Raw genomic sequence first — 121,692 nt, forward strand, 5'->3', positions numbered from 1 at the left:
AACATTAGAGAAACGGGGCAGAAGGGAGTTGTGCACTGTAAAACTGGATAAGTTCTGTCTGCTCAAACATTTTGAGGGAACCGATTACCTAAAAAACATTTAGTTAAGAAACTTAAATAGCTGAAGTGAGCAGTGCTACCTTCATATGAGTAATGCAGTTTTTTTGTAAGGTGTTGTCACGATCGTTAACGGAAGATACGGACCAAGGCGCAGCGTGATAAGCGTACATTTTATTAAGTACTTAACACGACACAAAACAACAAACAAACGATACGTGAAGTCCTAGGTTACACAAAACAAACCTTTACGGAACAAGATCCCACACCGACTAGTGCCAAACAGGCTGCCTAAGTATGGTCCCCAATCAGAGACAACGAGATACAGCTGCCTCTGATTGGGAACCACCCTGGCCAACATAGATCTAAATGATCTAGAACATCAACATAGAAAATATAACACAGAAACTACACACCCTGGCTCAACATTTCAGAGTCCCCAGAGCCAGGGCGTGACAGTACCCCCCCCCCCCCAAAGGCACGGACGCAGGGTAGGGGCCGGGTGGGCATTCCGCCTCGGAGGCGGATCCGGCTCCGGGCGTGACCACCACTTTCTCTCCACCTCCCCGTTGCGCCCCTGATTTGGTCTGGCACAGCTGACTGGAGCTGGACCCGACGACGGTGGATCAAACCATACAGGCTCCGGACTGGAGCCGCTGGCCGGAGCTGGACTGGACACCGGTGGAGCGGATTGCTCTGGCTCCGGAGTGGATCCGCTGACTGGAGTTGGACCGGACCCCGGTGGAGCGGATTGCTCTGGCTCCGGAGTGGAGCAGCTGACCGGTGCCGGACCAGGCACCGGTGGAACAGGCACGGGCCGTGCTGGACTGGACACACGCACCACTGCCTTGGTGCGGGGAGCAGGAATGGGCCGGACCGGGCTGACGACGCGCACCACTGGCTTGGTGCGGGGAGCAGGAACGGGCCGGACCGGGCTGACGACGCGCACCACTGGCTTGGTGCGAGGGGCAGGAACAGGCCGGACCGGGCTGGCGATGCGCACCACTGGCTTGGTGCGAGGGACAGGAACGGGCCGGGCTGGACTGGGAATACGCACCACTGGCTTGGTGCGAGGGACAGGAACGGGCCGGGCTGGACTGGGAATACGCACCACTGGCTTGGTGCGGGGAGCAGGAACGGGCCGGGCCGGACTGGGAACACGCACCACCGGCTTGGTGGTGTTCCCAGTCCATGGTTGTTGAATTCATTCATTTTCAGTCCTGTGGCAAATATTATCTTTATAATTAAACCATGAAAATCATAGTTTACAGGCCACATCAGTTGCAAAATTCCACACATTTTCCCTAATCTTCCAACCAGGATTTCTGGAAAACCTGGGAAATTTACCAGAATTTTGCAACCCTAACTGTAAATCACATTATGCTGGTTTGCAAAATGATGTGTAATTCCTATTGGAATCTTTAAAAGATTGAGTTGGTGTGACTTCTCATTTAGTTTTGAGTCAATACCACAAACATTTGTCACCCGTTTCAGGAAACTAGGCGTATGTTGCAAGTCACGACTTCACAGGAGAGCCATTTGAACATTTTTGTATTTTCTTTATCAAAATGTTTCTTTTTTTTGGCAGAAATGCCTTCTGGAACATTTGAACTTTCATGTGCCTTAATAACAAACTTGTATGCCATCTGTAAATACGAATAAAGTTGTTAAAATATGAGCCTAGTCGGTTTAGCCACAGAAATAGACAATAGAAAATATTTTCATTGAAGAAGACATTGTAGAGTCTTCTGATGACAGTGATGGGGAAGCAACGGCGATCAACAGTGTTGTTGTCACGAAAGAAGTTGAACGAGTTTTGAAATCAGTGGAATGTCTGGTAGAAGCAGAGTATATAAGGAGATGAATAGAATTCTGCCTTTTGATTACAAATGCAGAGGGAGTCGAAAAGAGAACACAGAAGGCTGATGATTCTTATGGCATTGCACATGGTCAGTGTGAACCAGAGTGACTAGCTAACATTGAACCTATTTGGTTAACTTAAGCTAGCTATGACAATCGGGTTGTATTTCTAGTACTCTATGGATTGGGATTATGGTTAATTGTTTAGCTAGTTAGCTACATGTCTAAACAAATACCCCAAGTTAAAGCTTACTGTTAGCTCGCTAGCTGATGTTAGATGGCTGGCTTGCTAACATTATGTGTATGATCTGTGTGTAGTGATGTTATCTCAAAATGCCATTTCGCATTGCTAGTTATAGCCTAATGTTAGCTAGCTAACTAGCTAACATGGAACCTATTTGGTTAACTTTAGCTAGCTATGACAATCGGTTTGTATTGCTAGTACTCTATGCATTGGGATTATGGTTCATTGTTTAGGTAGCTAGCTACATGTCTAAACAAAAGACCCCAAGTTAAAGCTTAATTTTAGCACACCTGACTCTCCTCCACCAGTCATAGAAGGAGAATGGTCTAATGCCTCCCATCGAAAAGAGAGCTGGCCCAAGCAAGCACAGGTTACACCTGAAGCATGAGGACTTGCAGCGAGTGGTTAACTTCATCAACAACTACGCAGAGGATAATGCAATAGTATTACCAGGACGCCACCCAGGACACAAACACTTTGGTGGAAAGCTCAGATCAAGCAGTACCAGCACTTCAGGTGAATATAATTTTAATTGCATTGTATGACGTTATTCTTCTTATCTAAACTTGGGAGGTCAATTGATGTTTTGGAAGGTTGTAATGTCTTCTCTATTTTTTTTCTATTTTCCTGTTTTACAGCTTCCATGCTCTGGAGTCTGGTGTTGTTGTTGCCAAGGAGCGTTCAGACTCTGTCGGGACCAGGTTTGTCCCTGTAGCTCAGTTGGTAGAGCATGGTGCTTGCACTGCCAGGGTTGTGGGTTCGTTTCCCACGGAGAGCCAGTATGAAAATGTATGCAGTCACTAACTGTAAGTCACTCTGGATAAGAGCGTCTGCTAAATGACTAAAATGTAAATGTTTCAGCTGCTGCGCAACGCTGACATCCTTCCTCCCATAGATGGTCTGCCTGGACAAGCACCACCTGGACTGGACACAGCTAGACAAACGTATCTTTTTGAGAAGATCAGGGAGTTTTGCGACAAAGAGGCCATGGACATCACATGCCCTGCACCAAAGTCAAGAGCAGGACAGAAACAGGCTCTCCAAATATAGATTCCCTTGTTCATGCATGGTTCGGACGGACCAGTCATCAGCACTATCTGCAGTGCCTCTATTCAAATGACTCTCTCCTAACACACATTGCTGCTACTATAATTTTGGTTTTGCTGCTCAGCCACTTTACCCCTGATTGTATGCATATAACTACCTCATCTATCACTGATATCGTTATTGATATTGTTCTTGTACATACTGTATATTATTGTATTTATATTGACACTATCTATTTCTGATAGTGCAAGTAACCATTTGGCTGTACTGTTTACACCTTCTGTAGAGACCCATCCACTTAGCAAGATGTGTCTGGGGGTTATAGCATTTATGTCACATGACCCATCAATTTAGACAAGTGTGTCTGGGTAAGTGTCATCTAATATTTATAAAATATTTTTATCTGGATACTTTCTGTTTACCTGGAATTTTTCTACTTTTACCACTTTTAGTCTTAATCTTTACTACACTACTCACTGTTTAGCACATTACCTCACATGTGAATCCTTAAAGAGATGGGTGGGGCTGTCTTAAGAGGGTGTGAACAATGCTGAATGGGTGTAGATAAAGGAGAGCTCTCCAGTAGGTAACAAAACATTCAAAGGCCATTTTCTCAAAAGTGAGTTTACAAGTTTATCAACTTTCAAAGCAGAATTACTTTCCCAGTGTTCCTCAAAAATGCAGTGTATGATATACCATTTTGTAGCTCTGAGTCTCTACTTTTATCCAATGTAAAAAACACAATTTCAAGTTTTGCTACATAAGACAGATTTTAGCCGGTCGGTCACATTTTAAGTAATAATTACTTTTCATTGACTTTGGGTATAACTTACTAGAAGTATTTGAATTAAAAATGCCTTGAGGTTTACAGTGTGCTTCAAATACAGCAGTTCTGTAACATCTTTAATTGAGCCTCTCATTCTCCTTAATTGCCGGCCTCAACACGTTATGAAAAGAGATTAGCTGTATAGGAAGCTCTGGGGACAGGTCGTCTGTGTACTGGAGAGCCAATACATTGGCACATGCAAACAGATCATCTTTAGCAGACATGGTATATCTTGGCATGCATAATTCAAGACTAAGTTTAAATTGTGTGCTGCGCAATGGACATATAAAGCACAATGTCTCAGGAATAACTGTCTGGGTTGGCAATACTGGTATAGTCGGGCCCGCACCCTGGACCTACAGGCCGTGGTGAAAATATTTGCACACAAAAAAGGAGGACTTCAGGACACCAGGGGAGTTGCTCAACTTGGATTTAATTTGGTAATGCAGAAATGAGAGACCACGTGTGTCTGTTTTATGAAAATCTGGGAATATTTGGCCATGGAAAAATGTCTGGTTGGTCTCAACCAGGGAATGTTTAACAGTTAGGCTTTTAAAACATGATTCAGTTAAGTAGCAGCAAATAATATGTTGAATGAGCTACTAATGAGCATGGAGAGCCTCACAAGTTTAATGAAATGTCCTTATATCTTTCAGTCTAATATCTCTATTTACTTACTTTTGTAGCTCCTGGTTAGAAGCACACTTTTTGTAAGTAGTTATAGACAGCTGTCCTCTCCAAGTTTAGGATTTGAGAAATGTGTTTGGTTGACGATAGGCCTATGACATTGGCCTACGTCTCGTCGCGCAGAATATCAGATCTCAACAACAATTGGAGAAGTGTTGAACATCACCAGTACCACATCCTTATGATATACCCTGAACAAAAATATAAACACAACATGCAAAGTGTTGGTCCCATGTTTCATGAGCTGAAATAAAAGAGCACAGAAATGTTCCATATGCACAAAAAGCTTATTTCTCTAAAATGTGGTGCACAATTTTGTTTACATCCCTGTTAGTGATAATTTCTCCTTTGCCAAGATAATCCATCCACCTGACAGGTGTGGCATATCAAGAAGCTGATTAAACAGCATGATCATTACACAGGTGCACCTTGTGGTGTGGACAATAATAGGCCACTCTAAAATGTGCAGTTTTGTCACACAACACAATGCCACAGATGTCTCAAGTTTTGAGGGAGCCTGCAATTGGAATGCTGACTGCAGGAATGTTTACCAGAGCTGTTGCCAGATAATGTAATGTTAATTTATCTACCATAAGCCGCCTCCAACGTCGTTTTAGAGAATTTGGCAGTACATCCAACCGGCCTCACAACGGCAGACCGCGTGTAACCACGCCAGCCCAGGACCTCCACATCCAGCTTCTTCACCAGCAGGATCATCTGAGACCAGCCACCCGGACAGCTGATGAAACTGTGGGTTCGCACAACCGAATAATTTAATTTCTGCACAAACTGTCAGAAACCCTCTCAGGGAAGCTCATCTGCGTGCTCGTCCTCACCAGGGTCTTGACCTGACTGCAGTTCACCTTTGATGGCCACTGGCACACTAGAGAAGTGTGCTCTTAATGGATGAATCCCGGTTTCAACTGTACCGGGCAGATGGCAGACAGCTTGTATGGTGTCGTGTGGGCGAGCAGTTTGCTGATGTCAACGTTGTGAACAGAGTGCCCCATGGTGGCGGTGGGGTTATGGTATGGGCAGGCACAATTGCATTTTATATATGGCAATTTGAATGCACAGAGATACCGTGACGAGATCCTGAGGCCCATTGTCATGCCATTCATCCGCCGCCATCACCTCATGTTTCAGTGTGATAATGCATGGCCCCATGTCACAAGGATATGTACACAATTCCTGGAAGTTGAAAATGTTCCAGCTCTTCCATGGCCTGCATACTCACCAGACATGTCACCCATTGAGCACATTTGGGATGCTCTGGATCGACGTGTACCAAAGCGTGTTCCAGTTCCCGGCAATATCCAGCAACTTCGCACAGCCATTGAAGAGGAGTGGGACAACATTCCTCAGGCAACAATCAACAGCCTGATCAACTCTATGCGAAGGAGATGTCGCGCTGCATGAGGCAAATGGTGGTCACAGCAGATACTGACTGTTTTTTCTGATCCACGCCCCTACCTTTTTTAAAAAGCTATCTGTGATATCTGTGTTCCCAGTCATGTGAAATCCATAGATTAGGGCCTAATGAATTTATTTCAATAGACTGATTTCCCTATATGAACTGTAACTCAGTAAAGTCCTTGAAATTGTTGCACGTTGTGTTCATGTTTTTGTTCAGTGTATATATTTTCGTAAGTGCAATGTGACCGTAAGACAGGTTGGAATGTCTGACTGGAATACAGGACAAATCAACCTTTTTTTTCTAAATTAGTGGTGTTTGAATTTGTTGATAAAATGCGGGACATCTTTTGTTTGGTTGCAGGACAAAGGGCCAAAATGTGGGACTCTCCCGCACAATCCCGGACATTTGGTCACACTACCCGGAGGTCGGGCCCCCCAGGTAGCATATGAACATGGCATGAAAACATTTTTAGACCAGCAAAACAAATTCTTAGCCTCATGGCAAAATGTACAGTATAAAGTAGCATGAGATTAGCTATAAAACTGCAAATGTTTCTCTCTGCCCCATGACAACAACAAAAATATACCCCCCCCCCAAAAAACGAACTGCGATATGGAACTGCGCTACGCCACTGTGGCCTGGAATATGGCAATACAAATAATATCAGTGACAGTGTGCAGACTGATTTCTAGACAGAGAATTACACTTTCAGGGTTAATATGATTTTGGAAATACAGTTTTTTTTTATTGCATATGTAATTTTTGGACAACATTGCATCTGGTTTCATTGATCATGGCTGTCTTCCGCCCATTGGTTATTCTATCAGGTGTGTACTGGTTGGGGGTCAGCCTGCACAAACCATGTGATAAGTGTTAGCCAATTTAAAACTGACCACCTCATTGACACAATTCTGCAATGGTAAAAACTAGTTCACAAACGGTTCAAATCAGAAAATACTTAAAATTGTTCAATTAACGGTGCATTTGACAATTATTTTAACCATCAATTAATATTTTTTTGACACCTTAATAAACAGTTATGGTTAAAATTGTGAGATGGTCATTGGTTCTTGCCTAATTGTAAGCCTATTAAGCTTGGTTGAATAATGGTTTATAAATGCACTTAAAATGTTCATAAGACAAACTCTTATTCCATCATGTAACCTTGCAAGGTTTTCACTGTTGAGGAACATTCTCACTTTTGGATGGGTTACATTGGTGCAATTATTTATTCATTAAGACATCAAGTCAACATCTACCCATCTGCGCAACACGCTCAAAATTACAACGACCTTGAACGGGACCAAACTTGTTGACACTGACATCACGTGACAGTGCGCAAAGAACAGGTTGAGAAGAAGGTCAGTGTGCAAAATCCAGACGAGAGATTGCCGCCAAGGAAACAAAGTGTTGTAGACAAGACAAAAATGTCAACACCAAGTTATCCATGCAATTTGTTTAGCTTTTTTGCATACATGAATTCTACTGGCCGATTTAGCATAAGTAGTTAGCTAGCATTTGCCAGCTAGCTAGCCTAGTGTTGGCTAGCTAGTTAACTGTAGCTAGCTAACCTTATCTTCTCTGGCGTTTTTGTTAGGCCTACCAACTATCTAGCTAGCCAATAGTGGTGTACTATTGTGTTTATTTTCTCACTTGGATGGTGCTTCCAGAAGCTTTAAAATTAGGGTCAGGTTGTCAGGATGGGTCATGTACTATATAAGTACACATTAATTACAAGTAAGTACTGCATAAGATACACTTCATTTTAAATCCTGTGTAACACCTAGTAATTACATTTTACTTATGCAGATTTTACATGTACTCTGTGGTGTACTTGTGTGTTTATCCTCCCACTTGAGGATGACATTGAGGATGACACCCGTAGTCAGTGAGGTTGACCTACATCTTATCTGTGTTTGTAAACTCAACCAAGTTAACCCAGAGGGTATACTTTTGGGGGGCAAGTGCTAGCAACATTGAGTGGAAATTTTGAGTGTGCATTCACAGGTAGGTAATTAGAGCCTATGTAATCTTGGGACACCCAGCGCATCTGTCCACAAGAGATTACAACCTTGTGGTAGTTATTACTTAATCGGATGCAGTTGAGAACAAAAAAAAAACTCAATTTGTGAATTTATTGTAAACTTGCCCATTTGTAACAAGCATGGTAACAAGCATTCATTGTTACACCGCCCTAATTACAGACTGCAATTACCACCAGTTACATGTTGTTATTACAGTGTAACTATGAGTTATTACAATGAACTAGAATGTAATTACACTGTAATAAGGACCCCTTAAATGAAGTGTTACTGACCTGTTCTTGTGACAGCAGGTCACACATTTTGCTGCTGGGATTCGCCTAACCGAAAAGGGAATTTGTCAATATTATTTGTGTTCAAATTCTTTGTGGGTTTGTGTAATTTGAGCGAAATATGTGTCTCTTATATGGTCGTGCAGCTCGGTTTCCATCTCTATCTTACTGCTATCTCTGTCTCTCTGTGTGTGTCTCTATGTCTCTCTCTCTCTTTCCCATACACATTTTTAACACTAATCGTTTACTCTCAGACACAGGTGTAGGCTAGTGATCCATCCTAATGTCTCTGGCGCACGTGAAAATCGTTAATTCGTTTCAGACGTGGTTTTTAAACATTGTTTTTGCTCTGTCATGTGTTATGTAGCCTAATGCAGTGGTCCAGACACTGAGGGGATGCTGATGGTTATAGGGAGCGGTAATACACACGAGGGGTTTCCGTTTGAAAAAGCAGGGCGTGCACTTAGTGAAGACTGGAGAACCGGGTGGAACTAGAGAGACATCAATATCATCACGCGTACATCGGACGTATTGGCGAGATTAAATTGCTTGGTTTATTAGTTTACCATTCAATAACTTTGTATTGATATTATATATGTTATTTTATCATATCTAATCAAATTAATGTGTTCAAACGACTGTTAATGCTGATGACGACGGCCCAAAGGCGAGTTACTCATCTGTCACCCTGATTTCATCAAAGACAAGCTCATACGAAAGTTTAATTCAAAAAGTGATTTCCGACGCGTCTTGGAGGAATATATAGAAATGTGTATCTAAAGAATGGCTATCAACACGGATGCCGCGTTTGGTAAAAGCGCACTGGGGGAGAGGGAAGTCTCACATCCCATCAACTTCCAAGACACAGAGAAACTCCTGAGCGCCGTGACCACCGAACCCACCGGGGAAAGCAACCTCAAACCGTGCGACACCTCTCTCAACTTGAGAAGCAGCATCCGTTCCCTGAATGCCGAGCAGAATGGACACCAAAAGCCATTAAGGTCAGGCACTGTGGGGCACCTCTGTGCCGCGCCCGTGTCCCCGTCCCAGCTAAGCTTCGGACCCCCCTTCCTCCTCTCCCTGGTGCCACCCGGTTCAGAGCCGCCAAGCTACCTGTGGCTTGCGATATTGTCGTGCTTTTGTCCTGCTATGCCGGTGAACATGTTCGCGCTGTGGTATGCTTACATGGTAAGTTTTCTTGCTTTGGTCTGTGGTATGGTAACAACATAATAACTTAATCATTTTCTCCAGTGCTTTGTATCTGGAATATCACCAATCTTGTAGGCCTACCCAATAACATCACCATATATTAGTGCATTTGGGGGTATTTTGAGAGATAGTGCGGTGTATTCTCTAAGATTGTTTGCTTTCAACCCATAGTAATATGTATGTGTGTGCAGGGCCAGCCTTAGCCGTTTGGGAGCCCTATGCGAGATTTGGTAGGGGGCCCCCCACTTTGCGGGCCAATGCCAGAGAGAAACTTTTTAGTTTTAAAGTTAATTTCCTGCAATACCATACCAAGGGGAGTAGAGAAAATGTTGCCGTTTTAAAGCAACATTTCTTCAATTATACACATTTTGCCATGGGGTGGAGAGAAGTTTAGCAATTTTATAACAAATGTCATGCAAATCTACTCATTTTGCTATGGGGCAGCTTGTCACGGATTCTGCCGAGGCTGCTCCTCCTCCTTGCTCGGGCAGGCTTCGGCGTTCGTCGTCCCCGGAGTACTAGCTGCTGCCCATCGATGTTTCGGTGTTTGTCTTGTTCTGTCTTGAGTGGTTACACCTGTATGCTATTATGTTTGATTGTAGTCCCTATATTTACCCCTGTCTCTCGTTTGGTAATTGTGTGTTATTGTTTTGTGTCTCGTATGGTCGGCATTGCTGTTGTCGTATGCGTGTACTTGTTTTCCTCCCTGTTAGGAGGGTTTGTTTTGTATGTTCTTTACTGACTAGTAAAGTACGTCTGCCAGTAGCTCTGTGTCCTGCGCTTGACTTCGCTCACCGCATACACGTCGCCCTTGACAGAATAACACACCATACATGGGGTCAGCAGGATCTCACTGGAGGAGCGCGTTATCCACCAAGCGGCCATGATCCAGGATCTTGGCACCGCCATGCAAGGGGTGATGGACACCTTGAGGCGATGGGAAGGAGGAGGTTTGCCCACACCTCCTCCAACGATACCACCACCATCTGCCATACCCATGTGTAATGTAGCCTAATGCAGTGGTCCAGACACTGAGGGGATGCTGATGGTTATAGGGAGCGGTAATACACACGAGGGGTTTCCGTTTGAAAAAGCAGGGCGTGCACTTAGTGAAGACTGGAGAACCGGGTGGTACTAGAGAGACATCAATATCATCACGCGTACATCGGACGTATTGGCGAGATTAAATTGCTTGGTTTATTAGTTTACCATTCAATAACTTTGTATTGATATTAGATATGTTATTTTATCATATCTAATCAAATTAATGTGTTCAAACGACTGTTAATGCTGATGACGACCGCCCAAAGGCGAGTTACTCATCTGTCACCCTGATTTCATCAAAGACAAGCTCATACGAAAGTTTAATTCAAAAAGTGATTTCCGACGAGTCTTGGAGGAATATATAGAAATGTGTATCTAAAGAATGGCTATCAACACGGATGCCGCGTTTGGTAAAAGCGCACTGGGGGAGAGGGCAGTCTCACATCCCATCGACTTCCAAGACACAGAGAAACTCCTGAGAGCCGTGACCACCGAACCCACCGGGGAAAGCAACCTCAAACCGTGCGACCCCTCTCTCAACTTGAGAAGCAGCATCCGTTCCCTGAATGCCGAGCAGAACGGACACCAATCGCCATTAAGGTCAGGCTCCGTGGGGCACCTCTGTGCCGCGCCCGTGTCCCCGTCCCAGCTAAGCTTCGGACCCCCCTTCCTCCTCTCCCCGGTGCCACCCGGTTCAGAGCCGCCAAGCTACCTGTGGCTTGCGATATTGTCATGCTTTTGTCCTGCTATGCCGGTGAACATGTTCGCGCTGTGGTATGCTTACATGGTAAGTTTTCTTGCTTTGGTCTGTGGTATGGTAACAACATAATAACTTAATCATTTTCTCCAGTGCTTTGTATCTGGAATATCACCAATCTTGTAGGCCTACCCAATAACATCACCATATATTAGTGCATTTGGGGGTATTTTGAGAGATAGTGCGGTGTATTCTCTAAGATTGTTTGCTTTCAACCCATAGTAATATGTATGTGTGTGCAGGGCCAGCCTTAGCCGTTTGGGAGCCCTATGCGAGATTTGGTAGGGGGCCCCCCACTTTGCGGGCAATTGCCAGAGAGAAACTTTTTAGTTTTAAAGTTAATTTCCTGCAATACCATACCAAGGGGAGTAGAGAAAATGTTGCCGTTTTAAAGCAACATTTTTGCAATTATACACATTTTGCCATGGGGTGGAGAGAAGTTTAGCAATTTTATAACAAATGTCATGCAAATCTACTCATTTTGCTATGGGGCAGCTTGTCACGGATTCTGCCGAGGCTGCTCCTCCTCCTTGCTCGGGCAGGCTTCGGCGTTCGTCGTCCCCGGAGTACTAGCTGCTGCCGATCGATGTTTCGGTGTTTGTCTTGTTCTGTCTTGAGTGGTTACACCTGTATGCTATTATGTTTGATTGTAGTCCCTATATTTACCCCTGTCTCTCGTTTGGTAATTGTGTGTTATTGTTTTGTGTCTCGTATGGTCGGCATTGCTGTTGTCGTATGTGTGTACTTGTTTTCCTCCCTGTTAGGAGGGTTTGTTTTGTATGTTCTTTACTGACTAGTAAAGTACGTCTGCCAGTAGCTCTGTGTCCTGCGCTTGACTTCGCTCACCGCATACACGTCGCCATTGACAGAATAACACACCATACATGGGGTCATCAGGATCGGCGGTGCCAACGGTATCACTGGAGGAGCGCGTTATCCACCAAGCGGCCATGATCCAGGATCTTGTCACCGCCATGCAAGGGGTGATGGACACCTTGAGGCGATGCGAAGGAGGAGGTTTGCCCACACCTCCTCCAACGATACCACCACCATCTGCCATACCCATCGTTCCACCTCCGGAGTCCAGTGGGATTCGGCTCTCGCTCCCGAGGGCTTATGATGCCACCGCGGACGGGTGTCTGGGTTTCCTGCTCCAAGTGGAACTCTACCTGGCAACCATCTAACCGGCGCCCTCGGGATACGAGAGCATTTCCGCCCTCATCTCCTGTCTGTCCGGCAAGGCACTGGAGTGGGCCAATGCCGAGTGGAGGGGAATAGACGCCGCTACAGTCAGCTATGCAGAGTTCTCCCGCCGCTTCAGGGCGGTTTTCGATCATCCCCCAGAGGGGAAAGCGGCGGGTGAGCGTCTGTTCCACCTCAGACAGGGGAAGAGGAGCGCGCAGGAGTTCGCACTGGACTTCCGGACTCTGGCTGCCAATGCGGGATGGAATGAGAGGGCCCTCATCGACCACTACAGGTGCAGCCTAAGGGAGGACGTTCGCCGAGAGTTGACCTGCATGGACACCAACCTAAGTTTTGATCAGCTGGTGGACATGTCGATTCGTCTAGATACCCTGTTGGCTACCCGCGGACGTCCGGAGTTGGGGCCGTCCATTCCATCCCCCAGCACCTCCGAGCCAAGCCCTATGGAGCTCGGGGGTGCTGGTGCTAGAGAGAAGAGGAGAGAGACCAGGAGAGAGGCCGTCCCCTGCACCAACTGTGGCCGCAGAGGACACACTGTGGTTCGGTGCTGGGGAGGGTCTCCTAGGGATCGAGGCAGCAGGCCACGCACTGATGAATCATTCCAGGTGAGTAAGCACCCAACTCACCAAGAGCTCTCTGTTGTACATATGTGTATTAAAGTTGTGTTTCCCGAGGTTTCTTCTCACTCCCAGCATAAGGCGCTAGTCGATTCAGGCGCAGCTGGGAATTTTATCGATCGCTGTTTCTCGTATAAATTAGGGATTCCCCTTATACCAGTTGATGTGCCCTTCCCCATCCATGCCCTAGACAGCCGCCCTTTGGGGTCGGGATTGATTAGGGAGGTCACAGCGCCACTTAAGATGAAGACACAAGGGGGTCATGAGGAGATTATACAGTTGTATTTGATTGACTCTCCTGCGTTTCCTGTGGTATTGGGGAGTCCCTGGTTAATATCTCATGACCCCAACATTTCATGGCAACAGAGGGCTCTCAAGGGATGGTCTTATCAGTGTGTCGGGCGGTGTATAGGTGTTTCCGTAGGGGCAACGACGGTGGAAAGTCAGAACCAAATGCCCGCAATGCACATTCCTCCTGAGTAGGCACTCGTCTTCTGTAAGAAGAAGGCGACTCAATTACCACCTCATAGACAGGGGGATTGTGCGATAGACCTCCAGGCAGGCGCTGCACTTCCTCGTAGTCATGTGTATCCTCTGTCTCAGGAGGAGACGGCAGCTATGGAGACATACGTCACCAAATCTCTGGGACAGGGATACATACGGCCGTCCACTTCCCCTGCGTCCTCGAGTTTCTTTTTTGTGAAGAAGAAGGATGGGGGTTTGCGCCTGTGTATTGATTACCGTGGTCTCAACCAGATTACCATGAAGTACAGCTATCCTCTCCCTCTGATTGCGAGTATGACGGAGTCATTACACGGGGCGCGATTCTTCACAAAATTGGATCTCAGGAGCGCTTACAACCTGGTGCGCATTAGGGAGGGAGATGAAAGGAAAACAGCATTTAGTACCACCTCGGGTCACTATGAGTATCTCGTCATGCCATGGTTAATGAATGCTCCTTCAGTCTTCCAATCATTTGTGGACGAGATTTTCCGGGATTTGCATGGACAGGGTGTAGTGGTGTATATTGATGACATTCTAATATACTCCGCTACACGAGCCGAGCATGTGTCCCTGGTGCGTCGGGTGCTGGGTAGACTGTTGGAGCATGACTTGTATGTGAAGGCGGAGAAATGCCTGTTTTTCCAGGAGTCCATCTCCTTCCTGGGACATCGGTTGTCCGCGTCAGGGGTGGAGATGGAGATTGACCGCGTTTCAGCTGTGCGTAATTGGTAGACTCCCACCACGGTTAAGGAGGTGCAGCGGTTTTTGGGTTTTGCCAATTACTACCGGAGGTTTATCCGGGGTTTGGACAGGTAGCAGCTCCCATCACCTCCCTGCTAAAGGAGGGCCCGGTGCGTTTGCAGTGGTCGGCTGAGGTGGACAGGGTGTTTAGACATCTGAAGGACCTGTTCACCTCGGTTCCGGTGCTGGCACATCCGGACCCCTCTTTGGCGTTCCAAGTTGAGGTGGATGCGTCCAAGGCGGGGATAGGTGCTGTACTGTCTCAACGCTCGGGCACGCCTCCAAAACTCCGCCCCTGTGCTTTTTATTCCAAGAAGCTCAGTCCGGCGGAATGCAATTATGACGTGGGGGACAGGGAGCTGCTACCGGTGGTTCAAGCCCTGAAGGTGTGGAGGCATTGGCTTGAGGGGGCTAAACACCCTTTCCTCATTCTGACTGACCATCGTAACCTGGAGTACATCCGGCTAGCGAGGAGACTGAACCCTCGTCAGGCTAGGTGGTCCATGTTTCTTGCCCGGTTTGTCTTTAAGCTCACGTATATACCAGGGTCACAGAACGCTAAGGCAGATGCCCTGTCCCGGCTATATGACACAGAGGAGAGGTCCATTGAGCCCACTCCCATACTCCCGGAGTCTTGTCTAGTGGCACCGGTGGTGTGGGAGGTCGATGCGGAAATCGAGCGGGCGTTACGTACCGACCCTACTCCCCCAGAGTGTCCAGAGGGGCGGAGGTACCTGCCGCTCGAGGTCCGTGATCGACTGATATATTGGGCTCACACATCACCCTCCTCTGGTCATCCGGGTATTGGTCGAACGGTGCACTGCCTTAGCGGGAAGTACTGGTGGCCCACCTTGGCTAAGGACGTGAGGGTTTACGTTTCTTCCTGCTTGGTGTGCGCTCAGTGTAAGGCGCCTAGACACCTGCCCAGAGGGAAGTTACAACCCCTACCCGTTCCACAACGGCCGTGGTCTCACCTATCGGTGGATTTTGTCACGGACCTTCCCCCCTCCCAGGGGAATACCACGATCTTGGTCGTTGTGGATCGGTTTTCTAAGGCCTGCCGTCTCATTCCGATGCCAGGTCTCCCTACAGCCCTACAAATGGCCGACGCCCTGTTTACTCAGGCACTACGGGGTGCCTGAGGATATAGTGTCTGATCGGGGTCCCCAGTTCACCTTTAGAGTCTGGAGGGCGTTTTTGGAACGTTTGGGGGTCTCGATTAGCCTTACCTTGGGTTTTCACCCTGAGAGTAATGGGCAGGTGGAGAGAGTAAACCAGGATGTGGGTAGGTTTCTGAGGTCCTATTGCCAGGATCGGCAGGAGGAGTGGGCGGGTTATATCCCCTGGGCGGAGATAGCCCAAAACTCACTTCGCCACTCCTCCACTAATCTTACGCCTTTTCAGTGTGTGTTGGGGTATCAGCCGGTCCTGGCACCCTGGCATCAGAGCCAGATCGAGGCTCCTGCGGTGGATGAGTGGTTTCGGCGCTCGGAGGAAACATGGAACGCTGCGCATGTCCATCTGCAGCGGGCTATCAGTAGGCAAAAGGCGAGCGCCGATCGCCACCGCAGTGAGGGTCCGGTTTATGCACCTGGAGATCGGGTCTGGCTCTCGACCCGAAACCTGCCCCTTCGCCTGCCCTGCCGGAAGCTGGGTCGGCGGTTTGTGGGGCCATTTAAAGTCCTGAGGAGATTGAACGAGGTATGTTATAGGTTACAACTGCCCATAAATTACCGCATTAACCCCTCATTCCATGTGTCTCTCCTCAGGCCGGTGGTAGCTGGTCCACTCCAGAAGAATGAGATACGAGAGGCTCCTCCGCCCCCACTAGACATCGAAGGGGCTCCGGCGTACTCAGTCCGTTCCATTGTGGATTCGAGGTGTCGGATGGGGGGTCTGCAGTATCTCGTGGAGTGGGAGGGTTACGGTCCGGAGGAACGGTGCTGGGTCCCTAGGAGGGACATCCTAGATCCCTCCCTGTTGACGGATTTCCACCGGAGTCATCCGACTCGCCCTGCTCCGCGTCCTCCTGGCCGTCCCCGAGGCCGGGGTTGACGCGCGGCTCCGATTCTGCCGTACGGGTACTGTCACAGATTCTGCCGACGCTGCTCCTACTCCTTGCTCGGGCAGGCTTCGGCGTTCGTCGTCCCCGGAGTACTAGCTGCTGCCGATCGATGTTTCGGTGTTTGTCTTGTTCTGTCTTGAGTGGTTACACCTGTATGCTATTATGTTTGATTGTAGTCCCTATATTTACCCATGTCTCTCGTTTGGTAATTGTGTGTTATTGTTTTGTGTCTCGTATGGTCGGCATTGCTGTTGTCGTATGCGTGTCCTTGTTTTCCTCCTTGTTAGGAGGGTTTGTTTTGTATGTTCTTTACTGACTAGTAAAGTACGTCTGCCAGTAGCTCTGTGTCCTGCGCTTGACTTCGCTCACCGCATACACGTCGCGTACATTTTATTGCATGACATAAGTATTTGACCACCTACCAACCAGTAAGAATTCCGGCTCTCACAGACCTGTTAGTTTTTCTTTAAGAAGCCCTCCTGTTCTCCACTCATTACCTCTATTAACTGTACCTGTTTGAACTCATTACCTGTATAAAAGACACCTGTCCACACACTCAATCAAACAGACTCCAACCTCTCCACAATGGCCAAGACCAGAGAGCTGTGTAAGGACATCAGGGATAAAATTGTAGACCTGCACAAGGCTGGGATGGGCTACAGGACAATAGGCAAGCAGCTTGGTGAGAAGGCAACAACTGTTGGCGCAATTATTAGAAAATGGAAGAAGTTCCAGATGACGGTCAATCACCCTCGGTCTGGGGCTCCATGCAAGATCTCACCTCGTGGGGCATCAATGATCACGAGGAAGGTGAGGGATCAGCCCAGAACTACACGGCAGGACCTGGTCAATGACCTGAAGAGAGCTGGGACCACAGTCTCAAAGAAAACCATTCACTACGCCATCATGGATTAAAATCCTGCAGCGCACGCAAGGTCCCCCTGCTCAAGCCAGCGCATGTCCAGGCCCGTCTGAAGTTTGCCAATGACCATCTGGATGATCCAGAGGAGGAATGGGAGAAGGTCATGTGGTCTGATGAGACAAAAATAGAGCTTTTTGGTCTAAACTCCACTCGCCGTGTTTGGAGGAAGAAGAAGGATGAGTACAACCCCAAGAACACCATCCCAACCGTGAAGCATGGAAGTGGAAACATCATTCTTTGGGGATGCTTTTCTGCAAAGGGGACAGGACGACTGCACCGTATTGAGGGGAGGATGGATGGGGCCATGTATCGCGAGATCTTGGCCAACAATCTCCTTCCCTCAGTAAGAGCGTTGAAGATGGGTCGTGGCTGGGTCTTCCAGCATGACAACGACCCGAAACACACAGCCAGGGCAACTAAGGAGTGGCTCCGTAAGAAGCATCTCAAGGTCCTGCAGTGGCCTAGCCAGTCTCCAGACCTGAACCCAATATAAAATATTTGGAGGGAGCTGAAAGTCCGTATTGCCCAGCGACAGCCCCGAAACCTGAAGGATCTGGAGAAGGTCTGTATGGAGGTGTGGGCCAAAATCCCTGCTGCAGTGTGTGCAAACCTGGTCAAGACCTACAGGAAACATATGATCTCTGTAATTACAAACAAAGGTTTCTGTACCATATATTAAGTTCTGCTTTTCTGATGTATTAAATACTTACATTTAAATTTTTCCATTTTAGTCATTTAGCAGACGCTCTTATCCAGAGCGACTTACAGTTAGTGCATACATTATTTTTTTTTTTTTTCATACTGGCCCCCCGTGGGAATCGAACCCACAACCCTGGCGTTGCAAACGCCATGCTCTACCAACTGAGCTACATCCCTGCCGGCCATTCCCTCCCCTACCCTGGACGAATTGTGCGGCTATGACAGAGCCTGGATTCGAACCAGGATCTCTAGTGGCACAGCTAGCACTGCACCACTCGGGAGACTTACGTCATGCAATAAAATGCAAATTAATTACTTAAAAATCATACAATGTGATTTTCTGGATTTTTGTTTTAGATTCCGTCTCTCACAGTTGAAGTGTACCTATGATAAAAATTACAGACCTCTACATGCTTTGTGAATAGGAAAACCTGCAAAATCGGCAGTGTATCAAATACTTGTTCTCCCCACTGTATACAGCGAGGGAAAAAAAGAATTTGATCCCCTGCTGATTTTGTACGTTTGCCCACTGACAAAGAAAAGATCAGTCTATAATTTTAATGGTAGGTTTATTTGAACAGTGAGTGACAGAATATCAACAAAAGAATCCAGAAAAACGCATGTCAAATATGTTATAAATTATTTTGCATTTTAATGAGGGAAATATGTATTTGACCCCCTCTCAATCAGAAAGATTTCTGGCTCCCAGGTGTCTTTTATACAGGTAATGAGCTGAGATTAGGAGCACACTCTTAAAGGGAGTGCTCCTAATCTCAGTTTGTTACCTGTATAAAAGACACCTGTCCACAGAAGCAATCAATCAATCAAATTCCAAACTCTCCACAATGGCCAAGACCAAAGAACTCTCAAAGGATGTCAGGGTCAAGATTGTAGACCGACACAAGGCTGGAATGGGCTACAAGACCATCGCCAAGCAGCTTGGTGAGAAGGTGACAACAGTTGGTGTGATTATTCGCAAATGGAAGAAACACAAAATAACTGTCAATCTCCCTCGGCCTGGGCATCCATGCAAGATCTCACCTCGTGGAGTTGCAATGATCATGAGAACGGTGAGGAATCAGCCCATAACTACACTGGAGGATCTTGTCAATGATCTCAAGGCAGCTGGGACCATAGTCACCAAGAAAACAATTGGTAACACACTACGCCATGAAAGACTGAAATCCTGCAGCGCCCGCAAGGTCCCCCTCCTCAAGAAAGCACATATACATGCCCGTCTGAAGTTTGCCAATGAACATCTGAATGATTCAGAGGAGAACTGGGTGAAAGTGTTGTGGTCAGATGAGACCAAAATGGAGCTCTTTGGCATCAACTCAACTTGCCGTGTTTAGGAGGAGGAGGAATGATGCCTATGACCCCAAGAACACCATCCCCACCGTCAAACATGGAGGTGGAAACATTATGCTTTGGGGGTGTTTTTCTGCTAAGGGGACAGGACAACTTCACCGCATCAAAGGGATTATGGACGGGGCCATGTACCTTCTTCCCTCAGCCAGGGCATTGAAAATGGGTCGTGGATGGGTATTCCAGCATGACAATGACCCAAAACACATGGCCATGGGAACAAAGGAGTGGCTCAAGAAGAAGCACATTAAGGTCCTGGAGTGGCCTAGCCAGTCTCCAGACCTTAATCCCATAGAAAATCTGTGGAGGGAGCTGAAGGTTCGAGTTGCCTAACGTCAGGCTCGAAACTTTAATGACTTGGAGAAGATCTGCAAAGAGGAGGGGGACAAAATCCCTCCTGAGATGTGTGCAAACCTGGTGGCCAACTACAAGAAACGTCTGACCTCTGTGATTGCCAACAAGGGTTTTGCCACCAAGTACTAAGTCATGTTTTGCAGCGGGGTCAAATACTTATTTCCCTCATTAAAATGGAAATCAATTCATAACATTTTTTACATGCGTTTTTCTGGATTTTTTTGTTGTTATTCTGTCTCTCACTGTTCAAATAAACGTACCATTAAAATTATAGACTGATCATGTCTTTGTCAGTGGGCAAACGTACAAAATCAGCAGGGGATCAAATACTTTTTTCCCTCACTGTACATACACATACATACACACACATACACACACATATACACTGCTCAAAAAAATAAAGGGAACACTTAAACAACACATCCTAGATCTGAATGAATGAAATCATTTTATTAAATACTTTTTTCTTTACATAGTTGAATGTGCTGACAACAAAATCACACAAAAATGATCAATGGAAATCAAATGTATCAACCCATGGAGGTCTGGATTTGGAGTCACCCTCAAAATTAAAGTGGAAAACCACACTACAGGCTGATCCAACTTTGATGTAATGTCCTTAAAACAAGTCAAAATGAGGCTCAGTAGTGTGTGTGGCATCCACGTGCCTGTATGACCTCCCTACAACGCCTGGGCATGCTCCTGATGAGGTGGCGGATGGTCTCCTGAGGGATCTCCTCCCAGACCTGGACTAAAGCATCCGCCAACTCCTGGACAGTCTTTGGTGCAACGTGGCGTTGGTGGATGGAGCGAGACATGATGTCCCAGATGTGCTCAATTGGATTCAGGTCTAGGGAACGGGCGGGCCAGTCCATAGCATCAATGCCTTCCTCTTGCAGGAACTGCTGACACACTCCAGCCACATGAGGTCTAGCATTGTCTTGCATTAGGAGGAACCCAGGGCCAACCGCACCAGCATATGGTCTCACAAGGGGTCTGAGGATCTCATCTCGGTACCTAATGGCAGTCAGGCTACCTCTGGCGAGCACATGGAGGGCTGTGCGGCCCCCCAAAGAAATGCCACGCCACACCATGACTGACCCACCGCCAAACCGGTCATGCTGGAGGATGTTGCAGGCAGCAGAACGTTCTCCACGGCATCTCCAGACTCTGTCACGTCTGTCACGTGCTCAGTGTGAACCTGCTTTCATCTGTGAAGAGCACAGGGCGCCAGTGGCGAATTTGCCAATCTTGGTGTTCTCTGGCAAATGCCAAACGTCCTGCACGGTGTTGGGCTGTAAGCACAACCCCCACCTGTGGACGTCGGGCCCTCATAACACCCTCATGGAGTCTGTTTCTGACCGCACATGCACATTTGTGGCCTGCTGGAGGTCATTTTGCAGGGCCCTGGCAGTGCTTCTCCTGCTCCTCCTTGCACAAAGGCGGAGGTAGCGGTTCTGCTGCTGGGTTGTTGCCCTCCTACGGCCTCCTCCATGTCTCCTGATGTACTGGTCTGCCTCCTGGTAGCGCCTCCATGCTCTGGACACTACACTGACAGACACAGCAAACCTTCTTGCCACAGCTCGCATTGATGTGCCATCCTGGATGAGCTGCACTACCTGAGCCACTTGTGTGGATTGTAGACTCCGTCTCATGCTACCACTAGAGCAGGGTTCTTCAATTCCGGTCCTGGAGGGCCGAAACACCTCTGTTTTTCATCCTCTCCTTCTAATCAGGGGCTAATTCAGACCTGGGACACCAGGTGAGTGCAATTAACTACCAGGTAGAAATAAAAAACAGAAGTGTTTCGGCCCTCCAGGACCGGAATTGAAGAACCCTGCACTAGAGTGAAAGCACCGCCAGCATTCAAAAGTGACCAAAACATCAGCCAGGAAGCATAGGAACTGAGAAGTGGTCTGTGGTCACCACCTGCAGAACCACTTCTTTATTGGGGGTGTCTTGCTAATTGGCTATAATTTCCACCTGTTGTCTATTCCATTTGCACAACAGCATGTGAAATGTATTGTCAATCAGTGTTGCTTCCTAAGTGGACAGTTTGATTTCATAGAAGTGTGATTGACTTGGAGTTACGTTGTGTTGTTTAAGTGTTCCCTTAATTTTTTTGAGCAGTGTATATACATACATATATACATACATCCATACACACACACTTCCTTTTTAAAATTATATTTCCCTTCATTACTTTCCAACCCCACCACCCCTTCCCCAATTGGAGTAAACTAGTGAACAACAACGCTTAGGCCTCTACTTCCAGCCCATACATACTATTTACATTTTATGGACACAGTCAAATACTACAATAATTATATTTTGTTTGTTTTTACTCCTGAACTTCCTCCGATCATTTTCATAATGTCCATCTGGTTTGCTTCTATATGCCATATTTTTCTAACTGTGCTCTTTCACAAAAGCTCTCAACCTATAACATATATACTTATTATGGACACAGTATGCTTTACATTAGTTATCTTGTTGTCATTAGTTGTTGTTATTAGTCCCATCCTTCAGCTCCATTCAACACCTCCCATCTATCTCTTAATACCATCCATATTGGATTTCTATTTGCCATATATTTTTCAACTGTACTGTGATGTTTTACAAACGTTCTGAACCTTTCCATTCTCATTGTTTCTACAGATCGTAAATTCAAAATATTTTTTTTTGCTAAAAGTATTATTATATTATTGATCGATTGACTATGACTTTTCAGATCACCCAGTAGTGCTATCTGCAGGGTTAGCTTCAGGTAAATATTGCAACCCTTTAGCCATTCCTGGACCTGGTCCCAAAAACAAGCTACAAATGGACAGTACCAAAACAAATGATGCAATGATTCTGTCTCTTCGCAGCAAAATCTGCAGAGCTGGGAAGATTGTATCCCCCATATAAATAATATTCTATTGGTAGCATGAATTATATATAATAATTTAAATTGAACAATTCTAAGTTTTGAATCCGGCGTCGTTTTGCGTATCAATTCATAAACACTATGCCATGGAATCGGTACGTCAAAAATCTCTTTCCAACTATTTTGCAATCTGAATGGGACGGCTGTCAATCCTTTGGTCCTTAAATGAAACTGGTATACTTTTTATTTTATCACAATTTTCTTTAACCAATTATATTCTTTAATGCAAGGCCGACAGACAAGTTCCTTACTTTTTCCGCCTTCCACTTTCCTTTTCCATTTTTGCGGTAATGCTGCAATTATTTGGTTGTAATTTTGGGTAGAGCAGACATTTCCATACGTTTTTGTTAGCTGCATGTGCGACATAACTCCACCAGTCCTACCGATAATATATTTTACGAAGATTATACTTTTTTTTTTTCACAAATTGACAGGTATTTACCTTTCCATGGTAGCAAGATCTTACCTATTTTTGCTAACTTTCTATTAAAATGTATTGGAGTGAGATCATTTATTTCATTTGGGATATGTTTTCCGAGTATATCCACATCACCATCAGACCATTTTATTGGTAAACGACATGGTAATGTAAAAATTGTATTTATTAGTGATCCAATACTGTCACGTTTGTCGACTGAAGACACGGACCAAGGCGCAGCGTGATAAGCGTAAATATTTGTAGTACACCACACGAACAAAACAAACAATACGTGAAGTCCTAGGTTAATACAAAACAAACCTTACGGAACAAGATCCCACAAAGACTAGTGCAAAACAGGCTGCCTAAGTATGGTCCCCAATCAGAGACAACGAGCTACAGCTGCCTCTGATTGGGAACCACCCTGGCCAACATAGATCTAAACCATCTAGAACAAAACATAGAAAACTATAACATAGAAAATCCACACCCTGGCTCAACATTTAATAGTCCCCAGAGCCAGGGCGTGACAAATACGTAATATAGTACATTTGTCATAATTTGGTTGTAATCCAGAGAGGTTAGAAAATGTATCTAGATCCTCTATGAGGCTGTGGAGGGATTCAAGTTCTGGATTTAAAAGAAAACATGAATCATCAGCGTACAATGACACCTTTGTTTTTAAGCCCTGGACTTGTAATCCCTTGATATTATTGTTGGATCTGATTTTAATAGCTAACATCTCGATGGCAATAATAAATAGATATGCCGATAGTGGACAACCTTGTTTCACTCCTCTTGACAGTTTAAAACTTTCTGAGAAATAGCCATTATTTACTATTTTACACCTAGGGTTACTATACATGATTTTAACCCAATTTATAAGACTTATGCCATGTAAATTTTATCTGAGTGAGAGTGACTAACAAAATCAATGTGGGTCCCCTGGAAGTCAGGGCCCCTGGGCACATGCCCTGCGTGTCCGGTCGGTATTCGGCCATGATTACTACAAGTTTAGATAGCTGGCTAGACTAACTTACCAATCTAAAAATTGTTAGCTGCCATGGATAATCGAGTGACAGTCAGTGACTGACATAACAAGAGAAAAACTGCTGATTCACAACCAAATGCACAACCCCAACTGAGTTCCTGGGGGTCGGGGGCCCACTAGCATCCGGAGCCGGCCCTTTGTGTGTGTGTGTCACTTCTACATAAATCAGTTTAAAGGGATATTTCGGGATTTTGGCAATGAGCATGCTAACAGATACCCATAGACTTTCAGTCATTACGCTAATGCTAGTTAGCATTGGCTCGCGAAACTCCCTCGAACTTCCTTCACACTGGACACAGAGACATAAAAATGGTATCCACGAGTTCATCTCACTCTGGGGAAGTAGAATCCCGAAGTATCCCTTTAAATAAAAGCTTTAGTTGCCCTTATAGCCTCTCTTTCCCTCTGCTCTCTCTCTCCCCCCCCCCCACTCCCATCTCAATCTCTCCGTTTCTCACTCTCTCTCTAGTCGCAGTCTGTTCTCCAGACAGGGGATGTAGACGGAGCTAAGAGGCTGGGTCGTCTCTCTCTAATGCTCAGCTGTATCGCCATGTTCCTGGGTGTGGCCGTCATCATCTTCATAGTGGTCACGGGTAGGTTAACCACACACACACACACACACACCACTTGTCATACTGTATCTAGTATCATCTAGATCTACTGTATACTAACTCTCTCTCTCTCTCTCTCTCTCAGAAGGCATCCTCAAATTAAAATGAATGAGCATTGAACAGGTGCATTGAGCAGAGGTGGAACAAGCTTAATACCAAAGAAAAAACGACATAAATGAATTCAAGGCAAACCAATGTAATCAATAGCTTACATTCTGCGAGAATTTGCTCTGTTGTGATCCAAAGCTCAAAGGGAGGAAATTAGATGTTCTTTCCTCTCTTTCTGGAACAGAACAGGATGAATGTAGAATGAGTGAAAGACATTTGACTCTAAGCAAGGCTACTCTGGAACAACAGGAAGAACACAACACGCATTACAAATGTATTTCATAACCAAGGTACCATATATCAGTGTGCTTTTTCTAAAGAGTATAAAAAAAGTCTTAACTGCTGCTGAGGCTCACAATGGACTGTAAGGGCCATCATTCCTCCAGTGTCTCTTAGGCTGCATCTCAAATCCCACTCTATTCCCTGTATAGTGCACTACTTTTGACTAGGGCCCATACAGCCCATAGAGCTCTGGTCAAAAGTAGTGCACTATATAGGGAATAAGGTGCCATTAGGAAAGCACCCTTAGAGGTTTAGCTATGACTGATTGCATGAGAATACATGGGGCTGTTATGTTAGGTGTGTTTTCATGTATGTGTTTGATTCCTGTTGTGTTTCCCAGAACTAAGAATGTATAAATAGCTTTGAGAAGAAGTGAAACAGCGTTTCTAACTCTTCATGGTGCAGATTGCTGGCTTGTCATTGTTCAGTAAAAAAATTATCCATGCAACTTGCACTACTATGGTGGTATATCACAATACCTCTTCTTTAGTCCTAGATCCAGGACCAAGCTATGTTAAAGGCCCAGTGCAGTTCAAATTCAGTTTTTCCTGTGTTTTGTATCATATTGTACAACAGCTGATGAAACTAACACTGTAAAAGTGTGCAAAAAATTTGATAAGTGTTATTCCTCAGAGTTGCTGGTTGAAAATACAATCTTCACAGGGCCTTCTAATCAGCAGGTATGCATGGGCGGGAGTTTCGACTTTCCATGGTGACATCACCATGTGGTAAATTGGTTAATAGACCAATAACAAAGAGAGTTCCAAACCTCTCTGCCAAAACCAGCTAGTTTTCAGTTTTCCCCTCCCCACTCAGACCACTCGTAACAGTCCTATAAATATTTTTTACAGATAAAGCAATTTTTGCCAAATTTAATGGAAATCTATTACAGTAAGGAACTTACCCAGAAATTATTCGATATTGAAATAGAAACAGCTGCATTGGGCCTTCAAAGACAATGATACTAAATATGTAACGGCAACCACGTTTAATACTACTACACCATTCCTCTGTATCCACCATGCACTCCGTCTTGACATTTATTTGAATGGTTTTCTGTGCCATATTTTTTCACGTCTGAAATAAACTTGAAAAAGTATGGGGAACTGGTGTGTGAGCTTGTCAACAGAATCCCTCCCTCAACACACACACATTAACACGCGTGTTCCAATGAGGCCCTAAAATACATAGATTTCTTTACACATAGATATTCTTTTTTTTCATTCAATATTCAGAAACGAATATTGAACTCAACTTAAACAGTTTTTCAGAAAAAAAGATGATTATCATAGTTATAATCTCATGAAGCTTTGCTCTCTCTGGAGTGGTATCAACATGGTGCAGACTATAACATAAAACAGATCACTGTCTACATAATCTCTGAGCTCTATACCAACATGGCAGACCGAGAGCTTGGGACCATAAGGTTCAATCTGCAAAAAGATGATTCTGAGATAATTGGCTTTAATGTTCCGAACCCTCATTGGTTTGAATGGTCTCAACGATATTTATGTTGTATTCTATTGAACTTAACAACAGGAATTGGGTATTTAGAGTACTATATACACTACCGGTCAAAAGTTTTAGAACACCTACTCATTCAAGGTTAATTTTTAATTTTTACTATTTTCTACATTGCAGAATAATAGTGAAGACATCAAAACTATGAAATAACACATATGGAATCATGTAGTAACCAAAAAAGGGTTAAACAAATCAAAATATATTTTATATTTGAGATTCTTCAAATAGCCACTCTTTGCCTTGATGACAGCTTTGCACACTCTCGGCATTCTCTCAACTAGCTTCACATGGAATGCTTTTCCAACAGTCTTGAAGGAGTTCCAACATATGCTGAGCACTTGTTGGCTGCTTTACCTTAACTCTACGGTCCGACTCATCCCAAACCATCTCGAGGTCGGGGGATTGTGGAGGCCAGGTCATCTGATGCAGCACTCCGTCACTCTCCTTCTTGGTAAAATAGCCCTTACACAGCCTGGAGGTGTGTTGGGTCATTGTCCTGTTGAAAAACAAATGATAGTCCCACTAAGCCCAAACCAGATGGGATGGCGTATCGCTGCAGAATGCTGTGGTAGCCATGCTGGTTGAGTGTGCCTTGAATTCTAAATAAATCACAGACAGTGTCACCAGCAAAGAACCCCCACACCATAACACCTCCTCCTCCATGCTTTACGGTGGGAAATACACATGCGGCGATCATCCGTTCCCCCACACCGTGTCTCACAAAGATACGGTGGTTGGAACCAAAAATCTGCAATTTGGTTCCAGACCAAAGGACACATTTCCACCGATCTATTGTCCATTGCTCGTGTTTCTTGGCCCAAGCAAGTCTCTTCTTTTTATTGGTGTCCTTTAGTAGTGGTTTCATTGCAGCAATTCGACCATGAAGGCCTGATTCAGTCCCCTCTGAACAGTTGATGTTTAGATGTGTCTGTTACTTGAACTCTGTGAAGCATTTATTTAGGATGCAATTTCCGAGGCTGGTAACTCTAATGAACTTATCCTCTGCAGCAGAGTTAACTCTGGGTCTTCCATTCCTGTGGCGGGCCTCATGAGAGCCAGCTTCATCATAGCGCTTGATGGTTTTTGTGACTGCACTTTAAGAAACTTTCACATTTCTTGAAATGTTCCAGATTGACTGACCTTCATGTCTGAAAGTAATGATGGACTGTCGTTTCTCTTTGCTTATTTGAGCTGCTCTTGCCATAATATGGACTTGGTCTTTTACCAAATAGGTCTATCTTCTGTATACCCCCCTACCTTGTCACAACACAACTGATTGGCTCAAACGCATTAACTTATAAGAAGGCACACCTGTTAATTGAAAAGCATTCCAGGTGACTCCTTCATGAAGCTGGTTGAGAGAATGCCAATAGTGTGCAAAGCTGTCATCAAGGCAAAGGGTGGCTATTTGAAGAATCTCAAATATAAAATAAATTAAGCAGGGTTGGTCCTGGTCAGTCCTTGGATGGGAGACCAGATGCTGCTAGAAGTGGTGTTGGAGGGCCAGTAGGAGGCACTCTTTCCTCTGGTCCCCCCAAAAATATCCTAATGCCCCAGGGCAATGATTGAGGTCATTGCCCTGTGTAGGGTTCTGTCTTTTGGATGGGATGTCAAACGGGTGTCCTGACTCCCTGTGGGCACAAAAGATCCCATGGCACTTATCGTAAGAGTAGGGCTGTCAACCCCGGTGTCCTGACTAAATTCCCAATCTGGCTCTCATGCTATCATGGCCACCTAATCAGCCCCAGCTTGTAATTGGCTCATTCATCCCTGTAACTATTCCCCAGGTTGTTGCTGTAAATGAGAATGTCTTCTCAGTCAACTTACCTGGTAAAATAAGGGTTAAAAAGAAATATATATTCATAAAGCATTAAGAGTTAAGAATTGGTGCTGATCTAGGATAAGGCCCTCTTTGTCCATTCATTATAATCTAAAAGGCTAAACTGATCCTAGATCAGCACTCCTACTCTAAGACACTTTGTGAATACAGGCCCTGGTATATTAATTCCCGAACGCCCTAATCTCACTCCTCCCCTGAGGGATTGAAGTTGGAAGAGTGTCTGTTAATGGAGGACGTTCAGGGAAGATGCTGTGTGGGTCTGAAATGGCACCCTATTCCCTATATAGTGCACTACTTTTGACCAGGGCCCATAGAGATCTGGGATCTGGTCATAAGTAGTTCACTAAGGAATAGGGTGCCATATTGGACTCATTTGAGTCTTCAGTCTGGATGGAGGGCTTATTATGAAATACTCTCATTTTGTTTGTTTATACAAGGAATTGAAAAATAATAAAACATTTAAGATCAAGTTTCTTCAAAATGTTCTGATGATCATGATTCGGGAAGTTCTGCTTCTCACCAATACAACCTAAACACCAAGATATTGATACCTACGACTGAACTTGTTCTACTGCATGGGCTGTCCACCAAGGGAACAGTCTAATCAGTCACTAACAGGATAGTGGTAAGGATAGCCGAGTTGCAAGCCCGGCTTCAGACACAAGGGCTATTTAAGTGTAGGAAAGAATGAAACAGTGTCTGCGCCACCAGTAAGTACAGGTAGTAGTGTTAATTCCCCTGCTCAGTCCCCGCAGCCGGACAATTTTCTCACCGCTTCTGGAAATAAATGCTGTCGGCATGCTCAACCAGTGTCGCTCATTCAGCCGGTAGACACTTTCAAACAGTTTTGCCCACTAAGCAAGGAGTTAGAGTCAGAGACCGAGCCTTCTCAGATCTCTCCTCCACCCATTACTGGGTCTGAGCCTCCGAAGCCTCCCACTATTAGGTCTGACAAATTGAAAACCCTAGTCATTGGCGACTCCATTACCCGCAATATTAGACTTAAAAATAATCATCCAGCGATCATACATTGTTTACCAGGGGGCAGGGGTACTGACATTAAGGCTAATCCAAGGGTTCCCAAACCTTTTTGGCCCACAACCCCATTTTTATATCTGAATATTCTCACGACCCCAACCATTTGAATAAAATAATGTAATTAACAGCCAATGTTTACTTTTTCATGTGAGGCTATGACAGTCAATTGCAAATTAGTCTTACATAATGTACTGTATCTTATCTCACCACCACTAATAAGATGGGTGTGCTTGATGCATGTCGTGTCGGAACTTCTCAAAGTCAGGGGACGTGGTCGACATCTCTGCTGTCACATCCAACCTGGATCGATATTTGGCTTTAATGCAGACGAGAGCACTGAATCCAACTTCACAGAGAAATGAGCTGGTGAAGGGTACCATGAGCTTTATGGTGCTTCAAGACAACTGGGAACTCTGAAAAATACGAGGTCAAATCATGACGTTAGTGATCTTCAGGTCGGAAAGTCGGAGCTCTAGAAAGAGGCTCGAGATCCCGAGTTGGAATTCCGAGTTGGATGACCGTTCAAAAATATTTTTCCCAGGTGGAGCTCGCTTTACCGTGAGTTCCCAGTTGTCTTGAATGCATTGAAGTCAGAAGAGGGAGATTTCCGAGTTCCCAGTTCCCAGTTATTTTGAACGTGGTATTAATGCTCAGAGGGAGACAGGGTATTCCCTTTGAGTCAGGATCCAAAACTCCACCGTTGTGACCCGTAAATGCATTAGATCACATGACAGCTCGATCAGCTGTTTGATTTCACTTACTGGCATGTCAACTGAGCCAGGATCACAATCAAACTGATTGGGAAGTAGGTCCCAAAGTGCTCTACCATGCATTGGAGGCGAGAAGTCATCACTCGTGTGGGATACTTACTGAGACTGTGTTCTGTTAGAAACATGCAGCCGAGGGAAGGGGGCATAGTTCGCTTTTGAAAGACTCTCTCCAATAAGAATTATTTTATCTGAATCCACTGATTCGGTCACTCATCTGTAGAAAGTTTTGTATTTTGTATTTCCCCTGCATGATTGTGTTCAGTTCGTTCAGTTTGCCAAATATGTCTGTTAGAAAGGCAAGGAGACACATTTTCTTTACATTACACAGAAAGTCAACCAAGTTTTTTTACATCCATTGTGAATGACAACAGATCCCCTCTCAATGCGAAAAATCTTTACAGCACGATAACCACCACGCCTCGGTAAGAAATAGAACATTGTCATAATCTGATCCCATATATCCACATAGTTTTCTGAACAGGTGTGCACGCAGTGTATATGGTTGGATGTACACTGACCAAAAATATAAAAGCAACATGGAAAGTGTTGGTCCCATGTTTCATGAGCTGAAATAAAATATCCTAGAAATTGTCCACACGCACAAAAAGCGTATTTCTCTAAAATGTTGTGCACAAATTTGTTTACATCCTTGTTAGTGAGTATTTTAGCCTTTGTCAAGATAATCCATCCACCTGACAGGTGTGTCATATCAAGAAGCTGATTAAACAGCATGATCATTACACAGGTGCATGTTGTGCTGGGGACAATCAAAGGCCGCTCTAAATTGTGCAGTTTTGTCACACAACACAATGCCACAGATGTTTTAAGTTTTGAGAGAGCATGCAATTGTCATAATGACTGCAGGAATGTCCACCAGAGCTGTTGCAAGAGAATTCAATGTTCACTTCTCTGCCATAAGCCACCTCCAACGTCGTTTTAGAGAATTTGTCAGTACGTCCAACCAGCCTCACAACTTCTCCCCAGTGGGGTCATATTAGTTTTTAGCCCAAACGGTTCGGACACTACAGACAGAAGTTGACACATCACCATTACCAACTTCAGGCTTGTGGGGGTTGTAGAGCAAAACGGACTATACAGATGTTTTCGTGAAAATACCAATTTTCAGGATGTCTCATGGTCTGGCAAACACAGCTGTAGCTTGGCCACCTTCCACTGCAGATGCGGAAGAAGGATTGAGACGCAGCCCATGCAAAAAAAACATATCTCTAGCTTAAACTGACGGATTTTGATGGGGATTTTTGTATTATGTTATTTAGATTGACGCACGGCACCACCTAACCCAGGATCTAAACATAACTTTGCATAATACCCTAGATGTAGTCACACCGCTAAAAATAAAAACAGTTGTCACAAGAAACTTGCTCCCATGTATTTACCTGAGCCCTGAAGCAAGCTTCCAGAAAATTGGAAGGGAAATGGTGCTCCACCAAATTGGAAGTCTTCCGACTAGCTTGGAAAGAAAGTACAGTGCAATATCGAAAAGCCCTCAGTGCTGCTAGATCTGCCTACTTTTCCAACCTGATTGAGGAGAATAAAAACGATCAAAATTAATTGTTGATACTGTCGCAATGCTAACTAAAAAGCAGCATTCCCCAAGTGAGGATGGCCTTCACTTCAGCAGTGATGACGTCATGAACTTCTTTGAATACTCCTCTTTGACTCCTCTTTGAATATGCGTATTTCTCCTAAACTCAGTTGTCCTGAGTCTGCACAGAACTGCCAGGACCTTGGATCAATGGAGACACTCAAGTTTTTAAATCCTGTATCTCTTAAAACATTCACGAAAATAGTAATGGCCTCTAAACCGGCAAGCTGCATACTGGACCCTATTCCAACTAAAATACTAAAATAGTTACTTGCAATGCTTGGCCCTCCTATGTTGAACATAATAAATGGCTCCCTATCCTCCGGATGTGTACCAAACTCACTAAGAGTGGTAGTAATAAAGCCTCTCCTGAAAAAGCCAAACCTTGACTTGGAAAATGTTCAATCTCCCATTCTTCTAAATGTTTTTGGAAAAAGCTGTTGCTCAGCAACTCACTACCTTCCTGAAGACAAATAATGTATACGAAATGCTCCAGTCTGGTTTTAGACCCCATTATAGTACTGACACTGCACTCATGAAGGTGGTAAATGACCTTTTAATGGCTTCAGACCAAGGCTCTGCATCTGTCCTCGTGCTCCTAGACCTTAGTGCTGCTTTCGACACCATGGATCACCACATTCTTTTGGAGAGATTGGAAACCCTAATTGTCTTACGCGGACAAGGTCTTGCCTGGTTTAGATCTTATCTGACGGAAGGATATCAGTTCATCTCTGTGGATGGTTTGTCCTCTGACAAATCAATGGTAAGTTTCGGTGTTCCTCAAGGTTCCATTTTAGGACCACTATTGTTTTCATGATATATTCTACTTCTTGATGATCATTCGGAAACACAATGTCAACTTTCACTGCTATGCGGACGACACATAGCTGTACATTTCGATGAAACATGGTGAAGCCCCAAAATTGCCCTGGAAGCCTGTGTTTCAGATGTAAGAAAGTGGATGGCAGCAAATGTTTTACTTTTAAACTCTGACAAAACAGAGATGCTAGTCTAAGTCCCAAGAAACAAAGAGATCTGCTGTCAGATCTGACAATGAATCTCGATGGTTGTACAGTATTCTCAAATAAAACTGTGAAGGACCGCTGCGTTACTCTGGACCCTGATCTCTCTTTTGACAAATATATAACAAATATTTGAAGAGCAGCAGCTGTTTCCACCTTCATAACATTGCAAAAATCGGAAACTTTTTGTCCAAAAATTATGCAGAAAAAGGTAATCCATGCTTTTGTCACTTCAAGATTAGACTACTGCAATGCTGTACTCTCCGGCTACCCGGATAAGGCACTAAATAAACTTAAGCTAGTGCTAAATACGGCTGCTATAATCTTTACTAGAACCCAAAAGATTCAATAATATTACTGCAGCGCTAGCCTCCTGTTAAGGCTAGGGCTGATTTCAAGGTTTTACTACTAACCTACAAAGCATTACATGGACTTGTTCCTACCTATCTCTCCGATTTGGTCCTGCCGTACATACCTACACGTACGCTGCGGTCACAAGACGCAAGCCTCCTTATTGTTCCTAGAATTTCTAAGCAAACAGGTGGTGGCAGGGCTTTCTGCTACATTTTTATGGAATGGTCTGCCGATCCCCATGTGAGAGATGCAGACTCGATCTCAACTTTTAAGTCTTTACTGAAGACTCATCTCCTCAGTAGGTCCTATGATTGAGTGTAGTCTGGCCCAGGGTTGCGAAGGTGAACGGCGAGGCACTGGAGTGATGAACCACCCTTGCTGTCTCTGCCTGGCCGGCTCCCCTCTCTCCACTGGGATTCTCTGCCTCTGACCCTATTATGGGGACTGTCACTGGCTTGCTGACGCTCTCCCATGCCGTCCCTCTTTCACCCTCTGTCTCTCTCTCCCGGACCTGCTGTCTCAACCTCTGAATGCTCGGCTATGAAAAGCCAACTGTCATTTACTCTTGGGGTGCTGACCTGTTGCACCCTCTACAACCACTGTGATTATTATTTGACCCTGCTGTTCATTTATGAACGTTTGAACATCTTGAAGAACGATCTGGCCTTAATGGCCATGTCCTCTTATAATCTCCACCAGCACAGCTAGAAGAGGACTGGCCACCCCTCAAAGCTTGGTTCCTCTAGGTTTCTTCCTAGGTTCCGGCCTTTCTATGAAGTTTTTACTAGACACCGTGCTTCTACATCTGCATTGCCTGCTCTTTGGGGGTTTATGCAGGCTTTCTATATAAGCATTTTGTGACAACTGCTAATTTAAAAAAGGCTTTATAAATACATTTGGTTGATTGATTGACTAACACTGAACACCTAAACTGAGAGAGATACATTTAACTGTGACTGGTTCATCTTCATTTAGGGCTATGACTCACCAGTAGCTCTTGGAATTTTCCTGTGAACCACCGTATAAACAAAATACATGTACAGTATCTCTAGACCCATCCCAGCTTGGGGGCCAGTCTGTTTCTGCTCTCTTACTAGCCTGGGGGCCAGTCTTTTTCTGCTCTCTTACTAGCCTGAGGGACAGTCTGTTTCTGCTCTCTTACTAGCCTGGGGGCCATTCTGTTTCTGCTCTCTTACTAGCCTGGGGGACAGTCTGTTTCTGCTCTCTTACTAGCCTGGGGGACAGTCTGTTTCTGCTCTCTTACTAGCCTGAGGGACAGTCTGTTTCTGCTCTCTTACTAGCCTGGGGGCCAGTCTGTTTCTGCTCTCTTACTAGCCTGGGGGCCAGTCTGTTTCTGCTCACTTACTAGCCTGGGGGCCTGTCTGTTTCTGCTCTCTTACTAGCCTGGGGGCCAGTCTGTTTCTGCTCACTTACTAGCCTGGGGGCCAGTCTGTTTCTGTTCTCTTACTAGCCTGGTGGCCAGTCTGTTTCTGCTCTCTTACTAGCCTGGGGGCCAGTCTGTTTCTGCTCACTTACTAGCCTGGGGGCCCGTTTCTGCTCACTAGCCAAACTGATTGAGTGGTTGTGGTTCAAGATAGACAGACAGGCAGACAGATAGGAGATGCCGTCAGTCAGGAGGCTGAGCTGAGCTGTATCCCAAATGGCACCATATTCCCTATATAGTGCATTGCTTTTGACCAGGGCCCATAGGGAATAGGGTGTCATTTGGGACGCACATTCAGTGGGATGGAGGGATAATACAGGGCCATAAACAAATCAATACTACTCCACTCTGCTCTTAATCTCCCTCTCCTTTTCGCTCTCTCTTCTTCCTCTTCTGTCTTACCATGTATATCTCTGTCTCACTCTCTTACCCACTTTACCTTCCTCTCTCATTCTCTTCCTCCCCTCCTCCCTCTTTCTCCTCATTTTACTGGAAGCTGACACTGATGGACTTCCTGCATTAAGGCTTTTAAGCAATTATCTCAGTTTTATATCTCGACATCTCTCTGTTTACTTTCTGTTTCACACCATCTCCTTCTCTTTCATTGGCACCAAGACTCTCCCTTATCCTTCCACTTTCTCTCCTACCATCTACTCTTTCTCTTTATTCAGGTAATTTCTCTCTCTCTGTCTCTTTCTCTCTCTCTCTCTCTCTCTCTCTCTCTCTCTCTCTCTCTCTCTCTCTCTCTCTCTCTCTCTCTCTCTCTCTCTCTCTCTCTCTCTCTCTCTCTCTCTCTCTCTCTCTCTCTCTCTCTCTCTCTCTTTCTCTCTCTCTCTCTTTCTCTCTCTCTCTCTCTCTCTCTCTCTCTCTCTCTCTCTCTCTCTCTCTCTCTCTCTCTCTCTCTCTCTCCTCTCTCTCTCTCTCTCTCTCTCTCTCTTTTTCTGCTCTCTTACTAGCCTGGGGGACAGTCTGTTTCTGCTCTCTTACTAGCCTGGGGGCCAGTCTGTTTCTGCTCTCTTACTAGCCTGGGGGCCAGTCTGTTTCTGCTCTCTTACTAGCCTGGGGGCCAGTCTGTTTCTGCTCTCTTACTAGCCTGGGGCCAGTCTGTTTCTGCTCTCTTACTAGCCTGGGGGCCAGTCTGTTTCTGCTCCTTACTAGCGCTTTTCTGTTCTCTTACTAGCCTGGGGGCCAGTCTGTTTCTGCTCACTTACTAGCCTGGGGGCCAGTCTGTTTCTGCTCTCTTACTAGCCTGGGGGCCAGTCTGTTTCTGCTCTCTTACTAGCCTGAGGGCCAGTCTGTTTCTGCTCTCTTACTAGCCTGGCGGCCAGTCTGTTTCTGCTCTCTTACTAGCCTGGGGGCCAGTCTGTTTCTGCTCTCTTACTAGCCTGGCGGTCAGTCTGTTTCTGCCCATCCATCTCTTTTGTTCTCTCTCGTTCTCTGTCCTCCTCTCTCCCTTCCCCCCCATCTTGCTGTCAGAGCTCAGCCACAGCCTAGTGAGCAAAACGGATAGAAAATACATATTTTCAACCAGTTTTGATGTTGAAGATGTATTTTCAACCAGTTTTGCTCACTGGGAGAGAGGTCAGACAGCCACTCTCTCAGCCCTTGCTGAATGTAAGCTTTGTGGTTTGATTTACTGGAGAAGGCACTTAGGACTGGAATCCTGAGAGAAGAAAGAGAGAGAGAGAGAGAGGGAGCGAGAGTGGGGGGAATGAGAAAGAGAGAGAGACCAAATAATGCATGCAGAGCATAATTAGGTCGATACCCCACTAATTATCAAAATCCAGAAAAGAGCTGTTAAATTCTAAAACCACATAAAAGGAAGCGATTCCCAAACCTTCCATAACAAAGCCATCACCTACAGAGAGATGGACCTGGAGAAGAGTCCTCTAAGCAAGCTGGTCCTGAGGCTCTGTTCACAAACACAAACAGAGCCCCAGGACAGCAACACAATTAGACCCAACCAAATCATTAGAAAACTAAAAAATAATTACTTGACACATTGGAAAGAATTAACAAAAAAACAGAGCAAACTAGAATGCTATTTGGCCCTAAACAGAGAGTACACAGTGGCAGAATACCTGACCACTGTGACTGACCCAAACTTAAGGAAAGCTTTGACTATGTACAGACTCAGTGAGCATAGCCTTGCTATTCAGAAAGGCCGCCATAGGCAGACCTGGCTCTCAAGAGAAGACAGGCTATGTGCACACTGCCAACAAAATGAGGTGGAAACTGAGCTGCACTTCCTAACCTCCTGCCAAATGTATGACCATATTAGAGACACATATTTCCCTCAGATTACACAGACACACAAAGAATTAGAAAACAAACCCAATTTTGATAAACTCTCATGTCTATTGGGTGAAATACCACATTGTGCCATCACAGCAGCAAGATTTGTGACCTGTTGCCACAAGAAAAGGGCAACCAGTGAAGAACAAACACCATTGTAAATACAACCCATATTTATGTTTATTTATTTTCCCTTTTGTACTTTAACTATTTGCACATAATATGGTCCTCTGTAGCTCAGCTGGTAGAGCACGGCGCTTGTAACGCCAAGGTAGTGGGTTCGATCCCCGGGACCACCCATACACAAAAATGTATGCACGCACGACTGTAAGTCGCTTTGGATAAAAGCGTCTGCTAAATGGCATATTATTATTATGATATTTGAATTGTCTTTATTATTTTGGAACTTTTGTGAGTGTAATGTTTACTGTAAATTTTTTTATTGTTTATTTCACTTTTGTTTATTATCTATTTCACTTGCTTTGGCAATGTAAACATATGTTTCCCATGCCAATAAAGCCCCTTAAACTGAATTGACATTTTAATTGAATTGAGAGAGGGGAGAAGGAAAGAGATACAGAGAGGAAGACAAAGAGCAAGAGAGAGAAGGAAAAGTATGTGGAAGGGGAGGAGAGGAAAGGGAGAGAGAAGAGTAAGAGGGAAGAAAGGAAATGGATGGTGAAAAAAATGTCAGGAATGGGAGGAGGAGGAGGAGGAGGAGGAGGAGGAGGAGGAGGAGAGCATGCACCCTATTGGTGAAAAACAAACATGCAGTAGTGGTCTCCGAGACACCACCAATCAGCAACAGTCCGGTGGCCAGACCAACTGATCAGTTATCAGATCAAGTATTTTACATATAAAAGGCGAAGGTGGCACATATACAGTATTTCTGGCTTCAGATGAGGCTGGAGTGTGAAGGGGATCTTCAGAGAGGTGATCAAATAATTGTGGAGTTCCTCCCCGACTACATTGCAAACGCATGACAGATCTTACATTGCCTGAATAGGTATTTAAAATATCAGCTAACCACATCATATAACATAGCAATCTGATGTCAGGCTGCACAGTCGATGACGTGGCACGCAATCATTGGTTGAAGCAATACAACACCTGCGCATCCAGTCGGGCGGGAACTCGACCAATGTTGCATTAAACTCCGCAATATCCCCTTATCATCATACACAGCGGGGTAACGGCATGCTTATAGACATTACAAACAACATAATTCTAAGATAGTGAATATCAATATCCTTCCAGTCCTCCCAAAAAATTAAAGAAACATTGAGAAGTGGAAGTTGTTAAGGCTTAGTTCATAGGGGAAAATGAACACAATTAAAATGATCACGCCTCAATTTAATTATATTTAAATGATGCTCCCGGTTTGCATTCCATCATCAATATTCAAACAGTACAATGGTATTGTTAAAGATTTTATGTGGGAGGGGAAAAGACTACGCATCAGTATGCAGAAAATACATGCCCCTAAAGAAAGAGGAGGGTTAGGATTCCCAGATGTAGACATGTACAATGTGGCTTTCGAGCTATCCAGACTGGCTAAGCACTGAGGGAGAGGAGAGATGGTCTACTTTGGAAAGAAGTTTGGCATATCCTTTTGGACCATTATAGGTTCTATTCCAAAAAAGAACCAATGACACAGATATTTAATGAAGGGCGTCAGTCCAATTCTACGCCACTCTAGGGCAGTGTGGTTGGTTGTCAATACATAAAAGGAGCAAAGAGTCTCCCCATAGACAAAGATATGCTTCTTTCTGGTATAATCCCACTATTTGTGTTGGGAAGAAGTCAATAGTTTGGGGAAAATTGGTAAGAGAAAGGGTTCATACTGTGGGAGACTTGCACAATAGTGAGGTATTTTGTAATTTGAAGAAATGGGGTATAAGTATAAATAGTGTGATAATGATGTATGGAGATATAGTATGTGCAACTTAAAAGCTGTGTGTCAACATTAGGTGCATTGAGTTAATAAAGCTGCATACAAACATGGTCTCTTTTTTTTGCTTTCTTGAGTAAGGCAGCTCCAAAATGCAGGTGTTTCAGACTAGCTCAGTGCTTTCTGTGGTGGTGGGGCAGCCAGCGGAAAATACGGAGCCTTTGTGTTGGTAATGTTCTCTAGTTGCGCGGTGATTGGCTCAGTGGCTCAGCACAATTGAGAGCATCCTGTCGGGCTGTATCACCGCCTGGTACGGCAACTGCACCGCCCGCAACCGCAGGGCTCTCCAGATGGTGGTGCGGTCTGCCGAACACATTATCGGGGTCAAACTACCCGCCCTCCAGGACACATATAGCACACGATGTCACAGGAAGGCCAAAAAGATTATCAAGGACATCAACCACCCGAGCCACTGCCTGTTCACCCCGCTATCATCCAGAAGGCGAGGTCAGTACAGGTGCATCAAAGCTGGGACCGAGAGAATGAAAAACAGCTTCTATCTCAAGGCCATCAGACTGTTAAATAGCTATCACTAGCACATTAGAGGCTGCTGCTGCCTATTGAAATCACTGGCCACTTTAAGAAATGGACACTATTCACTTTAATCATGTTTACATATCTTGCACTACTCATCTCATATGTATATACTGTATTCTATAATATTCTACTGTATCTTAGTCCATGCCGCTCTGTCGTTGCTTGTCCATATATGTATATATTATTAAATTCCATTGCTTTACTTAGATTTGTGTGTATTGGGTATATGTTGTGAAATTGTTAGATATTACTTGTTAGATATTACTGTACTGTCGGAGCTAGAAGCACAAGCACTTCGCTACACCCGCAATAACATCTGCTAAACATGTGTATGTGACAAATAAAATGTGATTTGATTTGATTTGTTCTGTCACTCATGGGGACACTACGTCACCACCAAGTCCAAGAGTAGAGCTCGAAAAAATTCAAGCCCCTTGGGTGCTGCCATAGAGTTACATTAGAAGTGCCCATCCAAGAAGAATGAAGGTCATTGACCACAGATATAATTATTTCAAATCACGTTATATCTATAGTAGCTTTGATTGGACTGATCATGTCAACATCATACTTTCAAAATCTTAGCTAGCAGTCATCATGATGAATCAAGTCGACAATCTACTGGTAAATCCTCTTTAGTCCTTGTCATATGAAGAGAAATAATGAAGAGAAATTATAGATAAAACGTATCGGTGCTCATCGGCCAATGGACAGAAACATTACACAACAAGTTGGAAATTGCAAATTCAACAATGAGTGGTTTGGAAGGAATCAGTGGCTAACTGCAAGCATTGCAAAGCAATCACTAGCCTGATATTCAGTGGAGTGGCTGTGTGGTCCCAAATCTGGGATTAAGGGGCTCTTTTCCAAGTTTAAAATAATAAACATTCAACATTGGCCATGCTCTCAATGAAGCATGATTTGTGCCCCGCTCAAAACAACTGTTAACTCGGAACTGCGAAATCTGACTTGAGTTCAAGACAACTGGGAACTCGGGGAAAAACGAGCTCCGACTGGGAAAATATGTTTTGAATGGTCATCCAACTCGGAATTGTAAAACCGGAACTCTGGCCTCTTTCTAGAGCTACGACCTGAAGATCACTGACGTCATCATGATTCGACCTTGTTTTTTTTTCAGAGTTCCCAGTTGTCACCATAAATCCAGAGAATGCCAGACTTTGATGACAAAGTTTGATGACAAGATTTGCCCACAAAGGACTGCGGCGCCATCTTCCTGTTCAAGTGAGCACAGCACAACAAGGTGAATCCAAAAATGTCTTGTATGCTGCTGCATAAATGATGTAATATGCCAGGGAGATATGTATACCGTAGCTAAGAAAGTAATACTAAGTGTATGTTGTGTAGTAAGCTGTTAGTAGCCCATGTGCCTCACCCTAATAATTTTGTTTATTTTCCCATCTTAATTTTGCCTACTGTTCTGACTTGCTGGTGCACATGTAGCCTATAACCTGTTTTAGAAAAATGTAGTCATCGAATATTGTAAGAGCTTTCATTGTCTGCTTATATGCCCCCTTTATTTATCCTACGGTTCTGACTTGGTGTACATGGAGAATAGTGTAAGAACGGCCCATGTTCTGAATTCTGTCGCTGCATATTTAAAAAGTGCTGAACAAATAGTTATATTGACTACGTCCGTCCTAGCTCGCTCATTAATGTCTTCATCGAAATTACTGATTGCCTCTTATCCGCTTGTCATCCTCTTATGCCATAGTTTGTACATCTCAATTGTCAGTAGAAACCAGATTTTTTTAAGCAAGTCAGCCATATCAGCTATGTTTTTAAAAAAAGCAGTAAATGAGGCTGAATTAACTGTTTTGCTGCCAGACAAGGCCCCGCTGATAGCCAGGTGTAGCAGTGGTAAGGTGTTGGGACTGCTGTTGGGACAGCTTTATGTAGGCCCTAACAGTTTGTGGGCACGGTTTGTCACCGTTATAGTGCAATTAAAGTATTGTTTAGTGCATATAATTTAGTCTGTGGCTAAATTATATGCCTACTCCTGGTGTAGTATTCTGAATTATTTCATTTATTTCTGAACAGACAGCAGTAATTCTAGAACTTTGGCAAATGTATTTAAATTTACCAGGGGTGCTGTGGCACCTCAAGCACCCTTCCCGCGGTTATGATTCTATAAGGAAATAAATTATGTAGTGTACCGCTGGAGAGATGAGTTGCAGGCTAATTTCTATCAGAGTAGAGAGGGAGAGAGATCATAAAAAGTGAATCTCATTCTAGTTCTGTGAGAGATACAGGCGCACGTCTCTCACCACAGCAATGTCCACACGTTGGTCTATATTGGCTACATTCAATGTTGTGCAAACCATAAACCCGGGCCAGCCCAACACAAATCAATTCTTTCAATATCAGGCACTGTTTTTACATTAATTTTTTTAGGGGGCAGCCTGGAGAATTACAGAGGAGTCTACTTGAATTAACTCTGATTGCTTTTATTAGAATTTTTACATTGCATCCGGCTCAAATTAAGCACTGTACTTGGCTGTTTATTATTTAAAATATTGGACAAAATGTCAGAGAAGCCAAGGGAAAAGGTATTCAGTTTAAAGTTTTTCATAGATTTTATTTTACTCACCTTAGGTAACCTAGGATAGGTTTTTCACAAGATGATGTGTGTTGGCGATTTAAGGGAGAAAAAGGAACTCTCCCACATGCACTATGGGAATGCCCGGTAGTGCAAGCCTTATGGAAAGAAAAGCCTAACAGTGTATGGAGGATGGCCTTGGAGTTCCTATACCTAGTTTTTCCAGACCAGGGTTTCCCAAACTCGGTCCTGCCCCTAGACTGTGTCTGCCATATATGTGTCTGCCATATCTCAGACTGCCCATCTTAATCTTTTATTTTTATTGGCCAGTCTGAGATATGACTTTTTCTTTGCAACTCTGCCTAGAAGGTCAGCGTCCCGGAGTCGCCTCTTCACTGTTGATGTTGAGACTGGTTTTATGCCGGTACTATTTAATGAAGCTGCCAGTTGAGGACCTGTGAGGCGTCTGTTCCTCAAACTAGACACTTTAATGTATTTGTCCTCTTGCTTGGTTGTGCACCGGGGCCTCCCACTCCTCTTTCTATTCTGGTTAGAGCCAGTTTGCGCTGTTCTGTGAAGGGAGTAGTACAGAGTAGTACACAGCTTTGTACGAGATCTTCAGTTTCTTGGCAATTTCTCGCATGGAATAGCCTTCATTTCTCAGAACAAGAATAGACTGACGAGTTTCAGAAGAAAGTTATTTGTTTCTGGCCATTTTGATCCTCTAATCGAACCCACAATTGCTGATGCTCCAGATACTCAACTAGTCTCAAGAAGGCCCGTTTTATTGCTTCTTTAATCAGCACAACAGTTTTCAGCTGTGCTAACATAATTGCAAAAGGGTTTTCTAATGATCAATTAGCCTTTAAAAATGATAAACTTGGATTAGCAAACACAACGTGCCATTGGAACACAGGACTGATGGTTACTCGAGAAATAAAGACTGCTTCAAAAGGATAATCATTCAATAACAATTTTAATCATACATATTTTGTGAACCATTAGCTGAGATCTGTAATAGTCGAAACAGCGCCACTGGCCGCCCCAGGCACGTTTATTATTGTTTTTGTTTTGAAGAAATGAGCATAGCACGTGCAGTGATATGCTATGATGTCCGAGGGAAAAAAATAGTTTGTTGTTTGAAGTAACGTCTTTGTTGTTGTAATATCGCAAACGGATGTTGCAGTTTCACCCCTATGGATTCCAGCTTTAACAATACTAATAACACTTGGACATCTCTTCAAATCTCTTTTTCAGATGTACAACAGAAGTTTAATCTACCTGTTTTTCCCCCGTTTTTTTTTTTTTTATCTTCAGTTATGTGCTGCCATAACCCTCAAACTACCAACTGGGGTCATTTTGATCCCAGAGGCATATTGTTTATCGTAGCCCAATGGCGGTTCATTCAATTCTTAAATTGTTTCATGACTTTGTCAATCAACTTGTTTCTAATAAATGTAAATCATTGTTAAGTGTTTCTGAATCAATATGGACTTTTAGTAATTTGATAGTTAGGACATTTATTTGAATTTAGGTTTCTCTGGAGATATAATAACATGTTACCATACCACCAGAGGGTGGAGGGGGACCTGTATCAGTGATTTTGTCCAGATGAACAGATCATCTGCAGAGATATACCTCCACATGTACTCCCCTAAGATTGTAATTTTTCTATACCACGTATCCTATGACTGTGTGCAAAAACAACATTAGCTTATTTTTGTGCATATTAAAATATGCCAATGGTATATTAAATCTGCTAATTGTATAAATACTTGATGGAACTGCAATACAGAACAGAGATACACTGTATTTGTGTGTATTTTCCGAAAGTAGATATTCTAGGACAAATCTAAAAAAGTATTTGAATCCAGGTTTCTCTAGAGACATAATATTAAGTTATACAGATCCTCAGAGGGTGTTGGAGTTAAATGGTAGCGTAAATGTGAAAAAAATTATGTTTAACTTAAATGATACTACAATCAAATTATGAAAATCAGCTTTGAAGTACTAATGTGTATTTGTATTTATTAAGGATCCCCATTAGCTGCTGCCAAGGCAGTTGCTACTCTTCCTGGGGTCCAGCAACATTAAGGCAGATATATACAATTATAAATATTACATGACATGACATTTCATAACACTTTTCCCAACACATTATAAGTGTGTGACCTCAGGCCACTACTCCACTACCACATACCTACAATGCAAAATCCATGTGTGTGTAGAGTGCGTGTGTTATCCTGTGTAAGTATATGCGTGTGTTTGTGCCTGTGTGTTTCTCTTCACGGTCCCCGCTGTTCCATATGGTGCATTTTTATCAGTTTTTTAAATCTGATTCTACTGCTTTAATCAGTTACCTGATGTGGAATAGAGTTCCATGTAGCCATGGCTCTGTGTAGCACTGTGTGCCTCCCATAGTCTGCTTTGGACTTTGGGATTGTGAAGAGACCTCTGGTTGCATGTCTTGTGGGGTATGCATGGGTGTCTGAGCTGTGTGCTAGTATATTAAACATGTCAAAACGTCTTACAAAAAGTAGCATGAAGTCAATCTCTCCTCTACTTTGAGCCATGAGAGATTTACATGCACATTATTAATGTTAGCTCTCCGTGTAAATTTAAGGGCCAGCCGTGCTGCCCTGTTCTGAGCCAATTGTAATTTTTCTAAGTCCCTCTTTGTGGCACCTGACCACACAACTAAAGTAGTTGGCAATATCAGTGGGTTTTGTGATGAATGAGCCATCTGATTCAATGAATGATTGAGCTGAGTTTGCCTTTTTGCCCAACACTTCATTTAAGGGTCTCCAAAGCTTTTTACTATCATTCTTTCCATCATTAATCTTTGTTTCATAGTATAGTTTCTTCGTCATTTTATTCAGTTTAGTCACATAATTTCTCAATTTGTAGTACGTTTGCCAATCGATTATGCAGCCAGACTTATTAGCCATTCGTTTTGCCTCATCCCTCTCAACGATACACTTTTTCAATTCCTCATCAATCTACAGAGATTTAACAGTTTTTACAGTTATTTTCTTAATGGCTGCATGCTTATTAGTAACTGGAATAAGCAATTTCATAAATGCAGCGTCTGGTTGCTCCTCATTACACACCACAGACCAGCAAATATTATTTACATCATCAATATAGAAATCACTACAAAACTTATTGTATGACCTCTTATACACTATATTAGGCCCAGCCTTTGGAACTTTTGTTTTCCTAGATATGGCTACTATATTGTGATCACTACATCCGATGGATTTGGATACTGCTTTAAAGCAGATTTCCTGTGCTGTTTGTAAATATCCTGCTAGGTTGACTGATTTGTATTTTTTATTTAACTAGGCAAGTCAGTTAAGAACAAATTCTTATTTACAATGACAGCCTACCCCGGACGATGCTGGGCCAATTGTGCTCCACCCTATGGGACTCCCAATCACGGCCGGATTATGATAAAGCCTGGAATCGAACCAGGGTCTGTAGTGATGCCTCTAGCACTGCAATGCAGTGCCTTGAACCAATAGTCGAAGATGGCGCCGGAGAAGATGGCTGCCATTTTACAGCCCTCTAACCAATTGTACTATTATTTGTGTTTTTCCGCGTTATTTGTAATTTATTTTGTACATAATGTTTCTGCCATCGTATTGGACAAAGATTTTTTCTTCAACGAGGCGGCCGCGAACGATATCCTACAGACACCCGACAAGGCCCAAATCCCCGTCATTCGCATGAGAAAGAGACGGAGATATCGTGGATGTATGTCGGGGTGCCTTGTAAGGATCCAATGGCGAGCGAGTAAACTGCCTCTCCCATCAATCCTATTGGCCAATCTTCAATCATTTGAGAATAAATTGGATAACCTAAGATTACGGTTATCCTACCAACGGGACATTAAAAACTGTAATATCTTATGTTTCACTGAGTCGTGGCTGAACGACGACATGGACAACATACAGCTAGCGGGCTATACGCTACATCGGCAGGATAGAACGGCTGACTCCGGTAAGACAAGGGGTGGCGGTCTGTGTATATTTGTAAACAACAGCTGGTGCACAAAATCAAATACTAAGGAAGTCTCGAGGTTTTGCTCGCCTGAGGTAGAGTATTTTATGATAAGCTGTAGACCACACTATTTATCAAGAGAGTTTTCATCTATATTTTCCATAGCTGTCTATTTACCACCACAAACCAATGCTGGCATTAAGATTGCACTGAATGAGCTGTATAAGGCCATAAGTGAACAGGAGCCGGGGACTTTAATGCAGGGAAACTTAAATCCATTCTACCTAATTTCTACCAGCATGTTAAATGTGGAACCAGAGGAAAAAAAACTCTAGACCACCTTTACTACACACACAGAGACGCATATAAAGCTCTCCCTTGCCCTCCATTTGGCAAATCTGACCATAACTCTATCCTCCTGATTCCTGCTTATAAGCAAAAACTAAAGCAGGAAGCACCAGTGACTCGGTTAATAAAAAAGTGGTCAGATGACACAGATGCTAAGCTACAGGACTGTTTCGCTAGCACAGACTGGAACATGTTCCGGGATTCTTCAGATAGCATTGAGGAGTACACCACATCAGTCACTGGCTTCATCAATAAGTGCATCGATGATGTCGTCCCCACAGTGACCGTACGTACATACCCCAACCAGAAGCCATGGATTACAGGAAACATCCGCACTGAGCTAAAGGGTAGAGCTGCCGCTTTCAAGGAGCAGGACTCTAACCCGGACGCTTATAAGAAATCCCGCTATGCCCTCCGACGAACCATCAAACAGGCAAAGAGTCAATACAGGACTAAGATTGAATCGTACTACACCGGCTCTGACGCTCGTCCGATGTGGCAGGGCTTGAAAACTATTACAGACTACAAAGGGAAGCACAGCCGCGAGCTGCCCAGTGACACAAGACTTCCAGACAAGCTAAACCACTTCTATGCTCGCTTCAAGGCAAGCAACACTAAAGCATGCATGAGAGCACCAGCTGTTCCGGATGACTATGTGATCACGGTCTCCGTAGCCAATGTGAGTAAGACCTTTAAACAGGTCAGCATTCACAAGGCCACAGGGCCAGATTGATTACCAGGACGTGTACTCCGAGCATGCGCTGACCAACTGGCAAGTGTCTTCACTGACATTTTCAACATGTCCCTGACTGAGTCTGTAATACCAACATGTTTCAAGCAGACCAGCATAGTCCCTGTGCCCAAGAACACTAAGGTAGCCTGCCTAAATGACTACCGACCCGTAGCACTGACGTCTGTAGCCATGAAGTGCTTTGAAAAGCTGGTCATGGCTCACATCAACACCATTATCCCAGAAACCCTAGACCCACTCCAATTTGCATACCGCCCCAACAGATCCACAGATGACGCAATCTCTATTGCACTCCACACTGCCCTTTCACACCTGGACAAAAGAAACACCTACGTGAGAATGCTATTCATTGAGACTAAAGCTCAGCATTCAACACCATCGTGCCCTCTAAGCTCATCACTAAGCTAAGGACCCTGGGACTAAACACCTCCCTCTGCAACTGGATCCTGGACTTCCTGACGGGCCGCCCGCAGGTGGTAAGGGTAGGTAACAACACATCGGCCACGCTGATCCTCAACACGGAGGCCCCTCAGGGGTGCGTGCTCAGTCCCCTCCTGTACTCCCTGTTCACTCATGACTGCATGTCCAGGCACGACTCCAACACCATCATTAAGTTTGCCGACGACACAACAATGGTAGGCCTGATCACCGACAATAATGAGACAGCCTATAGGGAGGAGGTCAGTTACCTGGCCGTGTGGTGCCAGGCTAACAACCTCTCCCTCAACCTGATCAAGACAAAGGAGATGATTATGGACTACAGGAAAAGAGGACAGAGCACGCCTCCGTTCTCATCGACGGGGCTGTAGTGGAGCAGGTTGAGAGCTTCAAGTTCCTTGGTGTCCACATCATCAACAAAGTATCATGGTCCAAACACACCAAGAGAGTCGTGAAGAGGGCACAACAAAGACTGATAAGATTTGGAATGGGTCCTCAGATCCTCATAAAGTTCTATGGCTGCACCATCAAGAGCATCCTGACTGGTTGCATCACTGCCTGGTATGGCAACTGCTCAGCCTCCGACCGCAAGGCACTACAGAGGGTAGTGCGTTCAGCCCAGTCACTGGGGCCAAGCTTTCTGCCATCCAGGACCTCTATACCAGGATGTGTCAGAGGAAGGCCCTAAAAATTGTCAAAGACTCCAGCCACCCTAGTCATAGACTGTTCTCTCTGCTACCGTACGGCAAGCGGTACCGGAGCACCAAGTCTAGGGCTTCTTAACAGCTAATCAAATGGCTACCCGGACTATTACATGTACATATTACCTCAATTACCTCGACTAACCTGTGACCCCGCACATTGACTCTGTACCGGTACCCCCTGTATATAGCCTCGCTACTGTTATTTTACTGCTGCTCTTTAATTACTTGTTATTTTTTAGTTATATATTGTTTTCATTGTTGGTTAAGGGCTTGTAAGTAAGCATTTCACTGTGAGGTCTACACCTGTTGTATTCGGCGTATGTGACAAATACAATTGTATTTTATTTTATTTGATATAGCGGTACTCTTCAGGCCTACAGTTAGTGCTGAATACTCTGTCCGTACGTAAATGCACACACGTTTCTTCGGGCACTGCCCAAGCTGCAATACTCTTGGCTATAACTGCATGCTACACCGAAACAGCGGATTTTGGCTCCCCGCCACTCCACACAGTGTCCTCGACGCAATTGTTCTCCAATCCAAGAGAACAGGGTTTCCTACCCGGTCCCCAATATAGAGTCCTTTCTCACTTGCACTTGTGCAGTTCCCCCCAGTTACCTGCAAGCAGGTGAATTAATCAGTGCCATATGCTCTATAAACTCTGTTTATCACGGGACTATATTCCCATGTCAAGCCTCATCTGTATCCCTCCTCTCTCCCCCATATTTGTGTGTGTGTGTGGATGTGGGTGGGAAGTGCAGGACAGGACAAACACAGTTACACAACTACATGCCAGTCAGTCTTGTTATTCTCTCTTTCTTTAGCCCATTCTCTTTATTCATCAGTCAATGTTTACCATCCAACCACAGTGACAGGCAATAGTGATGATGAGGATGGTGATGAAGAAGAAGAAGATGCCGATGATAATGACGATGTCGTGGACGAAGAGGAGCAAAAAGTTCAGAGGTGTTGTCACCGTTCTGCGGAGGAGTCGAGGATTCATTACTCTTTCTCTCAGCTGTGTCATTCCCTCTATCTGTCTTTCCTCCCTTCAATTCGTTCTTCCTTTCATGATGCTTTAAAAAAAACATGTGTTGTGAACATGTGACGTCGCCGGTAAGCACCTGAGGCCCGGCCCGTGATCCTGCCTGGACTAGCTGGACCAGCGGAATTGGGATGGGCAAGGGAGAGGAGGCGGAGCAGGAGGAGGAGAGGGGGGAGAAGAGAGGGAGGAGGAGTAGGAAGTAGAAGAAGAGGGGGGGGGGAGAGGAGGAGTAGAGGAGGAGGGATGAAGAAGGTGTTTCCTGCTCAGTGCTGAATCCTCCTGATGGACTGGATCTGAGGGGTCTGAGCGTGGGAGCCAAACTCACGGTAACACTTGTACTCTCCTCCGTGGCAGTCGCACTCCATGATGTACTGGTGGCCACGGTAGCCGGGGAACTGGTAGCACACGAAGCTACAGGGAGAGAAGAGAGCAGGCCATTCAGATACACTGTTACTGTGAGTTGAGTCGGAGTGGGCCAATGGGAATGAGGGTGAGGATCAACTTGGCAATAGGACGGAGTAGTGCAGGCAATATAAGTGCAAAAATCAGTACAGTGTAGTGTAGTATTGGAGTGGCAGCTTCAGGTTTGCAATTATATAATTATAGAGTAGAGGTTAGCCAGCTGCAGTAGTGTAGTAGTAGTAGTAGTAGTAGTAGTAGTAGTAGTAGTAGTAGTAGTAGTAGTAGTAGTAGTAGTAGTAGTAGTAGTAGTAGTAGTAGAAGTAGAAGAAGAAGAAGAAGAAGAAGAAGAAGAAGAAGAAGAAGAAGAAGAAGAAGAAGAAGAAGAAGAAGAAGAAGAAGAAGAAGAAGAAGAAGAAGAAGAAGAAGAAGAAGAAGAAGAAGAAGAAGAAGAAGAAGAAGAAGTTATTAGTAGTAGTAGAGATTGGCCAATGCCGGTAATGTACAGTAGAAGCAGTCAATATTAGCAGTAGAGATTGGTCTGAGTCAGTAGTGTAGTAGTAGTAGTAGTAGTACAAGTAGTAGTAGAGTAGTAGTAGTATTTCAGTTGTAGTTAAAGCTGATAGAGTAGATGGTTTGGGAGCAGTTGTGTACTTGTAGTAGTAGCAGAAATAGCAGTGGTAGTATATTTAGTGTGAAGTGGCAGTGTCCCTGTCAAGGCATTAGTACTTACGCTCCGCTCTGGATGTGCATGGATCCAACCTCGTTGTTGAACCAGCCCATGGCCTGCAGGGAGGGGTAGTCATCACACATCTCAAACTGGCGACCAATCATGTTCTCCTTCTCATAGATGGTCATACGGGACTCCTTGTGGCTCTGAGAGAGAGCGAGAGAGAGCGAGAGAGAGAGAGAGAGAGAGAGAGAGAGAGAGAGAGAGAGAGAGAGAGATGGAGAGAGAGAGAGATACATTTTAACCAGCAGTTTACATTATTGTAGTATTTCATGTTTTGTTATTGATAATTGAACATATCATAAGGTTATACAATATTATGCAATGTAAATATAATCTGGTAACCTTGGCATGATAATTTCATAGGATGTTATGTTGTCTTGAGTTGTTATAGTAAAGGTAATGCAGTGTGATTTGATGTGTTGTTGATAATGTTGCCAAAATAATGTGATGATCCATGATAATGTGGAGTGGGATGGGATAGTATTGTGTGTTTTAATATTCCCTATATAGTGTACTACTTTAGGGAATAGGGTGCCATTTGGAATGCATCCAAGGACTCACAGCGGAGCAGATGGGTCTGAAGGAGATCATCCTCTCAATGCGGTAGGAGTTGCTGCCGCTGTAGGCCTCGAAACGGGGGTAGTCTCCCTTCTCCAGGACAAACTGCTGGCCAAAGAAACTGGAGTGCTCATAACCCACCCAGCTAGACGGAGGCAAAAGGAGGGATGCATGGAGGGAATGAGGGAGGGAGAGAACAGGAGATGGAAAGAGGGAGATAGTGAAGGAGAGAGATGTAATGAGAGAGAGAAAGAAAGGAAAAAAGGAGAGAAATGACAGAAGAGAAAAAAGGAGGGAGAGAGAGAGATTAGTCAGTGCCCAGTGTAATAATGGCTGACATTGGCTCATGTTAGCCTGCTGGAAAACCTCCTCTAAGACTTCCATGTTTTGGGAAAAGTTTTGGGAATACTTACGCTCCACACTCGACCTTAAGGGAGCGGATGTTCTCCATGCCACACTCCATGATGTTCTGGCAGCAGGCGGTGAACTCCATACGCTTTCCCTGGAAGTACTCCTGGTCGTACACGGTGATCTTCCATGGGCCCATGGGCATGGGGTTCACAGGGTTCATGGGGTTGGTCAGAGCCATTATGTCCTTCTGTATCTGGCTGATATGGAGAGAGAGATAGGAGGGAGGGAGACAGAGGGATATATAAATCATTCAGTTCATTCTTGACCAAAACATTTTTTATGTCTACACCAAGAAATCCCACCCCGCCTTGAAGCTGCCAGTGAATGGCCCATAGCCTCTTGTCCCCTGACCTGTAGCTACAGAACAACACAGTTCAATGAACCGTGAGGTAACGCTTCAGACAGACGTGTGCAGGACGCCTGACCAGCTCTATTCACCAGGCTCTCCCTGTTAATCTGCTGCTCTACCAAAGCCCTGGTAAACTCTTTTAAACAAACAGAGTGATCTATGCATGATACCTCTCCACTGAAGCTCCCTGTCATTATAGCCTCAATGGTTCTCAGACTATTCTATAGCATTCCACCTAAACTGAAGCCTTTCAAATAATAGTATTCTAATCCTCCAAACAAGATAAAACAAAACAAAAACAAATCCTGCTACTAACAAGTATTCAGTGACAACTCCCAGTCGCCACCCACCACTGGTTCCAGACCCATCATTTGGGAAACATTACCCTATGTCCCCTGCTTTAATAGCCCTGTGAAGTTCTATCACACAGACAAATAGAAGTCTATGGGCCGGATTCCGGGACCCAGATCAAGCCTTAAGCCTAACGTCCTAAACAAAAACAAAACATGCTCAATGGAGAATCTCCAATAAAATAACTTTATAGTTCATCACTATTTGATAAACATAAAGCTATTTGCCAAGGCCAATCAGACCTACCTAAACAGATAGGACTATATTACATATGTTAGATAAATATAAAGCTATGTGCCCATCAGTTAAGACCTATCTAAACATAGGAATAATTTACATCTATTAGATAAACATGAAGCTATCTGCCTGCAGACCTACCTAAAACGTAAGCTGTGTGTTTCGCAGGGTTCCACTGAGCGGTCTGCCAGGGAGGTGTGTGTGTGGGTATATATACACACACCTTCAGGGCTAGGGGTCGGCCACACCCACTTCACTGTCAGCACTTTGCTTTGGGATCCATTGTTACTGGGCCTGAGCCTGCCTGAGATGGCAGGCGCATACACACACACACACACACACACACACACACACACACACACACACACACACACACACACACACACACACACACACACACACACACACACACACACACACACACACACACACACACACACACACACACACACACACCACAGACAGACAGACAGACAGACAGACAGACAGACAGACAGACAGACAGACAGACAGACAGACAGACAGACAGACAAATAATGAATGCACGTCTTTACATTGGCCCGTGTATACGTAGCATGGGTTAATTTTTGTATGTATGGACATGTGCGCGCATACACACACACACACACACACACACACACACACACACACACACACACACACACACACACACACACACACACACACACACATTTGCTCACAGAGAGAAATCTACTGTTCACGCAGGAGCACAGACATACAGAGACACAGACACACCAACATAGACAGATAAACAGAATTCACACCCTGTACATATGGTAAAACAAGCACAACTACTGTATACGATATAATTCAGCAATAAGACCCAAGGGGGTGTTGTATATTTAAGCAATAAGGCACGAGGGGGTGTGGTATACGGCCAATATACCACGGCTAAGGGAAGTTCTTCAGCTCGACGCAACGTGGAGTGCCTGGATAAAGCCTTTAGCCGTGGTATATTGCCGTGGTATACAGACATACTATAAACTATTTCAAAATGTAGTTCATCATCGCTTACAGTACATCGGTGCATTTACTTAGAAGGACAGACAAGTGTACATACACAAGCATGTAGACAAAAACAAAACATATCAAGGAATTAATGATGGGTAATAAGTGATAAGCAGTAATGGGGCAGTCACTACCATCATGGGACTTTTATTAATTGTTTTATTCAGTGTTGTTACAGCATTCAACCCACATAAAGTAAAGTGCATTAATGTAAAAAATATATAATAACCAAAAAACAAAATAAAACGTGATATTTGTTTTAGAATGGAACCAAAACAAAATCGACCTCAAAAAGCACTAATTGCTCAGCACTACAAGATTCTTCCTAGATATGTTTTGTTTTTGTCTACATGCTTGTGTATGTACACTTGTCTGTCCTTCTAAGTAAATGCACCTGCTGTAAGCGATGATGAATCGCATCTTGAAATAGTTTATAGTATGCCTGAGGCAGAGCAATTTTCCATTTCAGCTCCTTTTCCTTTAGTTTTTTTTTTACAATGAATCTAAATTAACAGGAATTGTGGCGCTGCCATTATTTCCATGTACAGTACAGTATACTGCCCGTCCATACGCAGCCAGGGCAGGCACGCTCTGTCTGGTACAATGGAAGAGCAGAAAAATGCTATTCTAACTCTCTATGTGTTTAATTGTGCTGCTAAAGCAAATAATTAGAGACAGAACAAAACGGCATCGAAAGAAACTGGTGTGGCTCTACAATGCTAAACAGAGGCTACGGCCATCCATCCACTCCACTCCTCTCTCCTCAGCAAACAATGAACATGTAGGGAACAGCTTACTGAGGTCAGCACATTGCCCAGGCCTCTTTCTGTGTGTGTGTGTGTGTGTGTGTTTCTCAGTGAATGTGAGAGTATGCATATGTTTTGGATGTTTTTGTGTGGAGGGGCTCTGCTCCTAGTATGTGTATAAATCAATGTGTGTGTGTGTGTGTGTGACACCATTAGCATTCATTCCTGTGTGTGTGTGTGTGTGTGTGTGTGTTTCTGCTGATGATAGCAGCAGCCCAGACGTGACAAAGAGACAAGCACAGTCAGCAAGCCTATGGCAGGAGCTCTCTGTGACCATGTATACTCTACCGTATACAGACATTCAACACACACACGTTATGTTCTTCTATCCTCGTGGGGACCTAAAATGAATTTCCATTCAAAATCCTATTTTCCCTAACCCTTAACCCTAAACCTAACCCATACCATAACCCTAACCCTAACCTTAACCCTAACACCTAACCCCTAACCCTAACCCAAACCCTAAACCTAACCCTAACCACTAACCCCTTACCCTAATTGTAACCCTAAACCTAACCCCTAAGCTTAAAATAGCCTTTGTCCTCATAAGACGTGGGAAATGTCCCGATGAGGGAGAATTTTCGTTGTTTTACTATCCTTGTGGGGACTTTATGTTCCCACAAGGATAGAACCCCCCCACCAGCACAAGACCTGTGCTAAGGAACATAATAATATGCCATTTAGCAGACGCTTTTATCCAAAGCGACTTACAGTCATGTGTGCATACATTTTTACATATGGGTGGTCCCGGGGTTCGAACCCACTACCCTGGCGTTACAAGCTCCATGCTCTACCAATTGAGCTACAGAGGACCACATCATCACTGTATGTATCATATGAAAATGTACACAAGTTGCTGTTTATTTAGAATGAGTGACGGATTGTTTTGTGACGGATTCTTCTGTCACTGATTTTGGGCTGATGTAAGACAAACATTATTTTGAGTGAAAAAGCTAAACATAATCCACAAAGAAAAGACTGCCAATACTTTTCCACAGTCATGGAGTCTGCCCTTTTCTTTTGCATTGTTCTCTTTCTGTTCTTACACCTTTTGTGGAAACAAACTATGCAAACTTAGCAAAAAAAATTCTGGAAACTGTTTTCAGCCTTGATGACAAACCAAACCATGACAAACAACCTATGCTGAAATGGCCATTGTGACTGGTTCTGGAGTAGAGGCAGCTGGCCTCTAGGGTGCAGCGTTTCCTCATTGATGACCTGACATTCCACAACCTCAGTGAGATTCTACACTGAACAAGAATATAAACGCCTGCAACAATTTCAAAGATTTTACTGAGTTAGAGTTCATATAAGGAAATCAGTCAATTGAGATAAATGTATTATGCCCTAATCTATGTATTTCATATGACTGGGAATACAGATATGCATCTGTTGGTCACATATACCTTAAAAGAAAGTTAAGGGCGTGGATCAGAAAACCAGTCAGTATCTGGTGTTACCACCATTTGCCTCATGCACGTGACACGACAATGGGCCTCAGGATCTCATCATGGTATCTCTGTGCATTCAAATTGCCATCGATAAAATGCAATTGTGTTCGTTGTCCGTAGCTTAAACCTACCCATACCATAACCCCACCGCCACCATGGGGCACTCTGTTCACAACGTAGACATCAGCAAACCACTCGCCCACACAACACCATACTGTACTGCCATCTGCCCGGTACAGTTGAAACCAGGATTCATCTGTGAAGAGCGGCCATCGAAGGTGAGCATTTGCCCACTGAAGTTAGTTACGATGCCGAACTGCAGTCAGATCAAGACCCCACGACGAGCATGCAGATGAGCTTCCCTGAGATGGTTTCTGACAGTTTGTGAAATAAATTCTTCAGTTGTGCAAACCCACAGTTTCATCAGCTGTCCGGGTGGCTGGTCTCAGATGATCCAGCAGTTGAAGAAGCCGGATGTGGAGGTCCTGGGCTGGCGTGGTTATACGTGGTCTGCAGTTGTGAGGCCGGTTGGACGTAATGCCAAATTCTCTAAAACGATGTTGGAGGCGGCTCATGGTAGAGAAATGAACATTACATTATCTGGCAACAGCTCTGGTGGACATTCCTGCAGTCAGTATGCCAATTGCACGCTCCCTCAAAACTTCTGTGGCATTGTGTTGTGTGACAAAACTGCACATTTTAGAGTGGCCTTTTATTGTGCACATGTGTAATGATCGTGCTGTTTAATCAGCTTCTTGATATGCCTCACGTTTCAGGTGAATGGATTATCTTGGCAAAGAAGAAATGCTCACTAACAGGGATGTAAACAAAATTTGTGCACAACATTTGAGAGAAATAAGCTTTTTGTGCATATGGAACATTTCTGGGATGTTTTATTTTAGCTCATGAATCATGGGGCCAACACTTTACATTGCATTTATATTTTTTACATAGCATTTATATTTTTTGTTCAGTGTGCAACAGCTGTAACATTCCAGAATCTGTGTGACATTCCAGAATGTCTGGGATATTCACTGGAAATCTCATGAAGTAGTCTGTATGTCATTGGCCATACTGGTGTGGGCCTGTTTGTTTTTACCCTGGGGTTCATTTCAATAACACTGGCGACGGGTGGCACCCAAATTGGGGAGGACGGGCTCATTTAATGGCTGGAACGGATGTCTAGGCAGCTGCTGTATTGCAGAGGCAAGGAGAGAAGGACACTTCATTAATATGCAACCTATGACCCTAAAGGTAGGAAATAAATGATGTGTAGACTGCTGTCTAGTCCATTGACACTACATGGTCTGGTCAGTACAGGGTAGGGAACTAACAGGCTATATGTTATCCAATGAAATACTAGTCTTGGAAACTCAGACCCTAGGCAAGCCGTAACATTGGTACATTGTGGGAGGCAACACGTATGTCAAGAGAGTAATGAAATACTACTAAGGCATTCAGTGTTGTGGTTACTCAATTGCACTTCAATTGCATTTCCTAATGCATGTGCTGCAAAAAAATGAGATCATCTGGAGAATTATAGACTTCCCCATATGATTAATACAAATCTGTTTGGTCCTCTGCAAACCAATAGGCCTAATTGCCTTCTCTTGAGGGAATCAGAAGGCAGCATCATATCAGCTTTTTGAGTGACATCAAAATTGCCTGGCTACCCAGGCTCCGGCCAAACTCTATGCCATGCCCACGGACATTAGTTTCTTCTCCGCAATGAATCTGTATCTGAGTACTTCCCCGACCTTTCACTGAATGCGAAAAAATGTTGGGCCGTCTGATTGGTCCAGAAACCGATGGGTTGGGCCAGAGCCAGAACACAAGTGGGTAAAGCGGTGGTTTGAAAATGTGTCATTGGCTTTGATACTCTGATTGGTTAGAGATGATCCAATCACTGATTACTTTTTGTACAACACCCCTTGTCACCACAAACAACTTCAATGATGGCAGTCTCAGACTAATTTGTAGCAAACGACACAGCAGCGCAATCATTTAGTGTGAGTCATCAGGCTCACATCAAAACGGACCAGAGGAGTGGTGAAGCCTTAGCACCCAATAGCTGCATTTTATAACCACATCATGTTTGTGGATAAGCTGCAGTTTGAGCATTTGGAGCTCAACCAGGGCTCTAGGTAAGACAGCCTGGTCTCATAGACAAGACGTAACATAGAAAATATAAATCTGTGTGACTTAAATTAGTATGATATGTAACGTTTGGTATGGTTATATTTAAGACAGAAGGTTACTTAAGGCAAAAATGAATGGAGGGTGGTTGGTCGGGGTGGATGGGTAGCCGTATAAAAACGAACGTCTCGCAATCCAAAGGTTGCATGTTTGAATATCATCACGGACAACTTTAGCATTTTAGCTTTTTGCAAATTCGTAACATATTGTACATTTTACAAATTCCTAAGATCTTGTCTGTTTTGCAAATTCGTAACATATACGAATTGTAATTCATAACATATCATACAAAATGGATGATAGACATCCACAAATGAATACATACCATATGAAACGTAACATATCATACTAAATTGAGTATCTCAAATTTACTTACAGAATAATACGAAATGCTCTGAGATCAGGTTGGGTAGGAAAATGATGCAGCCAATTCCTCGAGACCGCTTAAAAAACCATCCACTCACCCTCCTTTTTCAATTAGCTTACGACCAATAGGCATAAAGCTCACTTTGCCTTGGCGTGCCATCTTTACGAGGCAGCGACCGTACCGGAGATGACCCCACCAGAGATCATTTCGGTCATAGGCTACTAGTGTGCTGTTGGCTAGTTCATTCGGTGAGAGAGCAACTACAGCAACATCATCTACTGCACACGCCAGACTTCAACTCTGAAAGAAGAAGGGCTTTGAATTAAGCACGAAGGAGCTACACTGACAGCAGCTGTGCAGCCTTCAGAGAGGGAGGGAGGGAGGGAGAGCAGCAAGGAGGGAGGACGGCTGTTTTTTGTTTCTTGCCCGGGCTTTGAGAAGGGAGAGGAGGGACGGAGAATGAGTTATTCTTGTACCAGCAGTGGCAACAGCCAGGATCCATCAAACGCTGAGAAGTCCGTGGGTAATAATCCCGGCAGTTGCGGTGGCGGAAGAGATACTGGAGGAAGCAGCAGTAACAACACCGATGGCCAGACGAGTCCGAACGCGAACCCAAACCCAACGGCGGCGATGAAAGTAAAAAAAGGCTGCAACTCGACGGACATCCCGGCGACCATGGAGGAGGGACTACTCGCGAACACGGTGATCACTCCCGATGATGTACTGGCCTTGCAGAAGATCACAGAGAGTAAGTTCGATAGTCCACATACCACACTACGCTAACTGATTGACTGGCTGATATGGCTAAAAATAATACTCCCTTAAAACACCATTCATTCATTGAATGACGAGTGACCAGATGAGCATCTCTGGTTAATCGATACATTGTTAACAGCTGATGTTTCACACCATCAAAGACTGGAAACTGGGCGCTATCTAGCTAACAACAAACATTCCCATAACTTAAGAGAACATTCCCTTAAGAGTTTCATTAGGTCATTAACTAACGGTTTCATAGGAATGTTTCCATGATGTGCAAGGAATGTTTCCAAGAGACCATTCCCTTAATGTCAAATAGAACTTACCCAGAACGTGGTTACCATGTTCTCAGAACTTAAGATATTCATGTAATAGGCACGTTTCATGAGAATGTTGCAAGAACATTAATGTGTCCATTTTTCTGTGGGTTAGGAGCAGGGGTAAAAGTAAGACGGTCCGGTACGGCGTCCCGGCAAAATAGATAATTGGGGTATGCCATACCGGTAAAACCACAAATATACACAGAACATGGTTGCCATGTTCTCAGAATATCAGATATTAATGTTCTAGACACGTTTCATGGGAACGTTAAAAGAACATTTGTGTTCCCAAAAAAATCAGTGTAGACGAAGGGGAGGAGACTGGTTGAAGATGCTTTGAGACAATTGAGACATGGATTGTGTATGTGTGCCATTCAGAGGGTGAATGGGCAAGTCAAAAGATTTAAGTACCATCCAACGGGGTATGGTAGTAGGTGCCAGGGCAAGTCAAAAGATTTAAGTACCTTCCAACAGGGTATGGTAGTAGGTGCCAGGCGCACCGGTTTTAGTGTGTCAAGAACTGCAACGCTGCTGGGTTTTTCATGCTCAACAGTTTCCCATGTGTGTCAAGAATGGTCCACCACCCAAAGGACATCCAGCCAACTTGACACAATTAATAAAGGGAAATATATATTTTTTAAAGGATATGTGTATATATATGTATGTATTTAAATGTATGTATGTGTATGTGTATGTGTAAATATATATTTGCGAGAAAAAAACTACATATGGGGGATTGGAAGTGATGCAGACAATTACATTGATGGAAGTTACAATCTATCTGCAATATTAAAGCTGATCCTAATGTTTTGTACACTGTGTATATATTAATGAAATATTAATACATTAATATTAATTAAATTAATTATACAGTGCCTTCGGAAAGTATTCAGACCACTTGACTTTTTCCACATTTTGTTACGTTACAGCCTTATTCTAAAATTGATTAAATTGTTTTTTTCCCTCATCAATCTACACACAATACCGCACAATGACAAAGCAAAAACAGGTTTTTATCAATTTTTACAAATGTATTAAAAGAAAAAAACGTAAATATTACTTTTACATAGGTATTCAGACCGTTTACTCAGTACTTTGTTGAAGCACCTTTGGCAGCGATTACAGCGTTGAGTCTTCTTGGGTATGATGCTACAAGCTTGGCACACCTGTATTTGGGGAGTTTCTCCCATTCTTCTCTGAAGATCCTCTCAAGCTCTGTCAGGATGGATGGGGAGCATTGCTGCACAGCTAATTTCAGGTCTCTCCAGAGATGATCGATCGGGTTCAAGTCTGAGTTCTGGCTGGGCCAGTCAAGGACATTCAGAGACTTGTCCCGAAGTCACTCCTGCGTTGTCTTGGCTGTGTGCTTATGGGTTGTTGTCATGTTGAGGTCCTGAGCGCTCTGGAGCAGGTTTTCATCAAGGATCTCTCTGTACATTGCTCCATTAATCTTTAATCTTTGCCTCAATCCTGACTAGTTTCCCAGTCCCTGCCGCTGAAAAATATCCCCACAGCATGATGCTGCCACCAGCATGCTTTACCGTGGGGATGGTGCCAGGTTTCCTCCAGAAGTGACGCTTGGCATTCAGGCCAAAGAGTTCAATCTTGGTTTCATCAGACCAGAGAATCTTGTTTCTCATGCTCTGAAAGTCCTTTAGGTGCCTTTTGGTAAACTCCAAGCAGGCTGTCATGTCCCTTTTACTGAGCAGTGGCTTCCATCTGGCCACTCTACCATAAAAGCCTGATTGGTGGAGTGCTGCAGAGATGGTTGTCTTCTGGAAGTTTCTCCCATCTCCACAGAGGAACTCTGGAGCTCTGTCAGAGTGACCATTGGGTTCTTGGTCACCTCCCTGACCAAGGCTCTTCTCCCCCGATTGCTCTGTTAGACCGGGCGGCCAGCTCTAGGAAGAGTCTTGGTGGTTCCAAACTTCTTCCATTTAAGAATGATGGAGGCCACTGAGTTCTTGGGGACCTTCAATGCTGGTACCCTTCCCCAGATCTGTGCCTCGACACAATCCTGTCTCGGAGCTCTACGGACAATTCTTTCAACCTCATGGCTTGATTTTTGCTCTGACATGCGCTGTCAACTGTGGGACCTTATATAGACAGGTGTGTGCCTTTCTAAATCATGTCCAATCAATATAAATTACCACAGGTGGACTCCAATCAAGTTGTAGAAACATCTCAAGGATGATCAATGGAAACAGGATGCACCTGAGCTCAATTTCGAGTCCCATAGCAAAGGGTCTGAATACTTATGTAAATACATTATTTTTTAAATAATGTTTAAATCTTAAACATTTGCTAATATTTTCAAGCTGTTTTTGCTTTGTCATTATGGGGTATTGTGTTTAGATTCCTGAGGAATTATTTTTATTTAATCCATTTTAGAATAAGGCTGTAATGTAACAAAATGTGGAAAAAGTCAATGGGTCTGAATACTTTCCAAAAAGCACTGCATATTAAAATATATTAATTAACACTATCAGAAGCAACACTACCATCTGAGCCATGTTTTTGCATAAAATTAGGAATGTTCCAGATAGAAATGCAATGACGAGAGCTGATGTGATTCCTTATCAGAGACACACTTGTTCTACATGGTATACATGGTTCTACAGAAAGTATTCAGACCCCTTGACTTTTTCCATATTTTATGTTACAGCCTTATTCTAAAACAGATTAAATAAATAAAAATCCTCATCAATCTACCCACAATACTCCATAATGACAAAGCAAAAACAGATTTTTAGACATATTTGCAAATGTATATAACTTTTTAAAATAAAAAAACATTTTTTATTACATACGTTTTCATACCCTTTGCTATGATACTTGAAATTGAGCTCAGGTTCATCCTGTTCCATTGATCATCCTTGAGATGTTTCTACAATTGATTTGAGTCCACATGTGGTAAATTAGACATGATTTAGAAAGGCACACACCTGTTTATATCAGGTCCTACAGTTGACATTGCATGTCAGAGCAAAAACCAAGCCATGAGGTTGAAGGAATTGTCCATAGAGCTTCGAGCAGTGATTAATTTGAGCCGGATCCTCTCAGATTTGACTTTGTTTGTTCCGGCACCTATTTGCCCAGATCCGGTACTCTCGCGGCATGATTTATTAATTATTTCACTATTCGCACTGTAGACATTCTAATAAATTAGATCAGCGTTAAATCAAGTTGCCTCCTCGTTATTTCTCCCGCCCCCCAGAAAGACCATAATGTAAAAGCGCGGTGATCCTTCTCTGTAATCATCTTATCCTGCCACACTGATTCCAGACCTGCTCTCTTATTTGTACATAGAGGTTATGGGGAGGGCCAGTGGGGTAAGTAACTGATCTTGACACAGGTCTTGGTAGTGGTGGTCAGCTAGTGAAGAGGTCCCTACGTAATCACGTCAACGTAGCCTAGTCCAGTCGTCTCCCTACTGATTTTGAATCGTGGGAAAGCCAAATAATTTTTTTATAAGAAAAGCCAGTCGAGTTTGACATTTTTCAAGTCCAAAAATCCAGAGAAAGATGGTGAATCGAACCCAGAACGAGCCAGAGAACTGTCAGTGCCGGAGGAGAGGAGTTAGGGGCAAACTGTTCCTGGTGGCGATACTAATCCCGCCAGTTCAGCACCACCACCGGCACCTCCTCTAGCTAGTAGGCCTACTAGCGAGTCACTCAGCGGGAGAGGGAGACGGGGAGCTGGGGGGGAGGGGGGCAGTGCATCCACCGACAAAGTGCTCGGAGCAGGTGCAATTTGCAGTTCAAGAACAAGCAAACGTATAACCCCTAGCTTGTCATGCAGAATTCAAAGTTGGGCTGTACAACATGCAAAAAGGTAGGGAGCTTGGGTCTAGAAACGACTGGAGGGATTAAACTAGCAAAAGAGTGGGTGGAATGTGCATTAAATTAACATCCTATGCATCAGACATAAAAAATAAAAAAAAGCTAAGAGCCCTCAGAAAAAAAGGGTTTTGAACATGCCTGAACCAAGGCGCATTTGGTGGTAGCAAGCCTTGTAGACAAGGCTAAAGAGGACACCCAGGTTAACACAAAAAAAAGAAACAAAAATTGACACTACAGCCAGAGTCTTCAGAAGAGCCTTAGGAGGCTAAACATCACAGCCACATGCCCGCTCGTGGCTTTGAGCAAGAAGTTGACTCTCAGGAGTTAAATGGACTTGACATGGGGAGAGTCATTGTGGGAGGTTTTGAAAACTAAGGTAGGAAATGTTTGATCCTTTACCTTCACAGCACAGAACAAGTTTGTATTCTGAATATGTGCTTCATATTATCACATAGGCAAGAGGCCTATATATTCTCATATGTGTGTTCTGCTGTAGCCTACATTGATGGTTAAGGGCTGTAAGTAAGCATTTCACGGTAATGTCTACACCTGTTGTATTCGGCGCATGTGGCAAACAAAATTTGATTTGATTTGATGGTGGGTGTTCTGCTGTACATTGATGTCTAGAAAATTAGGATATAAGAAATTCAGACTTGTGTAAGCCCCGCAGCTAAACTCAAATATGTGGGCATACTGCAGTGACGTCTAAAATGCTTTGAATTAATTAATTAGCACCTTGGAAAGTGCTGTCCGTTTCACCACCATAGATAGTAGGCTACTTTGCTGCTACGTTGTGTTTGATACTTTTTTTCTCAATGTGTTCCGGTACCTCACAGCCCCCCGCTCCAAAGCGGAAAGCCTGCACCTTCCAACATGACAATGACCCTAAGCACACAGCCAAGACAACGCAGTAGTGGCTTCGGGACAAGTTTCTGAATATCCTTGAGTGGCTCAGCCAGAGCCCGGACTTGAACCTGATCGAACATAGAAATTGCTCATTACATACAAAGAGAGGGCTTGTTCATGAAGGCATAACATTACGAGACAATAGAGATGCGTTGTCTACAACAGACAGCAATATATATCTGCCATAAAGAACAGTAAAGAATCATTGTGTTCTACATTCAATCTCTATACACTCCATTTGGGCTATATCTATGTTCTAAACCTTGCACCCATTGACTAGGCTAAACCCCTTCTGATGCTACTAACCAAAGTTTTGGTCTGTTGACATCACCAGGTGGTAAATTAGTTAACAGACCAATAAGAGAGTTCCAAACCTCTCTGCCAATAACAGCTAGTTTTCCCCTCCCCACTCAGACCACTCCCAGACAGTCCTAGCTAAATTCTTGCTTGAGAAATTGCTCTTGCTAAGAAGTTATTTTTGTTTCTTTTTTTACCATTTTACATTTACATCATTTAGCAGACGATCTTATCCAGAGCGACTTACACATTTTAATTGAAAACAATCACAGTAAGGTACTTAAAATGTACCCAAAAATGATTTGATATTGAGATGAAAAGTTGATTAACATCTCCAACATCTTTTAATTCTGTTTGAGAGAGAGAGAGAGAGAGACTATCCATCTCTGATGCCGTAACCCCACTAACCTCCCTATGCAGTAAGCGACGCTTATCTAACAGGTGGCCAGTAGGGCCCTTGACTATTTTAAGACAGAGCGACCGTAATACCTTACACAACAGGCTGCATTGCAAATGGCACCCTGTTCTCTATCTAGTGCACTTCTTTTGACCAGAGCCCAGAGGCGTATCCAACGAAGCAGGTCAACTCTGACAACTCTGTCATATGAAAGTGGCTCACCTTTTTAGCCAGGTAAATTTCTATGACAATGAATCCTTCAGAACTAACCTGCTCCGAGGCAGGCTAACTCAGGGCTAACTCCACTTACCCTGAATGAAATGACTGAGCCATGAGTTGAGGACCAATTAAATCAAATTCCCTCCCTTTTGCAAAGATTGCATCATCATCCCCTTCATTTGAGGAATACGACTGATTTTAAATATTTTATTAATCCAATATTTATTTGTTTGTAAAAAAAATAGTAATGTTAAAATATATCACATTACACATTTAGTAATGACAGAATGCATTTTAAACTTCACGCATAATACAATTATTTTATCGACGGGTGGGAAGAAAGTTGCTTGTGGTTGTGCATTGATAAGCACACCAAAGCACACCAATGTTGCCATCAAAGATAAGTAATAAAAGAAAGATGCCACATCTAAAAGCCTATTTCACACCATAGCCTACTCAATTTGCAAGATAACTTTTTTCTTTCGTTTTGATTTTGGCACAAATGAAAATGTGGCACTGACTTGCCCATGGATTGATTGCTTTCAACATTGTCTTGATGAAGAGTTCGGTATTCGACTAGCCATGTGCACCATGCACGCCCAGTTACAAGCCTGCTAGATTTAGCGGCAGGCGAATGAAGCTTGAGCTGGAATATGAAGCTAACTGAAGCTGGTTAGCTTTAGAAAACCCTGAGTAGATCTAGCTTGCTTCGTAGAAACCCCCTTGGCTCTGGTCACATCCCAACACCCTCCCTCCCCTCACACGAAGCCTATAAGCTGCTGGCTCCAAAGTCCCACTGTGCCAATTACAGGCTTGAGCTGCTTTGGTTGTTGTGTTGTTGTTCACTTAGCTACTGTTCCTCAGAGAGCATGCTGACCTCCAGCCATATACTATTAGAGGGCTTTCACACCAAATTAGTTGGGAGCAGTTTTTCCAAACTCTGACGCGTTTTCCTTAGGGTTGGGCAGTATTCAGATGTTCATATCGTCATACCCCATATGGGAGAAGAAAGGTATTTACTGGCTTAGTACACAAGGGGGCATAAAAAAACTCAAAAAAGCCCATTGGGCATTACCAGAATGCTAACAACGTTATCACAAGTAATAGCGAATTTCAATGGAGGCTGCTAGCTAAATATGCTAACGAGAGCAAACGAAAATAAACAAATTGCAAAGACAAGCAATCCAGCTCATAAAGTTATTAATATATATGTTGGAGCTACCGAATGTCATTTTTAGTGAGTTTGGACATTTACAAGACAATGTGAACGAGAGACATTGTCAAATGAACAAAGTTTTGATGCATACTTGTCTGAAGAAAGAACAGAGCAGCATGTGTAGGCTATGTCTGTGTGAAGTCTGGAGTCGCTAGGGCAACTGGCCTTCCTGCTCTACTCGGAGATGAGAGGAGAGGAGAAGACAGGCCGAGAACAGAGAGGAGAAAAAAACACAAGGAAATGAAGATAGTGGCAGTTGTACAGATGACTCATCCAAAGAGCTTTGACTTCTCAAACACGGCAGAAAGCTAACACAATATGATTATTAATTCAGCCACTTTAACTAGCTAGTTAAACTTAAAGGGTCATTTCACCCTGTCTCTGCCATGGCATATAATCATTAATATATTAACAACATTACGTTTTTATCATAAACATCACAATTATCCAAACCACAAGCTAGAGCTATCACATTTTCATTTCACTGGTAGAATCGGGAAGTTTCGACTCCGTGTATTCGTCTGCTCATAGTGAACCACAAAGTCCGGCATTCATAGCGAATGCTGATACAGCCCGCTAGGTAGAGGGGGCGTGGCCACAAACATGAATAATGGCGTTGTTTACTTCGAACGACCAACACACAGTCATCTCAGAACGTCTAGGCAAGATTTTTTTGAAAACTTTTGTTTTTCACTTTTTGTCATCATGCCCGTGTGGTGTTCTGTGCCTTGTTGTGCTAATTACAAACAAGCGTGAAAATTAGTTATCTTTCACCATTCTACCTACCAGAGATTCACCCCGATTCTGCCAGTGGCTTGCGGCTATCAAGAATGATGCAGTGACCAAAGATTATCAGAGTGATTTTCAGGCTGAACTGATGAGGAATCCATTTCGACGACAGCTGAGAAGTGATGCGATACCATCGATTTTATAATGTATTTTTTTCCACAACAAAACGGAAGATTCTCAATTAAAGGTAACCTAACGTTAGCTAGCTTGCTAGCCTAGCTGGGTAAGTTAGCTAGCTAGCTAATGTTACAATGCTGTATTGAACTCTGAAAGCAATTAGCTAAATCATATAGCTATCTTTTGGTATACACACTGTAAATCAATTTCACCTATGCCTTGGTAGTCACAGCTAGACTGGTAGCTACCTTCAACAGAGTAAACATGTTTGTTTGTTCGTTCTATCTTTGACTGATGTTAGCTAACATAAGCTAGCTAATGTTACCAAATAAAGAGTATCTCAATTTGGTAGCCATCTATTCCACCCTTGTCTGGATAACACTTCGTTACTAAAAATATAATTGTTGATATAGCTAACTCACGCTCTGTGTGTTGGTAGCAGTGATGAATGTTTATAAATAATCTATGGTTGGTTAGTTTGTTCTCAGCCAGTCTCAGCTGGCTAGCAATCTTGCTGCCAATTTAGTGACGCTAGTTAGCTAACAGCAATCTGACAATGTTGAAATGTCCATATTAGGTATGCTTAGCTAGCAAGTCTAATAGAGATCAATACAATTAGTGTGGTGGTTAAATTGTGTATTGTTGTGTATTTTGTTGTAGGTGGTACAGAATCTGATTCCACCAACATGTGCTTCCAACCCCTAGCTCTGCACAAGGTGAAGGTAAGTTGGCCACAATATTTACAAGCTGACGGCTCAATTTACAGTAAGCATGGTATAAACATGAATTGGGTAGTGTTTGTATGGTTTGTGTTATGGGGTTACAGGTGGTTAGTACCTTCCAGACCATGTAATGGAATGACTCCACATAACCATGTATTCAACCTCTTCTCTTTGTACATTTTATTTTTGTAAAACTCAGGTTATCCACAGTGCCTTGGTGAAAAATACCCCATAGCGAGGGTATTTTGGGTACACAAGCATGAGGGAGTGGACACAGCTTGCGGTTATGGAGCACATCAAGATTGTTGGACAGTAACCAGCAAGGGACACTGAGAGGGTTAAAAGACTACAACAGTAATGACACAACCACCTCATTATTCTCTCTGCAGATTCTCAAAACACAATACAAAGACAATACAAAATTCCCCTGCAAAGGACTACTATTGACAATAATGATCTGTCATAGTCAATATACAGACAGTACTTTGAGATGAGGAAGGGGGTTTTGGTTGTGCAGGTTTGTGCTTAGACAGTCAATGTATTGTTGTGAATGAGAGCGGTTGAGGTGCCATTTCTCCTCAATCTCCTATACACAACAATTCATATTGTGTAAGAACTACCTTCCTAAGACTTTTCACACCTTCTTCAGCCCCCCAGTCCATTCACTTTGTTGACTGATCATTGCTCTCAAAAGCAGCTCCCAATGTCCCCTTATTGTCCCTAAACAATACGCTAGCTGGTCCCATTCGGTTTATACATTTACCAACAAAGGCGTGTTGCCCTACTCCCTTCCACAAAAAGTGTAAAATGCTAAGACCACAACCATGTCTTTCCAGGAGACGTGCATTACTAGCAAATCTTCTGCAAGAGGACCAAACAGTTGGTGGTTAAGAAGCCATACACCACTTTCAGCAGCGTCTTATCCAGCTGGCCATTCACCGCAGACAGGACAAGCCCATCGCCATAAGCACAAAGAGTCTCACCTTCCCCAGCCCACCATTGCCAGTGTACCGAAGCCTGATAAAGGACTATGGCTGCGTTTACACAAGCAGCCCAATTCTGATATTTTTTTCACTAATAGGTCTTTTGACCAATCAGATCAGTTCTGAAAAAGATCTGATGTGATTAAAAATGTGTGGGAAAAATATCAGAATTGTGCTGCCTGTGTAAACGCAGCTAGTGTGGGTCAGCATAAGACTATGTAGAACAGGGGTCTCCAACCCTGTTCCTGGAGAGCTACCCTCCTGTAGGTTTTCGCTCCAACCCCAGTTGTAACTAACCTGGTTCAGCTTATCAAACAGCTAATTATTAGAATCAGGTGTGCTAGATCAGGGTTGGAGTGAAAACCTACAGGACGGTAGCTTTCCAGGAACAGGGTTGGAGAGCCCTGATGTAGAACCACCATAAAATAAATATGGATATTTTCTATCAATCTTCGAAATTTGTCTGCCTTATGGATTCACAGAATACATTTATATAATCTGTACAGGGCTCTGTAGCATCAAACATTCCGATATCCAAAGAGTGTTTGCATATTTGTCAAAATCTAAAATACAGGAGAGTGTACTCTATTTAATGCCAACTCGATAGAACTGGGTATTCAACAACAATGTTATATGGTAAAAGTAACATACAAATGTTTTCAGTATGAACATTGTATTACAATTCAGTATGTCCGAGTGTGTCTCAGGTGTAGAGACACACAAGTGCAGAGAACTGGAGCTACAGATTTTTGTTTCAAAGAACTGGAGCTACAAAATGACTTGTTTCAAAGAATTCTAAAAAATAATTTTACGGAAAAGTGGTGCGTGCATATGTATTCACCCCTTTTGCTATGAAGCCCCTAAATATGTTCTGGTGCAACCAATTACCTTCAGAAGTCACATAATTAGTTAAATAAAGTCCACCTGTGTGCAACCTAAGTGTCACATATTCTGTCACATGATCTCAGTATATATACACCTGTGCTGAAAGGCTCCAGAGTCTGCAACTCCACTAAGCAAGGAGCAACACCAAGAAAGCGGCACCATGAAGACCAAGGAGCTCTCCAAACAGGTCAGGGACAAGGTTGTGGAGAAGTACAGATCAGGGTTGGGTTATAAAAAAATATCTGAAACTTTGAACATCCCACGGAGCACCATTAAATCCATTATTAAAACATGGAAAGAATATGGTACCACAACAAACCTGCCAAGAGAGGGCCGCCCACCAAAACTCACGGACCAGGCAAGGAGGGCATTAATCAGAGAGGCAACAAAGAGACCAAAGATAACCCTGAAGGAGCTGCAAAGCTCCACAGCAGAGATTGGAGTATCTGTCCATAGGACCACTTTAAGCCGTACACTCCACAGAGCTGGGCTTTACAGAAGAGTGGCCAGAAAAAAGCCATTGCTTAAAGAGAAAAATAAGCAAACACGTTTGGTGTTCACCAAAAGGCATGTGGGAGACTCCCCAAACATGTGGAAGAAGGTATTCTGGTCAGATGAGACAAAAATTGAGCTTTTTAGCCATCAAGGAAAATGCTATGTCTGGCGCAAACCCAACACCTCTCATCACCCCGAGAACACCATCCCCACAGTGAAGTATGGTGGTGGCAGCATCATGCCGTGGGGATGTTTTTCATCGGCAGGGACTGGGAAACTGGTCAGAATTGAAGGAATGATGGATGGCGCTAAATACAGGGAAATTCTTGAGGGAAACCTGTTTCAGTCTTCCAGAGATTTGAGACTGGGAGGGAGGTTCACCTTCCAACAGGACAATGACCCTAAACATACTGCTAAAGCAACACTTGAGGGGTTTAAGGGGAAACATTTAAATGTATTGGAATGGCCTAGTCAAAGCCCAGACCTCTATCCAATTGAGAATCTGTGGTATGACTTAAAGATTGCTGTACACCAGCGGAAACAATCCAACTTGAAGGAGCTGGAGCAGTTTTGCCTTGAAGAATGGGCAAAAATCCCAGTGGCTAAATGTACCAAGCTTATAGAGACATACCCCAAGATACTTGCAGCTGTAATTGCTGCAAAAGGTGGCTCTACAAAGTATTGACTTTGGGGGGGGGGGGTGAATAGTTATGCACGCTCAAGTTTTCAGTTTTTTTGTCTTATTTCTCATTTGTTTCACAATAAAAAATATTTTGCATCTTCAAAGTGGTAGGCATGTTGTGTAAATCAAATGTTACAAATCCCCCCAAAATCAATTTCAATTCCAGGTTGTAAGGCAACAAAATAGGAAAAATGCCAAGGGGGGTGAATACTTTCGCAAGCCACTGTATAGTGTGATCAGTATAACATAGAGCCTTATAGTGTGATCAGTATAACATAGTGCCTTATAGTGTGATCAGTATAACATAGAGCCTTATAGTGTGAAGCCCTGACCAGCCTTCCTCCTGGGCAATTATGTGTGAAACACATCTTACTGTCCTAGAAATGCCTCGGACATTATGAAAACTAGCCCAAATTCCCCCAGGGTGAAATTCCCCTTGAAGTATTTCACACAGGAAAAAAAGATATAACGCATAAGAAATATCTTGCTGCGTTTTGTAAACACAGATGTAAAATGCTTCTAATTGTAATTTCTGCTGGGCATCAGACTAATCTCGTGCTTCAGTTGCACTTTTCCACTCATTTAATCCCAGTAAAATTCCCTGTTTTAGGTCAGTTAGGATCACCACTTTATTTTAAGAATGTGAAATGTCAGAATAATAGTAGAGATAATGATTTATTTCATTTTTTATTTATTTCATCACATTCCCAGTGGGTCAGAAGTTTACATACACTCAATTAGTATTTGGTAGCATTGCCTTTAAATTGTTTAACTTGGGTCAAATATTTCAGGTAGCCTTCCACAAGCTTCCCACAATAAGTTGGGTGAATTTTAGCCCATTCCTCCTGACAGAGCTGGTGTAACTGAGTCAGGTTTGTAGGCCTCCTGGCTCGCACACGCTTTTTCAGTTCTACCCACACATTTTCTATAGGATTGAGGTCAGGGCTTTGTGATGGCCACTCCAATACCTTGACTTTGTTGTCCTTAAGCCATTTTGCCACAACTTTGGAAGTATGCTTGGGGTCATTGTCCATTTGGAAGACCCATTTGCGACCAAGCTTTATCTTCCTGTCTGATGTCTTGAGATGTTGCTTCAATATATCCACATAATTTTCCTTCCTCATGATGCCATCTATTTTGTGAAGTGCACCAGACCCTCCTGCAGCAAAGCACCCCCACAGCATGATGCTGCCACCCCCGTGCTTCACGGTTGGGATGGTGTTCTTCGGCTTGCAAGCTACCCTCTTTTTCCTCCAAACATAACGATGGTCATTATGGCCAAACAGTTATATTTTTGTTTCATCAGACCAGAGGACATTTCTCCAAAAGCTACGATCTTTGTCCCCATGTGCAGTTGCAAACCGTAGTCTGGCTTTTTTATGGTGGTTTTGGAGCAGTGGCTTCTTCCTTTTTGAACGGCCTTTCAGGTTATGTCGATATAGGACTCGTTTTACTGTGAATATAGATACTTTTGTACCTGTTTCCTCCAGCATCTTCACAAGGTCCTTTGCTGTTGTTCTGGGATTGATTTGCACTTTTCGCACCAAAGTACGTTCATCTCTAGGAGACAGAACGCGTCTCCTTCCTGAGCGGTACAACGGCTGCGTGGTCCCATGGTATTTATACTTGCGTACTATTGTTTGTACAGATCAACGTGGTACCTTCAGGCATTTGGAAATTGCTCCCAAGGATGAACCAGACTTGTGGAGGTCTGCAATTTATTTCTGAGGTCTTGGCTGATTTATTTTGATTTTCCAATGAGGCACTGAGAGGCACTGAGTTTGAAGGTAGGCCTTGAAATACATCCACAGGTTACACCTCCAATTGACTCAAATGATGTCAATTAGCCTATCAGAAGCTTCTAAAGCCATGACATCATTTTCTGGAATTTTCCAAGCTGTTTAAAGGCACAGTCAACTTAGTGTATGTAAACTTCTGACCAACTGGAATTTTGATACAGTGAATTATAAGTGAAATAATCTGTCTGTAAACAATTGTTGGAAAAATTACTTGTGTCATGCACAAAGTAGATGTCCCAAACGACTTGCCAAAACTATAGTTTGTTAACAAGAAATGTGTGGAGTGGTTGAAAAACAAGGTTTAATGACTCCAACCTAAGTGTATGTAAACTTCCGACTTCAACTGTAGCTACTTTTCTCCGGTACTTTTCTCGGTGTAGCCAGCCTACTTTTTTTCCCGTAAAATGCAAGATTAACTTTAAGCAAAACATTTAGGAAATGTAGCCGGCTCCATTCTTTCTATGATAAACATTAGAAAATACATAATTTTTACAAAAAAACACCGTACTTTTTTATTGTAAGCTTATTTACTTGTGTGGCTGCCAGCCAAATAGCATTGCACTTCTGTTGTCATCTGATGATGATTAAGCAATTTTTTGCCTAATGTTTTACATTAATGTATTTTCTGTAGTTGCATGTCCCTGATTACCCTATTGAAGCAAAAAAAAACACTGTTGACTTTCAATATAAAGCTGGAATCACCTGCTCCAGGTTTCTCCTGTTGTGCTGTTTACAAACAAACACGTGACTGGCTCAACTGTTCTGGGGAACTATGGTAAGCATCATAATGAAAATCAATGTAACAGGTGAAATGAAAAACGTGATCTGCTTTATCTCCTAAGGTATTGCACAAGTTGACTGCAAGTATTTACTTAAAAAGATGCTACAAATATTAAAATGTATAAAAAAACATCAAATAAATTGTTTCAACGGTATAGACAATATTGAAAAACCATCCCATGGCTATTTCCAAATACCCTGGTATTCGGAATATACGGTATACCAACCTGGTCACGAAGCATTTTGTATTATTCTGTAGCTAAATCCGAGACACTCAATTTATTATGATATGTTATATTTCATATGGTATGTTACGAATTTTCAAAACGTATAATATTTTGTGAATTCTATCTAGGCGTCTAGGTGGCTAATGTTAGCTAGGCTAGGGGTTAAGGTTAGGGTTAAGTTTAGGAATTAGGTTAAAGGGTTAGGATTAGCTAGAAGGGTTAGGGTTGGGGGAAGGGTTAACTAACATGCCAAGTAGTTGCAAAGTAGCTAAAAAGTAGTTGAAAAGTGGCTAATTAGCTAAAGTTGTCCGTGATGAGATTCAAACATGCAACCTTTGACGCTACAAGCTTGGCACATCTGCATTTGGGGAGATTCTCCCATTATTTTCTGCAGATCCTCTCAAGTTCTGTCAGGTTGGATGGGGAGCGTTGCTGCACAGCTATTTTCAGGTCTCTCCAGAGAGGTTCGATCAGGTTCAAGTCCGAGCTCTGGCTGGACCACTCAAGGACTTTCAGAGACTTGTCCCGAAGTCACTCCTGCGTTGTCTTGGCTGTGTGCTTAGGGTCGTTGTCCTGTTGGAAGGTGAACCTTCGCCCCAGTCTGAGGTCCTGAGCACTCTGGAGCAGGTTTTCATCAAGGATATCTCTGTACTTTGCTCAGTTAATCTTTGCCTTGGTCCTGACTAGTCTCCCAGTCCACACCGCCGAAAAACATCCCTACAGCATGATGCTGCCACCACCATGCTTCACCGTAAGGATGGTGCCTTATTTCCTCCAGACGTGGTGCTCTTTGGTGCATTCAGGCCAAAGAGTTCAATCTTGGTTTCATCAGACCAGAGAATCTGGTTTCTCCTGGTCTGAGAGTCCTTTAGGTGCCTTTTAGCAAACTCCAAGTGGGCTGTTGTGCCTTTTACTGAGGAATGGCTTCCGTCTGGCCACTCTACCATAAAGGCCTGATTGGTGGAGTGCTGCAGAGATGGTTGTCCTTCTGGAAGTTTCTCCCAACTGCACAGAGAAACTCTAGAGCTCTGCAGAGTAACCATCGGGTTCTTGGTCACCTCTTTGACCAAGGCCCTTCTCCCCCAATTGCTCAGTTTGGCCGTTCGGCCAGCTCTAGGAAGAGTGTTGGTGGTTCCAAACTTCTTCCATTTAAGATTGATGGAGGCCACTGTGTTCTTGGGGACTTTCAATGCTGCAGAAATTTTTTGGTACCCTTCCCCAGATCTGTGCCTCGACACTATCCTGTCTCGGAGCTCTACGGAAAAATGCACATCGACCTCATGGCTTGGTTTTTGCTCTGACATGCACTGTCAACTGTGGGACCTTATATAGACATCATGTCTAATCAATTGAATTTACCAAAGATAGACTCCAATGAAGTTGTTGAAACATCTCAAGGATGGTCAATAGAAACAGGATGCACCTGAGCTCAATTTCGAGTCTCATAGCAAAGGGTCTGAATACTTATGTAAATAAGGTATTTCTGCATACATTAATGCATTTGCATACATTTCTAAAAACCTGTTTTCGCTTTGTCATTATGGGGTATTGTGTGTAGATTGCTGAGGATTTATATTTATTTAATCCATTTTAGAATAAGGTTGTAATGTAACAAAATGTGGAAAAAGTCAAGGGGTCTGAATACATTCCGAAGTCACTGTATGTTGGTCACAGAAGGTAGGGGCTTGGATCAGAAAACCAGTCAGTATCTGGTGTGACCACCATTTTCCTTAAGCAGCGTGGCACATCTCTTTCGCATAGAGTTGATCAGGCTGTTGATTGTGGCCAGTGGAATGTTGTCCCACTCCTCTTCAATGGCTGTGCAAAGTTGCTGGATATAAATTTTATTAGGATCCCCATTAGCCGACGCCAATGGCGACAGCTAGTCTTACTGGGGTCCGACACATACCGAAAAAGACATTACAGACAAAATACTTTATAATTTAAAGACATTTAAAAACATGAACATGTAGTGTGTGTGTGCATCTATCAGTTCCACATTCTGTACATGTGAGTACATACACACAAGTACGTCACATGGGGGAGAGGCGTTGTGCCGTGAGGTGTTGCTTTATTTCTTTTTTGTAACCAGGTTCACTGTTCACTTGCACTATATTAGATGGGAGTTCCATGCACTCATGGCTCTGTATAATACTGTACGTTTCCTTGAATCTGTTCTGGACCTGGGGACTGTGAATTACCAGATGCAGCTGAGGTCTAGAACTCAAAGAATGATTTGTACTATATACAATATTCTTACTTTTAGAGATGTTCAGGACCAGTTTATTACTGGCCACCCATTCCAAAACAGACTGCAACTCTTTGTTAAGGGTTTCAGTGACTTCATTAGCTGTGGTTGCTGATGTGTATATGGTTGAATCATCAGCATACATGGACACACATGCTTTGTTTAATGCCAGTGGCAGGTCCTTGGTAAGAAATAGAAAAGAGTAGGGGGCCTAGAAAGCTGCCCTGCTGTACACCATGTTTGACATTAGAGAAGCTTCCATTAAAGAAAAGATAGCTCTGAATCGACGATATGGCAGAGGTTGAAAAGCCGTAACACATATGTTTTCTCAACAACAGGTTATGGTCAATAATATCAAAGGCTGCACTGAAATCTAACAGTACAGCTCCCATAATCTTCTTATTATCAATGTCTTCAACCAATCATCAGTAATTTGTGTCTGTGCAGTACATGTTGAGTGCCCTTCTTTATAAGCATGCTGAAAGTCTGTTGTTAATTTGTTTACAGAAAAATAGGATTGACGTGTACGACAGCGTGTTCCAGTTCCCGCCAATATCCAGCTATTTTGCACAGCAATTGAATAGGAGTTGGACAACATTCCACAGGCCACAATCAACAGTCTGATCAACTCCATACGAAAGAGATATGTTGCGCTGCATGAGGCAAATAGTGGTCACACCAGATACTGACTGGTTTTCTGATACACGTCCCTACTTTTGTTTTTGTTTAAGATATCTGTGAAAAACATATACATATACAGTGGGGAGAACAAGTATTTGATACACTGCCGATTTTGCACGTTTTCCTACTTACAAAGCATGTAGAGGTCTGTAATTTTTATCATAGGTACACTTCAACTGTGAGAGACGGAATCTAAAACAAAAATCCAGAAAATCACATTGTATGATTTTAAAGTAATTAATTTGCATTGTATTGCATGACATATGTATTTGACCACCTACCAACCAGTAAGAATTCCGGCTCTCACAGACCTGTTAGTTTTTCTTTAAGAAGCCCTCCTGTTCTCCACTCATTACCTGTATTAACTGCACCTGTTTGAACTCGTTACCTGTATAAAAGACACCTGTCCACACACTCAATCAAACAGACTCCAACCTCTCCACAATGGCCAAGACCAGAGAGCTGTGTAAGGACATCAGGGATAAAATTGTAGACCTGCACAAGGCTGGGATGGGCTACAGGACAATAGGCAAGCAGCTTGGTGAGAAGGCAACAATTGTTGGCGCAATTATTAGAAAATGGAAGAAGTTCAAGAATACGGTCAATCACCCTCGGTCTGGGGCTCCATGCAAGATCTCACCACGTGGGGCATCAATGATCATGAGGAAGGTGAGGGATCAGCCCAGAACTACACGGCAGGACCTGGTCCTCTGTAGCTCAGCTGGTAGAGCACGGCGCTTGTAACGCTAAGGTAGTGGGTTCGATCCCCGGGACCACCCATACACAAAAAAAAAAATGTATGCACGCATGACTGTAAGTCGCTTTGGATAAAAGCGTCTGCTAAATGGCATATTATTATTATTATTATATTATATTATTATTATTGGTCAATGATCTGAAGAGAGCTGGGACCACAGTCTCAAAGAAAACCATTAGTAACACATTAAGCCGTCATGGATTAAAATCCTGTAGCGCACGCAAGGTCCCCCTGCTCAAGCCAGCGCATGTCCAGGCCCGTCTGAAGTTTGCCAATGACCATCTGGATGATCCAGAAGAGGAATGGGAGAAGGTCATGTGGTCTTTTTGGTCTAAACTCCACTCGCCGTGTTTGGAGGAAGAAGAAGGATGAGTACAACCCCAAGAACACCATCCCAACAGTGAAGCATGGAGGTGGAAACATCATTCTTTGTGGATGCTTTTCTGCAAAGGGGACAGGACGACTGCACCGTATTGAGGGGAGGATGGATGGGCCATGTATCCGCAAAGATCTTGGCCAACAACCTCCTTCTCTCAGTAAGAGCATTGAAGATGGGTCGTGGCTGGGTCTTCCAGCATGACAACGACCCGAAACACACAGCCAGGGCAACTAAGGAGTGGCTCCGTAAGAAGCATCTCAAGGTCCTGGAGTGGCCTAGCCAGTCTCCAGACCTGAACCCAATAGAAAATCTTTGGAGGGAGCTGAAAGTCCGTATTGCCCAGCGACAGCCCCGAAACCTGAAGGATCTGGAGAAGGTCTGTATGGAGGAGTGGGCCAAAATCCCTGCTGCAGTGTGTGCAAACCTGGTCAAGACCTACATGAAACGTATGATCTCTGTAATTGCAAACAAAGGTTTCTGTACCAAATATTAAGTTCTGCTTTTCTGATGTATCAAATACTTATGTCATGCAATAAAATGCAAATTATTTTGCATATTATGTTGCATGTTCTGTTTTATATTTTTGTTCAGTAAATACTATCAAACACATTAATAGCCATGTCACGATCGTCGTAAGCAGCGGACCAAGGCGAAGCGTGGTAAGCGTACATCTTTTATTTCTAGTGTACACACGAACAAAACAACAAACCAAACGATACGTGAAGTCCTAGGTTAATACACCAAAACAAACCTTACAGAACAAGATCCCACAAATAACTAGTGCCAACAGGCTGCCTAAGTATGGTTCCCAATCAGAGACAACGAGAATCAGCTGCCTCTGATTGGGAACCACCCTGGCCAACATAGAAAACCCGAACTAGAACAAAACATAGAAAATCACACATAGAAAATCCACACCCTGGCTCAACATATAAGAGTCCCCAGAGCCAGGGAAACAAGCCATCTCGAAACAGTGTGTCCATCAGAGTGCGCTGCTGAACAGTGTATGCTGGAAAACACTTGGTTTGTTATTTTTGATTAAAACAAAAACTTGTTTTTGCGTGGATTCCGCGACGCGGTTATCTTTAACAGCTAGGACCGTTATTTCTTGTCCCGGAATCCCATTTAACAGACAGGTTGAAGCCTGCTTGACTGAGACGCTAAGCTGCTAGCCATCAAGCTAACGAAATGGGTACCAGATTAGTTTTGCAATGGAGCCCTCTTTGTCTGAGAAATAAATGAATGGTTCCAGCGCTGTAGGAGCTGTATCTATTATGCTTTGTTTCGGGACAAACCGGATCACTCGGAGTTCCAATGTGGCAATTGTTTACTTGCCGAGGACTATAGGCTTGAGGTGGCTTCCTTGATCCCGCAGCTCGCCAGCCTACGTAAGACACTGGGGATGCATCTTCGCCTTGTAGTTTGTTGCTATCCGACTGGTCGGTGTTGCCCGGAGGTCTCCCATCTGATAGCGGAGTCGAAGGAGCATAGCATGAGGAGAAAGGCAATCAACAATGGTCGCATGTCACGAGCCTTGGAAGCCGAAGACAGCAACCTCCCGCAAAACAGTCTACACTCCCAACGAGAGGCCCGGAGCAGATACAAACAACGAATAGTTTCGCCATTCTGGAGCCGGATCTTCCTGCACCTTCGTCGCTGGGGGTGCCTGTGTCTGCGGCCGCAGTGTCTACTACTACGATTTCGAAGTCGACGTCGGCAACCTTCCGTCCCTGCTCTGGATCGAGCGGGGCTTCTCCATTTGTCGGAGGCCTGCACCAGGCGCCGTGAGCAACGGGCTATAGTTATCCTGCCTCTCGCCCGTCCGTAAAGGGTTCTCCGAATCCTGTGAAGCATGGGAGTGTGCGGAATTCCTCATCCTTCTCGCCAGCCGTGATTTTGGGCAGCTCCATGGTAAGAAATGTGACTGTTCCTGGTGCTAAAACAATGTCCTATCCAGGAGCTTGAGTAAATTACATTACTAAGCTGCTCCCGAATGTACTAAATCAGGACATCGATTCTATCTTAGTCCATGTGGGTTTTAATGACATTATGAAGGGCAGCTCTGAACAGTTGAAACTGGATTTTAAAGAGCTGATTGACTCTCAGCTAGACACTAACAAAATACCCATCATGTCTGGTTCTGTGCCCTCTCTGAATCGTGGCATTGAACGCTTTAGCAAGATTCTTCTCTTCACGACTGGCTACGTGATTATTGCCGCTCAATGGGTGTAACTTTTGTTGACAATTTCGATACCTTTTGGAAACAAAACACGTTGTATAAGGAGAATGGGATCCACCTAAATAATTTGGGTTCCTGGATCCTTTCACAGGCTGCGTTGAGACAATTATTTATCAATGACCCAAGCCCAGCTCAGCTAATCCCTACCATTGTGACGCAGAGTTGTCATAATGCTTCAGCAAATGTGCATTGCACCAGGGGCGTCAGTAGACACAATATAAGTAACCTAATTTATGTCCCTCTAACTGCCCTGAATGCCTCTGCTGATCCTACAGCTACTGTATGCAGTAATCATGTACCTATGAACCAGATTTATACTGTTAGCACTGAGCCGGTGTGCCCTAGGAGGAAGTCCAATGTGTGCAGCTCACCCTGCACTAACATAAAGAACATGAGCACATCTACTGCTGCTAAGCTTCCCAGTAAAGCAATAAAAACAAGTAAGCATCTCAGATGAAAAGTGCTCAGAATAGCCCACGTTAACATATGTAGCTTAAGAAACAAGTTTCATGAAATCAATAATTTGCTAGTAACAGATGACAGTCATATTCTGACTATCTCTGAAACTCACTTAGATAATACCTTTGATGATACAGTGGTAGCAATACAAGGTTATAACATTTACAGAAAATATAGAAATGCCAATGGTGGAGGTGTTGCTGTTTATATTCATAACCACATTCATGTAAAGATTAGAGAGGATATTATGTTAAATACTGTTGAAGTAATATGGCTGCAGGTTCATCTGTCTCACCTAAAGCCCATTCTGGTGGGAAGCAGCTATAGACCACCAAGTGTTAACAGTTGGTGTCTGGATAACGTGGGAATGTATGTGATGTCAATAGAGAGGTTTACTTTCTGAGTAATTTAAATATTGACTGGCTTTCATCAGGCTGTCCACTCAAGAGAAAGCTTCAAACTGTAACTAGCAGTGGTGGAAAAAGTACAAAATTGTCATACTTGAGTAAAAGAAAAGACACCTTAATAGAAAATGACTCAAGTAAAAGTGAAAGTCACCCAGTAAGTTTTTTATTTACGGATAGCCAGGGTCACACTCCAACACTCAGACATCATTTAAAAACAAAGCATTTGTGTTTAGTGAGACCGTCAGATCAGAGGCAGTAGGGATGGCCAGGGATGTTCTCTTGATAAGTGTCCGAATTGGACCATTTTCTGTCCTGCTAAGCATTCAAAATGTAACGAGTACTTTTGGGTGTCAGGGAAAATGTATGGAGTAAAAAGTACATACTTTTCTTTAGGAATGTAGTGAAGTAAAAGTAAAAGTTGCCAAAAATATAAATAGTAAAGTGAAGTACAGATACCCCAAAAAACTACTTAAGTAGTACTTGAAAGTATTTTTACTTAAGTAATTTACACCACTGGTAACTAGTGCCTGCAACCTGGTTCAGGATATCAATCAACCTACCAGGGTAGTTACAAACAGTACAGGAATGAAATCATCAACATGTATTGATCACATCTTTACTAATGCTGCAGAGATTTGTTTGAAAGCAGTATCCAAATCCATCAGATGTAGTGATCACAATATAGTAGCCATATCTAGGAAAACCAAAGTTCCAAAGGCTGGGCCTAATATTGTGTATGAGGTCATCCAAGACGTTTTGTAGTGATTCCTGTGTTGTTGATGTAAATAATATTTGTTGGTCCGTGGTGTGTAATGAGGAGCAAACAGACACTGCACTTGACACATTTATGAAATTGCTTATTCCAGTTACCATTATGAAAATGATCGTAAAAACTGTTGAATCCCCATGGATTGATGAGGAATTGAAAAATTGTATGGTTGAGAGGGATGACGCAAAAGGAATGGCAAATAAGTCTGGCTGCACAACTGATTGGCAAACATATTGCAAATTGATAATGTGACTAAACTGAATAAAAAGAAGAAGAAACTACACTATGAAACAAAGGAAAATGACATAAAAAATGATAGTAAAAAGCTTTGGAGCACCTTCAATGACATTTTGGGAAAAAATACAAACTCAGCTCCATCATTCGTTGAATCAGATGGCTCATTCATCACAAAACTAACTGATATTGCCAACTACTTTAATGATTTTGTTCATTGGCAAGATTAGCAACTTAGGCATGACATGCCAGCAACAAACGCTAACACTACACATCCAAGTACACTACCGTTCAAAAGTTTGGGGTCACTTAGAAATGTCCATGTTTTAGAAAGAAAAGCCATTTCTTTGTCCATTAAAATAATATCAAATTGATCAGAAATACAGTGTAGACATTGTTAATGTTGTAAATGGCTATTGTAGCTGGAAACGGCTGATTTATTAATGGAATATCTACATAGGCGTACAGAGGCCCATTATCAGCAACCATCAGTCCTGTGTTCCAATGGCACGTTGTGTTTGCTAATCCAATTTGATCATTTAAAAGGCTAATTGATCATTAGAAAACCCTTTTGCAATTATGTTAGCACAGCTGAAAACTGTTGTGCTGATTAAAGAAACAATCAAACTGGCCTTCTTGAGACTAGTTGAGTATCTGGAGCATCAGCAATTGTGGGTTCGATTACAGGCTCAAAATGGCCAGAAACAAATAACTTTCTTCTGAAACTCGTCAGTCTATTCTTGTTCTGAGAAATGAAGGCTATTCCATGCGAGAAATTGCCAAGAAACTGAAAATCTCGTACAATGCTGTGTACTACTCCCTTCACAGAACAGCGCAAATTGTCTCTAACCAGAATAGAAAGAGGAGTGGGAGGCCCCGGTGCACAACTGAGCAAGAGGACAAATACATTAGAGTGTCTAGTTTGAGAAACAGACGCCTCACAGGTCCTCAACTGGCAGCTTCATTAAATAGTACCCGCAAAACACCAGTCTCAACGTCAGCAGTGAAGAGGCGACTCCGGGATGCTGACCTTCTAGGCAGAGTTGCAAAGAAAAAGCCATATCTCAGACTGCCCATCTTAATCTTTAATTTTTATTGGGCAGTCTGAGATATGGCTTTTTCTTTGCAACTCTACCTAGAAGGTCAGCATCCCGGAGTCGCCTCATTAGCAGCAGCTAATGGGGATCCATAATAAATACAAATACATTAATCCCTACTGTTAGAACAGATGGGGCTCAGAGCAGAGCAAAGTTCAGCAGGAGTTGGCACTGGGATTATTTATGTAAATGTGTCTACACTTACAGTACGAGTAATAGTCTAGTAACTCTAAGACTCATTCATCATTTCTCTCATCCTTTTTTTCACCCTCTTTTTTCAGTTTGTGTTTTCAGATCAGGGTTGAGTGTAGAAGCCCCACTTCCCCGTCCCAAATCAACCACTATCAACTACCCTTGGACACTCTTAATACTTTTGACAAATTGTGGCATGTGTTATGACACTTTATGCACTTATGACACTGTTATGAATGTGTCTAAAGATGAATTCCCCATTATAAATGTGATTTCAGATTGTTTCAGAGCTACGACGGCCCATTAAGTGGTGTCTAGGGGTAGACATTATGGTAGGGCCTGATTTTGGAACTAGGCATCTGTCTTTCACTCAGCCCCATCACCAGCCCCATCCCCATCCTCATTGGGACAGGACAAAACATTTGGCAGCTGACCATCATACTGTACCTCTCCACTCAGATCTCTCCACCCCTGCTTCCCCACCTCATCTGCTCCCTCCCTCCACTAACCATACTGTACCCCTGCCCCTCCAGTCCTAAACCTCTTCCCTGCCCCCTCCCTCCCCCCGCCTTCCTTTCTCCCCCCTCTCTCCAGTGAGTGATAAGATGGATTTGCATCCTTGCGAGTTACTAAAGCAAATTACTCCAGTTGAGCTGCGTTGAATCGTCCCTGATTGGCTGTTCAGCTCCCCTCAAACAGACCGCAGTGGTCGCTCACTGGCTGGACACTTATTATTTTATTATCCTGTTTTATTTTCCTCTCCTTTGATGGATAGAGAGAGACACATAACATGGTCATCATGATGTTCATGGTCATCTATTGAGTGTTAAAGTGAGAAAAGGGGCCATTCTCTATTCAAACTAAATTTTATGTGATGTTAGTTTTGAGAAATGCAACTTTGTTATATGTCAAGCTCCAAACTGTAGCCTAGCTCACATTTTAAGGTCATTTGAAAAGAGAACACTAAAAGCTTCGCTCCCCACAACCCCAGTTCAAATCCCCAATGTTTCCTTTATGAGGCCTGCTAGATGTACATTACATGACCAAAGTATGTGGACACCTGCTCGTCAAATATCTCATTCCAAAATCATGGGCATTAATACGGAGTTGGTCCCCCCTTTGCTGCTATAACAGCCTCCACTCTTCTGGGAAGACTTTCCACTAGCTGTTGGAACATTGCTGTGGGGACTTGCTTCCATTCAGCCACAAGAGCATTAGTGAGGTCGGGCACTGATGTTGGGAAATTATGCCTGGCTCGTTGTCGGCGTTCCAGTTCATCCCAAAGGTGTTCGATGGTCAGGGCTCTGTTCAGGCCATTCAAGTTCTTCCACACCGATCTCGACAAACCATTTCTGTATGGACCTCGCTTTGTGCACGGGGGCATTGTCATGCTAAAACAGGAAAGGGCCTTCCCCAAACTGTTGCCACAAAGTTGGAAAAACAGAATCGTCTAGAATGTCATATTGTATGCTGTAGTGTTAAGATTTCCCTTTACAGGAACTAAGGGGCCTAAACCATGAAAAACAGCCACTGACCATTATTCCTCCTCCACCAATCTTTACAGTTGGCACTATGCATTGGGGCAGGTAGCGTTCTCCTGGCATCCGCCAAACTCAGATTCGTCCGTCAGACTGCCAGATGGTGAAATGTGATTCATCACTCCAGAGAACGCGTTTCCACTGCTCCAGAGTCCAATGGCGGCGAGCTTTACATCATTCCAGCTGATGCTTGTGTGCGGCTACTCGGCCATGGAAACCCATTTCATGAAGCTCCCGATGAACAGTTCTTGTGCTGAGGTTGCTTCCAGAGGCAGTTTGGAACTCGGTAGTGAGTGTTGCAACCGAGGACACACGATTTTTACACGCTACGCACTTCAGGGCTCGGCGGTCCCATTCTGTGAGCTTGTGTGACCTACCACTTCTCGGCTGAGCCGTTGTTACTCCACTTCACAATAACAGTACTTACACTTGACCGGGGCAGCTCTAGCAGGGCAGAAATTTGATGAACTGACTTGTTGGAAAGGTGGCATCCTATGACGGTGCCACGTTGAAAGTCACTGAGCTCTTCAGTAAGGCCATTCTACTGCCAATGTTTGTCTATGGAAATTGAATGGCTGTGTGCTCGATTTTATATACCTGTCAGCAACGGGTGTGGCTGAAATAGCCAAATCCACTAATTTGAAGGGGTGTCTACATAGTTTTGTATATATAGCGTATGTAGCCTTCAGACAGTGTATGTCTGTTTCATTAGATCCTTACACAACGGAAAGCCGTGGTGACTGACAGTGACACAGACTCTGCTCTCGCCTGCAGGTCAGTTCACAACTCTGTTTTATGTAATCCCTACTGTGTGTATTTACGCCACGCATCCCAGAGTCAGTTGGCCTTGTCAGGGCCGTCATGGTGATTTAATTATCAAGTCCTGCTAATGAGGACTGGGTCAAAGTTACCTACAGTTAGGGGTCATGGAGAAGGGCTATTTGGGCTGTATGGATAAGTGGGTCTCCTATTGTTATTGTATGAAACCTACAGTTTACTTAGTGAATGGACTGATAATAGTGAATTCAAATAATAGCCTTCTATACAAACGCCTTGTTGGGTGTTAGGTGCACATTTGTGGCTGTTGAATGGTAATGAGTGTCATTTCAACTGGTGTCGTGTTGGCTTCCTTTGCTAGAGAACCTGTCTTCTCTGCTCTGTTCTGCTCTCCTCTCTTGCTCTTTTTCATTTCCCATCCCCTCCTCCCTTGTGCTCTGTCTCTCTCTCTGTCTCTCCCTCCCTCCATCCCTCATCTCATGTAAATTTTCTCTCACCATGTTTTCTATTCTCTAAACACACACATACCCTGCTAACCCGCAGGAGGCTAATCTGGGATGGAGGATTAGTGTCTAAATAAGGCCAACGTCAATCCTCAGATTTCTGTCCCCATCCACCACCGTCACAAGACATCACCCATATCACATGACCCGGGCCAGGAGTTATACCTCAGCTCACCATGTGACCTGAACAGGAAAAACTTTGGGCCATATATGATACATTACTGGCCAGGGAGTGTACACTATAGAAATGGTCCATGCTCGGATATGAATTTAGATTAGATGAGATTCAGGGTATATAAATTATAAATTATGTGAAACAGCTATAGATCTAGGTTTAATGTTGTATCTCGGTAGAATAAATGTTAGATGTAGTTTAAATGTAGATCAATATTTGATATGTGCAGCAGGGACAGCGAAACAGGGGATTGGCCCGTTGTGACAATGCTAGGCTGGTTGCTACGTGACGGAGACAGAGTGCAGCCTCTGAGTGTGAAAGAAGCTGTCAACCATGATGAGAGAAAGGCCTTTTTGGTAAGCTGTGACTTCCTGTCTGTGCCCTGTGTGGTGTACTGTTAGAGCTGGAATTGTGTGTGTTTGTGTGTGTGTGTGTGAGAGAGAGTGAGAGTGAGAGAGTGAGAGTGAGAAAGGGACTTATTGTAGCGGGACTGAAGTAAATTGTCCTTGCTGTCAGTTTCCTGTTTTGCTTGCACGTCTGTCTGTGTTAGGTGTTTTATTTGGTGTATGTGTGTGTGTCCTGCATTAGTCATCTAGAGGTGAGAACAGAGACACACACAACTCTGCTCTACTGTAGCGAGATGATTAACAGGCTCCCAACACTACTGTGGTGATGCCATTAGGGAGAAGATGGAGAGAATGGAAAAGAGAAAATGGGTAGATGAGAGGAGGGGAAAACAGGAAGAAGATGGAGAGAGGACAGAAAGTAGAGGAGAGCAGTTGTATGGTAGCGGAGAAAGGATAAACCTCAGAACAGATGGGCTTTTGATGTCATGCTCTAGGTCTATAAGAGAGAGAGGGAGAGAGCGAGAGGAGTGATAGGAACAGTAATGTCATGATGTAAGACCGCTAGCACCAGCAGTCTGGGAGAAACATGGACGTCAAACTGAATCACAACACATCCCTACAACAAACACACACACACTTTGAGTAATTTTTTACTGCTTTAATCCTTCCTGCCATCACCAGACGGTGTCACAGCTCACACACACACAGAGAACTTGTGTACACACACACATAGCTGGTGTACATACACACACACAGAGAGAGAGAGGGCAGGAAAACAGACATACAAGAATACAAATACACAGTCAGCACACCACACCGTCACAAATCACGAGCTATTTTTGAGTCAGCGGCAGCATCTGAACTTTTCTCTATGATTTCTGCTTTAGACCTGAGGCCACATGACTGTTCTCTGGGAAGAAGCGATACCACGTCACCAAGATCTCTGTGTGTGAGTTTGTAGTGGGAGCGGTGGGTGGGTACTACTACTGGATCTTGAAATATAGAAATGATTACGTCTCCATATTTGTTGGGTGGTTATGTATCCACTCTTTTGTTAGGTAGCCTATGAATGATTTAGACCAGTGTGTGCCACAGAGATATGGTGCAGAGGGTGAGTTAATTTAGCAGGTTATTGTAGGGGTGACAGATCTGTTGTTACACCTTCCAGTGGCACCAGGCCATACAGGAAGCAGGAAATGAGGGCAGCAGCAGCCGGTCTGTGGGAACACTAATGAGCCGTGACACCGCCTGGGGATGGCAGTAAAAATGTGTGTATGGCTCATACAGTCGGCTCTATATTTTTTTGACATTTATCTATTTTTATCCAAATGTCACATTTGAATACATTTAGAGTTGTTTGCAGGTTTGTTTGAAAATAAATACAAATGCAAACCAGTTGGCAATAGTCTGGATGTTTGCATCTTGCTGTCTGTCTTCAGTGGATTTAGAAGATACAATATTGCTTTGGTAATTTCCTCCCTGTGTAGTCCTCGTAACCTAACCTATTTACGGTATACTGTATGTGTGAACCTCAATGTTATTGTTAAGCACTCAGCATTGGCAACCATATGGGATTTATTTAGATACTTTACAGAAACGGGATCAGTGGATGAAGGCTTCCTTCAATAAAGAAATAAAATAAATAGTATATACACTGTAATTGTGTTGATTTTAACATCCTCTATGTCTTTCTCTCTCTCTCTCTCTCTCTCCTCTCCTCTCCTCTCCTCTCCTCTCCTCTCCTCTCCTCTCCTCTCCTCTCCTCTCCTCTCCTCTCCTCTCCTCTCCTCTCCTCTCCTCTCCTCTCCTCTCCTCTCCTCTCCTCTCTCTCTCTCTCTCTTCTCTCTACATCAGACTACCTGTGCGATCCAGGTGAGAATGTGTACAGCATTGACTTTACCAGGTTCAAGATCAGAGACATGGAGACAGGCACAGTGCTGTTCGAAATCTCCAAACCTCCTTATACAGGTGAGACACACACACACACACAGGGGTCTGGCTAGGGCTGTGACGGTCATGGAATTTTGGATGACAGTAATTGGCCAGCCAGCTGCCGAGGAGAGCCCCTGAGGACAACGAGGGCTACGTGCTTACGGTCTCCACGGAGGACGTATGTAAGTCATTCAAGCGTGTTAACCCTCGCAAGGCTGCCAGCCCAGACGGTATCCCTAGCCGCGCCCTCAGACCATGTGCAGACCAGCTAGCTGTTGTGTTTTCTGACATTTTCAATCTCTCTCTAGCTTAGGCCGTTATCCCCACCTGCTTCAAGATGTCCACTTTCATCCCCATGCCCAAGAAAAATTAACTGAACTGATTGACTACCCACCCCTTGCTGCTCCCCCTATGGACATGTATCATTGCTACAGTTCTAAATGTGTATATATAATAATAATAATTATTATTATTATTATTAGTATTATTGTCTCATTCACTTCTCTTTTTTTTTTACCTGCACTATTGGAGCTCGGAGCATAAGAATTTCCCTGTGACCGTGTGCATGTGACTAATAAACTAATCTAATCTATAAAAAAAACACTGCAATAACTGTTAGAATAGCAACAGAAACTATCATTTTCTCCTCTCTTCCGCTCCTGACTGCATGTGCTGGCACAGAAATATACTGAACAAAAATATAAATGCAACATGCAACAATTTCAACGATTTTACTAAGTTACAGTTAATAAACTCAGCAAAAAAAGAAACGTCCCTTTTTCAGGACCCTGTCTTTCCAAGATAATTTGAAAAATCAAAATAACTTCACAGATCTTCATTGTAAAGGGTTTAAACACTGTTTCCCATGCTTGTTCAATGAACCATAAACAATTAACGAACATGCACCTGTGGAATGGTCGTTAAGACACTAACAGCTTATAGACGGTAGGCAATTAAGGTCACACTCATTACAGAGAGGCTAACCGAGAGAGAGAGAGACAAGATGGCGTATTGATTAGAAAGTGGTACAAACCACCTCAAGATAAAAACATAATATTCAAAATCAGTTAGTTAGACTAAATATTAGCATTTCATATATTCGCAGATAATAAAATTCAATCTGGATAATAACACAAAACAAATCATAAGGCTAGAGAAATATATCGACAAATATTACAACAACACGCAACACCCAAACATGGCGGAAGATAAACGAGGAGAACCAATCCCCAAGAGAAAACATGACTTGTAGACTGATACAGATGATATATGCTTTTCACCACTGGGTCTGGTAAGTGTGGAAAGCGACCTGTTGAAGTCGATAAATGACAAATTGGGCATACTAGAATTGGTCAGTAAAGACATAAAAGAGTTGAAAGCGAGTCTTGAAATGAGTGACGAAAAAGCTGCGTTAATGGAGAAAGAAACCATAAAATTACAAGTGACAGTCTCTAAGATGGAAACGGACATTAGGGAACTTAAAAAGGAGAACAACCTTCTGAGAGAAACCTTACTAGACATCCAAACTAGATCGATGAGAGAAAATGTAGTACTTACGGGTATTCAGGAAAAGGAGGGAGCAATAACAGAGAGTGTTCTGAAGGATTTCCTGCATACAGCGCTTCAAATACCACTCGAGGCTGTCGATAAAATCACCGTTTCAGACAAAGAGGAAAGAAATATGAGCGCCCAATCGTTGCCAAATTAGCATTCTTTAAGGATAAAGCAATGGTAAAAAGCCTTGGGAAAAGACTTGCTGGCACGAAAATAGGCATGAATGATCAGTTCACGAGGGAGATTGCAGAAAGGCGCAAAGTTGTGTATCCAATCTTCAAGGAAAATAGATTAAAAGGGAAACGTGTTGCACTGGTGGTAGATAAACTGTATATCGACAACCAAATGTTCAGAGACACAAAGACTACTCTATGGCTATTCTAAAAGTTGTAATAGAGGAGCTGAATAATGGAACACCCAATACTAGCAATGATACTAATATTAAAGAACATTTATAGTAAGTATAGTATTTTGTGAAAGGATAAAACGATATAACAAGAAAAAATAACAAGCAGAATAATACATCTTCAAATACAACTAATTAGAACATGGCTTTTTGGCGGGCAATTGTTGTTTTGGCGGACTGTTGTTGTGGTTAGTACTGTCTTCTCCCTGGCGTCCTTTCCCCCTTGCGGCAGGTGTGGATGCGGGTGCGTTTTCGCGCTCGGCCCATTTCCTCAGCAGTCAACCATGTGGTGTGCATTTTTGTGTTTGGAAAGGTGCGCCGTTAAGTGAGTGAGAGGGGAAATGGTTGCATATCCCAGAGCCGACGGAGGTCTATGAGCAGGGGTAGTGAGAGAGAGCTTTCAATTTTGTGTAGATGAGGGATATACATTTTTAAATATAGTATACATCTAATCTAATTTTTTATTGTCCTATCATATGATGGAAAGATCCCCAACCCTATATCCTGGACACCCACCTGAGCGACCCATACACCAAAGATAAGTTCCTATCTGTTTTATGGACCTGCTGTGAGTATGCAGCCTAAACAGAGAAATAAATGCGGTCAGAGACCTACTTGAGCAGCATCGCCCCCTCAAGATTCTGAGCCTGCCTGGCAGGTTTGGTCCTACAAAGCCAGAGCCCCCTGATGGGAGAGCATTATATACAAGGAAATTCTCAAAGCTGCTAATGAGAACCTTGACGACCTTGTACCTAGCCGGTGGGGATTCCGGTGGGGTAACCCCACTTAGGTAGTGGCAGTGCTGGCAACACCGGCTGCAGTAACCCATGGGGAGGGGGTCACACTCGGACAATCAGAGAGGGGGTTTATCATTGTGGCACAAAATAATTAAAGGTCTGACTGCGGTAAATCTGCTTCTGTTTTGTGGGTGGCACTGTGTGCTGTTTTCGATGGATGGGTCCTGGCCTCTCGGGGCCTTTGGGATACGGAGGGACGTGGGTGGGATGCCGATCACTGGGATGACGGCTCAACTTCGGATAGGGAGGGGCTTTAGCGGGGGAATTAGTGGAGAACAATTGAAGGGTTACTTAGTAGCAATGCAAATATCACGGTACAGCTATATGGACACTCAATCATTACGGTATTTTTTATTGGTAAATTTACAAACATATACAGTGGGGAAAAAAAGTTTTTAGTCAGCCACCAATTGTGCAAGTTCTCCCACTTAAAAAGATGAGAGAGGCCTGTAATTTTCATCATAGGTACACGTCAACTATGACAGACAAAAGGAGGAAAAAAATCAAGAAAATCACATTGTAGGATTTGTAATGAATTTATTTGCAAATTATGGTGGAAAATAAGTATTTGGTCAATAACAAAAGTTTGTCAATACTTTGTTATATACCCTTTGTTGGCAATGACACAGGTCAAATGTTTTCTGTAAGTCTTCACAAGGTTTTCACACACTGTTGCTGGTATTTTGACCCATTCCTCCATGCAGATCTCCTCTAGAGCAGTGATGTTTTGCGGCTGTCGCTGGGCAACACGGACTTTCAACTCCCTCCAAAGATGTTCTATGGGGTTGAGATCTGGAGTCTGGCTAGGCCACTCCAGGACCTTGAAATGCTTCTTACGAAGCCACTCCTTCGTTGCCTGGGCGGTGTGTTTGGGATCATTGTCATGCTGAAAGACCCAGCTACGTTTCATCTTCAATGCCCTTGCTGATGGAAGGAGGTTTTCACTCAAAATCTCACGATACATGGCCCCATTCATTCTTTCCTTTACACGGATCAGTCGTCCTGGTCCCTTTGCAGAAAAACAGCCCCAAAGCATGATGTTTCCACCCCTATGCTTCACAGTAGGTATGGTGTTCTTTGGATGCAACTCAGCATTCTTTGTCCTCCAAACACGACGAGTTGAGTTTTTACCAAAAAGTTATATTTTGGTTTCATCTGACCATATGACATTCTCCCAATCCTCTTCTGGATCATCCAAATGCACTCTAGCAAACTTCAGACGGGCCTGGACATGTACTGTCTTAAGCAGGGGGACACGTCTGGCACTGCAGGATTTGAGTACCTGGCGGCGTAGTGTGTTACTGATGGTAGGCTTTGTTACTTTGGTCCCAGCTCTCTGCAGGTCATTCACTAGGTCCCCCCGCGTGGTTCTTGGATTTTTGCTCACCGTTCTTGTGATCATTTTGACCCCACGGGGTGAGATATTGCGTGGAGCCCCAGATCGAGGGAGATTATCAGTGGTCTTGTATGTCTTCCATTTCCTAATAATTGCTCCCACAGTTGATTTCTTCAAACCAAGCTGCTTACCTATTACAGATTCAGTCTTCCCAGCCTGGTGCAGGTCTACAATTTTGTTTCTGGTGTCCTTTGACAGCTCTTTGGTCTTGGCCATAGTGGAGTTTGGCGTGTGACTGTTTGAGGTTGTGGACAGGTGTCTTTTATACTGATAACAAGTTCAAACAGGTGCCATTACTACAGGTAACGAGTGGAGGACAGAGGAGCCTCTTAAAGAAGAAGTTACAGGTCTGTGAGAGCCAGAAATCTTGCTTGTTTGTAGGTGACCAAATACTTATTTTCCACCATAATTTGCAAATAAATTCATAAAAAATCCTACAATGTGATTTTCTGGATTTTTTTTTCTGAATTTGTCTGTCATAGTTGACGTGTATGATGAAAATTACAGGCCTCTCTCATCTTTTTAAGTGGGAGAACTTGCACAATTGGTGGCTGACTAAATACTTTTTTTCCCCACTGTATAATGATAAATAGACTTGAAACTTGTATCTCATTATGGTGTATGGTGAAATAAGTATAGCCAGTTATAATTGTAATGGCTTAGCTGATAATAACAAAAGAAGAACAATATTTACATGGCTCAAAGAGAAGGAATATAATATCTATTGTTTACAGGAAACTCATTCAACAATTCGAGATGAAGTTGCGTGGAAAAAGGAATGGGGAGGCAAAATATACTTCTCCCATGGGCAAATAAATTAAAAAGGGGTGATGATATTAATTAATAGTAATTTCGATCCGAATGTGCAAATTGTCCAAATATATACACAAGGTAGATGGATTATTTTAAATATGTTATTGGACCATAAACAGATATGGCTCATTAACCTTTATCGACCAAATAATGATGATCCACACTTCTTTGAAAATATATATAATAAATGATCAACCCTGCAAGCAATTCAGGACAGTTTTATTATGGTGGGGGATTATAATACTGTTTTAAATAGCTCAATGGACCGTAAAGAAATCACACCACAAACAATCACCCACATGCTCTTAAGGAAATTGTGAATGTCATGGATACATTAGAACTAGTAGATATATGGAGGCTTAAATATCCTGATCTAGTGAGATATACATGGCGGAGACGCAATCAAGCTAGTCGTCTTGACTTCTATCTTATGTCATTCTCGTTGGCACCAAAAGTTAAAAAAGTATAGGGGACAGAATGCGGTCCATCATTTAATTGGCATATACATTACTCTTACTGAATTTCCACGTGGGCGATGATATTGGAAATTTAATCAAAGCCTTTTGGATGATAATTTATTTGTAACTAGGACAAAGGAATTTATAACTGACTTTTTCCGACATAACATAGGTACAGCAAATCCCCTTACTGTATGGGACACCTTTAAATGTGCCTTTAGAGGCCATGCAATTCAGTACTCATCTCGAAAACAAAAGCAATTTAGGTCAAAAGAGTTTATACTAACAAAGGAAATAGAAAGTCTAACAGAACAGATAGATGGCAATAAAAACTGTAACATAGAGGCTCAGAATAAATTAGAGGAAAAACTAAAAGAAATGGAGAAACTTATTCAAGAAAGATGAAGTGTAATATATTATAAAAATAAAGCAAACTGGATGGAAAATGGGGAAAAATGCACAAAATTATTTTTTTATCTTCAACATAGGAATGCTACCAAAAATAACTTAATGAAACTGGTTAAAATTGACGGAGTCACCCATGATTCACCAAATTATATTTTGAAGGAGGAAACTTTAAGCATATGTTTTCGTTTCAGTCACCTCCATCTCCTCTAACTGAAGCTAATTGTAGAGATTTTTTTTCTATTGATAATGTAAAATTAACAGCCATACAGAAAGACTCCTGTGAAGGTGAAATTACAGAGGAGGAACTTCTGGATGCAAATAAAGACTTTAAGTCCGGGAAAACTCCAGGGTTGGATGGCATACCAGTCGATGTATACCAAACCTTTTTTGATATACTAAGAGGACCATTATTAGCATGTTTTAACCACTCCTATGTAAATGGTAGATTATCTGACACTCAAGAAGAAGGTCTGATCTCATTATTACTGAAACAGGATACAAGTGGAAAATATAAAGATCCAGTCTATTTCAAAAATTGGAGACTCAGTGTTGTGATGCAAAAATTCTAGTAAAATGTATAGTGCATAGAATTAAAAAGGTATTGTCAGATATTATTCATTCTAATCAGACAGGTTTTTTACATGGAAGATACATTGGAGATAATATAAGGCAAGTATTGGGAACAATAGAACATTATGGAAAATCTGGGAAACCAGGCCTGCTATTCATAGCAGACTTCGAAAAGGCATTTGATAAAGTATGACTGGGGTTTATATATAAATGCCTGGAGCATTTCAATTTTGGAGAATCTCTTATAAAATGGGTCAAAATCATGCATAGTAACCCTAGGTGTAAAATAGTAAATAATGGCTATTTCTCAGAAAGTTTTAAACTGTCAAGAGGAGTGAAACAAGGTTGTCCACTATCGGCATATCTATTTATTGTGGCCGTTGAGATGTTAGCTATTAAAATCAGATCCAACAATAATATCAGAGGATTAGAAATCCAGGGCTTAAACAAAGGTGTCATTGTACGCTGATGATTCATGTTTTCTTTTAAATCCACAACTAGAATCCCTACACAGCCTCATAGAGGATCTAGATACATTTTCTAACCGCTCTGGATTACAACCAAATTATGACAAATGTACTATATTACGTATTGGATCACTAAAAAATAAAAAATGTACATTACAATGTAGTTTACCAATAAAATGGTCTGATGGTGATTTGGATATACTCGGAATACATATCCCAAAGGAAATAAATGATCTTACTTCAATAAATTATAATAGAAAGTCAGCAAAAATAGAGAAGATCTTGCTACCATGGAAAGGTAAATACCTGTCAATTTGTGGAAAAATCACCCTGATTAACTCTTTAGTATTATCCCAGTTTACCTATTTGCTTATGGTCTTGCCTACGCCTAGCGAACAGTTTTTTTTCAATTATATGAGAAAAAAATATTCCATTTTATTTGGAACGGCAAGCCAGACAAAAATAAACGGGCCTATTTATATAATGAATATGAATTCGGAGGACAGGAATTATTAAATATTAAAGCATTAGACCTATCACTAAAAGCTTCAGTCATACAAAAGTTATACTTCCGAACTGGTTCACTAGCAAATTAGTAAGATTGTCTCACCCAATGGCCTTTTTCCCTTTATTCAGATTACAACCACTCACTTTCAGTTATTTGAAAAGGAAATCATATCCCAAATATCACTATTTCTAAAACAAGCCATAGAATGTTGGTTGCAATTTCAATTTAATCCTCCAGAAACGACAGAACAAATAATGCAACAAATATTGTGGTTAAACTCAAATATACTAATTGATAACAAAAACATTTTTTTTAAAGGTATAATCTTCATAAATGATATCATCGGTAGGACTGGTGGAGTTATGTCGCACATGCAGCTAACAAAAACATATGGAAATGTCTGCTCGACCCAAAATTACAACCAAATAATTGCAGCCTTACCACAAAAAAATGGAAGAGGAAAGTGGAAGGGAGAGAAAATAAGGAACTTGTCTGTCGGCCTTGCATTAAAGAACATAATTGGTTAAGGAAAACTGTGATAAATAAAAAAGTATATCTGTTTCATTTAAGGACCAAAGGATTGACAGCCGTCCCATATAGATTTCAAAATAGTTGGGAAGAGATTTTTGACGTACCGATTACATGGCATAGTGTTTATGAACTGATACATGAAACGACACCGGATTCAAAAATTGGAATCTTTCAATTTAAATTGTTATATACAATTATTGCTACCAATAGAATGTTATTTATATGGGGGATGCAATCTTCCCAGCTCTGCAGATTTTGCTGCGAAGAGACAGAATCATTAGTTCATTTGTTTTGGTACTGTCCATTTGTAGCTTGTTTTTGGACACAGGTCCAGGAATGGCTAAAGGATTGCAATATTTACCTGGAGCTAACCTTGCAGATAGCATTACTGGGTGATCTGAAAAGTCATAGTCAATCGATCAATAATATTATAATACTTTTAGCAAAAATGTTTATTTTTAATTCACAATCTGTTGAAACAAAGAGAATAGAAAGGTTCAGAATTTTTGTAAAACATCACAGTACAGTGGAAATATATATGGCAAATAGAAATCCTATATGGATGGTGTTAAGAGATAGATGGGAGGTGTTGAATGGATTTTGAAGGATGGGACTAATAACAACTAACAACAAAATAATAACAAGATAACTAATAATGTAAGCATACTGTGTCCATAATAAGTATATAGGTTGTATGTTGGGAGCTTTTGGGAAAGAGCACAGTTAGAAAGATATGGCATATAGAAGCAAACCGGATGGACATCATGAAAATGATCGGAGAGGTAGAGAGTAGAAGAAGTTCTGGAGAAAAAAACAAACAAAATATAATTATTGTAAAATTGACTGTGTCCATAAAATATAGATAGTACATATAAGCTGCAAGTAGAGGCCTAAGCATTGTTGTTCACTAGTTTACCCCAAGTAGGGATAGGGTGGCGGGGTTGGAAAGTAATAAAGGGGAATATATATATATATAAAAAACATGGGCGATTGGAAGTGATGCAGACAATTACATTCATGGAACTTACAATCTATCTGCAATATTAAGCTGATCTACCCCCCCCCCCTCCCCCAATTTTTAAAAAATCTTTTTTTTAATAATAATAATAATAATAATATTAATAAGAAGAAGAAGAAGAAGAAGAAGAAGAAAGAAGAAGAAGAAGAAGAAGAAGAAGAAGAAGAAGAAGAATAAGAATAATAATAATCATACAATTAAAATAATAATAACGAAAAAATGTATATCAATAAAAAAAACAAGGTCAGTGTTGTGACACTAAAGAGGCCTTTCTACTGACTCTGAAAAACACCAAAAGAAAGATGCCCAGGGTCCCTGCTCATCTGCGTGAACGTGCCTTAGGCATGCTGCAGGGAGCCATGAGGACTGCAGATGTGGCCAGGGCAATACATTGCAATGTCCGTACTGTGAGACGCCTAAGACAGCGCTACAGGGAGACAGGACGGACAGCTGATTGTCCTCGCAGTGGCAGACCACGTGTAACAACACCTGCACAGGATCGGTACATCCGAACATTACACCTGCGGGATGGATGGCAACAACAACTGCCCGAGTTACACCAGGAATGCACAATCCCTCCATCAGTGCTCAGACTGTCTGCAATAGGCTGAAAGAGGCTGGACTGAGGGCTTGTAGACCTGTTGTAAGGCAGGTCCTCACCAGACATCACCGGCAAATACGTCCCCTATGGGCACAAACCCACCGTCGCTGTACCAGACAGGACTGGCAAAAAGTGCTCTTCACTGACGAGTCGCGGTTTTGTCTCACCGGGGGTGATGGTCGCATTCGCGTTTAGAGCCCGGATCTCAATCCCATTGAGCACGTCTGGGACCTGTTGGATCAGAGGGTGAGGGCTAGGGCCATTCCCCCCAGAAATGTCAGGGAACTTGCAGGTGCCTTGTTGGAAGAGTGGGGTAACATCTCACACAAAGAACTGACAAATCTGGTGCAGTCCATGAGTAGGAGATGCACTGCAGTACTTAATGCAGCTGGTGGCCACACCAGATACTGACTGTTACTTTTGATTTTGACCCCCCCTTTGTTCAGGGACACATTATTCAATTTCTCTTAGTCACATGTCTGTGGAACTTGTTCAGTTTATGTCTCAGTTGTTGAATCTTGTTATGCTCATACAAATATTTACACATCTTTTTTTGCTGATTTTATAAGGAAATCAATCAATTTAAATACATTCATTAGGCCCTAGTCTATGGATTTCACATGACTCGGCAGGGGCGCAGCCATGGGTGGGCCTGGCTCCCAAGTGGGTGGGCCTTTGCCCTCCCAGGCCCACCCATGGGGAGCCAGGCCCAGTCAATCAGAATGAGTGTTTCCCCTCAAAAGGGCTTTATCACAGACATAAACACTCAGTTTCATCAGCTGTCCAGCTGGCTGGTCTCAGACGATCCCGCAAGTGAAGAAGACTAATGTGGAGGTTCTGGGCTGGCGTGGTTACACGTCGTCTGCGGTTGTGAGACCGGTTGGACATACTGCAATATTCTCTAAAACAACATTGAAGGTGGCTTATGGTAGAGATATGAACATTCCATTATCTGGCAACAGCCCTGCAGTCAGCATACCAATTGCACGCTCCCTCAAAACTTGAGACATCTATGGCATTGTGTTGTGTGACAAAACTGCACATTTTAGAGTGTCCTTTTATTGTCCCAACACAAGGTGCACCTGTGTAATAATCATGCAGTTTAAGCAGCTTCTTGATATGCCACACCTGTCATGTGGATGGATTATCTTGGCAAAGGATAAATGCTCACTAGCAGGGATGTAAACAAATTTGTGCACAAAAGTTGAGAGAAATTAGCTTTTTGTGCGTATGGACAATTTCTGCGAACTTATATTTCAGGTCATGAAACATGGGACCAACACTTTACATGTTGCATTTATATTTTTGTTCAGTATAGAATGAATAGAACGGGCATCACCATTCAAGTCAATGATGGTGTAATGGGTGGACTGTCATTGCGAGTGTAACCATAGGAGCAAAGCATGAAGTAGAATATATGTTAAAATAGGTGCTGTGATTTGTTGATTCAACTCAATAGACATTACAAAAAATACATTCCATTGCATAGATGTGGTAAAGAGGTCAATGGAACACAGACCTTGGGGGATAGAAGAAGGATGCCGGATTTGGCGGACATTCAACAAATCTGATCCAACAAAGTGGATATTCGTCAAATCCGTCATGATTTATGTATTGTAATAAGCCCACAGTATGGTTACTAAAGTCCAATTTTGATCTATTTGGCTGTTTTCGCTGCATAACATTTAGAAGTTATCCCTTTTCAGTTTTAGAAGAACTTACTGCTAAATGTGACCCGTTTCAAGAAGGTAGGCGTATGTCGCACGTCACTACTTCACAGGATAGGCATTTGAACGTTTCTTTTTTGTTTTAATCAAAATTCGATTTTTGACAGAAAGGCCTTCTGGAATATGTGAACTTTCATGTGCCTTAATAACAAACTTATATGCCATCGGTAAACACAAATAAAATTGTTAACCTCTTAAGGATCAGACCCTTTTTTTCCATTTTCACCTAAATGACACCCAAATCTAACTGCCTGTAGCTCAGGACCTGAAGCAAGGATATATATGCATATTCTTGATACCATTTGAAAGGAAACACTTTGAAGTTTGTGGAAATGTGAAATGAATGTAGGATAATATAACACATTAGATCTGGTAAAGATGTTCCATCATCTTTGAAATGCAAGAGAAAGGCCACAATATAATATTGCAGTTTAGGCGCAATTGGCCCCTAGATGGCAGCAGTGTGTGTGCAAAGTTTCAGATTGATCCAGTGAAGCATTGCAATACTGGACTATTCTGTATCAAGTCTGCCCAAAAGTGCAGAATTGGTCAATTGATACATTTTCAAGTATACAACTATAGAGAACATACAAAAATGATATGGTATTACAAAATGTAAGTTTACACACTCCCAGGATGTCATACATGATGGATCATTAGCCATCAGATGGCCGGGCGGGGTGGGTGTGGAGCCAGAGACAGCAGGTGTTCAAACTGTAGAACCCAGTTCCTACATTTTGAATATAAAGATTGATTTGATCAAACAAAACTATGCTACATTTTATGTCTGGGACCCTTAGGATGACAAATCAGAGCAAGATTACTGAATGTAAGTACATTATTTACCTTCAAAGGTGAATGTATCAAACCAGTTGCCGTGATAAGTTTTCTGTTGTTGTGCACTCTCCTCAAACAATAGCATGGTATTTCTTCACTGTAAAGCTACTATAAATTGGACAGTGCAGTTAGATTAACAAGAAAATACGTTTGCTGTTACTTACAACAGTCATGCTAATAACATTAGCGCATGTTAGCTCAACCGTCCCGCATACGGGACACCGATCCCGTAGAGGTTAAATTATGAGCCTAGTTGGTTTAGCCACAGAAAAAGACAGGAACCTTCCCGCTAGCCTTGATTGGGGGCGTTGCCAGGGTTTCCCACAGCTGATTCAAATAATCAAAGCTTGATCCTGAGTTGGTTATTTGAATCAGCTGTGTAGCGTTAGGGCAAAAACCAAAACGTGCACCCAGGGGAGCCCCAGGACCGAGTTTGGGAAACCCTGGCCTAGGCGATCGAAGAGGAGGGTGAGTGTTACCTTAGCTCTCTCTCTCTTATGCTCTCTCTCTCTCTCTCTCTCTCTCTGTGTAGATAAAGCAGGAGATAAAAGGGCCATTGATCCATACACCGGAAGGTTTGTCCGCTACCAGTTCACCCCTGCCTTCCTCCGGCTAAGAGAAGTTGGTGCCACGTAAGTCCAACCTCAAGTCTAACCTCTCATACGGAAGTATTTTTTATGTATTATTTTTTACATTATTAGCTCAGAAAGTGTTTTGTATCATTACATACAGCCGGGAAAAACTATTGGATATCAGAGCGACGGTAACTCAACAGCATTAAGACCAGAAATATGACTTTCCCGAAGCAGATCCTTTGTTTGCTCTCCCCAGGGCAATTGAACTGATTCCAGCGGCTGACCCAAAACATCGCCGGCAGAGGAGAGGCACTCAGAGCGGCCTACTGGTTCGACTTAGGAGGCGCGCCCACCACCCACCGCTTCCAAGTATATTACTCGCTAATGTTCAGTCTTTGTATAACAAGGTCGACGAGCCCAGGGCAAGGATTTCTTTCCAGAGAGACATCAGGGCCTGTAACATACTTTCTTTCATGGAAACATGGCTCTCTCTGGATATTCTGTCGAAATCGGTCCAGCCAGATGGGTTCTCAGTTCATCGCGCAGACAGAAATATCTTATCTCTCCAGGAAGCAGAAGGGCGGAGGTGTGTGTTCCATGATTAATGACCCATGGTGTAACATACAGGAACTCAAGTCCTTTTGTTCACCCGACCTAGAATACCTCACAATCAAATGCAGACCGTATTATCTCCCAAGATAATTTTCTTAGGTTATAGTCACGGCCGTGTATATCCCCCCTCAAGCCGATACCATGACAGCCCTTAAAGAACCTCACTGGACTTTATGCAAACTGGAAACCATATATCCTGAGGCTGCATTTATTGTAGCCGGGGATCTTAACAAAGCAAATTTGAGGACTAGGCTGCCGAAGATCTATCAACATATCGACTGTTGTACACGGGCTACTAAAATTCTCGACCATTGCTATTCGAACTTCCGGGATGGTTATAAGGCCCTCGCCGCCCTCCTTTCGGCAAATCTGACCATGACTCCATTTTGCTCCTCCCTTCCTATAGGCAGAAACTCAAACAGGAAGTACCCGTTCTAAAGACTATTCAACGCTGGTCTGACCAAACGGAATCCACGCTTCAAGATTGTTTTGATCACGCGGACTGGGATATGTTCTGGGTAGCTTGCGAAAATAATTTTGACGAATACACTGAAACAGTGACTGAGTTTATCAGGAAGTGTATAGGAGATGTTGTGCCCACTGTGACATTTAAAACCTACCCTAACCAGAAACCGTGAATAGATGGCAGCATTCGCGCAAAACTGAAAGCGCGAACCACCGCATTTAACCATGGCAAGGTGACTGGGAATATGGCAGAATACAAACAGTGTAGCTACTCACTCCGCAAGGCAATTAAACAGGCAAAACATGAGTATAGAGACAAAGTGGAGTCGCAATTCAACGGTTCAGACATGAGACGTAAGTGGCAGGGTCTACAGACAATCATGGACTACAAAAGGAAAACCAGCCACGTCGCAGACACCGACGTCTTGCTTCCGGACAAGCTAAACACCTTCTTCGCCCGCTTTGAGGATAACACAGTGCCACCAACACGGCCCACTACCAAGGACTGTGGGCTCTCCTTCTCCGTGGCCGACGTGAGTAAGACATTTAAGCATGTTAACCCCCGCAAGGCTGCCGGCCCAGACGGCATCCCTAGCTGCGTCCTCAGAGCATGCGCAGACCAGCTGGCTGGTGTGTTTACGGACATATTCAATCTCTCCCTATCCCAGTCTGCTGTCCCCACATGCTTCAAGATGGCCACCACTGTTCCTGTACCCAAGAAAGCAAAGGTAACTGAACTAAATGACTATCGCCCAGTAGCACTCACCTCTGTCATCATGAAGTGCTTTGAGAGACTAGTCAAGTATCATATCACCTCTACCTTACCTGTCACCCTAGACCTACTTCAATTTGCTTACCACCCCAATAGATCCACAGACGATGCAATCGCCATTACACTGCACACTGCCCTATCCCATCTGGACAAGAGGAATACCTATGTAAGAATGCTGTTCATTGACTATTGCTCAGCATTCAACACCATATTACCCTCCAAGCTCATCATTAAGCTCGAGGCCCTGGGTCTGAACCCCGCCCTGTGCAACTGGGTCCTGGACTTCCTGACAGGCCGCCCCCAGGTGGTGAATGTAGGTAACAACATCTCCACTTCGCTGATCCTCAACTCTGGGCCCCTCAAGGGTGCGTGCTTAGCTCCCTCCTGTACTCCCTGTTCACCCATGACTGCGTGGCCAAGCATGCTTCCAACTCAATCATCAAGTTTGCAGATGACACTACAGTAGTAGGCTTGATTACCAACAATGACGAGACAGCCTACAGGGAGGAGGTGAGGGCTCTGGGAGTGTGGTGCCAGGAAAAATAACCTTTCACTCAACGTCAACAAAACAAAGGAGATGATCGTGGACTTCAGGAAACAGCAGAGGGTGAACCCCCCTATCCACATTGACGGGACCGTAGTGGAGAAGGTGGAAACCTTCAAGTTCCTTGGCGTACACATCACTGACAAACTGAAATGGTCCACCCACGCTGACAGTGTCGTGAACAAGGCCCAACAGAGCCTCTTCAACCTCAGGAGGCTGAAGAAATTTGTCTAGGCACCTAAAACCCTCACAAACTTTTAGAGATGCACAATTGAGAGCATCATGTCGGGCTGTATCACCGGCTGGTACGGCAACTACACCGCCCGCAACCGCAGGGCTCTCCAGAGGTTGGTGCGGTCTGCCGAACGCATTACCGGGGGCAAACTACCCGCCCTCCAGGACACCTACAGCACCCGATGTCACAGGAAGGCCAAAAAGATCATCAAGGACATCAACCATCTGAGCCACTGCCTGTTCACCCTGCTATCATCCAGAAGGCGAGGTTAATACAGGTGCATCAAAGCTGGGACCGAGAGAATGAAAAACAGCTTCTATCTCAAGGCCATCAGACTGTTAAATAGCCATCACTAGCACATTAGAGGCTGCTGCTGCTTATTGAAATCACTGGCCACTTTAAGAAATGGAACACTAGTCACTTTAATAATGTTTACAGTCACTTTAATGATGTTTACATATCTTGCATTACTCATCTCATATGTATATACTGTATTCTATAATATTATACTGTATCTTAGTCCATGCCGCTCTGTCATTGCTTGTCCATATATGTATATTTTCTTAAATTCCATTCCTTACTTAGATTTGTGTGTATTGGGTATATGTTGTGAAATTTTCAGATATTAATTGTTAGATATTACTGCACTGTCGGAGCTAGAAGCACAAGCATTTCACTACACCGGCAATAACATCTGCTAAACACCCCCGTTACTCTCTCTCGCTTAATCTCTTCATCGCCCCTCTCTCTCCATCCTTCGCTCACTCTCAGTGTTGAGTTCACCGTAGGAGACATGCCCATAGAGAACCTCCGGATGATTGAGAGGCACTACTTCAGGGAGAAGCTGCTCAAGAGCTTTGATTTTGAATTTGGCTTCTGTATGCCCAGTAGCAAGAACACCTGCGAACACATCTACGAGTTCCCCCCTCTCTCTGAAGATGTCAGTGAGTACACACACACACACACACACACACACACACACACACACACACCACAGAGACAGTGGTGGTATGTGGTGATTTTGATTTGTTTGGCTTTAATCTATACAATGTGACTGTGTGTCTTTCGCCCCCTGCAGTGCGAGAGATGATCCTGCACCCGTACAAGACGCAGTCCGACAGCTTCTACTTTGTGGACAACAAGCTGGTGATGCACAACAAGGCAGAATACTCCTACAGTGGCGGCCCCTAGAGGATAGAGGACCAACCAGGCTCCTGCAGCCAGACAGACAGACAGAAAGAAAGAGGGACAGATGGATGTATGGACAGACCTAGGGACCATGTTACTCAGTGGCACTGTTAACAAACCACTGATCCCATGCTCTCTCAGCCCTATGGATCAGCTACAGAAACACCACTGAATAGACCCAACTAGATCTAGTGTGTATGTGTGTCTGTGCGCATCAGGTGTGTGTGTGTGTGTGTGTGCGCGAATAGCTTGCCTGTGTCAGAGCCTCGGAACACATGCACCAACACACACACACTCCCAAACAGCACTTGGTCAGACACTGCCATTGATCCAGTAGATGCCAGCATACGAGTGTGTTCTATGGCATGTCCACCAGACATGACTTAGTCATTATAAAGCGACATAGAGTTGTTATATTGCCTCAGAGGCAATGAGACCAGCAAGTAAAGTACCAGTAGAGGCTAGAGAAGAAATAAATGGATGTGTGTGCGTGTATAAAATGTGTCTCTGTCTGTATATTTATTATGTAGGTGTGTGTATGATTGTGTGTGCACGTCTGTATGTTTGGCATGACTCTGTGTGCGCTCACGACAGTATGTGTGTCTGTCGTTGTGTTTGTGAGTCTAAAGCTTAATGAAATTAGAGGTAACTGACATTGAAACAGTTAGACTCTTCATCCGTCACTATAACGGTTGGTGGCACCTTAATTGGGGAGAATGGGCTCGTGGTAATGACTGGAGTGGAGTCAGTGGAATGGTATCAAATACATCAAACGCATGGTTTCCAGTGTTTGATGCCATTCCATTTGTGCCATTATTATGAGCCGTTCTCCCCTCGGCAACCTCCACTGTTGGTAAATATACACAGTGTACAAAACGTTTAGGAACACTTTCCTAATATTGAGCTGCACCCCCTTTTGCCCTCAGAACAGCCTCAATTCGTCAGGGCATGGACTCTAAAAGGTTTCCCACAGTTGTGTCAAGTTGGCTGGATGTCCTTTGGGTGTTGGACCATTCTTGATACACATGGGAAACTGTTGAGCATGAAAAACACAGCAGCGTTGCAGTTCTTGACACACTCAAACCTGTGCGCCTGGCACCTACTACCATACCCTGCTCAAATGCACTTAAATATGTTTCTTGCCCATTCACCCACTGAATGGCACACATACACAATCCATGTCTCAATTGTCTCAAAGCTTAAAAATACTTATTTAACCTGTCTTCTCCCCTTCATCTACACTGATTGAAGTGGATTTAACCAGTGACATCAATAAGGGATCATTTATTTCACCTGGATTCACCTGGTCAGTCTATGTCATGGAAAGAGCAGTGTACAGGTACATACATTTTACATCATATCATATGACTGGTAAATATACATGTATATTTCACTTTAAGTTTTATGTTTATAAACGATAAGGAACTTCTATGAAACGTCATGGTCAGCAGACTTTCAAATACAGTTCAACTATATAGCTCATTTTTTACCAATCGATTGGTAATGTATCCATTCAAAACAAAATCATTATATTGACCATACGTATATCTGTATTTTGCACTGTTCCTTACCAATCGTTCAAAGCACAACACCTCAGTTTGTCCAATGTCATCATGGGAGAAAAACCTTTCCCATATACTAGCAGACCTGTCCAATCGGTCCTTGTTGTCACACAATGTTTGTGTTAGGTTCTTTAAACGTTACGACAGTGTTATTATCAGCAATATGCAATTGGGGCTAGGTCAGGGCTCAGAAGGTATCCCATGTTGATTTTTTTGTTTTTCTTTTAGGACATTTTGGAGATCTCTTCACAGGATGAAAAAGCGGTATGAGAAATGTAACATATTGCGAAAGTTTCTTTCTTATGAAACTTAATGCAAAATAATTCATATGTAGCCAGGTGTGGTGAAATGTAGGAAGTTTAAGCAGCAATTTCTTTCTCTGTCATTCTTTGTACATGCACATGTCTGAGTTCTTACTCTCTCTTTTTGTATTTCCCACATCTCTCCATTCTCTCTCTCTCTCTCTCTCTCTCTCCATTCTCTCTCTCGCTCTCTCTCTCGCTCTCTCTCTCCTCTCTCTCTCTCTCTCTCTCTCTCTCTCTCTCTCTCTCTCTCTCTCTCTCTCTCTCTCTCTCTCTCTCTCTCTCTCTCTCTCTCTCTCTCTCTCTCTCTCTCTCTCTCTCTCTCTCTCTCTCTCTCTCTCTCTCTCTCTCTCTCTCTCTCTCTCTCTCCTGCAGTCACTCCCTTCTCTCCCACTGTCCCCCACTCTGTCTCTCCCTCTCTGTCTCTCACTTTTTGCTTCTCTCTTTCTATCTGAAACACATTCCAGTGAGAGGCCGTGTGTTGGGTGCTGATGTGTTGAAGCCCTAGGGCAGTCAAAAACGAGATTTTCCTGTGTTTATATATATTATGTTTCCACACTATGAGGTTGGAATAATTATGGAAGCCCTGAAGCCCAAGGCAAAACATTTTAAATAACTTAGACTCTTGGAATTATCTCATTTGAACAACTTAGTATATCGTTCAAACGACTTAGTATCTTGTTTGAGCGACTTAGTATTGAGTTTGAACTAAAATCGGATAGCTTCCTTATGTTTCTGTAAACCATTAGCCAACACTTCAACTATTAAACGAAGTGTCATCATGACAGTTTCTCTTCATTTTATTTTATTGTTTAAATGTATTTTTTTCTTCCTGTTATTGTGAATTGTAGGCTATAACAAGCTAAACATTTTAATTGAAGTCCTATCTAGGTGCAGGTTAAGCTATTCCCTTATGATATCACTTTACCTCCCTACACATAGGCGGGGCGTCTGTAAGGCTAGGGGAAGCTAAGCTTTCCCTAAAGTAAATTGAATTAAATTGGCAAAATTATATAGCCTTTTCGCCTACTCCTGTCTATACAGAAATAAATACAATCATTCAAAAAAGCTACTAAAGCATGATTTGGCCAAAGAGGATCATTGGCTTCTTTTAAACAAATAAGTTATGGATTGTTTTAAATCGCATTGCCTACAGTCGGAATGAAAGGCAGCGCAAGCAATTTGGGCAGCTCGCACGGCAAATACCAAATAGATGATTGTTGAATTGAGACAGTCAGTGATAAGTAGAGGCCTAGCCAGGCATATCGCAATATTTCAAAATACAATCGCGGGAAAACATAGTTTGGAAAGTAAATGGCTATTGCTTTAAAGAGAATACAATGAAAACAATTTTAGTTATCAAAATTCTCAACCTAATTGACCTTATAGTGTTTCTTATTGGCATCAGCCATATCCCCGGTGAGTGCGCACTGCGCATATTCACACTTTATCATTGTCAGGTCAGTGCCACTTAAAAGTTTATTTTTGGACAATATTTCCTCCTCCAGTTTCTCTCCCCTTCTCGTTTTTATTGATCCGTTTGTCAGTGTCAGCAGAGTAGGCTACCTTGTAATTTGTCTTATTGAGAAAGAGTCTGTTAATGTCTCCAGTCATATCAAATGTAGTAGAAGTGCATGAAATAGGTTTATAAAAGGCCACATTTTAATTTTTTCACTTTAAAGAAAGAAGACGTTTATCTGATATAAGCTAGCATATAGCCTAGGTCTAATCTACGCTATACGCACTCAGCTATGCATTGAACAGCTCCCCTCAATGAGACATTAGCTCCCCTTCAAACTTTGGGGGGTCTCTAAATAATGCTAATTTAACCATTCTCCTGTTGTTTAAAATGTTGTGGTAAATATGTTTTACAGTGGTAAATATGAAAATAATATTATTTTGGATTTTTTGGGACTGTTTTCATGTCGAAACATAATGAGATCTCCAAGATCCATGATTCGTACAGGGTTAAAGTTCAATGTTCTAATTCAATTGTTAAATGCTTAATAATGAAAAATAACGCCGTCATAAATGTCGTTAATGTAAGGAAAGAAAGGTAGTGTTTTTTGTCACACGATCTGTGAAGACTCCAAGCATTAACTCATGAGTTATGGACAACTCATGAACTAGGGTGTAAAACATGTTTTGTTTCAACTCATGTATTATATTTAATATAGGCAACCTGTTCTGCGTCTATTCATGTGTGTAAAATTGCCTCGGCTGAGAATGTAGGCTACCAGCAGTGGTGTAGGCCTAGTAGAGGGTAAACGCAAGTAAATTAATTGTAAAAAATAATAAAATAAAAATCTGACCGGCAATCAGAGTTTACCCACCTATTTTCTTACCACTACATCACTGGCTACCTGTAGGCCTCTTTGAAGTTCATCGTAATACACATTGTAGCTTATTCTAGTAGTTGACCATGTGTATTAGGTTGACCATTACGTTTTTCCCAGGACAGTTTCAGCCCCATTTCAGGTGTCCCGACATTTCAGGCTACAAAAAATGTCAATTTGTTAGCAATTAATGTAGGTCTAATCAATGGCAATCGCTGAATGTCATTAAGCACTTTTTGGTGCTTTGTAACAGATATAATTTTTACCGTTTAAATTACGTCCTTATTATCAGGCCCATACATTGTCATGGTGTAATTTGTACTCTGTTGAACGGTCTTTTTTGCAAACAGTGATTGAGTTATATTAGCCTAAATTATGACTATCCAATCTACTCATCACATTACGAATAGTCGGCTATCTTAAATGAGTCTGCAAACGCGATGATGCATGGAATGCTTTATTATAAACGTGAATTTTATGATGAAAATTAGCTTCCCCAAACTTGAAATTCACGCGCTAATTCTGTTGATGGAAAACTGTTATTTACCTCTTGTGTTGCACACATTTAATTCTACATTTAATTCACAATCAAGGGCGGCTGTGCATTCCCTCCAACAGTTGTGAAGTGTAGGCCTATGACTATGGAGCCTTGTGACACTGTCCTACTGGACTCTGTGCTGGTCCCTACTTAAATGTAATAGATTTTTGAGAAATAGCATCCACACATAGGGGCGGCTTCATCTCAATGTATTTTTCAATTTTAGGCTTTTCAAATATACTGTATTCCATTCTCCTTTCTCTTCTTAATATTATGGCTATATTCCCACAAATATTCCTTTATGTAATTAAGCTTTTACATGTGTATGTTTCTGTCTTAATAATAATAATAATATAAATAATAATAATATTCATCATATTTAATTTGTAGAGCGCATTTCTCACGCTCAATGCACATGTGAAGCTTGTTGGGGCTTACTTCTGTGCCCAAATCATTTCACAGCTGCAGTTTGAGCTTATTTATTCCCTTATAATGATGAAAAGAAGCTGATACTAGACTTTATTATTTCTGATTTATTTATAATATTTTCCCTTCATTAAATTGATTTGTATTATGGTGTTTCTATTCCAAGAAAAATTAAAATACATTTTACAGGAGCATATTTATACCTAAAACATTTGTTAATACATTTGAAGTCCTTCAAAATACATTGAACAAAAATATAAACTCAACAGGTAAAGTATTGGTTCCATGTTTCATGAGCTGAAATAAAAGATCCCAGAAATGTTTCATATGCACCAAAATCTTATTTATCTCAAATGTTGTGCACAAATTTCTCTACCATAAGCCACCTCCAACATCGTTTTAGACAATTTGGCAGTACGTCCAACCGGCCTCACAACCGCATATGGCGTCGTGTGGGCGAGCAGTTTGCTGATGTCAACGTTGTGAACAGAGTGCCCCATGGTGGCGGTGGGGTTATGGCATGGGCAGGCATAAGCTGCGGACAACAAACACAATTGCATTTTATCGATGGCAATTTGAATGCACAGAGATACCGTGACGAGATCCTGAGGCCCATTGTCGTGCCATTCATCCGCCGCCATCACCTCATGTTTCAACATGATAATGCACGGCCCCATTTCGCAAGGATCTGTACACAATTCCTGGAAATGTCCTAGTTCTTTCCTGCATACTCACCAGACATGTCACCCATTGAGCATGTTTGGGATGCTCTGGATTGACGTGTAGGACAGCGTGTTCCAGTTCCCGCCAATATCCAGCAACTTCGCACTGCATTGAAGAGGAGAGGGACAACATTCCACAGGCCACAATCAACAACCTGATCAACTCTATGCGAAGGAGATATGTCGCGCTGCATGAGCGATATGGTGGTCACACCAGATACTGACTGGTTTTCTGATCCACGCCCCTACTTTTATTTAAAGGTATCTGTGACCAACAGATGCATCTCTGTATTCCCAATCATGTGAAATTCATAGATTAGGGCCTAGCTAATTTATTTCAATTGACTGATTTTCTTGTATGAACTGTAACTCAGTAAAATCTTTGAAATTGTTGCATGTTGCATTTATATTTCTGTTCAGTATAGAAACTACATATCCTAATGTTAGAAAGTACAATATAAAATATAGGCTACTGTGGGTGGGGTAGGCAAAATAATTACAATTGAATAGACCTAATTAAAAGAATCATGATAATGGAAACAAAATATTGTAGGCAGAACATACCCAAAGCTTGTAGCTGAGCAGTACCAGAGTGAAATCGGAGCTGGAGAGAAGAACATTTTAAAAAATCTGCTCAGTTACACTCTGCTCCTCCCTCCACACTCGCCCACTTACATGCTCTGGCATTCAAAAGCAGCCATGCTTTAGGTTATCAAAGAACTGTCAATCATATCAATGGAATCAGTGAATGAATGGTTGCAGCAACCATTACATATTCTGACAAGCTGCATAACAAATGAGGCCTAATTTGAACGACTTGGTTTCTTGTTCAAACGACTTAGTATCGCGTTCGAACGATTTAGTATAAAAAAGTCGTTCAAACACGATACTAAGTAGTTAAAACGAGATACTAAGTCGATTGAACAAGATACTCAGTCATTCAAATGAGATCATTCCAAGAGTCTAATGTTTTTTTGTTTGTTTTTTGCCTTGGGCTTCCGTGGAATAATACTGTCAAATTGTTAAAATAATAATAATGCCATTTTAGTGTAAGAACTGTTTGAAAAGACCGCTTGAAATTTCGGCCTGTTTTGGTGAGATGGAGTTTTGGCCTATTAGTTCATAGACCAATAAGAAAGAGAGTTCCAAAGCCAACTGCCACAGCTAGTTTTCCCCTCCCCACTTAGACCGCTCCCAGACAGTCCTAGCAAAATTCTTGCTTGAGAAATTGCTCTTTGCTAAGAAGCTATTTTTGTTTCTTTTTGACCATTTTAATTGAAAACAATCATAGTTAGGTACCAGGAATTATTTGATATTTTGAGAAAAACAGCAGCAGTGGACCGTTAAGCAGCAGACAACTGTCCTGTTCGTCAGGACGATAAAAAGGATGAACTTGAATGACCATATTAGTCAAACGTGTATAACAGATTTATGTATGATTGTGATTCATTCATGTAAAATGATTTAGAAAATAAACAGATAAATATGTAAAGTTTTTGACTGTTCTAATGCCAGTCTGGGTGAACAAAACATAAAGGTTTATGTGAATCTTTAAATAAGGAAGCAAGTTGGTGTCTTTATTGTCATATTACAGGTTGTGTGTGTGCACGTGTGCATGCACACATGCATGTAGAGTAAAACAATTAATACATGTAATATTACAGGTTGTAGAATTAGTTCTAGGAATATAAGGTGTTTAGGTGTACCTGTATTTGTAGCTGGTCTTGAAGTTGACAGTGAAAGTGGTGACCAGTCTGCACAGATTCTCTACAGTACAGTACCTCTAGATACAGTAGATAAAAGTGCACATGTATTTATTTGACAGGGACAATGCACATCAATCAACATTTCTGTAAATGTGCCAGATTTAGCCAGCTGGCAAATTTTTACCTGTAGTCCCTGGGCAGATAGATATACAACAGTGTGGATAGAGAAGCACTGTAATAATAATAATTATTATACCAAAGTTAAAATGGCAGTTGCTTATTATGTATTCAATAGGACTGTGCAGGGCCGGCACTAGCCTTTTGGGGGCTCTAAGCAAGATTTGGTTGGGGGCCCCCCACCTCAGGGCAAAACATTTTAGTGGTTTACAGCTTTAGAGTTAATGTCCTGCAATTCTACACATTATGCCACGGGATGTAGAAAACATTTTGCAGTAGTATAACATATTTCCTGAAATTCTACCCATTTTGCCATGGGATGGAGAGACATTTTAGCAGTTTTAAAACACATATTTGTAATGACTTATGCCATGTGAATATGTTAATATGATATGAGTAAGAATGACTAATAAAATCAATGGGGGCTCCCTGGAGGTCAGGGACTCGGCCATGATGACTATGTTTAGATTGCTGGCTAGACTACCTACCAATCTAAAAATGTTTAGCTAACATGGCTAATTGAGTGACTGACATTAAAGAAAAACTGCTGATGCACAACCACATTTCTAAATTGCACCTGGTGTATTCTACTATTCTTACTCTCAACAGTAAGTTGAGACCCCGACTGAGTTCCTAAAAAAGATAAGCGACCGCTTATGTCACTTATGCCTGGAACCGGCCCTGAGACTGTGGCTGCATCCCAAATGGCACCCTATTCCATATATGATGTACTACTTTTGGCCAGTGCCCAATAGGGTGCCAGACTGATTGTTACTAAGAGGAGTCATAAATATGAGCCATAAGGAAGTTCTAAAAGTCCAGTTGACGTCCTCTCATATCTCAGATGCTCTGATCAAAGTCAAACTGAGGGCAAACTCCCATTACTACCCATCGAATCACCATCCTATTCCCCTCACCCCTCAACATACCTCTCCACACCACACTCTATTCCTCTCACGCATCAGATATACTATATGTTCAAAAGTATGTGGACACCCCTTTAAATTAGTGGATTCGGCTATTTCAGCCACACCCGTTGCTGACAGGTGTACAAAATCGAGCACACAGCCATGCAATCTCCATAGACAAACATTGGCAGTAGAATGGCCTTACTGAAGAGCTCAGTGACTTTCAACGTGGCACCGTCATAGGATGCCACCTTTCCAACAAGTCAGTTCGTCATATTTCTGCCCTGCTAGAGCTGCCTCGGTCAACTGTAAGTACTGTTATTGTGAAGTGGAAATGTCTAGGAGCAACAACGGCTCAGCTGCGAAGTGGTAGGCCACACAAGCTCACATAACAGGACTGGTGAGTGCTGAAGCGTGTAGCGCGTAAAAATTGTGTGTCCTCGGTTGCAACACTGACTACCGAGTTCCAAACTGCCACTGGCAGCAACATCAGCACAAGTACTGTTCGTCGGGAGCTTCATGAAATGGGTTTCCATGGCCGAGCAGCCACACACAAGCCTAAGATCACCATGCACAATGCCAAGCGTTGGCTGGAGTGGTGTAAAACTCGCCGCTATTGGACTCTGGAGCAGTGGAAACACGTTCTCTGGGGCAATGAATCACGCTTCACCATCTGGCAGTCCGACAGACGAATCTGGGTTTGGCGGATGCCAGGAGAACACTACCTGCCCCAATGCATAGTGCCAAATGTAAAGTTTGGTGGAGGGGGAATAATGATCTGGGGCTGTTTTTGTTTTTCATGCTTCGGGCTAGGCCCCTTAGTTCCAGTGTAGTTCCAAATCTTAACCCTACAACATACAATTACATTCTAGACGATTCTGTGCTTCCAACTTTGTGGCAACAGTTTGGGGAAGGCCCTTTCCTGTTTCAGCATGACAATGCCCCCGTGCACAAAGCGAGGTCCATACAAAAATGGTTTGTTGAGATCGGTGTGAAAGAACTTGACTGTCCTGCACAGAGACCTGACAGCAACCTCATCGAACACCTTTGGGATGAATTGAAATGCCGACTGCGAGCCAGGCCTAATCGCCCAACATCAGTGCCCAACCTCACTAACGCTCTTGTGGCTGAATGGAAGCAAGTCCCTGCAGCAATGTTCCAACACCTATTGGAAAGCCTTCCCAGAAGATTAGAGGCTGTTATAGCAGCGAAGGGGAGACCAACTTCATATTAATGCCCATGATTTTGGAATGAGATGTTTGACAAGCAGGTGTCCACATACTTTTGGTCATGTAGTGTACCTTACCCACATATAAACATTTACTATTGGGAGATTTGCGTAGGTTTTCCTCATAATCCCTGTCTTCATATCACAATGCTTGTCCTCATGCCAGAAGCCCTGTTCTCACATTTCGGCAGGTTTACCCTTATAATCTAAAACTCTTCATTTAATGCGTATAATTTGTAAAGTATTGTCGTCGTAAGGCACAACGCTGGCCTCCATATCGCCAGGCTCATCCTCCCACTGACCAATTAGAGGGCAGGGGCTGCAGAGAAATCTCACCCCAAAGAGGAGTGTGGCGGTGATAAAGCGAGGCAACCATCTCCATCTCCCCTGCTTGGTTGCTGTAGCGATCTCGGCCTTGGGCAATGTTGACGGTTACCCAGGTGATGCGGATAAGGAGCCCCCAAACAATGAAGGGGATCCCGTTAGTGAACTCCGCCCTGGCTTTTCCGACCTCGATCTCCTCGCCGTCCTCGCTGTACTCTCCACACCTCCGTCCCGGCGCCGCCATGCAAAAGCCCCACAGAGATACGAAGAGGACGGTGATGAACAGGACCCTGACAGCCAGCAGGACCTGTGGAGAGGCCAGGATCATGTTGCTGCTGTCACACTGCATCCGGGCCATTCTCTGGGTCACACAGTTCATAAGTAAACCCTCCCAGATCACCTGAGAGGTAGCGTTGGAGGTGATGGAGGTGTCGTTGGAGGTGATAGTGGTGAGGCTGGTGACCCTCCAGGCAGGGAAGAAATAGGTGATGAGTGTCCCCAGGAAGGGGAGGGTGGCCAGGGCCATACCCAGATGCTCTGAGCCCCTTAGGCAGAAACTATGTCACGACAACGACTTTCATTCTCACAAACTCCTCACACACAAACATGAGAGGGGATACAGAGAGAGCGAGAGAGTGAGCGACAGACAGACAGACGGACAGACGGACAGAAAGAGAGACAATAGTCCCGTTTATACCTGGTGGCAACATGGCTCCTTTGTCCTGATGTTGTCTACATTATTTTTGTTGTTGTTGTAAGATATATATATTTTTTATCATACAAAACATACAAAAGTTAACATGCAGACGCAGATAAACATCAACCTCACACCTGCCCAGACCCACCTGTTCTCTCTCCAGTGCCTGCACAACTCTCCGCCACATCCTCAAATTGCAGCATTTTGTGAAGCATATGATTTTTCCATTGTCTTAAGGATGGAGGATTCATTTACAGTATTTAAGTATATACGTTTTTTTCAAGATAATTGACCAGAAGAGTATCGTCCAACCCATCAGGTATCTCACTGCATCCACATATGACATGTCTTGAAATATGCAGACAGACGGATTAAAAGTACATTTACATTGTAATACTTCTGACAGCCAACTTTATAATGACCATAACTTTTGAACTTTGTAGCATTCCCAGAAGGCATGGATTATTGAGTCATTGATAGTTTTACATTTAAGACATGATGTCATTGTGTTTTAGAATTAGTGAATTTTGTCTCTTGTATAATAATGTCTACACCTGTGGGCACAATCTGAATGTGGACAAGATCAGGACAATGGATGCCTGTTAGAACCAGGTATAAATGGGGCTTTGGAAGGCAGCCTCTGGGTCAGGTGTGGAAAAAAGGCCCACCTTATTCCTGTCAGAGAGGGGAGGAGGGGACATTATAATCTAGATCTAGGACATTCTGTGGGGTGCCACAAACGAGACATATTGCAATCATTACAGGAAATCTGAAGAGGGCACCAAGCAGCATTGACACATAAAACTATCCTGTCTCTAAGCCAACCGGTCGGACAGATAAAGTAGCATTGTATATCAAACACTTCATTGTCTTTCTGTTGCTATCAGGTTTTTCCCTGATTGACTAATGCTTTTGTGTCAACAGAACTGTTTGTTGTCATGTCAACAATCAGTTGTTTTCCTGAAGTAAATTATTCACTTTGGACAAACACTGTGTGGTGCCTTAAAATATTTGGCATGGGTCCTCAGATCCTCAAAAAGTTATACAGCTGCACCATCGAGAGCATCCTGACTGGTTGCATCACCGCCTGGTATGGCAACTGCTCGGCCTCCGACCGGAAGGCACTACAGAGGGTAATGCGTACGGCCCAGTACATCACTGGGGCCAAGCTTTCTGCCATCCAGGACCTCTATACCAGGCGGTGTCAGAGGAAGGCCCTAAAAATTGTCAAAGACTCTAGCCACCCTAGTCATAGACTGTTCTCTCTGATACTGCACGACAAGCCTAGTCTAGGTTCAAAAGGCTTCTTAACAGCTTCTACCCCCAAGCCATAAGACTCCTGAACAGCTAATCATGGCTACCCGGACTATTTGCATTGCAGGGCCACATTGACTAACTATTTACAACAGGTGCACACCAATTTCTAAAGCTAAAAAAAGAACACTCTCTTCATTTACCCTTTAACTTCACATCTTATAGTCTCATCATTATTACCTTTTTGTTACGTCCTCAATGTTTAATTCCCTTTTGAAAATACTTCTAGAGACATAACATATTATAAGCCTTGTTATAAGACATTATAAAGGCTCAAACGTGCTTATAACAAGTATATACTTCACCTCTCATGTCATTTACATACAGATTATTTATTTCAGGGTACAAAACAAAATACACAGTTACAGTGCCTTCAGAAAGTATTCACACCCCTTGACTTTTTCCACATTTTGTTGTGTTATAGCCTGAATTTAAAATGTATTAAATTTAGATTTTTTTTTGTCAATGGCCGACACACAATACCCAAAAATGTCAAAGTGGAATTATGTATTTTGAAATGTTTGCAAATTAATTAAAAATGAAAAGCTAAAATGTCTTAAGTCAATAAGTATTCAACCATTTTGTTATGGCAAGCCTAAATAAGTTCAGGAGTAAAAATGTGCTTAACAAGTCAAATAAGTTGCATGGACTCACTCTGTGTGCAATAATAGTGTTTAACATGATTTTTGAATGACTACCCCAGGTCTCTATACCCCACACATACAATTATCTGTAAGGTCCCTCAGTCGAGCAGTGAATTTCAAACACAGATTCAACCACAAAAGCCAAGGAAGTTTTCCAAGAAGAAGGGCACCTATTGGTAGACTGGGTGTATCAATACACCCAGTCACTACAAATATACATGCGTCCTTCCTAACTCAGTTGCCGGAGAGGAAAGAAACCGCTCAGGGATTTCACCATGAGGCCAATGGTGACTATAAAACAGTTACAGAGTTTAATGGCTGTGATAGGAGAAAACTAAGGAAAATAAGGAAGCCTGTACATAATAAAAATATTCCAAAACATGCATCCTGTTTGATACAAGGCACTAAATTAATTATGCAAAAAATGTTGCAAAGCAATTAACTTTTTGTCCTGAATTAATACAAAGTGTTATGTTCGGGGCAAATCCAATACAGTATTCTGTAAATCTGAGAATCCTAGAGGAAAACCTGGTTCAGTGTGCTTTCCACCAGACACTGGGAGATGAATTCACCTTTCAGCAGGACAATAACCTACAACACAAAGCCAAATCTACACTGGAGTTGCTTACCAAGAAGTCAGTGAATGTTCCTGAGTGGCCAAGTTACAGTTTTGACTTAAATCTGCTTGAAAATCTATGGCAAGACGTGAAAATGGTTGTCTAGCAATGATCAACAACCAATTTGACAGAGCTTGAAGAATTTTGAAAAGAATAATAGGCAAATATTGTACAATCCAGGTGTGGAAAGCTCTAACTTACCCAGAAAGACTCACAGCCAAAATCGCTGCCAAAGGTGATTCTAACATGTATACTTATGTAAATTAGATATATCTGTATTTCATTTTCAATACATTTGCGTGGTTCTCTGTAGTGAACGACATACATTTCTCATCCCCTCCCTCTCTCCTCCCTTGCTCACCCTTCTCTCTCTCGCTCCTTCCTCTCTCTTTCTCCCCCTCTCTCTCTCTCTCTCTCTCTCTCTCTCTCTCTCTCTCTCTCTCTTTGTCTCCAGTGAACCATGGGAAGTTTCCTAAGCAGGAGGACTCGTATGCGTCAAGGAGGACAGCATCAGTGACAGTCTGTCTCCAGAGCAACACCACAGTGACGAGTCCCAGGGGTCCGCATGCCCCTCCTCTGAGGCCATGGGCAGCACCCCCTCCTCCTCCTCATCACCAGCCCTCACTAGCCCTAAACAGGTAATACTCCTTCTCCTCCTCCTCCTCCCTCTTACCTCTCTCCTTACCAGCCCCAAATAGGCCTATCGTAATCTCATTTTCCATCACCTCTTCCCTCTTCTTCCTGCCCCTCCTCTTCATTCTCCTCCTCCCTCTTGATAATGTATCATAACATAAACTATCCTGCATGAGTACAGACACTATGAACAAAAGGTGCACCAAAGCCTCCCCTACAGTGGCTTGCGAAAGTATTCACCCCCTTGGCATTTTTCCTATTTTGTTGCCTTACAACCTGGAATTAAAATGGTTTTTTGGGGGGTTTGTATCATTTGATTTACACAACATGCTTACCACTTTGCAGATTCAAAATATTTTTAATTGTGAAATAAACAAGAAATAAGACAAAAAAAAACTGAAAACTTGAGCGTGCATAACTATTTACCCCCCCAAAGTCAATACTTTGTACAGCCACCTTTTGCAGCAATTACAGCTGCAAGTCTCTTGGGGTCTGTCTCTATAAGCTTGGCACATCTTGCCACTGGGATTTTTGCCCATTCTTCAAGGCAAAACTGCTCCAGCTCCTTCAAGTTGGATGCGTTCCGCTGGTGTACAGCAATCTTTAAGTCATACCACAGATTCTCAATTGGATTGAGGTCTGGGCTTTGACTAGGCCATTCCAAGACATTTAAATGTTTCCCCTTAAACCACTCGAGTGTTGCTTTAGCAGTATGCTTAGGGTCATTTCCCTGCTGGAAGGTGAACCTCAGTCCCAGTCTCAAATCTCTGGAAGACTGAAACAGGTTTCCCTCAAGAATTTCCCTGTATTTAGCGGCATCCATCATTCCTTCAATTCTGACCAGTTTCCCAGTCCCTGCCGATGAAAAACATCCCCACAGCATGATGATGCCACCACCATGTGTTGGGTTTGCGCCAGACATAGCATTTTCCTTGATGGCCAAAAATCTCAATTTTAGTCTCCTGACCAGAGTCTCCCACATGCCTTTTGGCAAACACCAAACGTGTTTACTTATTTTTTTCTTTAAGCAATGGCTTTTTTATGGCCACTCTTCCATAAAGCCCAGCTCTGTGGCGTGTACGGCTTAAAGTGGTCCTATGGACAGATACTCCAATCTCCGCTGTGGAGCTTTGCAGCTCCTTCAGTGTTATTTTTGGTGTCTTTGTTGCCTATCTGATTAATGCCCTCCTTGCCTGGTCCGTGAGTTTTGGTGGGCGGCCCTCTCTTGGCAGGTTTGTTGTGGTGCCATATTCTTTCCATTTTTTTATAATGGATTTAATGGTGCTCCATGGGATGTTCAAAGATTCTGATATTTTTCTATAACCCAACCCTGATCTGTACTTCTCCACAACTTTGTCCCTGAACTGTTTGGAGAGCTCCTTGGTCTTCATGGTGCCACTTGCTTGGTGGTGCCCCTTGCTTAGTGGTGTTGCAGACTCTGGGGCCTTTCAGAACAGATGTATATATACGGAGATCATGTGACAGATCATGTGACACTTAGATTGCACACAGGTGGACTTTATTTAACTAATTATGTGACTTCTGAAGGTAATTGGTTGCACCGGATCTTATTTAAGGGCTTCATAGCAAAGGGGGTGAATACATATGCATGCACCACCTTTCCGTTATTTTTATTTATTTTATTTTTTAAAATAAGTTATTTTTTTCATTCCACTTCACCAATTTGGACTATTTTGTGTATGTCCATTACATGAAATCCAAATAAAAATAAATTTAAATTACAGGTTGTAATGCAACAAAATAGGAAAAACACCAAGGAGGATGAATACTTTTACAAGGCACTGTATCCTTCACAAACATACCCCAGTCAGTTATATGGTATATGAATACTTTCTGAAGGCAATGTATGTACAAAAGAGACATTTTGAGCTTAACAAACATGAACCCTCTAACTGGACTTTTGACCAGGGCACTATATATGGAATAGGGTGCCATTTGGGATGTGTACACAGTCATCAGTCTAATTATTTGTTAATAACTTTTTATTGTTGTGATCTTATTGTCTGGATAAGAAACAGTTACTAATGACAACCATATAATTAGATCCATACAACACACAATCCTAATGTGGTGTGATGATGCTACTGCATATTACATATTGTATCTGGTCCAAAAAAGGACCACAATAATAAGTCAAATAGAATTTAATTTAAATGTATTCACAGTGCCGATACCATGCCCTCTGTTTAGGATTTAAGAATATAGGATCTATAACTTTTATTCCTACATATATTCCTGCACAATGCTTGCTTTGAATAAGTAGTCTGGTTATAAGGATATCATTGTCTGGAACTGATGTGACTCTATTCAAATGAGTGCACTGTTGTGTTCAACCCTATTCTGCTTTACCAGATTTACAATGACATGTAATGAACACTAGGGGGCAATGGTACTGTATTGTAAAGTATGGCCCAGACCAAAAACAACCCTTAGCCCAGAGCTCCCT

At 42.9% G+C, this 121,692-nt stretch overlaps 5 protein-coding genes and 1 long non-coding RNA gene across 7 annotated transcripts; 4 read left to right on the forward strand and 2 right to left on the reverse strand.

Moving 5' to 3' along the window:
* The first annotated feature begins 9,234 nt into the window (after positions 1–9,234).
* Positions 9,235–9,863, forward strand: LOC123492197 (trafficking regulator of GLUT4 1-like). The gene is made up of 2 exons (XM_045224489.1): positions 9,235–9,639; positions 9,852–9,863. Exons 1-2 carry the CDS (start codon positions 9,235–9,237, stop codon positions 9,861–9,863), a joined length of 417 nt encoding a protein of 138 aa, XP_045080424.1.
* Positions 9,864–10,665: 802 nt separating this feature from the next.
* Positions 10,666–25,096, forward strand: LOC121580284 (trafficking regulator of GLUT4 1). Of its 2 annotated transcripts, none has more exons than XM_041895343.2 (3): positions 10,666–11,491; positions 24,799–24,922; positions 25,026–25,096. In XM_041895343.2, the coding sequence occupies exons 1-3, from the start codon at positions 11,087–11,089 to the stop codon at positions 25,046–25,048; spliced, it is 552 nt and encodes a 183-aa protein (XP_041751277.2). In that variant the 5' UTR covers positions 10,666–11,086; the 3' UTR covers positions 25,049–25,096. The 2 variants fall into 2 exon arrangements, with proteins under 2 accessions (XP_041751277.2, XP_041751278.2); XM_041895344.2 differs by having other exon boundaries at positions 25,029–25,096.
* A 24,214-nt stretch (positions 25,097–49,310) lies between these two features.
* Positions 49,311–52,782, reverse strand: LOC121580286 (beta-crystallin A1-like). Its single transcript, XM_041895345.2, has 5 exons — positions 52,733–52,782; positions 51,657–51,851; positions 51,247–51,388; positions 50,686–50,828; positions 49,311–49,964 (listed from the first exon to the last, which is right to left on the reverse strand). The coding sequence occupies exons 2-5, from the start codon at positions 51,830–51,832 to the stop codon at positions 49,817–49,819; spliced, it is 609 nt and encodes a 202-aa protein (XP_041751279.1). The 5' UTR covers positions 51,833–51,851; positions 52,733–52,782; the 3' UTR covers positions 49,311–49,816.
* Positions 52,783–58,848: 6,066 nt separating this feature from the next.
* Positions 58,849–105,855, forward strand: LOC121580287 (protein unc-119 homolog A-like). The gene is made up of 5 exons (XM_041895346.2): positions 58,849–59,188; positions 88,532–88,645; positions 101,233–101,332; positions 104,675–104,847; positions 104,982–105,855. Exons 1-5 carry the CDS (start codon positions 58,900–58,902, stop codon positions 105,092–105,094), a joined length of 789 nt encoding a protein of 262 aa, XP_041751280.1. The 5' UTR covers positions 58,849–58,899; the 3' UTR covers positions 105,095–105,855.
* Positions 67,101–69,081, forward strand: LOC123492228. Its single transcript, XR_006661699.1, has 3 exons — positions 67,101–67,372; positions 67,963–68,024; positions 68,224–69,081. It is a non-coding gene; the product is annotated as an uncharacterized LOC123492228 (long non-coding RNA).
* A 9,427-nt stretch (positions 105,856–115,282) lies between the features above and the next one.
* Positions 115,283–115,846, reverse strand: LOC121578945 (claudin-4-like). The gene has a single exon (XM_041893239.2). The coding sequence runs from the start codon at positions 115,844–115,846 to the stop codon at positions 115,283–115,285; it is 564 nt and encodes a 187-aa protein (XP_041749173.2).
* Positions 115,847–121,692: the final 5,846 nt, after the last annotated feature.

Source organism: Coregonus clupeaformis, chromosome 13, assembly GCF_020615455.1.
Source record: "Coregonus clupeaformis isolate EN_2021a chromosome 13, ASM2061545v1, whole genome shotgun sequence".
In the NCBI taxonomy this organism is placed as follows: domain Eukaryota; kingdom Metazoa; phylum Chordata; class Actinopteri; order Salmoniformes; family Salmonidae; genus Coregonus; species Coregonus clupeaformis.

Coding starts and splice junctions, on each gene's coding strand:
- LOC123492197 (XM_045224489.1), top strand. CDS start 9,235: ATGGCTATCAACACGGATGCCGCGTTTGGTAAAAGCGCACTGGGGGAG.
- LOC121580284 (XM_041895343.2), top strand. CDS start 11,087: ATGGCTATCAACACGGATGCCGCGTTTGGTAAAAGCGCACTGGGGGAG. Junction 11,492..24,798: donor CGCTGTGGTATGCTTACATG/GTAAGTTTTCTT, acceptor CTCTCTCTCTAG/TCGCAGTCTGTTCTCCAGAC. Junction 24,923..25,025: donor CATCTTCATAGTGGTCACGG/GTAGGTTAACCA, acceptor TCTCTCTCTCAG/AAGGCATCCTCAAATTAAAA.
- LOC121580286 (XM_041895345.2), bottom strand. CDS start 51,832: ATGGCTCTGACCAACCCCATGAACCCTGTGAACCCCATGCCCATGGGC. Junction 50,829..51,246: donor TCAGACCCATCTGCTCCGCT/GTGAGTCCTTGG, acceptor GCTCTCTCTCAG/AGCCACAAGGAGTCCCGTAT. Junction 49,965..50,685: donor ATGCACATCCAGAGCGGAGC/GTAAGTACTAAT, acceptor CTCTCCCTGTAG/CTTCGTGTGCTACCAGTTCC.
- LOC121580287 (XM_041895346.2), top strand. CDS start 58,900: ATGAGTTATTCTTGTACCAGCAGTGGCAACAGCCAGGATCCATCAAAC. Junction 59,189..88,531: donor CTTGCAGAAGATCACAGAGA/GTAAGTTCGATA, acceptor TCTCTACATCAG/ACTACCTGTGCGATCCAGGT. Junction 88,646..101,232: donor CTCCAAACCTCCTTATACAG/GTGAGACACACA, acceptor CTCTCTGTGTAG/ATAAAGCAGGAGATAAAAGG.
- LOC121578945 (XM_041893239.2), bottom strand. CDS start 115,846: ATGGCCCTGGCCACCCTCCCCTTCCTGGGGACACTCATCACCTATTTC.